Source organism: Chelmon rostratus, chromosome 15 (genome assembly GCF_017976325.1).
Source record: "Chelmon rostratus isolate fCheRos1 chromosome 15, fCheRos1.pri, whole genome shotgun sequence".
Classification (NCBI taxonomy): Eukaryota; Metazoa; Chordata; class Actinopteri; order Chaetodontiformes; family Chaetodontidae; genus Chelmon; species Chelmon rostratus.
The window spans coordinates 13,343,420-13,457,661 of record NC_055672.1 but is presented as its reverse complement, the minus strand read 5'-3'; the positions used below and the strand labels follow the sequence as shown (position 1 = coordinate 13,457,661).

Sequence of the window (114,242 nt, the reverse complement as noted above, 5' to 3'; positions counted from 1 at the left end):
ATCTTAATGTCAACTCCGAGCAAAGTCAAAGGTCTCCAGTTTCTTAAATCTTTCCTGTCTCCCTTTTTTAAAAGCAGTGAAATGGAGCCTGTTCTTAAAGAGGGGGGTAATATACCTTTTGAAAAACTCTCTTTAAACACATGCAATAACGGTTCTTTAAGCTGATCCCAAAAGGTGCTGTAAAACTCTTTTGGCAGGCCATCAAGGCCTGGAGTTCTATTGCTCTGCATACTTTGCATGGCTTTGGTTATTTCATTGATTGTCAAGTCTCTCTCCAGCAAGTCTCTGTCTGTATTATTAAGTTTTGTGGTTAGGTGGGACAAAAAGTAACTCATTGACTGTTCAGATATGGATTTTTCTTGATAGAGGTCACTGTAGAAAGACTTGACAACCTCGAGTATATCTTGAGAACCCCTCACTTCTTTTCTATCTTTATCTAAGACAGCTTCTATACAGTGCCTGGCCTTGCCCAGTTTTTTAAAAAAATAGCGGGTACACTTTTCATTTTCCTCTAGGTGCTGCACTCTGCTCCTTGTTAGCACCCCTCTACTCTTCTCATTATACAATTTGGACATATCTTTTTTTAATTTTACAATGTCTTCGTTTACATCAAAGCCTGACAGTGACATGAGATAATAACGCTGCAACTTAGCTTGCAATCTCTTTTGAAGGGCTCGTTTCTTTGCAGCTGCCTTTTTACCTTCAGCTATGAAGAAGGCTCTTGTTTTGTGTTTGACATCTTCCCACCATTCTCCCAGTGACTCAAACAAAGGCTGCAAGGTGAACCACTGATTAAGTTTTCCTCTGTATTTTGACACCACCTGTGGGTTGTCTAATAGACTTGTGTTGAGTTTCCAGGGGCCTTGGCCAGACCTAATTGAGCCATGAATTTCTACTGTACAGTCAAGTTTGTGGTGATCTGAAAAGGGGACTGGCTCTACTGTACTGGTGAGTGGTGTGATTCCCAGTGTGGTAAACAAGAAATCAATGCGAGAGAAACTTTTCCCATTATTCCAGGTATAACCTGGGGTGGAAGGGTTTATCTGTCTGTACACATCAATTAGCTTACAGTCCTTAATAATGTTTTGAAGTATATGCGAACTGACATCAAGTTGTACAAAGGATGTTGATCTTCTGTCCGCTATATCTACAATACAGTTTAAGTCACCTCCAATGATGACTTCCCTCCCACAGTAGACTAACGTTTGAATTGTCTGTAACACCATCTGACGATCTTGAGTCTCCGTGGGGCAGTAGGCATTTATAACTCTGAATCTTGTTCCTCTTCCCTCTATGTCCACCAACCTGGGTGAACCACCTTTTTGATCATGGTATCTCCCCTGCCAGGTAAGTATGAGTTGGAGCCGTCGGAGACGGGCCACTCACTCCCAGACACGGCACCCGGACTGACGGTGCGGAAAAGGCATTATCCCGCAGACAGGTGCCCTCAGCGTGAGCTCACCTTCGTTGGCTGCTGCTGAAAAGTTGAAAGAGCTGCTGTAATTCGACTAGGGTGTGTGGCACAGGCATTTCGGAGGTCTACAGCACATTTCTTCCACAAAAAAGAGAAGCATTTCAGGGAGGAGAACACACAATTCACTTAGCCCAAAGAGGCCACACCCACTTCTCGCTGCCAACCAGGTCGCGGGCCATTGGCATTAGCCAACACGCGGCATCACAGCAAAGGCTAGACACTGCTGCAAACAAACACTGCCACGGCCACTGCCATTTTCGGGACAACCGCTACATGCAACTTAGGGACCCCAAAGCAGCGTTCCCAAAATCACGTTGACTGGGAAGCTGGAAATTGGCATCCCGCATAGCTCGTTGACTTCCGCCACGGCCCTCTTTCGGTCTCCTGTTTTTGTTGTTTTACCACGTAGCGATCAGGGGAGAGCGCGTACGCAGTCCCCCACTACCAGAAATTATGCAGTCGAGATTCCCACATTTGGGGAATTCGCAGGGGTCAGCACAACCGGAGTGCAATGGATGAGCCTCGCCCTGGGTGAACCACCTTCTTGATCATGGTATCTCCCCTGCCAGGTAAGTATGAGTTGGAGCCGTCGGAGACGGGCCACTCACTCCCAGACACGGCACCCGGACTGACGGTGCGGAAAAGGCATTATCCCGCAGACAGGTGCCCTCAGCGTGAGCTCACCTTCGTTGGCTGCTGCTGAAAAGTTGAAAGAGCTGCTGTAATTCGACTAGGGTGTGTGGCACAGGCATTTCGGAGGTCTACAGCACATTTCTTCCACAAAAAAAAGAAGCATTTCAGGGAGGAGAACACACAATTCACTTAGCCCAAAGAGGCCACACCCACTTCTCGCTGCCAACCAGGTCGCGGGCCATTGGCATTAGCCAACACGCGGCATCACAGCAAAGGCTAGACACTGCTGCAAACAAACACTGCCACGGCCACTGCCATTTTCGGGACAACCGCTACATGCAACTTAGGGACCCCAAAGCAGCGTTCCCAAAATCACGTTGACTGGGAAGCTGGAAATTGGCATCCCGCATAGCTCGTTGACTTCCGCCACGGCCCTCTTTCGGTCTCCTGTTTTTGTTGTTTTACCACGTAGCGATCAGGGGAGAGCGCGTACGCAGTCCCCCACTACCAGAAATTATGCAGTCGAGATTCCCACATTTGGGGAATTCGCAGGGGTCAGCACAACCGGAGTGCAATGGATGAGCCTCGCCCTGGGTGAACCACCTTCTTGATCATGGTATCTCCCCTGCCAGGTAAGTATGAGTTGGAGCCGTCGGAGACGGGCCACTCACTCCCAGACACGGCACCCGGACTGACGGTGCGGAAAAGGCATTATCCCGCAGACAGGTGCCCTCAGCGTGAGCTCACCTTCGTTGGCTGCTGCTGAAAAGTTGAAAGAGCTGCTGTAATTCGACTAGGGTGTGTGGCACAGGCATTTCGGAGGTCTACAGCACATTTCTTCCACAAAAAAAAGAAGCATTTCAGGGAGGAGAACACACAATTCACTTAGCCCAAAGAGGCCACACCCACTTCTCGCTGCCAACCAGGTCGCGGGCCATTGGCATTAGCCAACACGCGGCATCACAGCAAAGGCTAGACACTGCTGCAAACAAACACTGCCACGGCCACTGCCATTTTCGGGACAACCGCTACATGCAACTTAGGGACCCCAAAGCAGCGTTCCCAAAATCACGTTGACTGGGAAGCTGGAAATTGGCATCCCGCATAGCTCGTTGACTTCCGCCACGGCCCTCTTTCGGTCTCCTGTTTTTGTTGTTTTACCACGTAGCGATCAGGGGAGAGCGCGTACGCAGTCCCCCACTACCAGAAATTATGCAGTCGAGATTCCCACATTTGGGGAATTCGCAGGGGTCAGCACAACCGGAGTGCAATGGATGAGCCTCGCCCTGGGTGAACCAATTTCAATTTTTAGACGTTTATTAAGTTCACTGCAGGGGTTAAACTCCTGTGCAGTACAGAGTTACATGGTACCATACATACTTACCATTGAAACACACTTACAAATATTTAAACCCCAATGCATTTACTATGAAACTGTGCTGCTGGGTTGAAGGTGTGTGTGAAACATTCGCGTTTTACAATTTGTAGCTTCTTTGCAGCAACATTCGTTTTTGAAGCACTGTAGTCCACCACAAGCTCATTGGTTCTGCTGATACTGAGCTTCAGGTGATAGTTGTTGCACCATGTGATGAAGCTCTCTATCAGTCCTCTGTACTCCTCTGGAAAAACAGTATCTAAGTGAAGACAGCATGTTTCTCGCTGGAAGTGATTCACTGGAATCATACATGTCAATATGGTGATGAAGCCCAGATATTCAAAAAGGTTATTTCCTTCAAGCAGAACTACTTTATTTCACACATTTTCACACTGTACATCTACATTCTGACAGTAACAGTCTGGAGAAAAGACAAATTTCTAGGAGGGCTGCCCAGTCGGACTATGGACAGAACACAATAGAGGAATATATTTGCTCTTGAAAATGAACAAACTGTTTCCTAATGCTAATTCTCTACAACAGATTACTCAGACATGACCTGTTTTTCCTTATTGATCAGAGACAATAATCAGTTTGCATTGAGATCATGAGTGGGAAGCTATATCCAAAAAAAACCTCCAAGATCAACAGTAGTGATATTCACTGCTCAGGTTTTATCCAAGCAAAGTGTCCCAGAGCACTGGGACCCTTATCTGCCCAGTCATCAGGTTTAAATACATCTTATCTTGTAAAGTAATGGTTCAGTATTTAGAATTCATTCTCAAAAGCCCTGAAAGGCCAAAATGGTTTGTTGAAAGAGAAACTAACCACCAGTCATCACAGTATTGATACCAAACTCTTGGAGCTCTGGTTTGAGTGTTGACAGCACAAAAATCAGTTCATCATATTTCTCATTTGATTCATCACATCAAAGGGGCCTACGTAAATTATAATACAGTGATGAAATAAAAAAAAAACAACTACACAACTGCATTAAACATTTTCAGAGGTGAATTTCATTTTATCACTTGATAGGAAAATCTGTGATACTGCCCATTTATAAGGTTCAACACTTTCATTTTATTGCTTTATTGGCATTTCAGTGGTTATCAAGTCACTGTAACTCAAGCTAATATTATATAACAAAATGATATCAAGGACACTTAACCTTATAATCAACATTTCATCAGTTTCAAGTGTCAGCTTGTAAGATCACCAGCCACTGTGAAGGATTTCATATATGTTACATATGCGTGTTGAAATGTGACTGATTCTGACACAAGTGATAATCCAATGACATCCTAGCAACACCAGCTGCTCATACAGTCTAAGGCTCTGGGGTGAGTAACTGTTCGTCCACAGCAAACCACTCGTACAGTCTTGAGCGATTCCCATTTCTCAGTTCTGATTATTTGAACATGGAGTTGAAGGCTCGTCCAATAATGAGCCGGCGGATTTCACTTGTGCCTGCGCCGATTTCATACAGCTTCGCATCACGTAAGAATCGCCCCATGGGGTAGTCGTTGATGTAGCCATTTCCACCTGTTGACAGGTGACACATGAATTAAGTTAGTGTCCAGTAACAGAGCAGATTGAGTGCACATACTACAGAAATAAAAAGCATACATATTACATTCATATAGGAACGACTAAATCAGTGGCGTGAGCTCTTAAAAGGAAACCTGTATTTTTCAATCTAGACTCTATTTTTCCATGTGTTTGAGTTTAAGTGACTAATAGGGACAACAATTCTTGAAACTGGTCCAGTACTGAATGAGAGCGCTGCAGCCGGCAGCCAGGAAACAGGCTGCAATGTAATCCCTCCATGTGACTGCGCACCATCAATGTGTGTCCACTAAAAGTGTTTGTTTTTTGCCACTGACAGACTCAGATTGTTGTTCTAAGTGTATGACAACAATACGGAGAGGATCCCTACAGAGACAGATCTTTCGTTAAAGAGTAAGAAACAGCTGTTATATCACTCTTCTCAATGCCACCACACTGCATTGACAAAAACTGTCATTTTACCTCACACATCATGTAAAACACATTTCATTCAAACTCTACAGAATCAAAATAAAACTAACCAAAACTGTCTTGGTTTGTCTTTCCAGTGTTCCAACAATCGCCACCTCTGGTTTGGTCAAAATAAACCCTTAATTCATTTAGATGTGAAAATATCGTGAGAGGAGGTCGGCCATCAGAGAGGCAGCAGGGGAAAAGGGCGCATAGAGCCAGAATAATGTCACATCTAACTCGGTGAATTAAAAGACCAAACCAGAATTGGTAGTTGCTGTAATACTGATGAGTTTTATTTTGCTTCTGTGGAGTTTGAATGAAGTGTGATTGACGATGATCTGTGAGGGCTAATGAGTGTTGCGTCATGTTTCCATCACTTTCGATCGGAGCTGGAGCTGGAGCTGATAAATACCCGTGACTACACTTAATGAGGGAATGAATGCTGGTTCTACCCTTTCCTCCTGAAGACACAAGCCAAATATTAGTGGGTGTTAGTGGGTTTTTTGTCCAGTGTGAAAGAAGCTTGAGACACAAACATGTGGAAAATAGAGTTCAGGTTGAAAAAGACAAAAGACAAAGTTTCCGGTTAATACCTTTGTTGCTCCTGATAAAACCTGTGTGTGGCATTGATTGATTGATTGATTGAATACTTTATTAATCTCACATTCATTTGGTTACAACCCGTCCCAGAGGACACAAAGGCACAAAAGACAGACAGATAATTGACATGGAAAGACAGGGAAAGGAGGACCACGAATTTTGAGTAAAATGAAAAAAGAGAATGCACAAATTGTATTGTTACAGGAAACACACCTTAACCCTATTGAACATAAAAAGTTGAAAAGAATGGGTTTCTCTAAAGTATTCATTCATTCATTCATCTTATAAATCAGGCCACAGGAGAGGGGTAGCCATTTTAACATCTCATAGAGTTCCATCTGAAAATCTTTCAGAAATAAAGGACAAGGAGGGGAGATATTTATTAGATAGAAGGTGTCTAAATAACATTACTGAATGTTTATGCTGTGCGTATAAAAAGAAAGACAACTCAGATTATTAGAATTAAATGGAGAATTAAAGGTGCTTGAGACAAAACATAAAAAGGAGGCAGACCCAACACTTATCTCAAAACTAAAGGAAGTGAGAAATGAGATAAATATTCTGTGCACGCAAGAAATAGAAAAAAAGCTGATTTATACAAAACAAAAATATTGCGAATCTGGTTCAAAATTTGCGAAGCTTCTGGCAAGGAAACTTCAAAAGCAACAGGCGGATAGCACGATTTACAAAATTAGGTACCCAGACTCTAAAACTCTTATTTTAGCAAAATGAAATAAAAATTACTTTTCAAAATTATTATAAACAATTATATACACAGCCACATTTGGAAGATGAACAACAAATTAGACAGTTCTTAGAATTCCTCAATCTCCTAAAGTTAATAACTGAAATAACAGAGGAGGAACTGAATATGGCGATCTCTAGGATAAAACCAAACAAATCACCTGGCCCAGATGGTTTTTCATCTGAATGGTACAAAACATTTTGGTCTGAGCTAGTACCAAGCCTTCTCCAGACATTTAATGCAGCTTTAAAAGAGGGAAAAATCCCACCATCAAGGAAAGAGGCTATTATCTCTGTTATTCCAAAGGAAGGAAAATACAGACTGGGTTGCAGGTCATACAGACAATTCTCTGTTCTTAACACTGATTACAAACTATTCACCTCAATTCTCGTCAAGAGGGTCAGGAGGTGGTTCCCCAGCTAATCCACACTGACCAGACTGGGTTTATTTCACAGAGACAGACCCGTGATAATATTAGACATTCATTACATGTATTGAGTAGTGCTGGGTTGAAAAAAACGATCCGCCGATTTTAAATCGATTCTCATTTTATTTTTAAAAAATCGATTCTCGCGTCCAAAGATCGATTTTTTATACATTTATATACGTATTTTCCGCACTATAAGGCGCACCGGATTATAACGCGCACCTTCAATGAATGGCCTATTTTAAAACTTTTTTCATATATAGGGCGCACCGCATTATAAGGCGCATAGAAAGAAACTTGTCTGGGGTTGCGTTACGCATCCACTAGATCAGGGGTCGGTAACCCGCGGCTCCGGAGCCGCATGCGGTTCTTTCATCCCTCTGATGTGGCTCCAGAAAATAATTAATGAGCATTTATTCAAAATGTTTTAGTTTATTTTAGTTTGTTGGTTTGAAATCTGAATCGATACCCAGCCCTAGTATTGAGTCATATCCAAGAAAATAGACAACAAGCCTTATTGGTCAGTCTGGATGCTGAGAAGGCCTTCGACTCTGTGAGTTTGAGGTTTTTTTCTAAAGTTTTGGGTTCCACAAAGAGTTTATCAAAGGAATTAGCACACTATACAATAACCCAACTGCACGGATAAAAATAAATGGATATTTATCAGACAATATTAAATTAGAATGAGGCACAAGACAAGGTTGTGGAATGTCGCCATTGCTTTTTGCAATTTATTTTCAACCCCTTGCCCAATGGATAAGACAGACCAATGGCATTAAAGGCATCACCATAAAGAACAGAGCAACACAAGACCACGTTATACGCAGACAATGTTTTGGTATGTTCAAGTGAACCCTCAAGCTCACTCTTTGAACTCTTTAAGCTTTTGGATACTTTTGGCAAACATGCAGGATGTAAGTTAAATATTCAGAAAACCCAGATTTTGACATTAAACTATATTCCGCCAAAACAACTCCAACATAAATTTAATGTGAAATGGGACCAGACAACACTGAAATATTTAGGTGCATTGATTCCTAAAGACGTTTCCATATTTGCAAAGATTAATGACGATCCCCTATTGACCAAAATAAGATCAGATATACAGAGATCGAACTCTAACCCTTTCATGAGTCTTGCCCAAAGAATTTAATCAGTAAAAATGACATTCTCATTCACGAGTCATTTTTTTGTTTCAGGCTCTCCCTGTAAAAATCCTCACAAAGCAATTCTCTGAGTGGGATAAAATGATTTCCAGGTTCATTTGGCAAGGGAAAAACACAGTTAGGTTGAAAACGATTCAATTGCCAAAGGAGGAAGGAGGTATGGCTGTACCACATTTGAAAGATTATTTCTACTCAGCTCAAATTTAAATATTGATGATCAATCAAGACTACCATGCCAGGACCCTTCAATTCAGGCAATATCAGGCAATAAGGATTTAGAAGGATTTATAAACAGCATGCAAAACCCATGGATAAGATTTCAACTTAAAGTCTGGAACTCAGCCAGGGAGGAATATAAATTATTCGATAAATTAAGAATACTTAGATGGTGTGCCTATGACCCAGATTGTAAGCCTAATCAACTGGACTCTAGATTTAAAAACTGGATAGCCAAAGGAATAACAACATTTTAGTCAATAACAGATAAAGGATAATTAAAAGATTTCCACACTTTAAAGAAAAATGTGCTCTGGAAAAGCAAGACTTTTATAGGTATCTACAATTACGTCATTATTTTGACCAAGTTATCAAAAAATACCCACTAGATATGGATGACCCAGTGTCAAATTATAGGAGCCTATCTGTCAAAGTTAAACAAAGGTATTATATCCAGACTGTATAAGGGCTTCATGACAAAAAAATCTCATTCCACAGAATATGTCAAAAACAAATGGGAAAATGAGGGTAACTTTTTGAAGATTTTGAAGGAGGAATGGTCCAACTATTGCATCTTTCAATGGAAATACACCAACTCACATACATGGAGAGAATTTGGATGGAGGTGTCCAATTAGATTTTTTGCACACTTTACAGGAGAGGATTCGAGGTGCTGGAGACTGTGTGGGAGTCAGGATGCAAATCACTTGCATATATTCTGGGAATGTCCAGTAATAAGACCTTTCTGGTCAGAGATATACAAGACATTAGAAAGCATATTTAATGTGAAAATACCTTTCAAGTTCTGCATTTTTATTTTAGGGAAAGTTGATTTTCACTTAAACGAATATTTATTTGGCGTTGTGATGTCTGTTCTGGTCTGTAAAGAACTCATCACTAGGCACTAGCTGCTTCTTGACTCCCCCACACTAGACGAGTTGAAGGATATAGTTAATGAAGTATATATTATGGAAAATTACCTTTTCAATTCGATTGATAGATTTGGTTTTTGTTGTGGTGTTTTTTTTTCCTTTCATTTTTCTCATGATCTGATGTACAGATTTACTGTCTTAGGATAGGATTGCTTGGTCTCCTGCACATTTTATTTATTTGGATTATCTCCCAACATACCAATACACATTTCCGTTACATCCCTCTTTTCAGAATGTAAATAGTTATTAAAATTCTATAGGATGCATACTGTTTAAAAAAACAAGGACAAGGATAATGAGAAGGGAAGGGTATGAAATCCCACTGTGTACATGTTGTATATTTGATCCTCTCTGTAATTGCATAGGAAAGCAATTCTATAATGCTCTCATTAATCCTGTAAATAGAGAATTGGAAAAAAAAAGAGAAGCGTTTAAGAAGTTCAATAAGGAATATTACTCCATACTTCTTTCTCCTCTGCACCTTAATTCAGTGCTGCCACTAGCCTATTATGGATACTATATACAGTATATTCCCACTTCTCTCTATCATCCTGAACATCCTGGAAGTTTAACATCTAAGAGGGAATGCTCACCGTGTTCTCACTATGCAGTCGAGTAAACCTCCTCTTTCTTATCCACACTGCAGCTGTTCATTAGTCAGCATGCTATATATTAACCAAATTAGCTGCACCTGTAGCACCTGCTCCCAGCACCCAGCAACGATGTTATCCAAGCATAGCGCAGGTACATATCAAAATTGGATTCTCATCTATACAGTTTTCATCCATAAACTGTATCCTAACTGTAGTAAATAAGTTGCAGCTGGGAGGTACTGTACAGGTTTTCCTATACTGATAAAATCCCATTTGCTTTTAGTTTGAGGTTCAGTTTTCATTTGAACCACTCAGGTCTTGGCACTTACCCAAACACTGAATGCCATCCAACGCAACCTGAGTGGCATTCTCAGCACAATACAGGATCACTCCAGCACAGTCCTGTACCAACAACACGAGTCAAAACAGTCACTATGTGTAGTGGTGGGGAAAAACACAGCTTAATAATTTTGGGGAAAAACTTCAAATAAGATGCTGACTTAGGGAATGACATTCCTGATTATCTTTGATTACAATTAGCACTTTGTTTTTAACTTTTGACTGAATTTTATGGATTGAAATATTCCAAATGATATGTTGTACGTTAGCATTGAACCTGTTAAATACACCATTCCAAGCTTATAACATACCTTTCAAGATATAAGGTTTGGAATTAACTGTATTTAACATTGTTCAAAGGGATTCATTCAAATCATTTCAAAATCTGCTCACAACTGCATTGATACATGCTCCAAATACATTTTTAACATTTTGTGCAAGTTTTGCAGCAAAATTTAAATAATATTGTTTCAAAACTGTGTGCTGCAGGAGTAGATAAGTGATTAAAAATCCTCTCACCATGGCGCTGAAGTGGCCTTTGTCACAAGCCCGGGCAACATTATACACATACTGGCGACAGGAGCTCAGCCTGGTGTACATGTCGGCCATCTTGCCTTGCATCAGCTGCAGACAGATGAAAAAAACCCTCACGTTAATTTTTCTCAATTACAGATAAAGTTTTAAATTATACAGCCTCCCAATACAGGTATTACATTTTGCAAAGCATATATATATGAACTCTGCTGTCTTGTATAAAAGTGAAGACCAACCTGAAATTGTCCGATCTTTTGTCCGAAAGCTTCTCTGACGTGTAGGTAGGGGATAGCAAAGTCCAGAACTGACTGCATGATGCTGAAAAGTAATGACAATGCTAAAGACACATGAACAATTCAAATAAGTCTCATTTAATAGGGCAACAACACAAGTGCAACAACTCACATAGTGTAAATTACAGAGAACACATATGTCATGTAGTTTTCCTGGATGTAATAAACGTGTTCTGTTTATAGAGCGAGGAACAAAGTTTTTCTTCATGAACAGAAGAAGCCAAATGAGTGATGAGAAAGCAATCGAATGGCGACACATCCATGATCAGTTTTCCCACTATCATCATCATTCCACAATGTTTATCAACATTAACTTAAGCAGCAACAGCTGTATTTAATGAGCACATTTCTATTCTTATGCAGCAGTAAAGAGTGTCTCTTAAACATCTGTTATACAAGGAAGGCAATGTCGTCGATATGCAGACTAAGTTTTGAAACTGAGTTTTTTCAAAAATAGTTTTTCTCATGTCTCATTGCCTCTGTAATTCGGAGGTTGCTATGCATTTTGCCTGTCTGAAAGCAAATTCAAGGGCGTGGATTGACCAAGGAAGGGGAAAGCCCTGTTGTGAATTCATCAGTCAATTAATTTTAATAACCCAAGCCAATGGGATTAGGTGCAAACAAACACAGCCACTGCAACTTTCTAGACAACCACTACATGCAACTTAGAGCATTCCCAAAATCACGTTGACTCGGAAGGTGGAAATCGGGATCCTGCATAGCCCATTAACTTCCGTCACGGCCCTCTGTAGGTCTTTGTTTTTGATGTTTTTCGACATAATGATCAGGGGAGAGCACGTACGCAGTCCCCCACTACCAGAAATTATGCAGTCGCGATTCCCACATTTGGGGAATTTGCAGGGGTCAGCACAACCAGAATGCAATGGATGAGCCTCGCCCTGGGTGAACCAACTTCTTGATCATGGTATCTCCCCTGTGACAATTTAATTCTGTGTCTAGTATGAACTTACCCAATAGGTCCTGATGCCAGCACCAGCCTCTCCAGATCTAAGCCACTCATCATCACATAAACACCTTTGTTTAACGGACCCAGGATATTCTTCTCTACAACAAACAAATGAAAACATTTTAAACAAAATACATTTAAAGCCCACTTGATTAAAGAGATCACACAACAGACATGCAAGGAAATACGCCAAAATGATCTCTAGATTTCCCTGTATTACACACATTAACATGTGGCAGAGTGTACACTTAAACACACACCTGGGATTTTGCAGTCTTCAAAGATCAGCTCACAGGTGTTGGATCCTCTCATGCCAAGCTTGTCGAGCTTCTGTGCTGTAGAGAAACCTGGCATTCCCTACAGGACACACGTAAATATGTGCACAAACAAAGCCACTTCTGTGAATTGCTGTGATTCTTGTTCCTTAAACATAATTCTGAATCGTATTCTTTCAACAAAATGCAAGGCTGGTCCCCAGAACAGACCAAAACACGTAAACCCCCATGTCCCCAACAAGTAAATCGAGAGGCAGACGAGAATACGTCGTTACTGGATTTACCTTTTCAACAATGAAAGCTGTGATGCCTCTTTGATAGGCCTCAGGATCTGTCTTTGCATAAACAATGAGGACATCTGCATCTGGTCCATTTGTGATCCAGAACTTGTTGCCATTCAAAATATAGTAGTCACCTGTAGAAAAATACAAAGGTAAAATATAAATTAAGTGGAACTAAAACAGAGTTAAACTGCATAATTGAGGTTTTAAAAACATTTGCCCAGATTCATTGCAAAATATTGGATCAGCACACATTTACAAATGCTATTCACAGGTTCAAAGAGAGAGAAGGTGTGCAGACCTGTGATAGGAGTCATTTAATAGTTACCTTCTCATAAAAGGCATCATATCTTCAGACAGCTCAGCAATAAATTCTCTCATCCTTGAAGCATCTGGTTAAACCAGTACAAACACACACCACTTCTCTATCATTAACCTCACAGCAATGACATCCTTGAACTGATGGCAATCTGACTTGTCTCACTCACTCAGTAAAGCAAGTAAATGTTTTGGGGGTTTTTTTTGGCCAACTGGGGGCCACATAAACAATTTGTGAACAAATCTTTGATACACCATCACCTTTCAAGTTGATAAAATGAAATATTCCAATATTCACTCTCCTTTTACCTCCATTTTTGGTCTCCTGAGGAAAATATCTGGCTTTTTAGATGCTACATGCTCCACCATGTTCACCAGCATGTAATGTATTAATAATTAGAGCATTTGCTGAAAACAGCTGCCCGCTGCAGCTGAAAACAACAATATGAAAGCAGTGAAAGTGAGCCACTGCATTGAATTTACAGACTTGATGGCAGAACAATGAGCTGAAACTCACTATAAAGGTTCATAAAGCCGAGTAGAGCTGCAGCTTCAGTTGATAATTCTCCAAAGGTTCATTACTAAGAGTGACCCCTTTTACATCTTCTTGGTCATTTGATACATTATTAGTGTAACATATCAGTTATAGCCGTGCTGATGTGTCCACAATTTTCCTGTATATTTGCACTAATTGTTTTTATGGGCTTTGGGCCATTTAGGTGCTTTATGCCATTTTTGTTCTTTAACTGGTTTCCTTGCCTCATGCTCATCCCATTCTTTCCACGAAGTGCAGCAGTATGAGGGTAATCACTGATGCTGATTTTTTGGAGAAAATACAAACCACTAATTTTTTCCAAGTAGAATCAGCCAAACCTGGTACTTACTTATGCTCCAATGCACAGTTACAAAACTTGGAAAATGTCTAAATCCAATGCCGACTGAGCAAGTTCATCAAGACGAGATGTGAGAACCTAGTTTCACTGTATACAGAGACTAAACTTCAAAATAGTCCATCAACTGAAGAAATATGGCTCCAAAAATAGACTAGAACCAAGTTTGCAAAACTTTTTGTAAGTTCCCAAATTAAAAGTTTCCATATTTAGTTAAGTCTATGCCTACTGTGCAAGATTTATACTCTGTTCAGGCTGCAAAGTGAACAGCCGAAATGGTTCTCTTCTCAGACCACATAGCTTGTCAGTGCAGTGATGATGAGGCTTAAATACATACTAGATCTGCAACAATTAATCCATTAGTTGATCAAAAGAAAATTAAGCACAGACTATTTTGATGATCGATGAATCGTTTCCATTTTCAAGTAAAAATGTTAAACATTTGCTGGTTCCAGCCTCTTAAATGCAAGCATTTTCTGCATTGGGTTTTGGACTTTTGGTTGACCAAAAGAAGCAATTTAAAGGTGTAACTGTGGACTCTGGAAACTGTGATGAGCATTTTTCCACAACTTTTGACATTTTATAGGCTAAATGATGAATCCATGAATCGGGAAAATAACTGGCAGATGGATCAATGATGATAATTATCCTTTGTTGCAGCCCTAATGCATATATACACAATACAGGATACACTCTCTGTCAGAGGATCAGTCTGTGGCCTCACAGGACTAAATTATACATAGGTTGCAACTTTGAGCTTTGATACTGTCTTTTTACATATATCCACTGCTTACACTGACAGTCTGGCCATCCCACACACACATGCCACCGCAAATGTAATATTCAGTGTGAAAAGGGCCAAATGCCAACAGTGTTCATGCCAAACCCTGAGTCAGTACAATCCCAAATAAATAAGTAACTGATGGTTTTGATCAGCATGAGAGCACACAGAGCATGCCTTGTAATATTTGATGGGAACACATTTTAGATGGCAGGCCTATACTGCATACATGCATGAGTATAAATGTTGGAACTACATGATAAGACGCCTTTACTGATCCCAAGAGGGGAAATTCAGGTGCCAAGTGTTGCAGTTGCACAAGTACAGAAATATTTACAGATAAACAGAAAAAAAGCAAGAAATAATTCGAAGTACATAAACTAAAAATAAGAATAAAAGTAATTATAATGGAAACTGTACAAGAGTAATATAGAAATAGTATAGTATATAATACCTTCAGCATGTAGCACTAAGGTAGAGAAGTAAATCACACTTTGGTTTCCTACCTTGCTTCTTTGCTCTGAGTTTCATGGATACGACATCAGAGCCAGAATTGGGCTCACTCATAGCCAGGGCTCCTACATGTTCTCCTGTCATTAACTGGCCACAAGAAAAAACATGATGAGAATAAAGAACTGAATCCAAGTTTGTTTGTTTGCTTCTTGTATTTTTCAAACAGATTATAATGTAATGCAAGAGCTGTTTTGGTCCTGACCTTTGGCATGTACTTCTCCTTCTGTTTCTCATTGGCATGGCGTACCATCTGGTTGACACAGAGGTTAGAGTGGGCGCCGTAACTGAGAGCGATGGCTGCTGACACTCTTGACATTTCCTCCATCACAATAACATGATCAAGGTAGCCCAATCCTGTGCCGCCATATTCCACTGAAAGATGTAGAGATGTAAAATAATTTACAACAAAAAAGAAAGCAGTCTTCAGTCTACACTTTAATGAAATAAATAAACATGTTCAAGTTCCCTACTGGATTGTTAAAAAAATGTTTTGCAAATTGATCAGTTTCCTATAGGTAACTGTAATGCAACTATTTCTAAGTAGTGAATGACAGAGGTTTTCATTTTCCCTCCACCTGTTTTACCTGGAGCAGTGATCCCAAGAAGTCCCATCTCCCCCATTTCTTTCCAAAAATCCTGGCAGACAGAAAATGCAAAACATTACCAAAACAGAAATCCTGCTGTCAGTTACATGTTACATGTCAAAATACACAGCTCTTACACGAGAAGGGGTGTGCGGCATGTTCATAACAATGCCACCACTTTGTAAACCATTCAACTCAATCAGAGAATTACGGGCATGTGAACGATGGAGTGTCTCAACTCACCCGCATGCCTGAAAATTCATTCTTCTTGTCGATCTCGTCAGCATATGGTGCAAGCTTTTCTGCAAAGAATTTCCGGACTGTCTGCCTGAGCTGTGCAAAAGATACAACACAAACAGACCTTAATGCAACTATCTCTCATTATTTCATTAAAAGCACTGAAAAATGAACACTTTGGTATTAGTTTCCCCGTTTCCTTTGGGGACATGTGTAAGGATTGTACAGTGTGATGTCACAAGTGTTACGAAAAAAGAAATCTGTGCAATTAATTAAATTATCACAGTAGCACCCATGCGACACACACAGCTTTTCAATGCATTGGTCTGCGCAAAACATTCTGAAACTGGATTAAAATGCTCCTCTGAAAGGAGAATGTTAATGTGGCCATAGCCAGTGCTGCTTGTTCATGTGAGGTGAGGACCTGTGTGTCAGGTGAATCAATGGCACATCACTACTCTACTTGATAGTTGTGGCCTGTCATGCACTTGTAATCCTTTGTTGCTTAGTGCCCATACATCCAACACTAATTCCCACAATTCCTTGGGGGCAGCCACCATATTGGTACAGGGAAGCTACATCAATTGACAATTACAAAAGGGAAAACTCCCTACATTTTCAACCAGTCACAAATACCAGACATAGAATAAGTTAAGTTATAAGTTAATAAGTTATGTTAAGTATCAAATTCAGCACGTTGTAACAGTAAAATATGAACAATAACTTCATGTTTGTGAAATATCATTCCCTGTTGCTTGGTTTTGGCATTTTCTTCATTAGGACATCCAATCAGCACATAACTCATAGCATTTTCTACAATTTGAACAGGTCAGAACCTGCTGCAATACAGTGGTGGCAGGTACATTATCTACTGTATATATCAATGAACCAGTTGAGTTAGATGACATGAGAGTGAAAAATCAAAAATAACAAATGAGCCCACAATGAACTAACGAAGAACTTCATTAGTTGTGCACCGCTTCCAATGCGAGAACAAACACTTTACATATTTATAATGTATGATCACCATGAATTTCATATATGTGTGTATGACAACAAATTTTACTGAGATTTGTATGGATCATTTGAAGTGCCTTATATGGATGTTTTGTATAGCAAGAGGTGTTATGTCCCTGCAATTTACCATTATGGGCAAATAAAGAATATGTTTTTCTGAGAACATTTCTTGTTAAGGTTTGGATGGTGCCCTTTGATAGTCCAACGCCTGTTTAAGTTTTTAAAAAATGCACTAGTGGTTGTTTTTTTTAGATGAAACCGGCGTTTTATACTGGGGCTACAGTTTTATGGCCCGCGCTACAAAACTTTCAACCTCTGTGGCACCAATGCCATTTTTTTACTGCCAAAATGCACAGTCGTGAGTTTTGGGTAATAGATACTTCGGGATCATAAAGAAATCTGTTGACATTACAGGTAACACTACATTGGCAGAAGACACTTTTACCCTATCAAATCTTTTATGTGAACCCCACCCCCTGCCCTCCTCCCACCCCGTGCAAAACGTCCATCACTTCTTTTTCAAAATACCACTGATCTGGTGTCACCTTGCATTAAATTGAAACATCTTTATGGGAGAACATGTTTGGATGAGCTTTTCACCCCAAAAGACATTTCAAGAACGAAAACAATACTTGTAAGGTTGTCGCTATAAGGGCTAACAGTGGTAAATCAAGCCGGTTAAGTTAAGCTTATAACGCAACCACTGAGAAATTGTAACCGCCACTCTCACTTTAGTCATTAAGTACAAACGAAATCATTTTCGCCTAATAGGGCGAAAAATCGGTTTGCTAGGTGGTTAGCTAGGTCAGCTAATATCAAGGACTTATCTGTGACTGCTAACGTTATGTCATCACGTCATGTGCACAGCGTCCATAAATAACCGTCTGCTTTTGTCAGTTGAAACTAAATAAACCCTACTGTAGTTAAGCTTTGTTTATGGGACTCTAGGTCTGTTTATTTACCACCAGCTGCGTATGTGCACAGTTAGCTTAAGTGAGCTTTATGCTGCTTGTTGGCTAACCTGTATCTGCTCGTCGGTGAGTCCGTTCACCACATCGTCCACAGGAATGGCAGCCCCGGCGCATCCTCTCTTCGCCACCGTGGGGATGGATAACCTGGTGCTGAGGCGCAGAGCGTTTCTTACGGCAAACATGGTGCAACTTAGCTGACAGACCGACACGTAAAAGGAGAGAAACACTGTGCACCTAAGGCTGCCACGCTCGACACACAGGTTGTCCCAGGGCTAGCAGCTCGTTAGCACAGTGAAAGTAAGAGGTCTCACTCTGCCATTATTTCTATAAGAGGTCTCACTCTGCCACTATTTCCTGGCACCACAAACTCTGCCCACACTGTCGTCCCCTCTCCTTTTTTTCTTCACATTATCGAATCAACGCCACCTACTGGACTGGGGTATATGACATTAGATCTGCTCGTTAGATTCAAGATTCAAGAGTCTTTATTGTCATTGAGCATGTCAATGAAATTTTCATTGCAACCCCCATGTAAGGAACAGATAGTAAGAAAGATAAGAAGACTAGAAATAATAAAATTAAGATAACTACTGAGGTATATGATCAGATTAAGTAAATACCAAATATATGTTAGATTAAGCATAATTGGGGTAAACTGATGTTTAAATGTAGATTACTTTTAGTTGTAGTATGTGAGACCACATAGGGTCAGAGCAGGGAAAGGGACACCAAAGGTGGTAAAGTTTATAGAGGGGCTATTAGGACGTAAACCTCTCAAAGAGATAGATATAGCTTGTCGCAAAGGAAAACATTCCTCAGTGGCACATATGCCCAGAACATGATCTGGTTTTTGAATTAGGAAAAGTATGGGTGGAGTAAGACGAAATGCCATGCTATATATTGTGTTGTCTTTATGTTAAGGGCAGAGTCTTCTGATCTGACCCTGAAGCTCTCTCGGATGGCCGGCATCTGATCTGATACTGCTTGTTAATAAAGGTCTCTTTAACTCAAGCTTGTATCAGCGGAGTTCTTCCTACATCATCTTCATACCACTGCTTGGCAGGACCTGGCTGATAAACTTCAATTTGGCGTCACGAACTCGGAAGGTTAGTGCTCCGGCCGTCGGCGATTGGTGGCTTCCTCCTGGAATCTGCCCTGGTGCTTTGCCGGGCCCGGCGTTGAACTGAGGTGAGTTTATTCACCAGGTGCCAGGACACATTCTTGTAGGGAATTGCTAGTGTTTGCTGATGGTTGTGGGCATTCTAAAAGATTAATTTGTGTGGGGATACAGGTCATGGTTGATGGTGGTGTAGCAGCTCTGTCTAAATTTGGTTCTTGTTAGGAAGGAAAAAAAAAAAAACAGATGGGGGATAGATACCTTCAGTGTTTTTAGATAGTAGAAAGAAGTAAATGTGTTGAAAAATAAGAGAAAAGACGAAAGAGAAAAGAGAATAGAGAATAGAGAATAAGAAGAGAAAAAAGAGAATAAAAGAGTTCAGTAAAAGGAATAAGAGAAGAAAACAGAAGAAGTAAAGAAGTTGTGTAAATACATAAACAATTAGTAACGTGAGTGAGTTAAACAACCATGCAAGAGTAATCAGATGAGGGCCCTTTAATCTTTTTAACGGTAAGACATGTGTAAATTAGCGACTACGTGAAAGTTGGGTTTATGTTTAGTGTAGGTGACAGAAATCTGACCCAGAAGAAAAGTCTAAATTCGGTAGGGAAAGTGTAGGACAATGAAATGCTACAGGAAATAGTGTAGGTGACAGAAATCGGGCCCATAAATAATGTCTAAATTCGGTAGGGAGAGTTTAGGTAAAAAGAGAAGAAGAAATGAGTGTAAAAAAGGAAAAGAGTAAAAGACAATAAGAGATAAAAGAATAAGAGACAAGAGATTTAAAGAAGAGAAGAAAAAGAGAATAGATGAGAAGTTGAGCATGCATGCATTTTGAAGTTAGTTGTTTTGAGAAGCTTGGCCAAGCGATAAATAGGGATGAAGAAAGACGAAGGTTAAGATTGAGTCGACTTAGTATTTAGATTAAGTGTTGTTTTGTGTTGTCTAAAGATTTGTTGTTTGTTTTGCAGTGTGGAAATTGTCATATATGTTCTGTTTCTTTGTGCCTGTGTGTGCTGCAGCTGTTTGCATTTTCAGGTATGTGTGCACAATTGGCTCTCAGCTGAGGAGAGAGGGTCATTTGAGGATAAAAAGTTGTTTGGGGTGAATGTTTGTTTGTGGGAGTGTATCAGTGTGAATGTGGAGATCTCCATAGTTTGTGTGATTGTATGGTTGACAAAGTGTTGGATGGATGGAATTTGGTTTTGAGTTTGTTGGGTTGCATTTTGGTTGAGTGAAAAGTGCTAGGAATGATGTTGGGTTTGAATTGAGTTGATAAATGAGCCAGAGTGATTATATCTTAAGGCATACATATGTGTATGTTGTATGGATCCTATAATAAGTAAATATAAAAGATTATAACTGGCCTAAGGAGGTATCAGAAAGTCATAAGGAGAGAACATTTTGCCTCTTCAGGAGTAATATATATGAGCCTTCGAAAAGAGGACTTTAAAGGACTTTCTGAACTTGCTAATAATATATGAGCCTTGAAAGAAAGGACGTTATTATTGTTATATATATGTATATATATGTTAAAATATATCTCACGTAATTAACTATGAGTCTTCAAGAGAAGTGTCCATGTATATTGAGAGTTCCAGCACCGGAAACATGGCCCTCAATTTTAGAGGCGGTACCAGAACCTTTGGATTCCGTCTGTCAATCTTATGCACTATCATGGCTGTTCTATAAGCAAAATTCAGCAGATGATAGAATTTTGGCCTTGTCATCACATTTGTTTAAACCTAGATTTAATTGTTCTTGGTTAATGGAATTGCCGTATATGAACCTACTTGATCAGCATGAGAATGTGACGACAGCAGTTCCAGATGCAATGGAAGTTAAACCTGTAAGAGCTAAGGATTGTTTTTGTTCAAATAATACGCATAATGGCCCGGGAATGTTTATGGGCATATCAGATTGTGATAGATACATGATGCATTTTGGTAAACGTGGGCATAGAGCCATGGATGACTTGTACACAGTAACCTTTCATGCTCCACATCATAACCAGAGTAGAACTTTGACAGTGCGGAATCAGACTTTCCCGGGTAATGTGACAATAGGAAATTTCCAAGATATCTGGTGGATTTGTAATGACAAGGCATATATATTCTTACCATATGGGTGGATAGGATGCTGTTATATGGCACAATTGAAACTCCCATATGAGGTTTTAGCTATTCAAAAGGGACATGCGCCTAAGAAGAATAAGTCTAATAAGGTCCCAGCAAGTAGAAAGAAAAGAGAATTGGCACAGTTTAATAATTTGGAGTCCTATCATTGGAGGATAAGTCTAGGAGAAAAATGGGGAATTGGAATATTCCCATGGTATGGAGTGACATTTTTGGCCGATCATATTGACAATATTACTTACACATTACAAGGTTTTGCAAATGAAACCATTAGAGGGTTTGAGTACTTGTCAAATACTCAAAGGAGTCACCGGTTGACATTGTTGAAGCATGACATGGCTCTTGATTATATTTTAGCTAAACAAGGTGGTTTATGTGTGGCTTTAAATCTAACGGGAGATGCTTGTTATACTTTGATTCCTGACAGTTCTGATAACATGACTAGTGTAATAGATGCATTAAAACTCATAAGAGATGCATTTGGTGCGTCAGAAGGAGCTGGGCAGTCAGCTAATTCTTGGCTTCAAGATAAATTAGGACCCATGGGAGCTGTTTTAGTTCAAATTTTGGTAGCAGTTATTCTTTCATTGTGTGTCATGTTTTGTTTTTGCACACTGTTGCTTACTTTTGCGAAAGCCATGATATTGAGATGGGTTGGAGTTGTAATGCCAGGAGAACAAGTGCAGATGCCTTTACTAAATAGAAATGACCTAGATGAGGATGATGAGGAAGTTAAAATAGATGAGGAGATGGTTGAGAAATATCCATTTTGAATGTTTAACTTCCTTATGGTTTGATAATTTGTTTTAAGGAATGGAAGGGATGAGTGATTTCTAACAGCAGTGTTGCCTGGTTCAGAGGTGTTCAAAGTCTGATTGGGAGTTGGTATGGATAAAAGGGGGGAATTGGATAATGTAAGCATAAGCATAATTAAAAAAAAAAAAAGAAAGAAAGAAAGAAAGAAAAATTATGTTAATAAAAGGAATTCTGATCGAGTAGTATTTAATTTGTGTGGGGGTGAAAGTAGTACAAATAGTGGAGTCCAGAGTTAGACTTTGGACACATCTGATCTATAAATACAGAATAATAGAAGAGGTTTGGATACAGTGAATTATATTGTATCTAATGATTTTGCAAGATTCTGGTTGGTGTTCTCTATCTTCCCAGGACAACGTTGGGGAGATCAAGTGAATTGATTGGATGTTCGGGGACCCCTGTCTTTTAAATGGACTCAGAGACTGAAACAGGGATGGCGAAAATGGACAGTGGGCCCCTGAACAAAAGGGCCTTGCAGTGGTTGGATATCCTGTTTCGGGATATCATGGACAGTAAATTACATGAGGAGGCAATGCTGCTGAAGATTTAGGGGTTTGGATGACATGTTAGATGATGTGTAATGATTGATGCACACAGTGGATTTATTTTGATATTTTTTGTATTTTTAGTTTGTTTTTAATCTTTGAACATTTATGTTATTGATACTTTGTTATCTTTGGTAATATGGAAAAGATAATACTTTAGTTAAGGTTTTATTATCATTAGTCCTTATAACTGCATGAGTAATATGTCAGTTTATGTTACTCTGATACTGGACAGTTGTGAAGTGGAGTGACCGATTGGCAAAGGGTCATCAAATTAGTAAGTGTCTGGTAAATTGTTACTTTTAAAAGAGTTTCCTTGTCCCGATTGGCTTGAGGGTGAGGTTTCTCTTTTAGGGATTTAGTAAGGCTTCCTGGTCTTTTTCCCACCTCTTAGGAGGGGTGGTTTTTCTGACTGGGAAGTAACAGCTGATCAGTGGGTTTCCTTGCTACTACACCTGCGGCGTCACAAGTTGGTGATTTTGGTTATTGCATCCATAGGATGAAGTGCATTTTCCAGTGTTTGCTGGAAAAGAGTGTGGCTGCAGGGAGATCTGCAGGAGAGGCTGAGAGTAGCCGAATTGGAATTTAATTAGCATAGGATTAGTTTATCTAGTATAAAATAGTTTAAAATAATGTGCGTATAGGATTTAAAATAGGAACTTAGTGCTTAGTCTCACAAATAAGGATTCTGTTAGATATAAGAAATTAGATATATGATGGGTTGAAGAGGACTTTTGTCAAGCAAGCAAGTGTGTCTAAGATCGATAACAGAAGCTATGAACTTGTCAATGTTTTTGTCGGGACGCTGAGACGTCCCGAAGGGGGGAACTGAGGTATATGATCAGATTAAGTAAATACCAAATATATGTTAGATTAAGCATAATTGGGGTAAACTGATGTTTAAATGTAGATTACTTTTAGTTGTAGTATGTGAGACCACATAGGGTCAGAGCAGGGAAAGGGACACCAAAGGTGGTAAAGTTTATAGAGGGGCTATTAGGACGTAAACCTCTCAAAGAGATAGATATAGCTTGTCGCAAAGGAAAACATTCCTCAGTGGCACATATGCCCAGAACATGATCTGGTTTTTGAATTAGGAAAAGTATGGGTGGAGTAAGACGAAATGCCATGCTATATATTGTGTTGTCTTTATGTTAAGGGCAGAGTCTTCTGATCTGACCCTGAAGCTCTCTCAGATGGCTGGCATCTGATCTGATACTGCTTGTTAATAAAGGTCTCTTTAACTCAAGCTTGTATCAGCGGAGTTCTTCCTACATCATCTTCATACCACTGCTTGGCAGGACCTGGCTGATAAACTTCACTACAATAAAATAAAATAAACCAACATGCAATACAAATATTCGTAAAGCAATTAAAAATATAACAGAATGAAAATATACTAAGGCAATAAAATATACTAAACAATAAACAATAAAATATGGAAGTGAAATGTGCAAACATAATAAAATATACAAGCAGAATAAAATATACACAGTGAAATGTACCAACAGAATAAAATATACCAGTGGACAATTAAATATACCAATGAAAAAGAAATGTGCAATATACTAAAATGTATATAATTTAGTTAAGTGTATGTGTGTACTAAAAGTTGAGTACACAGAAGGTGCAGGTGGAGGTGGAGGTGTAAAGTGCGGTGTGCAGTGGTTCACAGTTCTCACAGTCTCTCACTGCAGTGAGGGGCTGCTGGGGGTGATATCTCTAACAGCTCTGGGGAAGAAGCTGTCCCTCAGTCTGTTAGTGGTGGTGCGGATGTTCCTGTACCGCTTTCCTGATGGTAGCAGTACAAACAGTCTGTGGCCCGGGTGGCTGGGGTCCGTGGCGATGGATCTCGCCCTCTTCCTGACCCGGCCTTCATATATAGTGTCTAGGTCAGGAAGGGGGCAGCCCACGATGCCCTGTGCAGTTTTAACCACCCGTGCCAGTTGTTTCCTCTCCTGTGCCGTGCAGCTGCCATGCCACACTGTCACACTGAGGCAGAGGATTGAGGACAGGTTGTTGGCTGAACACCAGTGGGTGAGCTGGTGTATCTCCTCTCTGTAGTGGGTCTCGTTGTTATCTGAGATGAGACCCACCACAACACGACTGTGTTGGTGGGGTGTATGGCAGCACAGTCGTGAGTAAACATGGTGAAGAGGGCTGGGCTGAGCACACAACCCTGTGGTGTGCCCGTGCTGAGGACCAGAGGGGATGATGTGATGTTCCCTATTCTCACCACCTGAGGCCTGTTGGTGAGAAAGTCTCTGATCCAGTGGCACAGAGACGCAGGCAGACCCACTGCGTGTAGCTTCAGCGCCAGCTTGTCTGGGATGACGGTGTTAAAAGCTGAGCTAAAGTCTACAAATAGCATCCTGACGTAGGTGTTGGGCTGCTGCAGGTGGGTCAGGGCTGTGTGCAGGGTGATGGAGACAGCATCCTATGTGGACCGATTCCCTCTGTAGGCAAACTGAAGGCTGTCTAGGTCCGAGGGGATGAAGCACTCAAGCACTTCATGATTACCAGGGCCAGAGCAACAGGCCGGTAGTCATTCAGGCAGGTGATGGATGTCTTCTTCGGTACCGGAATGATGGTGGAGGACTTGAGGCACTCAGGAACCATAGACAGCTGCAGGGACAGGTTGAAAATGTCCAGGAACACTCCTGCTAGCTGGTCAGCGCATGTCCTCAAAGTCTTGCCTGTCTCCTGCAGCTCTGCGGGTGTTGATCCTCCTCAGGGTGGAGGTCACCTGGTGCTGCTGCAGGACGAGGGGCTGGTGCTGCTCCTCCAGCCGGGGTAAACAAAAACAACTACACCATTCTCTCTTATAAAATTAATTAAATGAAGATTGCTGTATTTTGTGTGACCCACTGGGCCCCCTGTACTTCACACTGCAATGTGTACAGTGTTTCAACATTGTAATGTTACCTGGCCCCAGTATTAATATTTGGGCATTTGAAAAAAATATTTGATTTAGGGATATGTAACATATAAGTACAAAAAGGAGGCCTTAAGAGTAGACTTTGCCATTCAGCCTTGCCTCAGTGCTGTGAAAAATGTGCTTTTGTGTCACGAACAGAAGGTTGCTACATTTGCACATATCCACTTTTAAAGGCTGGCATTGCCTTGTGTTTCTGTTCTGACTTTCATGTGGCGGTGAATGGAGATCTGTACTTGATTCATTTGTTTACTGATCCATCAGTGGTGGAAAGTAACTCAGTATATTTATTCAAGTACTGTAAAGTACAATATTGTTCCATAATATTTCAGGAAGAAATACTGTGCCCTTTATTCCACTACAGCTATATGATTGCTGGACTTACTTTTTGAATTAAGATTTTACCATTTTTTCTTTTTTACAAGCATGTATATAAAGTGCATTGTTAAAAAAAATCAAGTGGTTCCTGACCTTTTTGGCCTGTGACCCCTTACAAAAAAGGTGTTTGTTGTGTGGGCCCTTGAACAACTTTCTGGTGTCTATGAGAGTCATTTCCCCTCAAAAACTCTCAGATGTTGTGATTTAAGTAACAGCTTTGGGCCCAGAGACAGCAAAAAATAAATATAGTTCTGTAGAGCCCTTCAGATTTATCTTGTGACCTGCTGTAGGGTCCATCGCTTAAGTGGGCAACCACTTTTCTAACCTACCTAACAGTATATCAAGTAATTAAATGTAACTCCACACTGACCTGTTACAACAGTGAAATGCTGCTTACACGCTGAAGCATCGTAATTAGTAGACTAATAATGTCATACAATAATACATCAGCAACAGAGGGCTTTTTTTTTCTTTTGATACTTAAACAAACTTTGCAGATCGTATGCATTTACTTTTAAATGCAAGAGGTCAACCTCAGCCCACCACAATGCAGAGGAGGCTCGAAAGATGCTGCAAGACTGCAACAAAGACCGAAGAGCAGAAAGTACTCAAAAACAGTATGTTTGCATGTACATGAGGTGATGCATTGTGTGTGTGTGTAAAAGAGGATGAGGGCCGAGGATGGTCAGAACACGAATGAAGGAGTTAAGACAAAAAATAGGACTTAATTTGACTGATTTCATAGTAGATTTATTCAAGATTAGACACTAAAATCATTCATCTATAAGCTTAGTGTATTGTTTTCACATGTAAATGATTATTGCTGCCTTTATTCCTTTCTCTTGCTCTAAATGTGGCCCAGAGCTCTGGTGAAGGCCACATAGTCAAGGCTGACACTCTCCAGACAGAAGCAGGACACCAGAAAAGAAAAGGGCATGATAAATGCAAATCACTTCCCTGATGATGACACTCCCCAGCAGCTATATTGACAGACAGGAGACTTTAGACAGGAGAGTTATAATAACCGTGTTCACACTGTTTTCCCTCCAGCTTGTAGACGGGCTGCAGGAATGATGTCTAGTCCAGGTCACAGTCTCCCTTGTCGTTGAGTGAAAACCTCAGCTCCTGCTGGTTGACCTCTAGGAAGTCTGTGAGGATTACTCTGTTGAAAACCTCACAGCCACCTGGTACAGGGTGGGACCTGAACCCAAGTCCACCAGCAGGTCACCTCCTGGAAAGAGGAGGAGGGGGTGAGACTCTGACAAACTATTGAATTAAGATTAGCTACAACTCCCATTCACATGATATATATCATATATGAGGTACAGTATGTGTTCCTGACCACTAGGTGTGCTATGTTTAAGAGCAGCTCCCCGTTTTGTTTGTATGTCATAATCCAGCGCATATTAGTGTAAAGGAGCAGCGCTGTACAAGAGGCATTGAGCTGTTAGCATCCAACCATATTACCTGCCGAGGGAGTTCTCGCATGTCATCGCGATAACTGTGTACACCCCCCCAACCATTCGGTATGTGAAGACATGGTCAGATGAGTCCGGTATGGCACTGAGGGACTGTTTTGACACCACCGACTGGGAAGTGTTGTGCAGTCCTCACAGGGAAGACACTGACAGTATGACAACATGCATCTCGGACTACATTAACTTTTGTGTGGACAACACTGTGCCAACCAGAAAGGTACGGTGTTTCCCAAATAACAAACCCTGGGTAAGTCTGGGGACAAAACTGAGTTAAAGAGGGTCCAGAGGGAGCTGAAAAGAGAGATCAGGAAAGGCAAGGAGAGCTATAGGAGGAAGCTGGAGGGGCACCTGCAGGGGAACAACGCCAGAGAGGTTTGGAAGGGCCTAAAAACCATCTCAGGCCACAGCAGTGACAACGGCAGGGGCCCAGAATCTGGAGACCGGGAATGGGCAAATGAGCTGAACCTGTTCTTTAACAGGTTTGATTCTACCCCCGTTCCCTCCCCCATCCACCAGAGCCCAGACCAGACGGTGTTACCTCTCAGCATCCCCTCCCTTCTCCACAGTGCATCCCTAACACAAACAGCTCCGTCTTCACACCACTTCACCCCCCTCCAATCCACATCACAGACTATAGACCCAGTTCCACTCCTCACCCAACAGGAGCCACCCCCCTGTCCCCCACCTGGCCTCTACATAACAGCTGATCAGGTGAGGAAGGAGCTCAAGAGGACAAAGATGAGGAAGGCTACTGGCCCTGATGGCATCAGCTCCAGACTGCTCGGGGATTGTGCAGATCAGCTCTGTGAAGTTGTTCAGCACATCGTCAACTTGAGCCTCGGCCTGGAGAGAGCTCCTGCCCTGTGGAAAACTTCCTGTGTGGTTCCAGTGCCAAATACTGTGCATCCCAGGGAGCCCAACCACTTCAGACCTGTAGCCTTAACTTCCCACCTGATGAAGACACTGGAGAGGATTATACTTAACCATCTTCGTCACCTGGTGGTCAGTGAGCTGGACCCCCTACAGTTTGCATACCGACCAGGCATTGGTGTGGAAGACGCTATCATCTACCTGCTCCATCGCTCTCTTTCCCACCTGGAGAGCACTGGTAGCACAGTGAGGGTCATGTTTTTTTACTTCTCCAGTGCTTCCAACATGATCCAGCCATCACTGCTGAGGGGAAGCCGGAAAGTGTCACCTAGCTGCATGGACCATCGACTACCTCACCAAAAGACTTCGTGACTGTGTGTTGGATGTGGCACTTTGCAGCACCGGGGCTCTGCAGGGTACTGTGCTCTCTCCTTTCCTCTTCACCCTCTACACATCGGACTTCAGACACAACGCATCCAGCTGCCACCTCAAGAAGTTCTCCGACAATACAGCCATTGTTGGATGTGTATCGCAGGGGAATGATTTGGAATACAGGGAAGTCATCAACTTTGTCAACTGGTGTGGACTAAACCACCTGCACATCAATGCCGGCAAGATCAAGGAGATGGTGATTGACTTCTGCAGGAAAGTACCACAGGCTACACCGGTGTGCATCCAGGGTTTTGACATTGAGATCGTGAAGGAGTACAAATACCTGGGTGTACACCTAAACAATAAACTGGACTGGTCCACTAACATTGATGCCCTGTACAGGAAGGGCCAAAGTCGTCTTCATCTCCTGAGAAGACTGAGGTCCTTTGGAGTATGTAGGGCATTACTGAGGACTTTCTATGACTCTGTGGTTGCATCTGCAGTCTTTTACGCAGTGGTCTGCTGGGGCTGCGGAAGCTGTGAGAGGGACAGAAAGAGACTTAAATAACTTAATAAACAGATCAGGAGAGCTGGCTCTGTCCTGGACTGCCCTCTGGACACCACTGAGGATGTAGGTGAGAGGAGGATGTTAGCCAAGCTGACATCGATCATGGACAACCCCTCCCACCCCCTGCATGACACAGTGGGGGCCCTTAGCATCTCCTTTAGTAACAGACTGTTGCATCCAGTGTGTAAGAAGGAACGCTACCAAAGGTCCTTCATTCCATCAGCTGTCAGATTATTCAACTCCAGCATCACTTAACATAACACTGTGTTGATGTTGTTGACAAATTACGCTCATATCCATACTTTTGTGCAGTATTACATGTTTCCTTTTACATTTTGTGCAGTATTACTTAGCATTTACTGTTTTGTATATTTTATTCTTCTGTGTGTGGCAGGACAGTACTGCGCTCCCCACCATGAGGGGCAGTGTGGCAGACAATTTGCGAGCGATCGCCTATAAATAGACCAGGTTGGACCATTCCTCATCCTTTCTGTTTCCTCTTCCTCCTTCACCGAGCCGACAGAGTGTGTGGTGGTGCCTCGCTGGTTCGCAGGTTAGATCTCAAAGTAAAGGTATGCATGCTCTGCTCCACTTGAGTTACTCAGTGTTGTGGATTCATAAACCATCCCCAGTCTCTGGAAAAAATCATTGATTACTGAGTGGTCAACAATGAATTCAGGCCTGTGGCTCGAGAGGATGATGGTGACTCTGCTGAGGAAGGAAGTAGATACACACTTGGACTCCTTTCAGTTTGCCTATAAGCACGGTCGAGCAAACACCTCAAGGACCCCAGAGCTTATGCACGTGTGTTGTTCGTTGATTTCAGCTCAGTGTTCAACACCATGCAGCCGCACCTGCTTATGGGAAAACCGAAGGAGATGAATTTGAATTCTTACATTCTGAGGTGGTATCACTCCTTCCTGACACAGCGCACACAGCAAGTCAGGGTCAACAGCGCCCTCTTGGAAACCAAGATTGATAAGCACAGGTGCCCCACAGGGCTGTGTCAGCTCCCCGGTCCTCTTCACATTGTACACAAATGACTGTATAACAACACACTCAGAGAACTTTATTATAAAGTTCTCTGATGACACAGCCATCGTCAGCTTGTTGCATGTGAACGGTAGCCCACTAGACTATTTCTCAGAAACAGAGGAATTTGTCCAGTGGTGTGACCAAAATCATCTTGTGCTGAATGTGGGAAAGACAGAGGAGATGATATTTGACCCAAAGTCAGTCGGGGACCACAGGCCAGTTGTCATTAAGAACCAACACATCAGTCAGGTGTGTTCATACAGGTATCTGGGGGTGGAGAGTACATGTTGGAAGCCTCAGCTCCAAACTCCAACAGCGTCTCTACTTCCTACGCAGACTAAGGGTCTATGGAGTGGAGCAGAGGATCATGTTGCTCTTCTACTGGGCTGCACTGGAAAGTATCATCAGATACGGCATTGCGGCCTGGTACGGCAACCTAACTGTGCAGTCGAGGTCGCAGATTGCCAGTCTGGTGCAGACTGCCATGACGATTATAGGGCTCAGGAATCATCCTCCCCTCCAGTTGCTTTATGAGTAGTCCGTCACCAGACTGGCACAGAAAATTGACTTCACATTTAACACCATGAGTTCCAGCCTCTACCTTCCGGCATGAGACTCAGGGTCCCCAGAACCAGGCTGAACCGCTACAAAAACTCATTGCTGCCAACATCCATCAGACTGCTAAACAACCAACAGTACCTCTTAGTGCAATAAGATAAATGGTGCAATAATTTCCTATCCATGCAATATAATCTGTTTATATCTCTCTCTTGTATATAGGTGTGTATATGTATGTATGTATGTATATACACATGTGTGTATATATATGTATATATACATGTGTGTGTATTTATATATTTTTAATATACGTTTGTTTATCCCCTTGGTTTGGCTCTTGTGGGGACTCCAACTGCTTTAACTCAGCGCTCCAGTTCGGCCTTCATCTGACTCTTTTATCTGGCCCTGTTAACTGCGGCCGAGGCTGTGGTAATACAGCCTGGACAATATTGATATTTTGGGTTATGTTGTGTGTGAGGACCGCCATTTTATGGTTTTAATGTTGTTTTTTTCTGTTGACAGGTGCTGAGGCCCAGTGCGGTAGCGGTTCCCCTGGTGGTGGTTCCTTTTCACTTTTTTCTTTATTGTGTCACGGGTGCAGTGTAGTTTTGGATCCCTCCCCTTTTCGTTACCGCTGTCGTGGTAAGCCCCAGCCCTGTCCCTTATTTCCTTTTGGTGGCTCCTCACATCACTCCTTACCATTATTATCATTTTTCTGATTTATTTAGTCTGTGGCTCATTTTAAATAATTGTTTAATAAAACTATGACTTTTATAATTGGAAATCACGCTCTTGTCCTGTGGAATTCTTGAACTGCGTGCATTTGTTTCAAATTGAAAGCTGGTAGTTTATGAGTCTTATATATCCTGGGGTGAAAGTCCCCAGGTGGCGTTGTCTGCAACTTTCTTATACCGCTCGCCTTGCCACATGTGCAATAGTAGTAACACTATTTATTGTTATTTTTAATCGGAAGGCAGCTTACATTGTTTTTTCCACAGCTACTGGGGCAATACACAGTTTTTACATATTTCTTATATATATACTGTATTTTTTCGACATATTTTATTTTTCTTTTATATGGTCAAATTCCATTCTGCTTTTATAATATGTACATATATAGTCTACTTTTTATTTTGTTTTTTGTTTTTTTTCGAATGTTCTCTACCTCTGCTGCTATTTTTTTCTTCCCACTGCTTTCAATGCTGCTGAAATGCCCAAATTTCCCCGACTGTGGATAAACTTAGTTTTATCTTATGTCAACTAGTATGCGCATGACATTTAAGTGACATGATCCATATTTCCTGTTAAGGGTTTAGGTATTTTCACTGTCTGACAGTTGGTGGCAGTAGTATGACAAGAAACAAGGTGCTTGCAAACAGGGATGTTCCAATACAGGTGTCAAAAAATCCCCAAAATACCAAACAGTTTATGGATTACGGATTATGATATTCAATTATTTTTCCGTCTGATCAAAGCATTCTCATAAAGGCGTTCCCTAAAGTTCACATCACTGATCTAGTTTTAAACAAACACTGCCTGGCAGCAATAACACTATCGCTCTGCCTTCAAATATTTGCATTTACAAGTTTCCATACCTAAGACGTGACCTGTAGTCTTTATTTTCAAACCACACCCAGTGGTCCTCTTGGCTCAAAGACAAAGTCAGCAAGAATGAATTATCAATAGGTAACTGCACCCTTGTTGTGGTTCAAAAGAAAAGCATTTGTTAGCTTCTCTGCTCTTTGGATACTGTTGCTGAGGGGACGGGGAGGTTTGTGTTTCTACATGGTTTTAACATACACTTGGCTTACCGCAAATGCTCCAGAGCCCTGACCTGCCATGTATGTTCTCTTGTGTAGACTGTACCTGGTGGCTGGTTGTGAATGTTTATTGTCTATAATAAATATTCTTTCTAGATTTTGCTCTAAAAAAACACAGATTTAACAAATCCATACCCCTAGAGACTCTTTAAGTAGGAGGTATAAAGATAAAGGTTTATTTAACATACACCCCCTCAACAGGATACCTTTTAAGGACCGTCCCATTGGTTTTGCATATCAAGTCAAGTTCTTTTTTTTCCTTATGCACAGCCATGAAGCAGTGCTTGCCATTAGCTTTTTCTTCAGGGCCTCTGCAGTCTACCCAGTGGTTAGATTGAGCAGATTTCAACTGTCAGCCCACACTTCAGTTGTACTTTCAGCTGATATTCGATCCAATTCCGATAGCGCTAACCTGAGATGAACCTTCTATCTCTATTTTAAAGCTGTAATAATAGCTTTGCTAAAGCAGCATCCTTGTTATAGGCATTACTGTGCACTTGACACTGAAACAGGAACCTGAACTAATTTTGATGCCAAGCTTCCAGTTTCTTTTACCAATGACTTCTTATGTTCTTATCAAATCGTTGCTCAGAGGTGTCTTTTTTCAGCCTCATTACTTTTTTGCAAACCATTAACACAACATAATATTTATTTGTAAAGAGGATGTTCTCTAATGTAAAGGAAGCATGAAAGACCATGACAAAACATAGAGTAGTCCTCTCAGCCTTATATCCAACATGCAGTCAACCTTTATTTTTACATCTTTTAAGTGTTTTTGGAAAGAAGTTTGCACCATTGTCTCACCTCCAGCGAAAGCTCTGTGCAGGCATTCCAGCCCACAAAGTCAACCTGTGGAGAGTGCAGTTATGTTGGAGGTAGGCTGCCATGACCCACCACCGCATCCTCTCTTCCCTTCCTGCCCATCGTCATCACCAACGTCTACCCTCACATACCATAACTGAGTCGCCTGCTTGATCACCCCTTCAGTCCTATAAAGTGACACAGGATGCTGCAGTGTGGTAGAGCACGCTGTGGCTGTCCTCTGATCAGAATAAATGGAGACAAACCAGCCACACGTAAACATCCTGCTGATGAATATTTCAGTTGGCTTTTATGACACATAGTGAAAGAAACATGGGGATAAATATCAACTTTAAAATGTATTTCTTTCATAACTGCTGAGTCACCATAATGACTGTAACTGTGTATTTGTTTTTTTTTTCTCTTACATGTAATTATTTGTGGTTTCACACCATCTTTCCTCTCAGCGCTGACTGTTTTCTTGTCAAGAGATCAGGAGCTGTCTGCAGTCAAACCGCGCAGGAGCGTCACCTCCTGGACAATAGTGACACGATAATACTGACTGTTTGAATTTTGAATAACTTCCTCTTATGCCGCCAGATTTCAACGCGCTTTAAATGTCAAACTGTTTTATTTTACAATTCAGCACACACACACAGCACAACTGACTTTATAAATAGAAATAAAAGGTTTTCACTCCGTTGACCCACGTGTTTTAAGTCTTATCTATCAAATGCATATTAGAGGACACTTTGTTTGTATTTGATATGACAGTTGTGTGATTTAAGTTTGGAGGTTTGAAAGTTGAAGGTTTTTCGGTAGAAATATTTCCATGCAGCGACAAAAAACGTTATGGGTTCATTTAGATTTTTAGCTGCGCGCGAGAGAGGAGAAAATGTGTAACTATCTCAAAACTTAAGCTGTCAGCTGCTTTAAACTTTCAGTCAGGAAGCGAGAGAGGCAATGCGGAAGATAATAAACGTTTCGTACGCTCGTGCGCCGGCGCGCGCTTCTGTGAACCGCGTAGGCGCGCGAGCCACGCTGCAACCGGAGAGGGGTTCCCCTTTCCAACAGTGAGCACTGAGCGGAGAGGCGGACAGCGGCTTTTTAATGCGTGAAAACCCGGACAACAAACAACGAGGAAGTATCGCGGCGGGTCGGCCAAACGAATAAACTCCAACCGCGTGTCTGCAAGTGAAATGACCAGATTTGAAGGTTAAAGCGAATCGGCTCTGCGCCTCTCATCGTGCGCCCTCGCGACGGTTTTCGCACTCTCCAATGCCCAAAGAGTGCAGGAGGAAGACCTCCAAGGACCTCGGGCTCTCTGGAACTGCAGTAAACGAGGGCTCGCGTTCAGAGCGAGGGGCAGCCGGGAAGACACGTCAGATTTGCGATGATTTCATTCAGAAAGCCGCTCAAATCGCCCCGTTGTCCGCAATCAAAACGCCGCCTGTGATGGATGCGCGCCGGGTACCGCAGGTCACCATCACCCCGGAGGGAGGCGGCTCCTCGCGTGAGATGCAGCAGGAGGACTGGGATGATGTGGTTGACGGTCCCCTGCGCAGGAAGCTGTCCAACTCCTCCATCTCCTCCACAGGGTCCTCTGCTGTGGAGTCCGAGGATGACTTACTCAGCGACAACGAGAGCAAAAGCAAAGGCATCGTCACTTTGGAGCACCTGGTGGACGCTGGAGAGGTGAGGAAGGGCTTTCATATGTCAGGCTGTCAGTGGGTCTTTAGGCTGAGTTTTCATTGGTCACTGGCAGGATTTGCAGGGGTTTACCAGCCAATTGTTTCAGCGTGGTTTCTGTTATTTCCAGTCACAGAGTGAATTAAATAATTTCAAACACTCTCCATATAAACTCCCTGCTGTTATATAATTCATGACTAAATCAGCTACAGCTATGGTCTGCCCATGTGAAGCATCCTGGGACGAAAACATTTCAGATTTCATCACTGACCTCCTGTGTATCTTTTCATATCTGCGTCCCCTACAATTACCCAGTCACATTAAAGAGCTGATGTTTGCACAGCGAAGCACAGCAGCACATAAACAGCAGTCAGCAAACTACTTCCTCACAGAAGACCTCAGGGATCTCTTTGACTGCAGAGAGGAGGCAATTACAGTGTTAGCATTTGTTCAAAGTTTGTTTAATGCATTTTTAAGTCCTACAAACACGTCTTATAAGTGAATTCTGCAGTGGAAAAATTCCTTGTGGGACATTAGTCACTTTTACGTTTTTGTGTCTGCTGTGCTTATCAGTGTTGTTTTGAGATGTCCATCATAGTCACACTACGTTTCTCTTGTTGTTAAAGATCATGTAAAAAATAAAGCAAGATGGAAGATTAAGCAACCTTTAGATCCCCACCAGAGAGTGCAGGATAATCTTCAGGAAATCTGATTGCCCCCACTGAAATCACATTATCTCTCCTCATGTTTAATGGGGTTATCAAAGCCTCAATGATCCCAGGTTCTCTCTGAACCTAAACCAACACAAAGAAGCTGGAAAACCTTCGCTGTGTGGCGAGCTGCTGGACTGCACATCATTTTCTTTACTGCTAATTATCTTAAATGTCTTTTTTCTACTAAGTGGATCACTCGTGTGTGTTATGCATTGTTAAATGTCAGATCTGCAAGTCATTCTACTTTTCACACTTTTTTTTTTCTCACTTTTTTGCTTTTGGAGTTGACCTGTAACGCTGTGCGTCCCTCCTTTAGCACACACTGTGCTGTTGAAGGACCAGCCCTTAGTTCAATGCTGAGGGTGGAAATTTGTTTGCCTTTGATGCTCTTGGCTGATTAAGCTTCACGTGGCCGACAAGTCTCTCGAAGTCTGATTAAACATGCTTGCACATGCATCCAAGTGGTGCCGTTTTACACCTTTCAGAGGCACAAATTCTCATATCTGACAGCTGTAGAGCTTTTACTCGACCATCTTCTCTGCCTGTGATTCGTAGGGAAGTTGTGATCATAGTGACTCACCTCTTGGTTTCTCCAGTTAACAACAGAATCTGCTTTTTGTCTTCACTGTCACTGCATTATACTCAGGTTCAGACTGTCACTGTGTGTGTGTGTGTGTGTGTGTTTTATGGTGCTACCAATCCTCTCTGCCTTCCCCATACAAGGCCTGTAGCTGTCACTTTGTTTTAAACAGAATGAAGACACGTAGCCTGTTTAGCCCGTGTGTTTGTGTGCTTGTGCGTGAGAGGGGAAGAGAGAGTGGAAGATATTTTGCAGCGTTTGCTGAACGTAACACTGTCCAGTGAAGTCAGGCTCAGCACGAAGGCTTCCCCGGATAAAAGTCCATTCGAGCTTTTTGTTTTAAGGCATCGGAAGTTAAAATGGAAATATGTTTGGTTGTGTCGCCTCTGAAAATAGACACTTTAATGCTCCTGCCCCTATAGCCCACACATCAGCCCACACATCAGCCCACACACACACACACATTGCAGCACAGGCTAACATGTCATTGTGTAACAATGTTTTTTTTGTGGTCAGCAGCCAATTTGAGCCTTGGCCTTTGACATTTAGCAAAGAACCACTTCAGGAAGTCAAAACGCTTGTGTATCAGCACTTAGCTTTTGGGAGCTCACACTTGAATACATGTATAATACAGATTAAATCCATAGTGGTGCACAGAAAGTGCTTTTTAATGGACAGGCAGCAGAGGAGAGAGAAGGAGACAAATGATTAATTTCATAAATCTTGCAGTGCTTTACATCCTATTAGCACTTCAAGACGACAGTACAGCGTCACATGGACGGTATGAGTTGTGATGGTTGGCCAACAAAACCTGTCTGAGTGAGTCACGTCGTCTCATTGATCATCTCCTCAGTCCCTGGAAATGCAGCGATGGAAGCTGGTGAAGTTTGCTTTCACTGTGAAACCCAGCAGAAAGAAACCCAGCAGAAAGCAAACTAAATCGAGAAATAGGCTTTTCATTTGAGAGAGTAAACAAAACTTTATTGCAGTTCTTTTAAGCAGTGGTGGAAGATAACTGTGCATTTACTCATCTTCTGTACTGTGTTCTGTATTGAAATTCTGCGGAACTCAAGTATTTCTGTTTTCTGCCATTTTTTGCACTTGCTTCACTGCATTTCAGAGGAAATGAACTTTTTACTCCCTCTATACTCACCTGACAGCTGCAGTTACCTGCCACTTTTAGAATGAAGACTTTACATGAAAACATGCGATAATCTTATACAATTCAATACATTGTTAAAGATTAAACCAGCAGTGTTTTGGGCTTGTGATGCCTCATAAAAAAGTCTAGTTGGGTTTCAGCCCTCTATGTTAGCACTTCAAAGATTACCCAATATTTTACAAAAATAATCAAGAGAAGGGAAAAAATTAACACACTGATGCTTCTCTTCTTTCTGTTCACATTTATCTTGTGAACCTGAAGAAGCCAGACCAGACCCCTAGACCTGGACCCACTGGACTGAATATACACAATTCAACAAGAAATATGCTGAAAATAAAAAAAATGACACCACTGTTTTAGAATTGTGTATAATTATAACAGTTAAAGAATATCTACAAGTTCTTCAGCTCATTTTGAACAAGTGGGCCGTCATCATGCCTACAAATTCTGATTTCAACAGCATGATAGTCTTCCAGATTAATTCCTGAGCCACTGTGCTTTCTGGGACCAAAGTATACAGTTGGCAGACCTGTTATTTCAAGAGTAAAAGCAGTGTTATTGTAGATGTTATCAGTACAACTTCTTGTGGCTTCTGTCATCAAAGCAGGCACCATGGTGTTAATAACACGAGGATTCAAAGTTCGTCTGTGTGTGAAATATAAATATTGGCCGTAGAGCTGCAGGGTCGTTGTGTTTACATCAAAACTCAGAGCTCACATCGAAGCTTCCATTCGCTCTCAGTCTGTGGATAAGACATCACACCACATGACTCCAGACTCCACTTTAGTTCATTCAAAATGCAGCATGCTGAGAAGCTAAGTAACTCACTGTATTATCTGCCTGCGCTAACAGTAAAGTTAAAGAGGCACAGCAATAAAACAGTGCGCTTGTAGAAGTCTAACACCCCGACGATGCCATGTTATCAGTAAACATGTAGCACTGCAGCAAGTGAAGCGTATCGCCTGACATTTAAGAGAGACTTGGCTGGCTGCCGTGGAGTTCTGCTATTAGTGAGGATGGCGAGCTGTGAGACGCTCAAGCGTGAACCGAGTGTTTCACTGACACGAGAATCCCGGTTTCATTTCCTGTTTCAATCAGAACGCGCAGAATAAAATGACCTCTCCAAAGCCCAGAGATAGGATCTAAGAGCACTCATGACTTTTCCTTTCCAACAATCTGAGAGTTTGTTTTCCTCATGTTGTATCTGAGACGACTGCAGAGAAACATAATCCTCTCAGTGTTATTTGAGAAATGGGCAGTTTTCTGGGAGGGAATAAAACAGGCAGTTCCTCATGAGTGTGAAGCTGTACTGTGTCTCTGTGAAATATGCAAGCTGTCCCTGTGTTTCTCTGTGTGTGTGTGTGTGTGTGTGTGCATATACTGTAGTGAGAGACTGAGAAAGAGAAAGAAGGAGAACGAGAGGATGGTGGGAGGAGAGTCCTTAGACAAACAACCGTGAAAAAAAATGAACATTTCTGCCAAGAAAAGATAATTCACTCGTCAGCCATCTTTTTTTCTGTGTTCAGGATTCAGTGCATTCTGTGATGCAGAGCTGCAGCGATGAATAAGTCTATCGAAGGAAAATTAATAGACAGCTATGTTCATAATCCATTAATCTTTTTAGTCATTTTCCAGCAAATGTAAGGAAGTGCTGCATTGTCATTTTTCAGCGTAAATGAAGAGTCATAAACTGTGTATTCATACATGCAATGTTAGATAGCAGATTTAGACTTCACTCTGTGAATCAAAGTTGCAAGCCCATCACAACACCAAGCTGGAGATGCTGAATAGAGATGTTGAGCGCAGATATGAGTTTCCACAGAAATGGCATTTAACTGACCTAGATTGAAGGTTTCACAGAGTGGAAAACCAGAAGCCTGGCATCAGATTTACTGGGTAGAACTGCAATGTGATCAGATTTCCATTCAGACAGTACAGGGTGGACCAAGGTTCAGTGACCTTACAGCACATCTGCCTGTTATCAGATCACATTTTTTGTGAACAAGGACACACAGATAGAGTCAGTGCTTTGCAGCGATTCTGCTCTGTTCTATTCACTTCTGTCTGTGTTCTTATCTTCCAGAGCAAGCCGTGGTGTAAGTTAAAGACCATCGTACACTGGCCCTTTAGTGCTACCCAGAGGAGAAAACTGAACTGGGTTCAGCTAGCTGGACATAAAGGTGTGACCTGTTCAGATCATATCGCACACTGTTTGTGATACTATGTAGATCCCCGACTGAGAAATCTAATGTCCTGTTCTGCTGCCTCCGCTGTCAGTATTTGGCGTGCAGTCTTTATCTTTTTGATATTGTTTTGTGACTTCTGTTGCAAGTTGTCAGACGTAGTGGGGCAGATGCTCCCTGTCGTGGATGATTAGGTTTTCCTTTCACGCCTGAAATCCAGAGTGTTGGTCTTCATCTCGTCTCAGGAAACTTCAAAGCGGCAGATGAAGGCAACATCCTGAAGAAGTTCTCGGAAAATGAGATGCAGTGTTTCGAGAAGCTGAGGGGTGACGCGCTGCTCCCATTCGTGCCCGGTTACCACGGCGTTGTGGAAAAAGATGGAGAGTCTTTTCTTCATATGACTGACCTGCTGGCAAACTTTGATCTTCCCAATGTCGTGGACTGCAAGATGGGAGTAAGGTGAGGAAATAAGCTTTTCATTTATTGCCCAGAATGGCTATTTATTCATTTATTTCTCATTGCTATGTATATTCGTTTTCATGCATGTACTTGTGTAAAAAAAGGACATTTTCTTTGTGGTTTTGTTTCTGCTACACAAATGATAATGTCAGATATTTCCTTGTGTATTTGTGTGTTAATGCTCATGTTCTGTGGAAATGGATTAACGAGACATGTGCAGACTGGCGGCAGTACGTGCAGCCTAAAGCGTTTTTGCTCTACAAGGGAACACCTGTTGTAACTGCAGGCTATATGCTTGGCTTCCTGCCACAGCGGGTGGGGTGCCTCACTCTATCATGTGCACACACACACACACACACATATACCAACACAGGCAGGCACAAATACCAAACATACATATATGCATGATTGCACACATGAACGTGGATGTGTGTACATGCACAGGTTGGTGCATGCACAGGCCTGCAGGTACGGACATTCTCCCGTCTGACAGCTTTACTTCCGGTTCAACAAGCAAATACACACACGCACGCAGAATCAGGCACAAGCTGACAAACGTGTGCACTAAACTTACATACACATACATGATGATACACACAAATATTTTTTATCGTCAGCTAAGTGTCTATGTGTGTCTATATTTCTGCACGCACACACACAGGCATGCATTCGCTCACTCAGGGTGTCCCTGGAGACTCCCCTTTGTCAAAAACACTCTCAACCACAACGTTGCAAAACCGCTAACTTGCACAAACACACACTCAGATTCTCACACAGTTGAAAACTGCGTGCTGGAGTCTCCTCGCAGCTTCCCTCTTCAGCACAGAGGAAGTGTGGCTCATAAACTGAAACTGAAATTCACATCTGTTTGCATGTTGCTGTCTTGTATGAATCTGACAAGTGGAAATGTGCTGCTGCACTGTCCAACCAGCAGAATCTGATACTAACACAGTACGATGCTCTCAGCTGTGCACTTCAGTACTAGCATCTTTATGCACCGCTCATCTTTTTCTGCATGACTGTTAGAAAGGAGACGATCTCTGACTTTTAGTGCGTCTTGTATCTCAATAAGTGAGGGTGTGAAAGCAAGACAAACCCTGAGAGCAAACAACTGTTACTGTTTATTTACATGCGGCGAACACAGCAGTCTGTAAACATGCAGATCCTAAAGGATTTACCCCTCCTGCTGTTTCAGGACGTACTTGGAGGAGGAGCTCGTTCGGGCGCGGGAACGGCCCAAGCCGAGGGAGGACCTGTACAGGAAAATGGTGGAGGTGGACAGCGAAGGGCCGACTCCCGAAGAGCATTCCCAGCGAGGCGTCACCAAGCCTCGCTACATGCAGTGGAGGGAGACCATGAGCTCCACCAACACCCTGGGCTTCAGGATAGAGGGGATCAAGGTAGCGGGAGTGATATTCCACATGGACATTAAACACATGCCATTAAAGCTGCTCAAAGTAAAATTTCTATATTAACCACGGGTCAAATGACTGTGTGTAATATGAAAAACGTTGTTCATAGAGATACATGACGTGCCCAGCACCAAACAGCAGATTAAGACAAATTAAGTAAATAGCTGGTGAACGCTGGCGGAGTGTCCAGCAGCTAAAGGGCCAGATGTTTTTCTCAGGACTTGGCAGGGACTAAAACAGACCTGAAAGAGAGTGAATGTTGGACATTAATCAGGCGTCCGGAAACACAACTCCCATTAACATTTGCTTTGTGTACATGTTTAGCATATCATCAGGTGATGCTGAGGATGAAGTGGCCAAGTGCACATAAATTCAGTCCAATCAGGCCCATAGTCTGTCTGCCTCTTGGCTTGTGCTGCAGAATCACAAAACACACTTTATGTTAACATAATACTGTAAAATGTCTGCTCACATCCCGCATGAATGACTTGGTTCAAACTTATCGTGTTGTGTAGCATTCTTATCCAGGCCCTTTCTCCTCTTTTAGAAATGCGACGGCACATGTCGGACTGACTTCAAGAAGACCAGATCGAAGCAGGATGTCATCCAGGTGTTTAAAGACTTTGTCGGAGGGAACAACAGCATCTTAGTACGTGGCAAAGAGTTCTTGCACAATTCTGCACAAGCATAGGCAGTACAATATTTTCCTGCTTGTACATACATAAATACTAACTGTCCATATACGCAGAGCTGTCTTGCAGGCATTACCTGTAAGATCACGCCAACTACAAACACCCTGCTCAAGGAAGCTCTCACATCCGTGTTCAGTGTTTGGACAGATGTAAATTGTTCCGTATACTAAGTCCTTACATTTGAAAAATGTTGGGGCCTGTCTAATTTTGAATGTAAACACCCTCAGAGTGTTTGAACTGCAGGAACAAACCACTTAGTCATTCCACCTGCATTACAGACAGCAAATATTCGCTCTGTAATGCTGTTTGAGTTTTCTCATATGGTGGGAGGTTCTCAAGTACACACCGTGTCTATTATGATGGTGGCTTCTGACATACAGATTCAGATTTTAATGTATTTTAAATGAAATCATGGGTTTCAGGTATGGTTAGTGTTTGACATAATGGCCGTCGCTCTGTTTTCTTGATATGCAGAAGTCTTACCTGAGCAGACTGACAGAGATCCGGCAGGCCCTGAAGATGTCTGAGTTCTTCAAACAGCACGAGGTGATGACCGATTTTAAGATGAGGGACAAAGGAAAGAAAAAAAGCAAACACAAAGTGTGTGAGTGCTGCAGCAGCAGGGACCGAAAGTCATAAAGTCTACCTGAGGGACTGACTTTGTGTTCTGATGATGGAGCTTCTGCTGCATTACTCATTATTGAGGTTTTTCCTTTCATTTGTCACCCGTCTGTGTTCACGGTTTGATGGTTGAATAGAAGCAGACAGAATAAAAGCAAAAATGAATAACCCTTCTTGATTTTCCTAGGTCATTGGCAGCTCTCTCCTTTTTATCCATGACCACACGGGCAATGCCCAGGTCTGGATTATTGACTTTGGCAAGACCACGGCATTACCAGAAGGCCAGACGTTGAACCATGACATTCCCTGGCAGGAAGGCAACCGGGAGGATGGCTACCTGTGGGGGTTGGAAAACCTGATGCACACACTGGAGTCTGTGAGCAGAGGAGGGCCAAGCGAAGAAACCTTTTGCTCGGTTTCCAAAGAAAACAGCTAAACTACAGAAAGAGATGGTCAGTGACCTTTGACCTGTAGAGGGGTGAAAGGAACTCAAACTGTTTTAATGGACACCACAGAGACTCTTAGGGAGGTTTCATTTGTTGATTTGCTCTGGGTGATCTATAAGCAATGTTAAAAAGAGTACAGAAATGCTACAATTTAGTGTATATGACGCGACTGACAGAAAAGACACGAGGGACACTGAAGAAAGACGAGCAAAGAAGTTGTCACTATTTGTCAAACCTAGTCACTGAACGAGTAAGCAAATTAACTGACACTAATTCAACTTCCCACAAAAAGAACAGAAGTGAAAGCGTAGGGATTCTGCATTTCTGTTTCATAAAGGGATTAAGGTGTTACATGTGAACGAAATGCTCACAAAATATGAAATAAAACAAGGAGAAAGTGAGCGGATTACAAGTCACAAACTCAGTCCTCCTTATTACCACCGACCACTCGGCCCTTGTGTAACTCAAAGGGGAAATACTGCGCAGTATGAAACTGACTACAACACAACGCATTGTCACTATAGTACTGCAGACTGTATAATGATATGAGTGTAGTATCTTTCATCGTTCTGACAATCTGTCTTATTGTATATTAGCTGATGTTTCCTCCACTTTCTTTTATTCCGGCCAACAAATTTTAATTTAAACTTAAAAACTCAAATTAAACTTTAATTATTTTCACTTCTTGCGCTGTTGCAAATCTTGTTGGATATTGATGCTGCAATGTTTGTTATAGTACATTCTTTACTCAGAGATGTTCTGCAAATGAAATGAAAGAAAATCTAGATGAGGAATTAAAAAGGGAAAATACTGTGACAACCCTGATTCCAAAAAAGTTTGGATGCTGTGTACAACACACATATAACAGAAGGTGATAATCTACTAATCCATTTTGACATATTTTCAACTGAAAACAGTACAAAGACAATATATTTAATGTTTGACCTCATCGGCTTCATTGATTTTTGTAAAAATCTACTTATTCTGAATTTGATGCAGCAACACGTTTCAAACAAGACAGGAGCAGCTAAAGACTGGGAAAGATGTGGAACGCTCCGAAAACACCTGTTTGGATCATTCCACAGGTAAACAGGTTGATTGGTAACAGGTGATAGTATCATGATTGGGTATGAAAGGAGCATCCTGGAAAGGCTCAGTCATTCAGGATGGAGCGAGGTTCAACGCTTTGTGAACACATGATTGTATGAAGGATGTTACTCTATGGGCTCAGGAACACTTTCATATAGAACACAGCTCGTTTGCAAATGATCACATTCTGTTTATTATTTTGAACAGCGTCCCAGTGTTTTTTGGAATCAGGGTTGTACATTTATTTTCAATAATAAAACACTACTGTGGTGTCTTAGTATGTTTGCCAGAGTTCACTCATCTTCATTTTGTATCATTGGCACAAAACTGATCAAACTCACACGAATAAGATCAATATATATTGATTTATTTGGGGCACAGTTAGGTTAGATGAAATTATGAAAGACTGTGGATTGCATAGAATGCATTTTTGGTTGAGGCATAACACCCTCAGCTACTTGAAGAATGAAGAAAAACAACTTTTCAGTGTGAAATAAAACACACCAGGCCATAAAAAACATAGACACTGTGAGGAGGACGAAGATGATCTTCCTCTGTGAAAGAAATCAGTAACCATTCCTAGGTATTACAGGTATCTGTATTTCTAAATGGCACAAATCTCTTGCTAAACAGCCTTTAGAAAACTGTGAGCCTTTTCTAAAATATGTTATTTTCAAGTGGACAGTTGACCAACTAAGGTAAACACTCATGAATATCAGCAGGCCTGAGCATAAAAACACAGAGTAAGCCTATAGAAACTTCACATAGATGTAACCATTCATTCAACGTATTGAAAAATAAACTATTAACAAGTTTAGGCTCAAAATAAAGACACATATCGGATCCAACTACCAAATCAATTGATTAAATAAAACTAACCTATAAAACATAAACATTGAATACAGATTTTCACAATTTAATCTTTGAGTAATTGTATGAACTGAGATACCTGCAGCAGCATGTTTGGTATATCAAAGCTGAATACCTCCCCCTGCTGAGTAAACATAGGTACTACCAGCACGACATCAGTAGATGCAGTGTAGAGGTATCTAATGGCAGTGATCAACTACAAATCCAGATCCATCATAAACATAAATGCATTCAAATAAATGGTAAACAGCTACATATACAATGGGTTAGTCCAGTGTACTGAAGTGACTACAAAAATAGCTAATATTTTCACAGCTGCATGGTCATCATCAAATTCTACACGCTTATATATTTATGAGTCCAAGTAAATATTAGAACATGGGGAAAGAGAGTCAGGAATGGTCAAAAATATGCAAAGCAATCAAGATCTTCGTAGTTTGGCAAAAAACAAAAAAGTGTCAGCACAAGCTCCGCTGACTTCCAGAACATCCAGCAGTTTTAAGTCAGAAGGATGCACAAACACACAAACCATTTCTTTACAAGGGAATAGTTTGACCTTTTACACAAAAATACGTATGAAGAGTTTGATGAGAGCATCCATATTGGCTCTCGTGTCTGTACAGTAAATATGCTGCCAGCAGCCGGTTAGCTTAGCTTAGCACAAAGACTGGAAACAAAGGGAAACAGTTCTGGCTCTGTATTAAGGTAAAAATATCTGCTAGAACCTCTAAAGCTCACCAAACACTTTTTATCTTTACTTTAATCCATACGAAAACCAAACTAGGTGTAGGTGGGCTTGTGTGGGACTATTTCTTGGCCAGGAGCACTTGTCTTCAACATGTGGTTTCCAGGAAAGCCAGCCAGCAGTGGAGTCAGTGGACGGCTGGAGAAAGATTCACATCTGACACCTAAGATCATTCTTGATCAAAAACAGGGTTTATGATCTCCTCATTTATAGCAAGTGACTGAAATCCCATCCTTAACAACCAAACCATCTCCATGACAGCAAACTCTGTCTGCTGAAGAAGCTTTGGAAACCACAAAGTAAGTAGACCTTGTGTTGAGAGTTTTTGCCAAACAGCTGTTTCCAAAGTCAAAAATGAACTTTCAAGCTCCAAAGCTAAACTGAGAGGGCAACAAACACACTTTCAGAAAATACATGTTATTGCATGGTATCAGGTGTATGTGTTTTCACATTATTTAGGGTGAAAGCAAATCAGAATCACGTGAGTATTCAAAGTTGTACCCTAACATGCTTTAAGTATGAACAAATTATACATGAAAGAGTTTCAGTAACTTTACAACCTTTTCTGAATTTTAAACTCTTAAGATAAAAAAAAAATGCTTGGAGTTTCTGTTCCCAATGGCTCAATGTTTTTGGCTTGTTCTGGTCGTACTGTACAATGAATACTACAAATTCCAACCAATTGTTTACGATGATGCAACATATTCTACCACCAGAGCTTTCATGAAAAAAAACAAAAACAAGTAGGTAAAAAAAGGAGTCCGACTACAGCAGTAATGTACGGCAGCCGTCACCAGGGATGTAGACGTTGAGAAGCGCAGGGCTGCGTGCTGCAGTGATTCAGCTTCAGTGTTCAGCTACCAGTGTACCAGAAACCCAGGAAAGAGCTCTGAGTCCAGCGTTGGCTCTCTGTATCACAGTGCAGAGGTGGGTTTGAGTGCATGTGAGTGTTCGAGTGTGTTTTCCAGCATTCCAGGAACTCTAATAATTGATGATGTGGCTCTCAGACCTTGGCGGAGCCCTCGTGATCATGCTTCTAGTCCCAGAAATCCAGAACTCCAGTCTCAGGCTGTGAGAAAAGGGCCTCCGTGTGAGATATAATTAAATAGCAATCAAAATCCCTGTTACAGTCAGCCATTTCTTAGATAGGGGTAACGCTGAGGTCTTCGGACAGAGAAAAGCCAGAGTCTCGGTCACGTGTGGGTTTCTCAGCTTTGGTGTGTCTCCTGACATCCTCGTGTCCGTAGCTGGCGTGGCGCTTCAGCAGCAGCTTCGGCATAAAAGATGAGGAGGTGTGGAGGCCTAAGGCCAGTCCCAGGCCAGTCCCTGAGGAGACAGTGGGGGCAGAGCTGGTGTTTGTGATGGCTTCTGGGGCTTTGGGCATAACTAAAGGCAGGCTTTCTGCCTCGTAGCTTTGCTCATCGTAGGCATAGTTGACGTTGCCACAGGGGAAACTCTGGAGCTTCGCCAGGTCCACACCAGCCTTTGCGCTGCCAAATGTTGGAGTCTTATTGGAGGACATGCTCATGGCAGCTTGAGCCTGGCAGGAAGGCGATGGAGTTGTGGAGGTGCAGAGGCTGGAGGGGCTGAGGTGGGTGCTGCTGGCACTGTTGCATCCAGCCTCGTTGCTCTCTATGGTTGGGTTGCAGGTCTGAGGAGCCTGTGTGTTAGAGGTGGAAGAAGAGGAGTTTGAGAGTGGCATGGACTGAGTGTGAGCAAGTGTTTTCTTCCGACTGAAGTTTTCCAGAACCCAGGAGCCGTAGGTGGGGTTCCATAGGTTCTTCGTCTTGTTCTTCAGCCTCTGGCTCCCTGAGGAGCTGTTTCTGGAGCAAGGTTGGTGATGAGGAGGCTCAGGGTGAGGCCAGTGGCCTCCTGCGCACATGCCTGCTGCTGACAAACCAGGGGCAGGAACAGGCTCAGCCCAGCACGGCTCCAGAGCCTCACGGCATGACACCACTTCGTGATGGACAGGTTGGGTTTTCTGGAGGAGTAGACGGGGTTTGGTAGGCTGTGGAGGAAGAGAGGTTGGACCCAGGCCCAGAGAGGACAGACCCAGCTGGGAGGGGGAATCCTGGGAAACAGGATGGGACACCAGGAGTGGAGTGAGACTGGTGGAGGCGTGGTCAGAGGGACGGATGACTCTGCCACCATCGTCCTCTGCTGTGGGGCCATATTCCACTGGTAGGGGTGTGTTAATCACATCTGGGTCCTGATATTGTGAAGTGGAAAGGAAATTAAAAAAAAAAAACAGGACAGGAAATTTTAATGAAATGTATGTAACATCAATGACAAGTCAATATCTCTTCGGGCACGTGTGATATAGCATGTACCTGAGAGCAGTAGTTAATTCTCTCCAGGATGGTGGAGAAGTTGGGCCGGTGCTCGGGACAGTGCTGCCAACACTGGGTCATGATCCGATAGCTACAGAGTAACAGATTTCAGATATATTATATAAGCTGTATGTTACATGAACTGTCTTGTAAATATGGTTTTATTGGACAAATGGTATTATCATAGTAATAAATGTCTTTTTCCTCACTGCTAATACATCACTATTAGGAGAGGAAAGTAGTAGAAATAACTTTCAGAAAGTTCACTCAATTCCACATGAAGTGGTGACAAAGCAGGTTTTTGATGAGCAGTAAGTCAAACAGTCATACGTTGCACAGGCTCTTTATCTTAAGTGGAGCTGCAATTCCCAAAGCAAAACAGCATTTTTCAGGGTGAATTTTGACTCCAGGATCTGTTTTGCGTCATCACAGCATTCTTTCTTGGCAGGGAATTTGTGAAGCATTTGCAGTCAGAAAACCTGCCTGACACAGTATAGACACGCAAAGCAACTCAAGTCTGACTAAAATCCCCTGTCTGTGCCCTGATTGAACTTGACATCCAGGCACGGCTCTTTCTACAGACTTCCTGTCAGCACTCACACAGGTCCTGGACAGCTCTTGGGAGGGTCCATCCTGCCTCCGCTGGTGACAAACTCCAGCACCTCTTGGTTGGTTTTGCAGGGATACGGCATGTAGCCCAGTGAGATGATCTCCCACAGCAGCACTCCAAATGACCTGCAGGGGGAGAAACAGATCAACAACTGAGCTGATGTTTATCACATACTGAACCTTGCCTGTTCTCAAGTTCCTCAGACTGAGGATGACAGAATCAAAACTGTATATTTCACCAAAGAACAACCAGCTCAAGATGTAATCATGCACTGTCTAAAAGCACTCCTTTGCATTTAACTACAAACCTCCTCAGCTCACAAAATAAATGTTTGTTGCCTACAGTATTATTGCAGCTGAGTCCCAAAAGCAGAAAGCACTGCAAGGATGTAGGAAATTAGATTCTTGGAGTAGATTTTATCATTCAGTTGTTCACTTGGCGGAGTTCACTTGGAGTTCTGGTAACTAGATAGAAAGACAAGCCAGTGCTCTTTGATCTTGAATTGGTTCTGGGTCACTATAATGACTCCTCTTCCAAAGGAACAATGTGCTTCTTGAACATTCAACTCCCCTTCTATGTGGTCAGATGTGTAGCTGATGGTGCACACATTCCCACCAAGTTTGACTCAGTTTTAAGGAATGCTCTATAAATCACCTCCACACAAAAATTCTGATTGCAACTACAAAAATTCTGACGTTTTTGTTCAGACTTGATCTGTAAAAGAATTTGTCTTCATAAGTGATATTGTTTGGTCCATCTTAAATATTTGACTTGTTTGTCATTGGACAAGCAGTTTGGACCATGTTCGTCACTGCACTCTTTGTCCTGTTGGCTCAGTGTCGTGAATACAGATGCTGTTCTGTCTTGTAAAGAGGTTAACTTGACATACTGCGTTTTAGATGTGGCGTCCTCTGTGGGTCTGTATGGTTTTGCTTAGAAATAAAATACTTGATTTGCAGCAGCAGTTAGCCGCAGGGATACTTGTCACCACTAAAGAGGACAATTCGTCTCTTTGACATTGTTAGAAATGAAAAATGATTTTTAATGCAAATCTGTTTTCAACAATTTGTCAACATCTGGTATGAATTTCTTATTGTCCAGAGATAATAATGAATAATAATGAACATGAACACATGATCTTCCGCATTTGTCAAAGAATTTGCCAGTTCGAAGTAATATACTCTTTAATAAGAGGACTCAAACCAAGTCAAAAGGAAACAGTACACACTTCTTTAATTGAAAACAGTTCCTCTTTGTGGATTCCTACTCTTGGAGCCTTACTTTACAGTGTGTTCAGGATTCATACCATGTGTCAGTCTTGCAAGTGAAGATTCCCTCCATGAAGGCCTCTGGCGGCATCCATTTGACTGGCAACATAGCACGACCGCCCTTCCGGTAATAGCTGGCTCTGGGAAAAGAAAAAAATCTCATTTAGGAATTTCCGTTCATCATCAGTTTAGAAGAAGAGAAAGTAAATACCACAAGGTCATGAACCCTAAGTAAATGTAGGATCTGGCCCTGCAGATGGCAATAAAATGGCTTTTCAACTGTTTCCCCATTTACCACATCAACCCAATGCTGCCTTGACTCCCACCAATGAGAGACATCATCATAAATCACCCTGTGTGCTTTGTGAAATGACAGACCGTAACCATGCAGATTCAGCATACAGACCTGTATATGTCTCGTGCCATGCCAAAATCTCCAATTTTGGCTACTCTGTCTGGCCCAGGGCAGGTGAGCAGGCAATTTCGAGCAGCAATGTCTCTGGAAAAACACAGGCTCTGTTACAAAATGTAGCTTCAAGGTGGCACTAAACTCTCCAAACACCAGAAATAATAAGTAAGAGACAGAGAACGAAGCCCTGACACCACGTTTAACTTCTCTGTTGTTGCTCCGATGTTCAGTTTGTATTTAAAAGTGAGCTCTTAGCAGTAATAACTGGGTGTGGATCTGAACCTGTGTATGAAGTGGTTCTCCTCCAGGTAGCGACAGCCAAAGGCGATGTCTCTGGCCATCTGCAGCAGGTCCCGCATGGTGAGAGAGGAGGTCTGGCCCTGGATACAGCACAGCTCAATTTAGTGTTACGTGCACACAAACAAACACACACACAGAAATGTGTAGTACAGACGTACAGCTCGTGGTCTGTTCTGTCTCAGGAAGCTTTTCATGTCTCCACCGGTCATCAGCTCCAGCAGGATGAAACGTGGCAGGATGTTCAGACTGACGCCGATGCAACGCACAATGTTCTCATGGCTGAATTTGCTGTGTGGATAAACAGTGAATAACAGTTGGGTTAGCAGGCACGACAATGTAGGTGATGGAGAGAAAGAAGATGGGTGCTGGTACGCACCATATTTAAAAGCTTTGTCCTGCAATTAGCATATAGCAACTTTGACTTTGTGATCCTTAAATACAACACACACACTGTATGCTGAGGGATGAGACGCACTAACTGCTGCACAACTGGAAAACTCAGCTTTCATTGTACTGTATATTTATTATTTTTAAAACAGTAATTTTTATATATTTTGGGTATTTTTTTCTGTTTTATTGTATATGTATGAAAACATAAAATATACAAGACTACGACTGCACTTCAGTTTGACTTTTAAATACTGCCACCTCCTTGAAATGTAATGAAAGAAAGAGTACTATGTCAAACGTTTGTCAGAAGTGTTTAACATCAACATTCCCTTAAATGTTAAACTTTGTGTGCTTGGAATCTACCCAGTGGCTTTCACACAAACAGAGAAACAAACTAAATTGCTGGACTTTGGACTTCTACAAGCCAGGAGAGCTATCGCATTACAGTGGGAAAGTATAGACGCTCCCTCTATGAAACAGTGGATAAAGGAACTTTCAGAATGTATTGGTCTGATAATTTGTGTACCTCTGGGAACCATATATGAACATTATAGAAGCCGGGAAGTTGGCCTCATCTGAAAAAATGTGGATCATGTTTTATATTCACATTTATTTATGTATTTTATTTTATTTTAGGACACTCCATTTCATTGATATATCATTTGTGCAAGTGTGTGTATGTTTGAATGTTCAATTGTTGATCTGTGACCTATGTTAATGTCCAATTGTTCATTTAATTTGTTTTTTAATGCAATAACAAATAAATGCCAATAAAAATATTGGGGGAGAAAAAGAGTACTCTTAAATGTCTACAAAACCAATTCAAGCTTTAACCTGTCTGCAGATTTGAAAGTGCACCTGTTTTTAGTAAAAAAAAAAATAAATTGTTTTGTGCTCAGTTTGAAATATTATCTCAAATAGCGTCAGCAGATTCTAAGCAGTGTGATAACTACAATGTAAAAAGGGACTTATCTACTTTTTTTTTCAACTCCTACGCTCCCGTCGTTTTGTTCTGTCTGTGCTCACTCTCAAAATAACCTGTCCTGAGCTAACTAACGAGTCACATCCAATAAAAACAACAAAAATGTTGTTTTGCTTGATTGATGTTTTAGTCACTCATTAACTTCCATGTGACCTGAGTGACTGTATCTCACAGTGCTATCTCAGGCTGTATTAGTTTGTGGGGATGAAACTCTAATCTTAATTAGGAAATCTTCTTTTATCAGGATTAAGTGTTGCTTTTCTCCCCTACAGATTGGAAAAGAGACATTAGTCCTTAACAAATAACATCACTCATCACAAGAACTAATTATAATAATCTGTATCATAATTATTTCCTCAGATGGTGAAATAGTACGGTGTGTGTGATGTGTGAAGAGCTGCACCTCATAATCAGCGCCTCCATCAGGAAATCCATTTCATCCTGTTCAGAGCAGATTTCTGGGAGAGTCTGTGGAGCAGAAAGAGTCAGAGCAGTGGTGTGCAGTGAGCGTGTGCCATTGTCAAGAGGAAAGATATCAGACCTTATCAGCAGACTATTGAAAATTAGGCAAACACACGTAGCGCTCACTCAGCTTCTTTTTTACCTTATGCAGTTTTTAAGGCATGTGATGTAAGGTCATTTATTTTGTGCAATCATGATGATTTTGCAGTACATGTGATTTTTTTTTTCACAAACCACCTTTTTACATTTTCATAGCACATAACCTTCCCCTAAATAAACGCATTTCAAAACCCTGTCTTTTTAAACCCCACATGCATGTGTGACCTTTCTATCCATAAAGAAGAAGAACCCCTGTGGAGATGTCATTGAATGGATTATACATAATCAGCAAAACTCTCAGTGAGGTGCCATCATCTAACATTTAGGTGCAACTTTTCCTCGTGTGCCTCACAGAGTGCGAGCTGACCTTTATGGCCACCTGCATGGGATTATTATCACTGCTCATCCCCAGAACCTGTCCTTCATACACTTCACCAAATGCACCATGGCCGAGAGCCCTGAAAAAAAAAAAAAAAGAGTTAAAAATACAACAAATGAAGTGAAAATATCAATAAGTAAGTATCAACATCAGCACTGAGAGCCATCAGAACCTCAAACTGACATTGTGACATCGTGTCCAGGTGTGCTATACCTGAGAAGTGTTATGTTCTTGCGTGGTACTTCCTTTAGTTCATTGAGTGAAGCAGCCTTCCCTGCAAAGCAGTAGTTGGGGTTGTAGTCCGTCATGATGGTGGAGGAGCGGATCTTGCTCAGCTTGTACTCTGGACTCTGCAGACGCCCCCTCACTGCGTGCAGGTCATTCTTCCTGCGGTACCACACTGAAGATAGAGACAAGACAGAGACAAGCTTGTTTTACTTCAGAGTCGAAGAAGGTTTTTTAAAAATCAGAACCCTAACTGGACCCCACACTCGCAGGTGGGTTGTAGTAGTAACTTCCTGACTATCTGCTAACTGTAGGAGCGGTAACACAAGGAGGGTTCAAGCTGCATCTCAATAGCCGATGCAACAGCATTCTTAGGGACACTGCTTGTCAGAAAGTTGGTCATTTTGTTTTTAAAAGAGTACTCCACCGATTTAACACTGCACTCCTATAACATTGTTGGACTCGCAATGGACAGTGTTTTGTCTTCCTTGTCAAAAACTGGAGCGGGCTACAGAGGTCTGGTCAGCTCAAGTCTGTGTCCACACCTCAAGATTTTTTCATTTTGAAACTTCTAGCCGTCAGCCCTAACCAACACTGACTCAAGAGGCATCGCTTGAGGAAATTCATCAGACTTTGTGGCTTTATATAACTTTTTTTATATGTGCTGTACTGCTCCCCAAGACCTGTAAATACAGGTTGAAAAATCGGTGGAGTTACCCTTCAAGAAAACAAATGCGTCCACACACAAAACAGTGTTTTACAAGATGCTGGTGGGATGTCCTCTCCTTGATTACTGCTCCTAGACTGTCTGTGCCAGTGAGTTTGGACTCACCCGCCGCGGAGGCAGCCCACGTCCCCGATGCAGGTTGGTAGTCTGCCAGGGAGGGGGTGTTGCGTGCAGGTAAGAGGTGCCGTCGAGCCATCGCCCGGTGCAGGTGCTAGGGACTCAGGGGAGTTGGGATGAGGGATGAGAAGGAGGAGGAGGAGGAGGAGGAGGAGGGGGAGGAAACGGGGCGCCCAGGGAACAGACTACCTCCCTGCATGGGGGAGAGCTCAGGTGAAGAGACACCATTAACCTGAAGGGTGTGTGTAGGTGTGTTTTTTGCAACGGAAAGTAACATGTGCAATTGCACAAATGTCATGTTTTTGTTTTGTTTGATTTATTCACTTGCAAATTCACACAATTACACACAATGCAGTGAGTGAATACGTCACACTACCTAACTAATCCATTTCCATAAAAAAGAGGTTTGCTTGATTATGTTGTGCATAGACGTCAGCTTAGTTTGAAGTTTGTTCATGCACTTACACTCCACAGCTGTTTCTTAATGATTGGTTATAATTAGCAAAACAACCTTCTTGTCTACAATCTGTCTAATTACAGAGTGCATCAATCTTTAGCTTTACCATTACTGTGTCAAGTACTGAGATTTTCAGTCATTTCTATGTTCATACCTAGATCTACCATATGGACAACTGAGCATGAAAGGGCACTCGGCGAAGGGAGAAAGTTTTCTGTGTTTACTGTGGCAAATTTTAGTCTTTTACTTTATATAAATTTACTGAACATTCCACACATTGCTTTGCCATTGTTAAGTAATGGGTGTAGATTGATGAGAAAAATACGCTAAATGAATCCATGTAATGCATTTCATATTTCCCATTTTTGGAAAATATGACTACAGCATCAACATTGCTGGTCATTTCCCCAAATCTCTTGTCACCCCTTAGGTCCTGTTTTGATTGCCGGCATCAGTAGGAAGAACCAATTCAAGTTTTCTCAACTTTTATTATTCTGGTTCTCTACTATTGTAAAAAACAAACTTTTCTTCCAATGTGCATTTCCCACATTTACATCAGCAACCATATCCAATACCAATACATATCAAATGAGGGTCCGCAATTAGAACTTATTATGTAGTGATGTAGAGCTAATCTACCTGATTAAAAAAAAGTTGTTCTCTTTCTGGAGGCTTTCTGGTCATTTGAAAAAAGTGAGTGTGATTGTGCTAAGCAAATCTGTAATTAAATTGTGAGATATCTTGTATGCATTGTAGAGGAAAAAGAGGGGTTTATTCTCTGAGGAGCATGAATGAGGGGGTTTTCTTTCCTGTGTGTAAGGGAAAATTATGGGCCAGCAGTGCTGTTAGATTAAAGGTCACCAGAACAGGCCTCACCAGAGGTAAAGTTGTTTTGCTTTAAGGTCGGCTAGAAAAATGACATTACCTTGCTCAAATCTCACTGCCGATGTGGGGAAAAAATCTCCATATTGCTCCATTAATCTGTCCATTTACCTTTTATTTATCATGTTCCTTACAGGAGGTTTATTGTACATATGAGTTCAGTCAAAAACCCAAACTGCTTTTGTAATGCCTGGTTTTCTTGTCAGGCAGCGTGCAAGCACAGAGAGCTGAAAATGTAACTGCTATTTTTCAGGAAGTCAGAGGCCCAGAGGCCCTCACACAAAGTTCAGATTCACCAAATACTGCTGTGGGAAAGAAAGAACGAGTCTCTCGCTGTTGAGCTTCACTTTATATTCAGCACTTTAAGTGAGGTTATGGACAGGACAAGGCAGAGAGAATCTATATTCAAACACCTTAAATAGCACTTGGTGGAGGATTAGTGGGTCGGCCAAAATGTCAGGATGCTTTTCCCAATGATCTGCAGCAGACTGTTGTCAAGAAGCTGACAGAGGTGGAAAAGTGTTATTAGCTGTATTATCCCTCACTGTCCTTTATAATTAAAGAATGACTGCATATGTTGTTGTTACAACTACATCGAAACTATTTATATAAAGTGTCTGGTTAAAAAAATTAGGGTTAGTATACAAATCAACACTAACCAGTTTATGATGCATAGCAGCTTTGGAAACCAAGTTAAATATCAATACAACATTAGCATTGTTAGGTCATATTATAATCATGATTCATATCAATATAAGACTGTGGTTGTCTCTTTATCCCTCACTTGTCTCTTTCCTAGAGTTTTATTGCCACAGAGCAGTAAAATTAAAACTACAGAAACGGGTTAATTGTTAATTCCCTAATTCCTTTCCTTTTTAATCATTTTACTGTATTTGTGCAAGAATAATCAGTAAAGCATTTTACAGCGTGTCTGACTGCCAGATTGTCTCAGATTACAGAAATAAAAAAAACATCTCCTCATTCAGAGAGAGATGCCCACTCTCTCCCAAATACTCTATATCAGAGAGCTTTGTGTGAATAGCATTTTGCTGTATCACAGTAACTAAAAGTCTTATTATAGAGCAGGCTTGTCAAAGTGATTCCATAAAGGGCCGTGTGGCTGCAGGTTTTCGTTCCAACCAAGGAGGAGCACACCAGGCTGGAATCAATGAATCAGCTGATCTCAGTCTTCAGCTGATAACTAATGATCCCTTGATGTTGATTGGTTGGCCTGGTGTGCTCCTCTTTGGTTTGAACAAAAACCTGCAGCCACACGGCCCTTTATGGAATCACTTTGACATATGTGTTATAGAGAGTCAATGCCCGTGAATTAAGAAAAATGTGATTGTCACTGTGCACTTCCCAAAGTGCCTGAAAGGTTGATATTTTATCACAGTAAACTATTTTTCCTTATTATTCGAATTGCCATGTCTATATATGCTTCAGTATTTTTTTCAGCCACTGAATCATAACACTTGGCTTTAACACTTTACTGCTGATCTAATCTAGAAATCCTATTCATCAGTACACACCTCCAACTGAGAGAAACTTCCTAGTTAAATGTCAAACCTTTCAGCTTGTTCTTTTTGTAGCCACTGATGTATTTATATATTAGAATAATGCAGTGAGATGCTTATAGTACATCTCTATGGTCTCCTGCCTCAATGAGAGCAATCTGTAGGCAATAAATACAACATATAAACAATGTGGTATTTTACTGCATTATCTCACTTCCCATCTGCAGTATCATCTTGTTTCACACTCTTTGGCATGAGAAAAGAAATAAGTGCTTGCAATAAAAGTGTCCATATGCGCTGGCTTCATAATGTGTCAGCGACGTATAATTCAGAACTTCCCCACGGCTCCTTCAATCATCCGGCGGACAGACAGAGGAGGGCGTTTAAACCAACATTTGTCAAAGGTGTTCCAGTTTCTGTCAGTAACATCTGGAAGCATGTGTATGTCCAGCTGAGCTCAGAGCCGGTGGAAAGTGGAGGGCACAGACTGCACACAGAACTGGAAGAGTCTCTTACTGAGGATGATGCCGGCGCAGATCAGCGCGATGCCGCTCGCGATGGTGGATACCACGACTGCCAGGATCAAAGATGTCGACATCTGTCCCTGCATATCCAGGCCTTGAGGAGCTGCTGGGAGAAGAGGGTCAATTAATAGACTTCAAAGAGTGCTTTAGTTTTTTAATGCTTCAGACTAGTAAGAATTTATCGGGATTTAGGCATTAAAATGAACTGTTGACACAAAATGGCTATCATTCAAAAGAAAAAGCAGTGTTTGTTATGTAATTACGTACCTACAGCGCCAATACATGTGACGTTGTCACTAGCCAAGACTTCATTGTCATCACAGAGACAGAGGATGAGGTGAGTATCTTCATCTCGTTTGCAGCTCTGCGTTTGACAGTGGCTGCAGTTCAGCTGCACCTTGATCTCACACTCGCCGTGACTCTCCATGGCTAGACATAGCAACATGCACACACACACATACCAGACGCAAACCATTTGTCAAGGAGGGAGATCATTAACTTTGCAGGATGCTCCAACAAGGTCTGGTGATTTTCTATGTTTCTTTTTGGTAGCAAATCTTACCAAAAACCTGAAGCCAACAATGAAATGATCCCACTTGCAAGTATTGCCTGTGTAGCCAAAGACTGATGTTTTATATCTTATTCCTCTGTGACACAGAGCTTCATTTGTGTCCCACAACAATAAAACCACATCAGTTAGCCACACTGTTGCACAGGGTGGGATGTTCCTTCATTATAATGAAAATGCACACTACAGTAGTTTACACATACACTATCCCACTGGTCTAAATACTCACTAGAGCACAAAATCTATCCATATTTTAAAATGAATTTACATCTGTAAAACCTTTTTAAGATCTACATCTGCAGCAGGAACAAATGGCCTTGGGTAGGGAAGTCAGAACTTATTGAGAGATGGACTAACACACTATTGGTTGGAGATTCGCTAACAGAAAAATGCAAACTATTGCCAGCCTTGTTCTTTAATCTCAACATATTACATGTTGTGCTCAAGTATTATGTGATCAATTATGTATTTGTGTAAAACACAGTATGTGCTTCTAATAAAATGGTTCTGTAAAACATTTAAATGCTAATATTAGCTCAACGTTGTGGTCAATATTAACCATTAGGCTGTGATTTGATCATTTTTCCCAATATTAAATTACTCTTATCTGTGACCTAAACAGTGCTCCATTGTTTCTGGATACAAGTTATGAATATAAGGAGAAGTATGCTTGTGCCATGTGAGTCATATATTGAACTTCAACCTCCATTTAAAAATGATGACTTAACTAAATTACAGAATTGAATTATAAGTATTTAAATTAACCTCTTTGCTTATCTTGCTTTAAATGTGTTTCATGCTTGAACACTGCAGAGGCAGTCATTCTGTTTGAACGCAGCGACTAGCAGCATACACAACAACAACAGCGTCTTTCACATGACAATGGAGGTCTGTCTGTTGGTGCCGAAGGCAACAGGCTACATGTGGCTGTGAATTAGTCAACTGCCTTCCTGTTCCTCTCGCTCAATAATGAGAATCAGATGGCCTGTAGTCTCACAAAAAAACAAAACAAAAAAACCCCACGACATATAGCAATGTGCATGTGTGAGCGTGTAGGCCTGAGTGTTCAGACAGATAGTTTGACACAAACAGGTACACACGGAGTCGTGTTTCCATCACTTACCTTCATTTCCTGGAGACTTATTTGAATCATAACCACTACTTGCCTAAACCTAACCCTTACCCTAACCTTAACCTCAACCCAACCTTAATACTGACCCAGAAATCAGCTGTTTTCCAACTGGTGACACAGCTTCTGCAACCAATTGGACAAGCCATCCTCAGTTAACTGGCCTTTAGTCTGAAATGTGTCCCTGAAAGTAGCCTATGCCAGAAAAAACATGCACCCACACACAGACACACACACAGGTACACACTGAGGCACTGATTGGTTCGCCTGCTAGGTGAACTATGTGCACACACACCCAGGAGCTCAGAATTGAATCTTCACACAGTCAGTGGCTCTTTGCTGGGGGATCAGCTGTGTTTGACACTATCTGTTTCTGGAGAGACTCGAAGCGGTGGTGCGACTACATGTTACATAAATCCAAAGATGCCCTTGACTTTTCATATTACTACTAATGGCGTCAGAGTTAACATTTGTTAAATGAGTGTGAAATTTGAACGTCACTGGTTTTTATGACTTTATTATCAAAGTAATTTTTTGAGCTTGCATTTCTTTGTCATTATTGTTCAAATTTGTTCTTCCTCTTCATTTTATTAGCCTTTTATGTTCTATTGATCTATTTGTTGACTGACTTGTTGCAAGGAAACCTCCAGCAGAACTTCCACCACCACTAAACGGCTTTATCCATGTGGGAGACACATGCACTCTGTAGATACTGTGGTTTGATCAGAAACATATGTTAATGCCAACTGACGAGCTTTAGCCACATTCCACTGTCCTGATGAGCAGATGGAGTTTGCTTTCTCTCCTTTTTACTCTATTCTAGTTTGACAAAAAACTCTTAACTAAATGAGATTTCATCTGCATACTCCATTCTACTTAATTCTAGTCTATCCTACTTATATCAGTTTGACAAAAACTCAAACATTGTCACACCGTGGTGAGGTCTGTCTCGTTTTGGGGTTTTGGTCTTGTCATTTCCTGTTTTATTTTGAAGGTCCAACTCTCCTCTTGTTTCAGAGCACTTGCCCTTCCTCATGTGTCCCGTGTGTACGCCCGGATCACCTGCTGTCTCCACCTGTTCCTGATTACCCTCCATGTGTTAAATAGTCTGCGTCTCCCTTGTCTCGTGCCTGTGTGTCTTTGTCCGAAGGTCGATTCACCCATGCCTGCTCTTGCCCATTGCCATCGCATTTGCCATTGCCACAACGTTGTTTCTCGTAAGCCTTGTTCTTCTTCGCGAGTGTCTTTTGTTTGTAACTTTGATAATTTAGTTTTCTGTTTTCTTCTTGCCGAATTGTTTTCCTCAATTACGAGTGATTTCCTGTTTGCTTGTTTTATTTGTTAGTATCTTGTTCCTCCAGTTTTATAGGAGTGTATTTTGTTTTGATAGGTTTTCTAATTAGATTTGTTTTCTTGCCCAAGTAACTTTTCGTAGGCATTGTTTTCCTCCTCCTTTGGGAGCGTCTTTGTTTTACATTTCATAGCCATAAAGTTTTTCCTCCTTCAGGAGCGATTTTGTTTTCTAAGTTCATAGATGAAGAGAATTGTTTATTAGCCTAATTTAGAGCGTTTTCTGTTTTCTTGTTTATTTATACACTTAGATATATATCGATAGCGATACCCTTTATAGTATAAGTCTCATAGCCTATTTGTTTGACACTAAGCGAAGAGGTTACTTGGTTGCCTGAACAAAAATCTGTGCATAACATCTTTGCTTCTGAGTCCTGTTCTGAGTCCCGGCCTGACAAACATCTACTTACAACTGCACAATTGGGGGAAAGGGACGCTCCCTATGCTTTCTACTCTCCTCTGTTCTCTATATTCCTCCTTTATCCTCTGTGCTCCAATGTGATGAGTCAGTCTCACCTGCCAGAGGCTGAAGAAAAATCTCTCCCACTGGATGAATGAATGAGACCCCATTCTGACCATCGGATATGATCTCATCTGTCAGCGCAGCGTCACCTCCTGTCACAAAATGTGTGTTTTGAACACTCAGTCAAATCAGTCAGAATTACAGATAATGTCAAAACCATTTTAATCCAATTGTGACAGTTTAAGCTTGTCAGGTTGATGTCCCTTGGTAGTTTTTCTCTTGTTTTTCCATTTTTACATTGGTGACAGATAGTTGGCAAGCTCCTTTCATGAACCTCCTCCATCCTGCTGGTTCTGGTAGGCTGTTATATCACTTTCAGATTTAAAAAAATCATAGTAAGAAAAAGAAAATGTATAATTACTATGTATGATTATAATTATCACAGCAACATGAAATGATCTAATCACACTGTGTGGTAGTCCTTCACCAAACAAAACGTGACAATTAGATGCTTTCAGTTTTTTCAGTTGAAATTGTGTAGTTTCTGTTAAGAGTCAACCGTTGAGCACAACCAGACAAGCATAAATTAAGTTTAAGACTGAAGAACGACAGTTACGCCACACAATTTATGAATATTCTTCTTTGAGAAGTTTTCTAAAGTGCCTGACAAGAAAAAATGAGACAGAGGAAAATAAAAGACATAACATTGAGGGTTCTTAGTGCAGAGGTTAGAAATGGTAAAACACTACTCTAACCTCTGTAACCTCCTCCACCGCCTCCAGCTGTGCAGGCCCCACCCCCACCTCCAAAACCCCCGAAGGTGGACCAGCTGAGCTTGGACAGGGCCTGGCGACAAGAGGACCCACCCTCAGCACCCTCCACCAGAGACCTTCCTGCTCTCAGGTGAGGACTGGGACTGTCTTTCCAGCCTCCACCGCCACCTTCAGGGAAACAAACATGCACAAAATGAAACATCATGGTATCATGCGTGATACATATTTCTAGGGATGAAAAAGATTCACTGATTAGATGTAAACACCAGGGAATTCTTAATCAGATAATGTTTTGCTGCTGTTGCACCTGGATTGAAGTTCAACCCACCTTTTGTAAAGTAAGCAGGGATGGGGGCTTTGCACCACAATTTGAAGTCAAGCAGATAACCAGCAAAGGCAGCTTAGGAGTTAACATCAAAGGGAGGTTGGAGACATGTCTGACTGCCCCTTTGGGGTGCTAACTTGATTTGCAGCAGACAGAGTGTGTAACAGTAAACCGGCAAGGTTGTTAATAATGTTGGGGGCCTCTCAAGACATGTGTTAAAAAAAATGGTGAAAACTGATGTAGTTGATGGAAGTACAGTAGGCCTATATCACCCTGAGGAAGGCCCTGTGTGCTCTAGTCAGATGTTCATCTGCTTGAGCATGTTAAATCAGCAGCAGAAGCATTCAGTGAGGGAGAGCTGTCTGATTGGGTACTCAGCCAGCAAACCAGGCTCTGCTCAGTGTGATATCCAGTCTCAAGAAGGCAAGATTTTCCAAGGAGCTCAGTTTTGTTGAGACTGCATTTGACAAGGTGGGAAGATCTCCAGCTGGAGATTTGAGGGAAGCAAGCAGAGATACAAACCAAAGTGATAAGAGGCGATAGAGCTCTTGTTATGGCCACTAGTTTGTTGTGTTGTTGTGTTTCATTGTTTCTGTTCACAGGCAGCTGGTGGGCGGACATGAGAGGGTCAACAGCAAGGCTTCAGCCTGCTTTTGCCTTTTGTTTATCACTTTAAACCCATCCACTTAGACATTGAAGTCACTGACAGTCACATACCATTGCAGTTGCATTGTGGCTTTTTTATATTTATACATAAAGTTGGAATTGAACTTTTGCCTCTGCAGTGATGAAAACAGAGACCCCTTAGCAATGAATAATAATAATACAGAGCTGATCACAGCCTCTAATCTACACTGATGAACAGATAGAAGCAGGTTTTAAATAAATCACACATGTCCAGCAGGAGTTACTCTGCCTTTGAAAATCTTGCTAAATCTTTCCAAGTACACACTGTGATCCATGATAATGACGTATATGGTATATCTACTCTAGCACTAATCTCAGTATGACCAGTTTCAACATTGCCAGACTCATCCACACTAATGTTATGCATGAAAACACAGACATCGTCTACCCAGGACTAGCAGCTACATATTTCTCCTGACACTCATATCTTTATCTAAACAATCCCACAGAGGTTTCAATAAGATGAGCTGATAAATGGTCTGTGTTGAGACACTGTTGGTCAGAGGGGATTTAGTGAGAACGCTCCAGCAGGCATTTCCAGGAGCAAAGAGAGGTCTTTCTGCCATATATGTCTCACTTCAAAAGGTCAAGACCAGTCAGGAAACTAAAAATATGATCCAGTATGAACACATTATCCACAGGCTAAACACACCCCGCTGTGTGAAAGCATGCAAGCATGCCATCGTGTGCTACTTCGAGTATGTGTATAGAGAACAAAGTAATTCTCTCTGGCCTTCAATGAAAAAAGTGCTTTTGATTTCACACAAAAGTTTAGTCAGTTTCAAGAAGATAAGCTAGATAGATAGATAGATAGATAGATACTTTATTCATCTCCAAAGAGATGAATAAAGAAGATAAAGAAGCCTGTTATTATCTGAGCTTTTGAGCACTTCAACAACCAGGCGGGATAAACAGGAGCGCACTCTTAACTAAAACATTTGACCTCTCTCTGATCATAAAGTAAACACCTGAGTTTGCAGCCAAACGTTAGCGTAATCAAGAGTACTAACTACTATTATTGATTTCATACATAGTTTATACGGCAAGCACTGTGTTATGTCATGTTTTATTCAGTTCTTTCTTTTAAAATTCAAGATTCTTTCAAACTTGAACTAATTAAGAGGTTTTCTGTATTACTGGAACTGTTTCCAATCTGTCATTATACTCTCTTCTCCAGCTTTTACATAAAACTGTTGCTCTCAACCTGGGATCCTCTGGGATCCTACATCAAATTACAGGGATTTTGGGGAGGTTTGAAAATATTCTCAAGAGACAAATTTGTCATCATAACTTCCTGAAATGTTAAGTTTTTGCTGAACTCAAGGCGTATTGCATTACGAAGTCTGGTATAATGTCCTGAAAATGCAAACGAAACACCAGCATTTAGTGTCTAAACTGACAATTTCACATTTCACACAATTTCTCTGAGTCTGACAGAGATTCCCTGCCATTCCCATTTTCCCTGCTTACGGTCTTTCTGCCTTCATTTTCTGTCATCTCTCCTCTGTTGACAATTTTACGTATACAGTAAAATGCCCCCAAAATTACTTCCATCGCATAAACCAACAGTGTTCCTTTGACTGTTGTCAAAAATTGACATTGAGATGTTTGACTCAGGAAATAGAAATAGTCCCTATGAGGACTGTTGACAAGTAGAAGTCTATTTACTCTCATTATGTTAGTGTGGAGGGAGTCACCTCAAAGTCAGATGTCTCAAAACCTGCGCGTATAAAACTGAAAGTGGCTAGATACCACTACAGGTAAATCTGGATTGGTAGAAATATGACCAACAATACAGTACAGTACCTGCAGCACCAGTTTGTCCATTGGTACTGGGAGCTATGGTGCTGTTTTCGTACTGCTCCAGTGGTATCTGGTCTAGACTGGACTCCGGGTCCTCCAGGTAGGCATTTCCTCCTCCGCCAGCTGCAATCAGCAAGGGAACCAGCTCACCTCCCTCCATCTGACAAGACAGCATTTGAGCAAATTTCAAAATTTGTGGTGCACACACATCCATTTGCATTTCACTGATAATGAAAAATTAGTTTTGAGAAAGCGTCAGTCTAAGCAATAAAGAAAACTGAACATGACTCAGGAAGCCCTTGATAGGAGATTATAATGAAAGTGACATGAGTATGTTTTTCTCATGCCAATTTTATGATACAACTGCTTTCTTACCTCTAGCGTGTATTCAATCTATACCTAAACCTGTGGATTAGAGCGTGAGACCCAGCTGAATCATTTCAATATGCCTACAGACATCTTTGATGTCAGTACGTACACTGAACAAGTCATCAAACAAACCCACAGAAAAGATACACAATAATGACACAATACAGTTTCTTCTGTCACCTTAAAGATGTAGGTGGCGCCCCCTCCTCCGCCTCCTCCCCCAGCCCACTCTGCACCGGCTTCTCCCCTGAGGTTGTCTTCAATCACTGACGACTCTCCCAGGCAGATCTTCTGGGTGTGGAGATTTCTCTACACCACGGGGAGAGAGCGAGATTTCAGGGAAAGAAGCCAGCTTCACAAAAGTATGCAGAAGGAAAGAATTGTGGGTTGTTTTTTTTTGTCTCGGTCACTCTCTAGTCTCCCATCTCTCAAAAATATCCCCAGTGGGACATCACATGTCAATAAATCCTTCCACCCTACGCACCCCCGGACATGCATCCTCTCCCTGGTGGCCCACCAAGATGTAAAGTACGTCTCCTTTCTCCAGAGGAAATATGGCAGATATGAAGACCCCGTGGTTGCGTTTGTTGTGGTTTTTGGCTCCTTTCCCTCCTGCAGCCCCATAGGCAGAGATCCTGAGGGAGATCATTGCACCACGAGAGGATTACATACTGAAAGAATTGCTTTCTGGCTCAGGCTCCACAGTGTCTATCATATTAGATAGATAGACTGCTTTACACTTGAGCAAACAGGTATAGGTGTCTGTGACAGACAGGAGACACAGTCACCTGCAGTTTAATAAAGGTTTGTGGTAACACGTTGCAGTCTACAGCGTAATTCCTCCCAATTTACAGTGTAGTTTTTTGTGTACAGTATACCCTTGTTTTTCGCGGGGGTTACGTTCCAAAAAGAACCCATGATAGGCAAAATCCGTGAAGTAGAAACTTAATTTTTTTACAATTATTATACAATTAAATACTCTATTATACATTGAAAAGAAAGAACAAACCATTTTACAGGCTCAAGCATTTGTTTCACAAATAAAAGTACTTTAGAAACGTTTTTTTTAACAAATAACTTCTGTACTGTACTGTCAAATAATAATTTTAATCATCGATGTGAACAGAAGGCTTCAAATTGCGGAGATTAGCACTGCCCACCGCGACCCGAGTAATTGGATTAAACGGGAGAAAATTAAAAATGATTATGAAAAAATACAAAGTACAGTCAGACAAATAGTGACTCAGGTGTATTTCACTGCTCTTCAGACTGAGCCGCTGCATCCTGACTCCGCTCTGCAGTGTTTTCTTCTTTTGAAGCCCGCGGTGCAGGTGTGTTTGCTCGGGAGAAGAACATAGTGATAGGCAAAACTCGAAATTGCAAGAGAATTTGCACGTACGTAATGTAAATTTGGCAAGCTGTTTTTTACGTACGTGTACATATTAAACTGCAACGTTATTGACGCACAGGTAGAGAAGAAGCGGAGTGACTTTTTAGCCAATCAGAATGCAGAACACAATGCACGATGCAAATCCGTGAAGTAGCGAAACCGTGAAAAGTAAACCGCGTTATAGCGAGGGATCACTGTACCAGTACAGTATGAACTGATATATATGTTGGGACAAGGAAACGAGAAGTGAAGTTAGGGAGTAAGGGGATAATAATGTGGGAAATTATGTTCATCAAAACTGGGCACCAGACATGGAATTATTGTTTGTCAACAATACCTCAGGGGTGCAGTTTAGGCCTACCTTCTGTGTAACCCATGCTACAAAATAAAGGGTTTAGCAGACCTTATATTGTTGTCATCTTTTTTTCCAAACACTTTTCAACCACAACCCAGGACAAAATCAATGTAATCTTCTAACTGAATTGTTCAATCTTAAAGGCCCTATTGATATACACTTTCGTCTACGTTCCCAGTCTTTATAAAACCAACAAACATTTCATCAAAACCAAGAGTTACAATGTCCCATTACTTATTCTTTTGTAGTCTTCAGTCATATAAGAGTCTCTTGATCAAGTGCCAATCGCCCAAATATCCAATGTAACTCAAGGTTTTGTTTTTAGCGTAAAGTCAGCTCAAACACACATTTCTACGTGAAGCCACTCTTGTCTGCAATGTGTCTGTCCTCTCTTTCAACATGCACTCCCTCACATGTGTCAGCAATTATCACCCTCTCCTCTGCTGCGCTACACCCACTCCCTCACAGGTGTCATCAATCCTCTGTTGTGCAGTAAGGGAGCAGTAAGCTGGGGTTTTTTACTGGCTGCTGCAGTATGTTTTTTAAACTATTAGGTTCCTGTTCTGTTCTAAGAGGATATTGTGTGATTTACTGAGTAACTGACTGACTGAATTTGATGCATATTACCTTAAAATTAACAGCAAATTTATAAAATGCTATGTAGCTCTCTTTACCCCCATCTTCCCCCAAACTTCCTGCTTTGTCGCTCAGTGGGCCATACTGTAACGTGTAATAACAGAAAAAGTACCGCCAGTATAAATTCATTTAAGTTTACCCATTGTTGTCCCCTTATTCCTTGACTTCACATCCTGTTCTCTTGTACCTGCAAGTATGTATTGGTCCATACTCTACTGCAGGCATGTCAAACTGATTCCATAAAGGGCCGTGTGGCTGCAGGTTTTTGTTCCAACCAAGGAGGAGCACACCGGGCCAACCAATCAACATCAAGGGATCACTTAGTAATCATCTTAAGACTGAGATCAGCTGATTAATTGATTCCAGCCAGGTGTGCTGCTCCTTGGTTGGAACGAAAACCTGCAGCCACACGGCCCTTTATGGAATCAGTTTGACATGCCTGCTCTACTGGAACATTGTGCAAATAATTACACTGCAAAATGGGAAGAATTATGCTGTAAATTGAGGGCTGTAATCTAAAATGTTAGCAGACACCATGTGTTGGTATTGTCATGAAGTACAGCTATGTATCTGTGAAGATTCTCCTTCATCCAAGTCATGGTACTTCTAAGTGCTTCCAAAAGCCAGCTGGACTTGCTTGTGGTTCTAGAAGACGACAGCTGTGTATAATTTAGTCAAAGTAATTCAACAACCTGTAAATCTCATGATTAATCCTGCCACATTTCCATTGAACGTTGAATTTCATGTTGTGAGTGTGATAATGAGGTCCCATGAGGGACTGTGCAAAGACAATCATATTGCTTTAAGTCTTGATCTGGCAAGACAACAATCAGTTACGCTGAGCATAGCCAGAATAGTTTAGTCCCAGAGCACACAGTCACACCTCCTCTAAATTGTCATGCCCAGCTCTCTGAGTCACACAACAACGTTTACACATGTGGGTGAATAATCTCTTTTCAGTGACTACACTCCTACAAATAAACTACAGATAACACTCAGAAAATTGTAAAAAATTGAAACAATAGTGGAACTCCTTTCCAGATAAAGCCTGTGGCAACATGCATAATGGAAATCACAGCTTTTAATGGACAGTATGGCTACATTTGACAATTTTGTTATTGTCAACAAATCCAATGAAAAAACAACAACCAACTATGTGTTTGTCCATATTGCAATAATTTCTGACTTTCCATCTCTGGCTCTCAGCTCTGTAGCCCATTAGTTCCTTCTGAATATTAGATAGAATATATGAGTATTTAATTCAGCATTCATTATTAAAAAGGATAAATAATCTCCTTTAACACCTGTGCTGCTGTTTTTAGCAAATGTAACTCAAACTGGAATAGATGCTCCTGCATTTGGTGGGGACTGACTGACTGACTCAAAAAAACTACAGCATGTGCATCACACAGTGCGACTGTATGGCTCATCTGAGTATTTTTAATAGCTTTTGAACAATTAAGGTGTATGCCACAGCAGAATAAGCTATATTAGGCTTTGACTACATTTATTGTAGGTTTTGTTGTGTCCATGGCATTTGTTGACAATAAGAAAAACAGAATATCCAGCCTGTCAACTTCCAATTTAAATCTTAAGTAAATGAGCATTAAGGCCATCTCCTCTATCACTTACAGGTATCTGTTAGTTGCAGGTACCCTCCACATTTGGACTCCTTTCAAGGGACCTTCCTTCCCCACAGACACACTGACGTTTTTGTTCCTGTAGGTGCTGTCACACTGGGCCTGGGTTGGGCCATGGGGACCACTGGCACCACATGAGTTAAACCACCACGTCATCAAAGAAACCTCTAGAAAAATGGACACATGGAAAAGAAAAACACTGACATGAGCTGGTGGGAGATTTTAGAATTGTTGAGTGAGTTGCTAAATGTACAACCTCCATTCTAAAAAAGTTGGGACACTGTGGAAAACATAAATAAAACAGAATGCAATCAATTATTACTTTCTGTTTATTTATGTTTTACACAGTGTCCCAACTTTTTTGAATGGGTTTTGTACAGTATACAAATACACAACAAAAAATGCAAATGAATATTGAGACTAAGATAAAGAGCTGAACATGGAAGAACAGAAACAAACATATGGCACAACATCTAAGAGAGTCACTGGAAACATTGATCACCTGGTATGTGAGCGTTGAATGAAAAATGGATTAAAAGCTTCTGATCAGCTGATGGTAGATAAAGCATCAAGCATTAAGAGAAATTGAGAATGTACAATCCACCATCTGGTATGTAAATTCTGCATGCAGAATGGATTAAAAATGACACAGTGGAAAAGGGACGCTTTGGAAATTATCATGGTATCCAAGGTGACAGCTGAACTAGAACACTACCTGAGGCTGAGGGCTCTGGAAGGGGGCTTAAGAAATCATCCAAGTCCACCATGGGCAGGAGAGAGTTGAGATCTGAGGAGAGGCAGCAAGCCAAGGTGGAGAAATGTGGGAAGTAAGAAGGAAAAAGAGTCACAGTCACCAATCTACATATCATTGAAGCATAAATTATATTATGACAGAAAGTGACATGGATAAAAGAAAATGAGAACAATTCATGTAAGGGTATTGTGGATTGTGGACATTTCCTCAGACTAATTCCTGAAAACATAGTGAGTATATTTCTCTTGAAGTCCTCTTCATCCACTATGTAGCATACAGACACAGTGAATTCTCACAGGACAGTGCTGTTCACACTTTGCCTGAGGTCTACTGCATCGGCCTTTGCCAGACCCTTTCTTGAAGCCAACGTGGAGAGCCTCAATGCTCCAGTTTTAACACCATAAAAGCATTCAAGCCTCTCCAGCACAACCAGATCCCAGCACAGAGAGAGTTAATAAATGTGATAGGGAGAAACATTAGGCTAATTAATGGCTTACTAAAGTACCTTTGGGATACTGAATTGACCCTGATATCGGTTGGATGTGTTCCAGTCTTGCCTGACTGGAGCTGAGCATATATCCGCTGATGTACAGCTATATACCATGCTATGACTTTGTCCCCTCAGAGATTTTAAACCATCCTTCCCTTAAATCACATAACAAAAACAGACATCCCTTTATTTCACCAAAATCAATTTTACATCTATGAATCAACTCTGTTAGCATTTCAATAGAGCAGAGACGGTTCTTTAAAAACTCAAAGTCTAATGACGCTGACACAAGAATGTTGGCTCACATATTGCGGTACTGTAATTGCAGGAAAGCATCAAACGTTGGTTACCCCCCGTCACACCTAATCACTGAAATGGGGTATCAAATGGATGACTGAGGACCACCCCGAGCGAAAGAAAACAGTCATCAGTTAGTCTTAACAACAGTCTCAACAGTTAAGAGGACTCTCTGTACTCCTCTGCTCTCCACTGCATTCAGCATGTGTTTGATTTCATAAAGTGCATGGATCATTTGAAAAGTAATAAGGAGAGATGATTATAAAACAGATTCACAGTGCTGCACCACAGTCTCTGTAGCCATGAGTGCTAAAGATGCTGCAGGAATTTTGTTGTTAACAAACATTAGTTATTTTATTTTTAAGTTTCCATTAAATTTTATGACCAAAATACATTGTGTGTATCGCTGATGCCTAAGAGATGAGTAAAGTATTAAATACATTTCTTTACTCATAAAACATAAGCACAACATTTGTCTTTGCATTCTTCTTCTTTACTGCATTTGTTGCCGCATTGCTGCATTTCTTTGCATGTTATTTCCACCAACTGAGGAATGTAAGGAATGTCAGTAGCAGTCATGAAAAATCCATACCCAGCTCATACATGTGCTTGTTAAAGTACTGCACCAAAGTTGTACTAGTGGATAAAAATTCCACAGGGTACCTTTAAAGGATAATAGTACACTAACTTTGCCTAAATTTCCTAAGATTTCCTAAGATTGTCACAAGTGACAAAGCAGTTAGACAGCACCGAGAAAATTTGGATTTTATTTTTCAATTCAATTCAACTTTCGATTTGTGCAGCATGTGAAATTCAAATGCTACACAAGCTCCTTTCCTCAAAGAGAAACTAGTGTGCGCAGTGACTTTATTTACTTCCCCTAGCAAAGGTGACTCCTTTCAACATTTTACGTAATTATTGCCACAAATAAATGGTGGCGTTCTTGTTATGGTCTCCAGCTTTTATAATGGAATATTAGCAACAGCTTACCTGTGTTGAAGCAGGCTGCTCCAATTGCAATGTCATCGAGAGCAACATCAGCATTGGAGCCTTGTCTCCACATAGCTGTCACCTTAATGTGGAACCTGGAAGCACATACCATATGTGTATTTAAGTTACGTTATTGTCTTTATGTAAAAGGCAACAGAAATTCTATTCCAATATATGTACAAAAACACCTGGAAATTAAGAATAAGTCAAATCTTCAAAATTATTATATATTCTTTAAGCCCCTTTCAGACATACAGTCTATCCCTGAAACCTTCTGGAACATTTCCTGCACTGGGGCCTTGTGTGAATGGGAGCAGCGATCGATAATCAGAGAAACTGTACCGCCAGTTTCCAACATGAAGATCTTGTAACATTTCAGTGAAAATGTATGACTGTGTCGTGAATGAAAGCAGTGACATAGCAGGGGCAAGCAAAACAATCACAAGACTCTGCTGATGACATACATGAATCCATGACGAGATAGATCATGAAAAAGAACGCACATGTCCCACAAACTTGAATATTAACAACATTGTAAGAGCAGCAGACAGAAACAGCTCCTCATTTGCCATGTTCCTGAAGATAATAAGAGACATCTTCTGCTATGTACATGTGAACAGTAAAAATCACTAGCAACACTTCAAAGATTGTCCCTTTAGTCTATGGGGAACTCTTTGTGAAAGAGACTTAAATTAGCAATTTACTCTCTCTCATTATAAGTCTGAAGTACAATATGTAGTCATGCGTGACCTCCTCACCATGACTGTAAAATTGTAATGTTACTGATAATAGAGACATGAAAAACGGAAATATTACAGTGTCTGATGTGAAAAAACATTTAGTTACGAATGAAAATGAGTAAAATGAGGCGAGTAAAGCTGACAGAGGTAGACCATGCTTGATTGTTTTGCTGTAGCACTTCAGTGTTACAAAACCCTTTGTTTTCACTTTACGTACCCATGATGAAGGCCAGTCAACTGCAGGGCAACATCTTCCCAGTCATCTGTCCACTGACCATTTCTCTCCCAGACCAGTGGTGCAGTGGTGGTCCCATTCTCCTCTATAGCCACCAGCAAAGAACCGTTAAAGTCTCCATACATGTACAGAGAGAAACGCATCTGCACAGAAAAACAGATGCACACTTCAGGAGGGAGACAGCATGTTGAAAAAATCTTTTGTTGCTACTGAATACTACTGTAAACTACTGTATCTGTCTAAATAACTGACCTGGCAGGCAGTAGTAGAGACTGGAGGAGGGAAAAGGGAGCTCTGAATGGAGGCCTCTTGAAGGGAATTACTCTCTCTGACCTGAAGAAACAGGAAGTGCCCTGGGGGCGCATAATAAATTTGACACAACAGAACGCTGACCAGGTCATGGAACACACTGTTATGAGTAAGTAATAGTTTGGAAAGTTTAGGCTGAATTCTTTAAAGCCATACAAGACTGGGTAAAATATGATGCCATTTGCTCTGTTAGCGCATTATGCTTTATATGATAGCAAACTAAAAAGGCCTTCCTATCATCAGCTGGGTCTAGAAAGAACTGTACATGAAAAGCCTGTTTGACAGAAAACAGATGAGTTTGACAGTTTGTAGTGAAAAGGATCATTTTTGTTTTTCATATACATCTCTCCACATCACAACAATCCACCAGAATGTGACGTGATTCACCAGAGGGATATGAGGCGTGAATATGTGCATTTCACATGTACTGCACACACACACTGCCAACCTGGTGTACTCTGCAGACTGACACCCTGTATGTCTTCTCCCTCCAGCAGCTCGTCTCCAGCGACTCTTCTCCAGGCCGAGTGATGGTTGGACACGGACCAACCACACGCATCCCGTTCAAATGAGCAGTGTGAGCCAAATGGAAGAGCATCTGGGGAGTTAGAAGATTTCTGTCATATTTCACTTAAACAGAGATTGCAGCTGTTAAAAAGTCTATCTTTGCCCTTGATTCTCTTTTTTTCGAGAAATTAGAAAAGCACAAACAATACATTTCAACTGGTGCAATATTTGTTGACGTGTTTCCTTTACTCTCTACACTGTATAGTATTTGGATTTGATGATATGCTTGCTACACTGCAAGCAGGTTAGACTCTCATGACCTCTCGTAGACTTTGTAGGAAATATGCTTGTTTGGCGTCTTTCAGTCACATGAGACGCTAGATAACAATTTAATCTCTTTGCATCCAGCATAAGAAAAGATGGTGTGTTTAGTCTGAAAGCAGGGGGGAAGAAATGCCAACTTCAAAGTGGAAAAGTACCTTCCAACAACTCTAAAACCCATGTTATTTCCATGTTGTGTCATATTAGCTGGGAGGCTAGTTTCCAATTCATCAAGAGTCACTGGGTTAACATATTTTAAGATACAACATCACTGTAAAATCACCCACACACTGCAACTGTTGACACATGTTAAAGAAATCGTTTTGGGAAATATACTTTTTTAGTTTCAACAGTCTGTATAAATACATGTACATGTGTGTGTGTGTGTGTGTGTGTGTGTGTGTGTGTATTTATGTGCCTTTATGTATATACAGTACATACATGCTTTTATCAGCTTCTTTTACTATTTTACTACCATATTGTCATTAATTATTTTTGTGCTGCTCAGTTTCAATACTTTTTTACATTTATATACAATTAATATTTCTGTGTGCATTGAAAAATATAAGAAAAGCAAGATAAAAATGTATTCCAATCCAATTCCAATTTTCATCTGCTCTTGAGATGTTGGAGCGTATTTCATGAGCACTGAAAAAATTACACCAACACTGTGACCACCCCCTTTCCTCTGGGGATCCACGACTCAAGGACTCTAAATAGCCCTGACTTCATTGATTTGATTACTGACTGAAGCAGGGCCTTTTGATTCTCGGTGTGGTGAAGTGTTTTTCTTTGCACTCAAACTGATGTTTTCAAAGAGAAGGAGGAAACTTGTTATATGTTCAAGTAAAATAGGAGAAAATGAAAGGAACCAACTGTCTGAAAACAGCAGCTTCTGCTGCATATTTTTCAAATCTCACATTTCAAAACACTAATCCACAAGCGGTGTATCATGTTATAATAGTGTGGAATAATTTATGATTAGATGTTTTACAGGCTTGACTTCAAGATGAAACCTTTATAAAGCAAAGCATATCAAATTCCCTTTGATACAATAAAGGAATTTCCTGCTAATGTGGAAAAATATAGCTGTGGAGAACATTTTGATGAAAATTATCAGAGGACCAAAGCCCCACTCAGGCTTCACACACTAAATGTCCATATAATAGTTAATTCCTGCACTTTAAATATATTGTGTCGCCTCCAGTCAAACAATTAACAATTTATCATGGATATATACTTTAATAAAGCTAATGCTAATGAATTACAGCCTGCCAGCAGCTCCAGATTCTGCTTTCAGACTCCTGTACTGTCTGCTAGCCTCACTTAACTCTCCACCCACAGTCACACAAACTGAAGCACTTGCAGATAGATGTCTTTTGCTATTCATAATGTTTACACACTCCCACTCTTGGTCCGATGATGGCAGTACTGCAGGTCAAATCAAATAAAAATCATTCATCATAATACAATGGAAAAACACTCATTGCAAAAGTGCATTTTTCAAGTGTTACAAATGAAGGCCACAATTTCCCTCAAAGCACCCTGTTCTGCACCTTGTGATTTCATTGAGAAAAAAAAAACCTCACCACAAATGAAGCCTTCATCCTCTCCTAAAGGACAGTCGGTGTGGAAGTTGCACACTTGGCTCTGATCGATGCAGCCTCCTGAGGTTTCACAGTGGAAAGATTCCCCACATGCTCCATCCAGCTCGAAGACCTGGTGTTCTGCATCCCAGCAACCACAGAACAATTACACAATAATGTAATCATATGTCCTCGATATCATGGAGAACTAAGCTAAATCCACTGCAAGAAGATTTCTAAGATCTCTGAAAGTCATTTAACCCTCAAGTTTCAAATGTATGTTTCTTTGAAGGAATAGTTCATAGGAAATACGTTTATTTGCTTTTTTGTCAGGTGTTAGATGAGAAGATCAATACCAATCTTGCATTTGTCCATTAAATATGAACAGTCAGCAGTCAGGTTAGTTTTGTATACGGAGTGGGATCAAGGTGAAAGTTCCAAAGGTACCTACATCTGACAGCTAGCACCTCTTAAACTCACTAATTAACATATGGTATCTCATTTGTTTCATCTGTACAAGAACCAAAGTGTAAAAATGACAATTCACTGTTTTATGGGGACAGCAGGAGCAGGACACAGGAACTTCCTGGAGTCTTGGCAGCAGCCAAGAAATAGAGTGCCACATTTAACCCTATGCCAGAAACTGAATAAGCGTATTTTCATTTTTTATTTTTTTTTACCAAATGCATTCTAAACCTGCTAAACAAGGAAGACAGTGTTACCTGTTTACAGTGTGGTAAATCAAAAATAACTTTTTATCTGTGATATCTATCTTAATTATCTTAGTACCAGATCTGATTTCCTTTACATAAGTAGCACCTTTATTAGGTATACGTGTACAATCCAGTTCAATCCAACACAACTATCAACTGCCATACAGTCTACTTTTGTTTAGCCTATAGTGTTCGATTTTGATGTTCAGTCATAGAAGTGTTGTTTAGTTTCAGCATTGAGATCATCATGTTGTTTTGTGCTGGACATTATATTGAGTAGTGCTTTTAATGTCTTGTCCCTCTTAACTATTTATTTATTTATTTATTCTTAACTAGATTGGGAGGGGCCAAAATATTAGAAACACCTCTTAGTAAAATGTAGTGGAGAACAACATTTTAACTATGACCTCAATGATAAACATGTAATTGATTTGAAGTGAATTGAAGTGAACATTACGAGCATTACAAATGTAGAATTCATGTTGCATTGAATTACAATAGATTGTACAGGTGTATCTAATTACTATTTTCAGTTGCTTTGGAAACTGTAAAAAAGATTTTCTATGAACCAACTGTCTGCAGGTTTCCAGTTTACAAACTGTAAAACTGCTTCCTTCTGTTTGCTCTGTTTGGTCCAAGGTGCGTATCAGAGGAAATAGCTGCTATAGGGTTTGGTTTGAACACAAATGAGTAAATCGCAGCTCTATTGAACATGATCAACTCACCTGATGCACAGTCGATGAGCTCCAAAGAGTCCAGAGCCACAGTGGCTCCATTTTCTCCCAAACACGAAGTGTAGAGCAGGGTCAACTGAAAGGGCTCGTCCACCTGACCAATCACAGCCTCCAGAACTTCCCACTCAGCCCTACATCAGCCAGTCACAGAGGAATGTCTTTGAAAGTCCAAACTTGATTTATGATTGGTTTGTATGGATACACTTCAAGAGACTGCATTAAACAACAACAACAACAATACTTGCAATTAGAAAGGCTTGAAAATTTGAGGAAGACCATACTCTTTTCTTTCTGCATGGTCAAACGTATTGCCATCAACCCTTTGCTGTCACGAAGCAACCACAGTTACCTGCAGGCAATCACTGGGCTTCTAAAGTATAAAGACTTTTGGGAATATTAAGACTTTTACAAAGACATAGGTTTTAACCTTCAGAACCCCACAACTCACCACTGGGTTTGAAAGGCATGTTTTCTTGATAAAGTCGCCAAAATTACACCATTTATCACAGCCAGAAACTGTAAAAAATAAAAATTACTGACAGACATCCAAATTTCCAAGCTTAAAATAGTGATATAACATTAAAATCACATTAATCTACATTTAAAATTTTGGTAAACCCCATTCTGTGAAATACATAAAATGATGTGCTCCTCAACGCAACTGGGAAGCCTTGAATGACTTGTGACACGTGTGACAGTCACATGGCAAAAAGTGAGTGGAAACTGACTGAGCTGCAGGCTGTGTTTACACAGAGCAGAGAGGAGAGGTTGATAATGGCAAGTTTGTAGAGGTTGGAAAAAATGTATGTGGGGTCCCTGTTTTTTTCCAATATTGGTTACACTCGAACAAATTAGCAAAGAAATTCAACTTTTTTCTCTTTTTTATGATTTACAGTACTACAACTGTGTTATACAATACAAAAAGCTAGGTCTTCTTATAGCTATGACCGTGTTGTTTTGAGGTGCAGGATTGATATATTGCATTGATAAACGAGCCACCAGTAACATTCTGGATCCTGTCATGTTGTTTCCTGTTTTATTTTTGTAACTCTACCTCTGGTGTCATTTCAGTTTCCTGTGTTTTCCCACCCGAAGCCACTTACTCACCTGCCCCTGATGACCCTCCTTCCCTTCCCTGTGTGTATATACCCCCACCAGCTCCACATGTCTCTGCCAGATTGTCTTTGTTCCCTGTGACCTCACCTCATGCTTTTGCTGCATTTGGCTCCCAGGGTTGGTTGGACTTTCCCTGCTATTGATTTTGAAGAGTTCTGCCTTTTTCTTGTCTGTTTTGTTTGCCTTAGTGGACTCCTTGTGTTTGCCTTTTTTGGATCATAGTAAAGACAGTGATTGTTGTGCCTCCTGTGTTTTTCTCTGCATCTGAGTCTGAGCTCACCAGGGCCATTACACCAGTGAGTTAAAATGTGACAGGAGCAAAAAACGGCCAGAAAGTGCTTGGGGTTCACAGGGTTCCTGCAGTTTATATAGTTTATATTATAGTAAACACTGTAGCAGCTCTGGGATCATGGTTACCCTGTGGTATTTTATTGCAAACAAACACTTTGTTTAAACAATTGTCATTTCTCATTAAAATGGACTATGAAGGCCTTCATAACATGTTGAATACATTTCCTTTCTCATCAAACCTTTGCAAAGGCCTTTTGGCTTGTTTTAAAACCTGCATTGCATCAGGTTGTGGCATTCATGTTTTGCTCTTTAATTGGCACATTGCTCCTTTTATAGCACAGCTACTGTTGTCTATACAGAAGAAATGTCTATCACAACATTAACAAACACAACAGCAAATCAAACCACTTCTCTACCACACTACGATCCACAGGGTACCTTCAATACACAGTATAATCCCCTCATTATACTTATACTTAAACAACTTGTGCAAAGCCAGGACACAGAGTAGAGAAGGAGCCATATTTGACGTAATTTATTTTTATCTCAGATGTGGCGCAATGTGATGGCACCTTCCCTACGTTTTACTTGACACATTACAAATGCAACTCTCTAAGTTCATTTCTAAAAATAGCCTCATGCCGTCACAGCATAAATAATACTACACATTTAGTGAAGTGGGTGAGTAATGTTTCACTCTTGAGAAGATGCAGTGAAATGAAGATAATGCATACAATCTACAGGGCTATTTCCAGGAACACTACGCCTCTGTTTGGCAGGGAAAATGTTGAATTAGGACAGTAGTGGACTTCTAAGAACAGTCACGTGAAACATCATAACACACACACCACTCCATTAAAGCATGTGACACATGGGATAGGAACAGTAGTTACATCTACAGGTTAGTATAGGATGACCATTCATCCAGGAGAATTAATAAATCTGCTGTCTGTGTGTGCCTCATAATGGAATTGCTCAGTCCATTACTGCACTCATAAAGCCAGTGTACAAACGTATTGCATATGCTCATCCATCCCTCTTCTGTCCTAACCAGTTATATACAAATTCATTTCAAGAGTCTGCATCTAGAGACATGAATGCTTTTAGCTGCTCTAAAGATGGCTGGACTTCAGCATTTGATCAATAGGAAATACCTGTACCCATTTCCCAAACAATATACAGAGGACCATTGTCCCCACATGCTCACAATTCTTCAGTTTGTCCCATAAGAAAGTTAAGAAACATTTTCTTTATTGAACCTTTGTGGCACAGAAGGAAAATGTATTAGTTTCTGTGCCCTTGCTCCATCTCAGTCACCTTTTACTGCAGTGAATCTATGCTCCCTTCATTTATTCTACAGGCTGAGACTTAGCTTGACAAGTACTTCAATCAGTAAAAATGCAGGGTTTTGCTTTTGACACTAATTAAATTGACACATTATTCTGCATAAATTTTACACAAATAAATAAATTACTGTTCAGTTCATCAGCATGGCAGAGGCATGGAGAGCCTGAGAGTGTGTTTGCTGACCTGCGGTCGTCACGTCTCCTGTGGTTAAGAACCACAGAGTGAACAGTCGAACCTGAGAGAACTGGCTTGATCAGGAGTGTGAGGTTCCCCACTGGTGGGCCGGCCTCATACAGAGCCACCTGCAACATGCAGTACATGTTGCTTCCTGGCAAGACGGGGCTGGTTAAGTGGTACTCACATCTCCCAGAAGCCTCAGCGGCAGGGGAGGATCTTAGGAGAAGGAAGTGCCCTAGGGTAATAAGACAGAGTAATTTAATGTTTGACATTTTTATTGCAGTCTCATAACACTGTCACGCCAGTAAACTATTTGATAAATGCTTCAACATTAGGACAAAACTCAGACTGGGCATCAGGGTATAAGCACAAAATTAGAAATAAATGTTAACGGAGGCTGATTCAAAAGAGCTTTGAGTAAGTCCAAAGATCCATTATTGTTTTTACTGAAGTCTAAATAGGTTTCATAGAAGAAGAAGGCATGAGCAGTATCCTGAAGCACTTATTTAATTTCTCCCTTGCACTCTTACCATCAGAGCTTCCCACTGAGTGGTCACTCACAGGTATCATCCCAGTCTGTGAGTTTTGCGGTTGCTGTGGTGACACCACAGACCAGTCACTTTGGTCGCTGTGATTTGATGATCTCCAGAGGCACAGCGTCTCAAAATCACAGGAGGTAACTGAAAGACAGGAAGATGAGTGTGCAGCCTATCATTTAGTTTTTGTTTGGGTAAAAATTCGAGGGTGTGAGGAATTTAATATGCACTAGACAAAAATCACAGTTATGGAATACCAAGGTGGTATTCCTATCTTCTAACCCAAGTTTTACACAATCAAGTGTTTCAGGTGGGAAAACAATCCTTTTATACTACTTGAAAATACTGTATTTTCATATTTGAGAAATTCCACATAGTATTTTGACCAACTATGCCTGTTGTGTGGTGTTTTGATTCACAAAAACAGTTACTTCAAAGACTGAATGTTGAATTTTTAAACTAAACCAGTCATTGTGATTTTGCATTTTTACATAAATGCCAGAGTGAGAATAGGCAAGGAAGATGTTTAGGGTTTGTTTTCTTGGGAGAGAAGTATTTCATGACCTCAACATAACAAGCTGTTTTTCTTAGATTATGAAATACACAAGGCAGTTCACCAAGGCTAAATTTCTAATAACCAACTAGAATCACCTTATGGTCGTATTCCTCTGCCACACATTCAAGTTGTCATCACGCCATCATTTTATCCAATGAGACATTTGCGTGAAATTCTGTCATAATTTGTCTATTTATTTTTAAGGTACGACCAAAAATGTGTTTTGAGAAGTCACAGTGACCTTTGATCTTTAACCAGCAAAATCTAATCAGCTCAGTCTTGAGTCCAAGTGGACCTTTGTGGTAAATTAGAAAAAAATCTCTCTCGAAGTTCCTGTGACGCCACGTTTACAACAATGGGACAAAAAGAAGGATGTTTTCTGCCTCCATTTTATGTGACATGTGTAACAGATGTTTTTCATTCACGCTTTTACTGTTGTTCATTAAAAAACCCAGCAAAGTTTTTTTAAAAAGTACTCTCAGAAATAAATGTTTAATAATGGTTTGAAAATTCCTGGGGTCATACCAGGATCATGACCTCTGTCACAGACTAATCACTGCCTTGGCTCACAGCCCAAACGTCCTCCAAATTTAATCCAAAAATGATAATTTAATTCCTCCAAAAAAACCCAAAACAGCTTAACAGAGAGACCTTTGTAAATTTTGAGTGATTTTGAGTCTGTCTGTGTTTGGAGGGTCTGAGAAACAGGATGAAATAAGGGGAGGCATTTGAGACATCATGTGATGGTTGTAGAGGAAACTGCCACTACAGTTAATGTGGCAAACAGCTATAAAAACCCCTCTAGGGATAAAGGACAAAAACATGAAGCATGTTATTAAATTGTTATTTCAGTGATTCCCACTTTCATTTTTTCTGCCATAAATCAACTAAAAATATGCCTTCTTTGATCACAAATGGCCTAAAAATCAGTCTGCTTTGGCTTTTCAGTGCCAAACCTGGTGTGCTGCTTTGTTCCCTTCATTTCAGCATCTAATAGAGCAGTGTTGTAACACCCCAAGTCAAGCTCTCTCCTGAACGAGATGAGACATTTTCCATTTCTCAAGTTTCTTGTGGTGAATAATTGGCAACATAATTACCTTTAAACGATTTCAAGCTTTCAGGTGCTGTATGTACACTAATCAAAGTTTCCTCTCTTAACTTTCCAGTCAAGCCAATTTTCATGCAGATCAATGACTTGCAGGTATCATTGCAAGCAATGATAATAATGACACAGAATACTTGTTTTCTGTATTTGTCAAATGTGTGTGTCAGCACATCATTAAGTACACAAGTCTTACTTTGGCTGTCATCTTCTGAGCCCAAATGATGAGTTAACAGCTGATCTGAGAAGTTTTTCTCCAGAAATCTGGCCAGGAGGGCGTGGCAGGCACTGCTAACTGAGGAGAAACAGACAGAGAGAGTGTTTACAGTACCTTGTTTTGCTAATGAGGGCAAGTCATACATGCACACAGTACTTCAAACTGTTATACAATGCATTTCACCATCCCCAATCACCCTGTTTGTTGGAAGAATTTTGAAAATGTGACAATGCTGTGGTTCGCTGAGGGAATAAATAGATGTCGAGGTGGTGCTCCAGCCACAGCAATTCAGTTCCCATGTGTGTGGAACAGATCAATGTCTTAACCCTGCCCAAGCTGACAGGGGGAGTTAGCAACAACACAGCCCGCAACTTTTTTTGCCACTCGAAACTGAAAACATGAAAAGACAAGCCCAAAGACACACAGGTCAGGAGAAGTGCCCATAATGTACTTTTGCATGTGAACAGTCTTATTCATAATGTGAGTGATCATTTTTAAATGTGAAATAATTAACTTGTGCATTTCAAGTGATTTAATAGGGTTGATTTTTCTCATATGTATTAAGACCCACAACAGATGGTAATCCTTTTAAAATTAAAAAAAAATACATGAAAAGGGAGGGAATTGTGGCAATTGAAGAACTTTTTGTATAAACACGTTTATTTACAGTATACATTGAAAACAAGGAAGTTGATGTGCGGAGCTTAATTGTCAACAAACAGAATCTTTTGAAAACCACTAATTATTTCTGCCTGATGGCCCTTAGCAGCACATCTGCATAACCAACCTCTCAGTGCGTCAGCTGCAGATGAGGCAATATGGAGGCAATTTACCCCTTCTGTACTGTACATCATTTGATGCCATTCAACAATAATGGTGTGCAATAAGTATCCCATTATCTTGGAATAATAAAGTTGCTTTCTTGTGTGTGTCAAGAATCGTTAAAGATTCATGGTTTCCAGATAAAGGGATAAAATAAGTATTGCAGATTATTAATTGCCCGTAGATGTGAATGTGGTTCAATTTCCACTGGGAAGCAGAGGCAGACATGTTCCTGTTATTTTTCAAAATACTTTCACAATTTTATTTACTCACTAAAGTCTCTCCAAACAGTGTCATCCTTATGTCCAAATGCCATAATCCAGATGAGAGAAGATGTGAGATTATTAAAATCCTGACACTTCCAGTCCTGGTATACCACGCACCACAGCATACCCCATGTGCACTCAATAGACTCAATAAACTTTACGAGCTGTACAAGTACTTTGTGGGGGGTTTTTGCCCCAGGTTTCAGCACTAAGCGTCCAGACTATCTTTGAGGCATTAGTATGCTCTAACCAAAGTCAGGTTGTTGAACAATTTGCAGCAGTTTCTGTAACAGACAGTCCAACATAAAAAACCCAGGTGTGTGGAGGTTAGTCGGTAAGCAGGGTTTGAACTTCTTGCTCAAACTTGCTTTTTACATTCTTTACTTTTCACTGTCACTTTTTGTGAGTGCAACTGTCATATATATGCACCATTATCCTCATATTTATTATTCATCACCTCACCTCTCTATATGATGGCCAGCTCTTCACCAAGCCTTCTAATGTGCCCATTTGGAAAAGGTATGCAGATCTGTGCCTTATGGCTTGGTTGGAAAAAGCCAGTAAAAGCTAGTTTGTTTGAAGGATACCCCTGCCTAACTCTTTAATCGGTCCAGGCTGTATCTAGAGACATTGTTCAGAGCTTTAAAAACAACTTCCATCACCTCTGGATATTTTTCAGGAAAGGATTAGATATTTTTCAGGAAATTTTGATTTTGATTTACAGTTGAATTTGTGTACTTTGAATCTTTTTCTAAAAAAAAAAAAAAAACGCTAAAATGTAAGAGACAGGGTGGACAGTTTTCTCATCACCATTAAGTATTTATTAAGTAATATGTCTCTATCAGTTAAACTAAATGTTATTCAAGCCTGGATCAGTACTATTATGTTAAGAACAATTACCAATTGAATCATAGTGTATTATTTGCCAGACTGATAGGTTAACATTGCTTTATCTATTTATTTACTTTATTTGCTATGCCAGTGACAGACTGGTAACCTGTTGAATGTGATTCGTGCCTCAGGCCAGTGCATGCTGGGAATGGCTTTGGTCCCCATAATAAATAGATGGATGTATGAAACACTTTGATCCATAAATAGGGCCACTGCAGACTGACCAAAAACTATCCACAAATGACCAACAGACATAGTCTTGTTCTAGAAGATGGCTAAGAGGGAGGACATTCTACACATGACATAAAATTCAACATACTAACTAGCATGACCAGTAGACAGTGAGGGTGATGATCATATCTCCGTGGGTCAGCGCAACTTAACCCATATAGTGGCCTCCAGACAGTGACATTACTGTTCTCTGGAGCCTGTAAGGCAAGGTCCTGCAGGTCAAGCAGGACAAATTGGATTATTTAAAGGACAGTTTATTAAAAGCAGTTAGTTAGATAGTTAGATAGCGATGGGGGTGAGGGGGGTCATGTACTTGAATGACAGCCTGGCTATTCATCAGTAATTATGGAATAAAAGCAGCTATGGATAGATTCCTGAATACGGAAACCGGAAAAATTAAATAGTCCATAATGAGGGGGATTCAGACAAAGAAAAAATATTAACAGACTATTCTTAACATGAAATAGCAAACTCCCCCAAAATTCCCCAAGAATTCAAACTTCCTCTCACTTGTTCCCTTTCTGACGTGTCTAGTTTGAATTTAGAAAATGAAGTTAAAAAAATATAATAAACATGGTGGCAAAAGAGAGAATGAAAAAACAGTGAATGATCCTCATCATTAGCCAGCAGAGCAGCTAGTTACTTTGATGACAATCCAGGACGCTGGCTGACGTTTGCAGCTTTGAACAGTGTGACTTTGAATGCAGTCAGTTCTGTGGAAAGCAAAGGCAGTCTTAGTTTCTGAGGGCAAAGGTTGTGTTACAGCAGGCAGAGTTGTAGAGGGTCCAAACTGTTTCGTGAGGTGAAAGCTGCTGCTGGGAGTAGTTTAGTTTATTTCAAGCTTTTGGCTTTGTATTGGAGCTCAAGAAAGTCACCTCATCTGAAACTGTTCTGTACCAGCAAAATAGCTGGGGCCACTTTTCCACTAATAGACTTGGCCACCAGTAATATGCTTCCTCTCCTCTCACAGCTATCTCCCCCATCTAATTTTGCCCCTCAAGGGTTTTAGTTCACACCACACTGAAATGCATGACAACAAAGACATCTGAGTCTGTTTACCAAGCTTTTTGGAAGATTGTTGTGTGAATACTGGCTGTTCATCAGGTTAAATAACCATAAAAAGCTTCAGAGGCTCCAGAAGGTCTCAAATCAATATTTTGATGATAAGGCCCTGCATTTTACAGTTGTGTAAGATCAGCCAAATGAATTGAATGCATGCTATTTTTGCATCAGTTTCAGCATTTTAAATCACATTTGCTCTGCATGTGCTGATGAAAGTGGTGTGCTATAAACAGTAAAACAAGATTAAGAGTCTAGTTATGCAGCTCTGTGGCATCAGACTGTTGAAATGGATTCAGCAGAGAAAGAGATGTTCAATCGACCTATTCCACACATTCTTCTTCAAAAACTGTCGCTTACATTACCCACAAGCTATTTGATTACTGACAGTTCAGTTGGAGATTCAGATGTGTTATGCTAGTAGCAGGTAATGTAGCCTTGAGGGACCGCTTTGAGGGACCACTACAGAGATTACAATTCATCCTGAGGGGACCATGAATGTTTGTAAAAAAAAGTTCATTCCAATCAAGATATTTGACTCAAAAAAGCAAAAAGGTCTCAAAAATCTTTTTGTGGTAATCATCTAGGGATTGTAAATATTTGTACAAAATTTCATGGTAATCCATTAAATAGCTGTACATATATTTCAGTCTGGATTACACTGCTGAACAGACCAACAGAGCACAGAACACTGCCATCCATAAAGCCGTCACTTGCATTGCTAAAAACAAGACTACTGCATAATTAACAGTCAATGAACTTCATGTCTGCTTCCATTACAACTGCACTACAACTCACGACGAGCAACATCTGAACATGATGAGAAGTGTTGCATGGATTTTGCAGTCTAAAAGGCCAAGACTTCATCTCTGTGCATTTCATTCTTGCTGAGCCGTCATCTGCTGAGAGTGCAGCTTCATCCCTCTCAGCCTGCAAAACAAAGTCCTGATCCCCTCAAATCACAACTTCACTGCATCAAGTGTGAAGACAGATGGAGGCTTAGAAGAGGATTCATTGACAAGAAGAAGCTCAAAAGTGCTCCTGAGAGGAACTTCAAACACAAGGGTTTATGTATTCAACTCAAATAATAAAGGTACTAACTGGCTTATATTGTAAATAGTTTACCCTTGGCCTTGTTAACATAGCTATTTAGTGTGTTTGAGCCTTTCTAATCACTGTGCAGTTATATGCACATTCAAGTCAGAACTCTGAACTTCATTTTATGATGATGGTGTCTGAGAAAGGAAAAAAAAAAGACCAAAACACACTTAAATCAAACAAAACTCTCACAGTCTCCTCTGAGGGGGATCAACTTTTGTAGTGGCTCCATACATAATTACAGCATCGCCTCACATATTACAAGGTGTGACGAAGGTCTCTGGCCAGTCTCCATTGAATTTAAATAAATGTATTAATTACAGTACTGCTACTCAGAAACTTCACACATGTGAGGCTGCATAGGGTCTGTTTAATAAGACCCTCTTCATGAGCCTATAAATACCCCCCAAATTGCCATGAGGATAAGGTCACAGCTCTTCTTTGCTGTCTGTTTTCTTCTCTGTGTTCCTGAAATCCAGTCAGAACCAGATTCCAAAGCTTTCAGAGACATAACGTCAATAAGATGTCTGGAAATCTACTGCGGAAGCTTCTAACCGAACAACACCTGGTTACAAAAGATGAGGGCATATTGTTTTCTTGGGAGACAGATGGTGCAACAGTGATACTGAGGGATGTAAAAAACAACTGTACAATTATAGCAATTGCCAGTGCCCCAGTCCATTGTTGCCATTTACCAGGGCTACTGAGGTAAGAGGAGTATGTACATGAATAGATGTTGCTCTTTTATGTGCAGTATCGTTCACAGTGTTTTCAGTGGAGCACATTGCCAAGACAGACAGAGATGGAAAAAGCACCAGGCTGTTGGACAGATCAACAGTACAAGAGGTCTAGTGACCCTGTCATGTTTTCACACAGCCAGAAGATATTCATTAGCTAAAAAGGCCCCAGAGAACACACGATTAGTGCACAGCACACAACAATTTCTGTACGGCTTTTGTTATGTAAAGGTGCTTCTTCAGGGTAGAACATTTAAAATATTTTTTACATAATGTTCATACAATATAACAAATTATTTGTGACTCAAGCTGCTGATGAGATTATTGTTGTTATTGGTCTGGTGCTCTGTCACTCTGTCTGAGTGAACATGGATCAGACTAAGCTTTTCATATTAAATCAGTAAAAGGTAGAGACAAGATCAGCAGGTCTTGGCAACTACAGGAAAAAGTGAAATTTAAAGGAATAAAAATGACAAAGAAAGATTGCCCTAAACTGCAACTTGTTTCTAAATGTGTGTTTTCGTACAGAATAAACAAACAAGACATAACTTGTTAATTAGTGAGCATTGGATGGTTACAGGGAACGACTGTGGTCACAGCTAAAAGAAACCCACACAGACTTGCGGTGGGAAACGGGAAGCAAACAGTGGTTTTGTTGACCCATCCATGCAACACAACATTCTCTAATACAGACTTTGTGGCTCTATAACAGCTTCACCCGACTTCCTCCTTTGCTCCCACAGATTAGAGTAAGTAATAATAAGTTATGTGAATTAAAACCATTGAAAAAGAATAAAATATGATTAAATAACAAAAATGATTAAAACCAACAGTTGACTGATAAAAAAAAAAAAAGACACATGAGTCAGGACCAATCCAATAAGTAAAAATAGAACAAAATAATAATTAAGAAGGGGAAATTATACTACTGAGAGGTGCAGCTAAAAAGGAATACTTTTGGTTTAGTTTTAAAAGACGATAGGATGTTCCACTGCCTCGAGCCATGAAAGCTAAAGGCAGATTCCCCAATTTTCATGGAGACCCGGAGGACAACTAGATGGCCTGTTTCAGATGACTGAGAGGTCTGGCTGGTGCATAGCTCACAAGCATGTCAGAGACATACTGAGGTGCCAGACCATGAAGGACCTTGAAAAGGAGCATTAAACTTTTTCAATAAACTGGACTGGAAGCCAGTGCGACAACTTCAGCACGTCAAACTTAATTTTTCTAGTGAATTGTCTCTTGACAGCCTCCTCTGTTTCTTTGGTCAAAAATCTCTGAAGCACGATCACAGCAGGAATCACGTCTGATGCCAAAGCATCAGAGGAGCTCACTTTTCAGAGTAACTCCTCAAACGGAGCCAGAAGAGAAAGAGTCTTTCAGCAGCGCATAGTTTGCAGTCTGCTCTACTTTTGTCATCATCACTTATCCTAAAATATCTCCAAACTGCTGACATCATTCCTCCTCAGTCTACCTGCTGTTCTGGCTGAATCACTACTCAACTGACGAGAGGTTAATGCCATGTTGCCATACAGTGGTATTGAGGGTGGTTTCATTGGAGTAGTTTTATGATTACAATTACAAGTACAAGAGCACAGTATCTTCTCTAATATATGTTGTTTATGGGTACTTTCTGAAACAACTGATTCTGTTTCCCTGTTTTCAGTCTTTTTGCTAAGCTAAGCCAACCAGCTGCAGGCTGTGGCTTCATATTAATCATAAAAACATGAGCATTGTGCTGATTTTCTCAAGTAAATCTCTGTAAGTCAGTGAATAAGCATATTTCCCAAGATGTCAAACTGTTCATTTAATAATTAACCCTGTGTTGTGCGTGATGCTTGCAGTGAATTGCTGCACTTTTTTGGTCTTTTTTAGAATGAAAGTAAATGATTTCCAAGATACCTTTAGGGCAGAGGAAAGAAAATTAAATTTAAAGAAAAATGAAACCCCAGTACTCTTATCTCCCAGTGACAGAGCCTGGATAATTCTAAATAAGACACAGTTAAGACACAAATTGGAGAACTTCACTTCATCTTTCACTGGAAAAAGAATTTACAGTCTACGTCTGTGTCTGTTTCCTTTTAACAGTAATGTTAGCTTGTTCCTAGGTTAAGAAACAAGGCTCATGTGGGTTAACTGATTTTCCGAAGAGCTGGATTCAAGCCATGTTTGCCAAGTTATAACAAACCCAGTTTGAATGTCCATTTAATGGTGACACGTCTTATTTAGACATGTATGTAGTGTGAGACCTCCATGAGACTGTGTAGACCTCAACAGGCTTGCTAAATGTTAACACAGCACAAGTTGTAGATACTGAGTTTAAAAACCCTAGTATTATGTTTCAGTTCTTTGAAGAAAAGATAAAATAAATGCTTGCTGACACAATATAGTGAGGTTGGTGGAAAAGAGGCAAAACGTTTTCAGGACTTCAGCTCTCTTTAAGTCTTTTATTTTCCCCACATTGTCTGTGTCACTGTCTTCACCATCTGACCACGAAGGGCTAAGACACAATCCTCCCTAAGATCAACAAAGTTCAAAACAATCTAACTGGATTTTCTTGCGTGCTTACTGCAACTTGTTTGTTCTAAATGAGTTAGCCTTTATTGGATTCAATGCCAGATGTTACAAAAACACAGAAGAAGCCAAAACTAAAAAAAAAACGATGATTGAAAGGCTAGACATACTTTTCAGCTATTTTTCATTTGCATACCTATATTTTGCTTAAGTCACAAACTGTATTAGTCAAGTCAATTTTATTTATTTAACCTAAAGTTCACCCCTGTCTTCTAGTAATTCTGTTTATATATTATTTGCTTTCCCATTTACAATATGGTGACAAACTTGATCGCTGCCTAGATTCTGTTCAGAGGAAATGTTTTTTTTTTACGGTGAATAAAGAGTTACATTTATCTAGGGAGGTTGTTGTGTTGGATGATAGATTTAATATTGATAAGATTCTGTTGCCTTTAAGTCTACTTAAGTGTACTAAAGTAGTCCCTGAGCACCACTTGAGTAATAGTTCAGTATACTTGAAGTGGAAATAGTACCCTAAATTGGCATAACCTTTTACAAACTTTAAGTGTACTAAAGTACACCAGTGAAAATCAGGATTCATGAGCATTCAAAAAACACATGCAGTACAATTGTATTATGTCACCAATGTGTTGGAAATTAAAAATTACTACAATTGCTTAAATCTACTTAACATGAAGTGAAATTAAAGAATGCTTTAATTAAGTATGCTAAAATTGTATTACAAAGGACTTGAAAATAAATAAAGTTGTTTGTTAATACACTTTATTACTATTAAACATATTTATGTTTAATTTTTTATTTATATACATATCTTTTGAAAATTAAATTGTAATATTAATGATAGCCAGCTTTAGATTGCATCAGTCCAACTGCTGGGGTCAAATTTCCTTAAGGACCTAGAATAAGGCAAATAGGGCTCCGGCTGAGAAAAGGTGGAGAAACTGTGCCTTCAACCATGACTTTCAGATAAGGAACCCCTTCCCTTCATTGAAAAACGTACAGAGCTTTTTGTAACTCTTCTGTGGGTTTTAAATTTTGACAATGTCAGACATGAAATGTGCAGTTCAAAGGATTTCAAACTTCCTCCCAGAAGGGAACAGCTTGTTTATACATTATCAGTCAGGATTTATGTGGAAGTTTGTAAGTTCAGGGTTTATTTTTTCAAATGTAATGTGGAGTCATTTACAGCTGAACTAAACCTCAAACCTTAGCTTTTAACACATTGTTGTTGCATTTCCTATTCCATCTCTCATCTGCCCGTCACACACTACAAAACACATTTGTGTTCCTCTCTGCACTCAAAGGTCCAAAAAAGCAAACAGTGCTATTTCCTCCCAAAACCCCTTCTATTAAGCTCCCGCACACACACCAATTTGGAAACCCTTTGTACATACCAGCACGACTCTGAACAATAAATATACTTTCTAATCTAATTTCATATCAGTCATATGCAGGCCATTACAAAATAGAGCTATTAGACATGTAGAGGCAAACTCAAAACTCCCTCAAGGCTGTCAAGTTGTCCTTAATGTGTACGGAGGTGTTTTAGAAGAAACTTGGCAACAGCTACCGACAGTCTTCATGACTACTGGAAATCAAAGCAAATACTCAGCTTTTACTTGTGGTTATGTTCACAATTATCTAATCATCAGGCTTTTATTCAACCTTCTGACCACCTGTGTGTTTCCACTAAAACTTAATGTCTTGCCTCACGACTTATTATGGAGCTTAGCACGGCCCATTACTTCTAATATTAAAAATTACAGGCTATGATTAGATTATATTCTGTTTACAATCAAAAAAAGAATCACCAACAAAACCTCTAAACTGTGAGCCTTTTGAAGGACCACTATGGCCTGCAAGGTGAACTCAAACCATGATGGTCCTCAATTAATGAGTGAAATGGAAAACACTGACTAGTAACTTAGTCAGAGCAGCACAACTCCGATTCAAATGTATCAATGCAAAAACTTTCACACGTAAACATAATGATCATGAGCTAATGAAAGAGCTAGCTAACAACAGGGAGCAATGTGGTAAAAAGACCCAAACCTGAGATACGTCAGCTGGAATATTTTTAGTCACAAAATAGCATTATCAACCCACAGGTAGTGTGGTGTTACATAGCCCATCAATTCTAGTTCTTTTCAAAATTTCAAAAACAGTCTTCTGAGCCAAATCACAGGTCTCCAAACCATCCAAAACATATAACGTTTCACAGCCGCTAGAGGTCCCTGTCAGGTAGACATAACCAAACGGCCGGCCGTTTTAGGCCTTTGAACAAAGCATTAAATGCTGTTGTTTCCTTGATAGCTAGAATTATCAGAGAAAATATAATTGCACGAAACAAATTCAACTCAATCCACCTTAACAAAGAAACTGCTTGTGGGAATCAAGAGGCTCAAGAATTATAGGACAAAACCCCTGACAAAAACGTTCATCAGAAGAGATTCTCCATTTCTGACTGACAGAACTCGTACGTTTTCATCCCACACACAGTCACCCTGGTTAAGGAAATCGCTGGACTTCATATGAAACATAAAGTCTATAAAAATTATTTTCTTTCTTCTTAAATTAAGACATATGACGACTCTAAAAGTTAAAGCACTTCAGACCCACGGTTTTGAACTAACAAAGATTAAGTGGAAAACATCTGTTCACTTGATCTAATCCAGTTCCAAAAAAGCAAACAAAAAAAAAGGTTACAAGTATCCTGGTAATAAATGGAAAAGCTCCCTGAAGAAACACAGTAATCGATTTACACTACTCATGGCTTGAAAATGAAATACATCTTCTTACTCAACGTTTCAGAACTTCCCCTTATGGTTATACAATGACGACTTTTATCTGAAATTTCACATTTCTGCAAATTAATAAATTTGTGTCATCTTTCCTTACATGAAAGGAATAAGCAGGACAATACTACAAATGGATACTACACCAGTCCATTAATTCACACTGACCCACTCTGTCCATTATGTGAGCCAATGGGTAGACTGGCAGCTAAAGATACTTGTTCATACCCAGTTAGTCCTTCAGCTCTGTGTCAACCAAAACTGAGGACAAGAGGTTCATTTCCTTTTGCTGAGAACTAGACGACCACTGTGTGTGATCATGTAAAATTTGTGCGTCGTTGCTGAAACCCTTGAGTAAGTTATGAAAGACCCATTCATGTGCAGTGAATCAGGCTTTCGGCATTTCCAAAAGAATTAAGTCCCATAACTCAATTTATGATTTAATTGGTTGCATCTTGGCTTCAGTTAGCTGGCATATCGTACTGGTATGCAATTCCTTCTCAGATGGGTCTTGTTAAATAAAAACACCCTGGCTTTCCCCTTTTCTCCGACAACCAGATGTGAATATTAAGATTAAAGGCAGCATACCTATACAGTAAGCATGGAAAACCTTTTAATTCAAGGTGACTTGATATGGAAATAGGACATGTGATTTTGATAAGAGTTGTATCGACTAAAAGCCTAATGGTGATGGCGAAAAGCTTTCATTTTTTAATGATGTCTGCTACATTCTTGTCAGGAAATGTTTGTAAATGGAGGGTCAAACCTTTACTCCTACAGCTGTCACTGTACATACATGTACTGTTTAATGTTGCATTTTGCTGTATCTAAATGTACAATCCTTGATCCAAATAAAATTAACAAATTCACACTAAATTCAAGACCGGTATCTGATCACGCTCTCAAATGAACTGAGAGGTAATTTAATACAAGGATTAGTACTGAACAGCAACCAATTGCACGTACGAAGCATTATTTTCTGATGCTGCTTAATGCTGCTAATTTGTCGAGACATCTCAGTAAATCACCCAGAGGGTGACTGTCCTCACTTGAAAAATTACAGCAATCTTGTTGAACCACTTAAAAATACTTAAGTTTTACTGACAGGAACCTTTTGCAGCCAAGCAAATAATCACTGCTGTCTGGCTAGAGCACTGGTGGAAGAAGCATCATTATCATAGCTCTAAAAAGTGAAGGGGAAACTAAAACCAAACCTTCGAGGAAAATTTTGACATTTTGAAAAAGAGCCTTATTCGCTTTCTTGCCAAGGCAAGATTAATAGCACTCACATGTCTGTAACTAATGCTAAATATGAGGCTACAGCCAGCTGTGGCTAACTTAGCTTAGCACAAAGGTGGCTGGAAACAGGAAAACAGCTCGCCTGGCTCTGTTCAAAAGTGAAAAAAATTAACATAAATGTGTCATTTTTACAGTGCGTTTTTTTGTACAGATTATACAAATGAGAACATACTGTACTCTTGAGGTTTCCCTTTGTTTTCAGTCTATAAACTATTACTACTACTACCTTAAGTGTTAGTTTTCCACAAAAAATGGTCATACTTGTTGATGGTATTCCACTGGCAGTTGTCTTTTACAGTTTTATCATTTAGAGTCACTTTTTGGAGTTCCACCTATAAGTTAGCCAGCTGCTGGTGGTAGCATCATACTTGTCAGCCCATAACATTACGGTTTTTCACTCTCACTGCTCTCATCAGCCTTGTTTTGGCCTCAGCACACAGATGCTTCCAGTGAAAATGGACTAAAGTTAGCAGCTAGTTGGTGAACACAGTGGCGCTTTTAGCATCTGAAGAACCATATATTTCATTAAAGACATTGTTTGTAATGGCTGTAGAGCACCAGATCAAAACATGCTCAAGTTTGTCGTGCTGGAAAGCAAAGAGAACAAACTTACTTTGTCACCTAGGTTGGAGGCTTTATTCTCATAAGCTTGTAGCTCTTCAGATACTATGTAAATGTAGCCTTTCATTAATTCTACCAACTAACACTCAGTACTGTGGTCGCCCTGGCGTCTGTAACATCCTGAGGAGACAGGGGACTGATGGGAAGAATTGAAGCTGCCCTTCTCATCTCTAACCACAAAGTCCAACTCCCACTCAGCCTGAACGGCTGGTGAGCTGACCTTCCTTCACAGAGCTCAAACAGCAGTGTCAATGAAAAGACCACATACATTTCACTCATGAGGTACATCATTTACTTTAGCGTTGAGGCGCGAATTAGGCCAGAACATCACTGTGACCAACCAGAGCCTCCTGTATGATGCACTACTCTGCTTTACTGGACTTGAACATCTGCTGCTCAGTGACTTAACAGTGCCCAGTGACTGATGTTTTTCACAGTGTGCAAAAGCAGCACGTTTCCAACAATATGGAGAAAATTGAAAACACAGGGTCAAATTAATTCAAATGTTTCATGGTAGCAAATGCTGTTTGTCAGTTTGTGCAAAGATTTGCTTATTTTCAGCACCAGAATAGCCAAAAAAGCACTCTGTTTACGATTTCCTTAACAGACAGACAATAACCAGTGTGGGTCTGTTGTCTTAGCTGCTGCCTGTTCATTCTCTACCACAGACTTGAAAATGTATTCTGACATATCATTATTATTGTTGAATCTCCACCTTCTTCACTTCAGCCAGGAGTCAAGACACTGTCTGTGATAGTGAAAACCCAGCTGCTGAATCGACCAGAATGCGGCAAAACATGAATGTCTCATGATAAATTAGCATGTGACTTTGAGTCTGCAACATTGGACACTCTGCTATTCTGTTTTGTACTTTTGCTTCACCAATAATGGCCTGTTTTCATTTAACAATGTTAAACCACAGTCAAGTTCATCTTGACCACATGGAAGTTTGGGGTCTGTGAAGTGCGAAACACTTTCATGTCTAATACCAAACTTCAGTCAACACTGTGTCACATAAGGGAAGGACCAAAAAACTGCTGCAGACTCTTTGACAGATGTTGGTAAAACTGAACATGACAGAGCCTACTCTACATCATCAATCATACACATTTACAAATGATCAGTCTTATTTACCATTTCCAATAACATACAGTAAAATGTAATGTAGTTGTGAGTACATATGAAGAGTTAAATGTATTTGTCAACAGCTATGACTCTTCCTGTGGGCAAGTACAAGTAAAGGCTGCTGTATGAAGAGATAACTGATTAAATTATACTAAAACACAGTTATAATAATATAAAATATGTCTTAACAGGATAAAGTGTAATGACTGACAAACACTATAGATGAATAAGCTTTTACAGCTACATTGTATTTACATATAAATAATTTATGAAATGTTTGTATACTGCTTATAAATGCTGAATAGAGAGATTTTAAGTGAAGTTTCAGTTGAATAACTTGAAATCAATTATTTTTTCATTAGTCAAGAATGTCATCATAATTTCTTCTAACCTGGCAAGACGTCTTAAAAATGCTTGTCTCGCCTAACCAACAGTCAAAAACAATTTAATTTGCAATGATACATGACAAAGGAAAGCAGCAAATCTGCACATATAATAAGATGGAACCTGCATTGTTTTTTTGTCAATTAACAAACCAATCATTTCAGCTCTACTTGAAATTGCTTTTACAAATACATCTTTAAATATCATTCTTTAGGACTGCCAAATACATCTTTAAATATCATTCTTTAGGACTGCCAGTGTTAGCTGAGCTTTGAAGAGGACTGTCAGTGTCAAGCTTACAGCTGCTGGTTTAACATCAAAATGAAGGGTATTTTACAATGACCATGAAATACTATCATGATCCTTCTGTTACATGATTCTGGAAAATACTGAATGTGCATAATGTGTCATAAGAACATTTACTCACATAATGACTACATAAAAATGGATTGACACAAACTGTGCTTTAACATGTTCAAGATCAGTTTCCACAAAATAGGGTTTTGCTTGCTGTTTGCAATTCCCAATGGTATTCCACTGGGAATTGCTACGGTTGCATCAGTTATAGTCATTACTGCTCATTTCCACCTATCCAGATCTACCCAGGCGTGGAGCTTATTATCTGTATGGTACAGAGTGGTACATGTTGCTTTAGGTCCCAAAGAATTAATTTGAGAAACTCACCAGCAGTTTCTTTCCACTGTCAACACCCACAGCTTTATGAGCTGGGGCAGGTATACACCAATCTCCAATAATGCTGGTCTGTTTTTCTTTCCATTTCCACATAGCAGAAACAATGAAATTACAACTCTTTTTCAAAGCTTTGATTTCTCTTCAGTATTCCCTGTGTTGGGGAAAAGGGCACCTTCAACGTTTCACTCCAAGTCATCTCAAATTTTGTTTGAATTTCTTGCCAACGATATGCTTGATAATATCTTTCATGTCTAAAACACTGTGTCTCCCTTTCCTATTTTTATCCATCTCTCTTTCTTTCTCTGCTGTCTTTGATGACAAGAATAAAACGAGAACATCTGACTGGCTTTGCCCTTGAATGTGAGTGATGCACAGCTGGCTGTGACGCCCCTGAGGCACAGCTTTGATGTGCTGCCTCTCTCTCTCTGCCGACATTGTAACAGCGTAACTTCACCTGAGCAACAGGTGTTAGACACTGATCCAGGAATTTTACTACAAGGATACCAGAGGAAACATTGTCTCCATCGCTTTGTGTTACAGACTGGTTCAGAAGGTGGGAAAAAATAAATACAAATAGATCAAAGAAAAAAGAAGAGAAAAATTAAGTCTGGCCTCAAAGTCAGCCATAAAAATTCAGCAAGGAGGCAGTCTAAGGTAATGAGACATTTTGCAAGGAAAAGAAAAATAAACAGATGCAGAAATGATTATATTTGCACCTCTGAGGAAAGCTGAATTTAGTGATCATGGTCAACAGACCAGCAGGGCATCTGACTCTGTAGATATTCGTGAATAAGCACCTAATTTCCAATTTACAGGCTTGGATTAAACAGAGAGAGAGAGAAAAAGAGAGAGAGAGAGAGAGAGAGAGAGAGAGAAAGAGAGAGAGAGAGATAGAGAGATCGAGAAAGAGAGAGAGAGATCTATAGTGTGCGCTGCCTGCACTAATGAGATTCAAATGCTGCTGATTAAGCGCAAATCTGGCATGTTGATTTTCAAGATTCATAGAGACACACAGGGACTAAGAGGAGCAAAATAAACACATGATTAGTTTGAGAGGAATCATTAAAGCTGCATGCACATGCAGACACACACACACACACACACACTGTTGACGCTATTTGAGAGTCGCTGCTGTTCAATCAACGCTCAAAACAAAATCATCTTCAGTTATTACCTGATCCAGTGAGATATTTACTTCTGAAGTGCACATTTTCATTGCAGTCACACCCCCACAGTCATTAAGTGAGAGTCTTGCTGGTTTCAGTATGAATTAGTAAAATTCACTCAAGTAACCCCACATCAGTTTATATAAGTCTCTGTTTCAGTCAGCCAATAATTATAACAACAACTACAAAAGCTAAAGTCAAATCAAAACCAGGACGTTAACTAAAATCTAAGGATGTAATTCATCTGGTCTTTGTTACTGAAGACAGGAAACAGGGAAGCAAACTGAGAAGGTACATACCACAGACACAGATTTACAGGGTGGAATTGGACTTTTTGCACTCTTTTAAGATAACAAAAGCTTTCCAATCCCAATTTTTTCGGACTTCCCAGAGGCTTCCCGGTAATTGGTAGAAATGATGGCGTGAGTCAGTGTAAGAAGAAGCACATTGGCATCTTTAGATTTTGGTCGCGCCCTTCTGTGCCATTTTGAAAGATTCTACGTGGCATTTGGCAGAGCTGTTAACAGTTAGCAGAGTCTGAAACAGCAATGTTAATACCTCCAGCGTTTCTACTGTACAACATCAAGATGCATGAGGTATATAAAAGGCCAGAATATACTGATCGCTTCCTAAAGTGATTGCATTTCCTTTATGTAGTTTTTCACTATGCAAAGAGTACTGACAGCGAGCAAGCACGGACTGGTAGGAAAATGGAGCTATGTTAGTCAAGCCACATGTCTATAATTTCATCATAAAATAATAAAAACACGAAGTACTTTATTCTTGTCCTGCCAGCAAATTGTAGTGAGGTGGGAGGGTAGGAAAATATTGTGGTTTGGGGTTAATATTAATGCAGTAAATATGGGGTGTCTAGTGTTTGTAGTAACAGTTGGCTTTTTCAACATTAATCTAGACCACAATCTTTACCCAACATTAATTTAGTGCTGTGATTGCCTAAACATAACCATAAAAATCATGCTTTAGTTGCTGGATAGGTAGGGTTCATACAAAAAAACAATAATTTACTTAATTTGGGTAGCATAACATTTCACTTGCTATAAAACATATTTGCTGCTGCATATTTGTAGTATATAACGTAATTTCAAGAAGACAGGGTTGACGTAATGTATCTCTGTGCCGGTATGACAGAACTGTCGCTCACTTGCTGCTCAACTAGGCTGCATGCTGGATATGATTCAGGAAAAGAGAGGGAGGGGGGTCTGACATAATACTGTGAGTTTTGGCAAAGCTCAGCCTGGGTTTTCTCCTGTCACTAGGATTGACTGCAGCAAGAGCCACTTACTGTACACTGGTCCACTCTTTGTTGCTGCTAGAGCCAAAGAAGTGTCCTCCTCCTGTGTCTCTCTTTTGTAAAAGAAAAGGTAGTGTTGCTGAGGATATGTGAAATATGGTATTCAGTGCCAGCTCACAGGGAAAACATTTGGCATGAAGCTCCTGATTGGCTGAACGCACAAAGTACATGCAAATATTTTGCACACAAGACAATGAGTGTAAAGCATGTGGTGCCACACTGGAGGGAATAAATCTATGTGAAGCAATACTAACTGCATATGCATTAATCAGACAATTTAAAAAAAACAAGCACTGGCATGAAAAATTGGTTGGCAATCAGATGACCCAAGGTGACCTGAATCTGGTCCTAATGCGCAAAAGGTAAACTAATGTTGTTCAAGGGAACATTTAACCAAATGAAGTCACAGTGATGCCAGTAAGACAGCTATGCTGGATCCAAGTGAGCACATCATAATTTCTATGCCCACATGACATGCCTCTGCTGGTCAGCCTGGACAGATCTGACACGCAAGCAGCACATATAATAGTTTTCTTTCACTAACCATGTAATTTGGATTTGATATAAAAAAGAAAAATATGAAAAACTGATTGGGGATTTCAAAGTGAACATAAGATGACACCGGCTCCCATTTTAATCTGCTGATAACTATTAAGATGTTTGTTTCTATTTCTTTCAGCTACACTTCAAGATTAAACATAAAACAGTTAAGAAAACTACACCTGACCATCAACGTGCTACACCATTACCTTAAATTTTGAAGAGAAAGGTCATCGTCTCTTCTATTACTTTGCTTATAAAGCACTAAAACTAACACTCTGCAATATTCCAGAATTGCAAACCCACTAACTCTTTAGTTGGAGAGCCCATGTCTTGCCAAGTCTTGCCGTGCTGCAGCATAAATGAATGTAATTCAAATTCCTTCAAGAGTGCCTCAAGAGAATATGACACACCAGCTGATGCCATTTTTCAAAGTGGACTTGAAAACACCTTTAGAGTGAGTGAGAAAGAGAGAGAGGGGGGGGGGGTTCTACATATTCACTGGCTCTCAAAGAGATGAAGTCAAACTGCAACAGGCCCACTCTAAATACTCAACTACATACTCAAACTTTGAACTGGAGTGATGCCAAAACACAGCAGAACAGGAGTAGCTAATTAATTTATTATTTTATTATTACTCATTACACAAGCAATTAATTTTGGGGAAAAAACACCAAAAAGTCTTAACGCTTGACTGGAGTGGAAAATTTGGTGAATTTACGATCGCAAAAAAGTGCAACAGAAACAGATTTGGCGAATTTATCTTGTGTTGGCTACATGAAGCACGTGACTTTAAGGAGATGAAAAATGGCAGCAGACTAAAACATCAGAACTGTGTGAAGCGATTAGGACACTATAATTTTCCTCAGATTAATAAATAAAACAATGGCAAATGCCAAATTTCTAGCAGATTTACTATATTTCTCCCCACCTTTTACAGTTTGACTGCTGTTTTTTTTAATTACGTCCCCTGGATGCGCCCTCTTCTTCTGCAATTGTTTAAAGGCGCCTGTCTGGAGAATTAGCGCCACCTACTGCTTATCTCGCTGGTCCACATCCTACCGTTAGCATAACGAATCAGGATAGAAACACGCATAAATTCGAGTTTTTTTCGGCGGTTTTCTGAACACGCGCCTTAAAATTTGCACCACATTTGTATTTAAACCTGTCTGTTGTTGGCAAATTGATTCATTCAATGAGTTATAGAAAAATAAAGTCATAAACGACCGAAGGGGAAAAACTTTTAGCGTCCTAATAACATTTGGCCTCGCGTTAGCAAAACACTAATTGAGGTAAAAGTGAATTTCGGCACTTACCCATCAAAATGACGACGGAGAGATAAATATTGTGTTTTTTTATATAATCCATGACTTCCTTTTCGGCAGACCCACAGAGAGTTCGTGTAGTTTTTGGCACCTTTACGTCCTCATGAATACGTTGAACATACGGTCCCCAGCAGGCTCGTGAGGCTCGCAGTTACAGGACACGCGCTCTCCTCAGACAGTGTGCTTGTTTCTGCAAGTTGCGCACTGTTACTCATTCCAGTGATGCTGATGCTGCTGCAGCTCCCAGTGACGACAACCTCCTTCCCTCTCTCTCTCCCTCCCTCCTCTCGCTCCCTCTGCTCCCTCTCTGGCTGTTAGTCGCCGCTCGCACAGGCTCCCGGTCCTAGAGACATACATTTTCTCAGGTTCCTCTCTGCCTGCTGTCTGGATGTGTTTTTTTTAATCTGCAGCTTCTGGCCTCAAACGAGTTTTATCTCCATGCTCTGGCTGCAGGTGGTGACACCAGCCTGTCCATAAAGAATAAGATTAAGTTTGAATTGCAATAACAAAGACCAAAGAGAATTATTGCACAGCGCTGGAAGAAGTATTCAGATCTTTTACTTAAGCAAAGGCAGCATATTTGTACATAATTTTATCTCATAAAAAATCTATCCTGTATATATAAGTATGTGAAAAATACAAAAATAAATAAATAAGTGTAGAAATACTAATTTAAAAGAAATACTAAAAGTTTAAAAGTCCTTCATTCAATTTACACAAGTGCAAATTTACCAGCAGAATGTTGTCATTTTACCTAAATATCAATAGAAAAAGACAATTTTGTTTAAAATGGCCTTTTGAGAGTGTTAACTTATGACTGAATATGTATAGCTTCCAGTTTATTGGGTTATCATTTGGTTTGTGAGGTTCACTGAGCTAAAACTAATGCAGTCCAATACAACAGTCCCATAATCAATCTTAGCACGCAGGTTTTGAAGTTTAGTTTTGTTTAAACTGTTTCAGAGAAGTGCTGCTTCAACTTCATGATCATTTTGGAGGCTTTAGTGTGTGGTGCTGTTGAACTGTACTGCAGAGGTTTCCCTGTTATTTTGTCCGCCCCATTTTTCATTATTTATGAGAGCAGGCCAGATAACAGATTGGTGGACTGCTAGTTTTAGTTAGGTGTGAGATTTTAATGGTGAAGTCATTTTAGTTGACGTCATAAATGGGCTGGTGGTTTAATCTCTCACGATATTTTACAATCATATTTTACAAAATAATGTTTTGTATACAGTTTAAATTAAACTATACATGAAGTTTTTTTTAATCTACACATTAACTATAGCTATAAATAACTATAAAAAAGTGCAAAAATTTTATTTTGAAAAATGAAAATTTTATTCATAATTAGTATACAGTAATCAAGCTATAAAAAATAATGTTTTTTTATGATTCAGGTTCATATTAAATTGCTTTTCTATACTCCAAACATAAATCCTTCATCATTTTTTGTTTTCACATTTACTGCTGTATGTTCTGCCATGTGTTTCTGATTATCTGTTTAGAGGCAAGCAAACACACTTTGCTTCTGTGCTGAAGAGTTTTCAAAGTTCACGATTGTGATCATGCAATTAAAAATGTTTCACATTTACAACTGTATGTTCTGCCATGTGTTTCTTATTACCTGCTTAGAGGCAAATTACACACATCGCCTCAGTGTTGAAGAGGTTTTTCAACATAGACTGATGCAATCATTCACTTATGACAGCTGGTGTTTTGAATAAAAGTAAAAGATGCTGCAAAAGATATAATGTATATAAATCATGAACAGGTGTGGATTTCTGCAACCTATTTTTAGGTGCAGTGCAGATGTTCATGTGTATTTCATGTAATTAAATCTTACACTACAGAACACATTTTACTAATCTATACCATGCCATTTTTATTATGAACCATGCAACAATCATTTTATTAATCCTAAACACACAGCAGGATTTCCACAAAGATCTCATTGATTGAATAAGTAAAGACATGAATCCACATCAAACAGAATTTCAGACCCTACTTTTTTCATTTTTTTGAGTAAGAACAAATAATACATGAAGTACTGAAACTCGATGTGATGCACCTTCAGAAAAATGTGTTACTCACAGCCAAAGTTGTCTTATAATGAACAGAAAAATATAGCTTTGCCTCTTTATCTAGTACAGAGGCCAAATTGTCAAATCTGTTTTTGTGCTCTCCTGTCTTCTTCTCTCAGCTAACTGTCTGGCTCGTCTGCACAACTGTCTGGGGAAGAAAACTGAGCAAAAACAACTTGAAAAGTGTGCAAAGCAGCTCTCTGAACATTGTACTTGAAACTTAAATACATTGTCTTTATTTCCGTGGCCATTCATGCCCATCTAGCTTTCTCAAGTGTTTTTCTTTAGCGTGTTTTCTCTTTATCCAATGATCGCTTTGTACATATGTACCTTTGTTTTCTTGATACTTAAATCATACAAGGCTTTCTTAATCAGTCCACTGAGGAGTACCTTTATGCTCACCTGTCAACCTGCCAATCAATGGCAGTTTGAGGAAAATGTTTTTCAGTCTTCACAGCACTTCTCTGCAGATTTGCAGAGCGACAGAAAGTGAGGAAAGCTGTGGAGTCGGAGTAAAATAGCTTCAGGCCAGAGGAACACAGAAAGATCTGAGGAGACTGTAAGTTCTTCTTTTGAGGGTGTAAAATATCACTGTTGTGGCTGCGGTCATAAAAGCACCAGGAGAAATTCCTGATTTTGAGGGGCTGTCTTCTCCAATAGCCAACCTCATGAATCAGGGGTCATTCAATCTTTACTGAAATTTGCAAGAAGACCATGGCGGTATGCTATAGGCTCATCCTCCTTATTCACTGAAATGTGCTGCAGAATTACTGCTGAATTTGTCATAAATGCTGCACCACATGGAATGATAAGCACAGAGCTCCCCTAATGACACTGCATGTCCATTAAAAGGCTTTCAAAGCTTCTTTCTTGTGAAGATAAAACTGCATGAACCTGCAGTCCGAGCTGAAGTCAGGCAGCTTCCTGGTGACTCCCTCATAAAGTTTCGACCAGGAACAACCTGAGGTTCAAACTAGCAGATCTTTGTTGTATGTTTTTCCCACTCCCACCATGTCTGTCTTTCTTCTCTGTAAACTGAGAACGCTGCCACTTTGTGACGTCCAAGCTGTTTCTAGTCATCTTCACCAGGCATCGCTCTTTGAGGGAGCAAAGAATCCAATCGGCAACAGAGATCATGCTGGGAGGACTAGAAACACACACGAACATTAAATCTTATTTGACTGTGGTGTGAGCGTATGAGCTGAATAACCCTGAGAAATGACATTAAACAATGCGGCAAGAATATAACTGGATATTGCTTGTCAGCTGATCAGCAAACTGCTGGTGAATAAGCCAATTGGAAAGTCAAGATGAAAGAGCTGATGGCAAGCATGACTTAAAGACCAATGAAAATCAAGGTCTCAACCTTGTTAACATGTACATTATTTTTATATGCTACAAGGCATATCAGGAGCAAAATAAGCCTTCAGCGCTGTGGCTGAGCATTTTCCCTGAGCATTGGAAATGCACCAGATGTTATGATAATGTAGCCAGACGCAAGGCTCATGCATCTATTACCTTTCTGATAAATTGACTTGTAGGAAGACCTTGCACAATTTGCTCTTCTTCTTCTTCTTGAAGAGATTTTCTTCCTGGACAAAAATCCTGAAAAGTTATGAGCCAGAACAAATGTCTGGCGTTAAGTATTGATCTCCTCCAGCTTCCTGCTGTTGCCTTGAACAAACTCTTCCAATTTTTCCACTAGTTTCCTTTATCTAATCCTCATAACGCATGATATTGCACAGGAGACACTCCTCTCACCCTGAAAGGCTGAGGTGAGTGAGTTCAGGTGAAACAGGCCATTTAACTATCAACATTTCATATGGGCACATAAAACAAATGACCTCCTTATACAACTCAGGTAAAACAGATTTTTTTATGTTTTTGTGCAGCCTCTTTTCTTGGAGTATCTTCCTAGATCATGTGTCTTTTCTGTTTATTACCAATTCCACATATTGTTTTGAAGCATTTCATCATTTTCAGTTTTGCAATAAACAGTTTTTCATGACTTCATTGAAAACAAATTGTTTGTTACCATCTGGTAATTTAAAGGACCCTTAATGCCACACTCGGACAGGGAAAACAGGAGACCAGACAAAGTCAATAGTTTTAATGAATCTTCAGAGAATGTGCAAACAGACAAATCTAGACGAAACACAGAATTTGGAGATCTGAGAGGAGGAACAGCCAGAGAAGTGTTGAATCCAATCTTCCTGCATACGCCGACAGGGCAAAGCATGAACAGAGACAGGTGGGGGTTCGACATCTGAGCACAAAAACAAATGTCAGGGAGTTGACAGGCATATCGTAGATCCATCAAAGTACGAAGGACATTATCAGAGCTTGATCGTTACCACACAAATGAACTGATGATTCGACAAATACTGGGTGCTTAAATACTGTGGCAGCAGGTGAGTCCTGATTGCTTGAGAGGCTGAACCCAACCTGTCGGCCACACCCTGCAAACGTGATAGACAGGAGACAGAAGGGAGGGGAAACACAAAGACACAGTGGGGAAAAGGGAGGGGAAACTCCCCACATTGTTTTTATTATGGCACCATTATTTGTAATCAGCTTGACAGGTCTACAAGGGAACAAGCCTGTAGCCAACCCTGTTTACAGACTGTAAAATGTTGTCTGACTGCATAGATTGTTATTGCTTTTTGATGTATTTTTCTTTTTACTGTGTTTGTTTTTACATTTGCACACTCTTTGAAAAGTAGTATGGATTTTATCCCCTTGAAAAAGTTAAAGTTTAAAGTTAACTGAACAGAATTTAGTTTCTTTTTAAATGAAAAACATGCATATTTTGCATAATTATGTGCACTAACTACACAATATAATATTATATATATATATTTCTGCATTGTTTCATTTAATTTGTGGCTGACGGTAGTAAAGTATACATGTCAAACGGGCCATGAGGCAAACTGTTGCAGTTCCAGGAAACAAACCATGTTTGGTTTTGATGGAGGACTGAAAGCTGAAATCAGGCCTCTCTGAATCCTCTTGGCAAGGATCAGACTACTAAACGTGAGGACATAACGAGTGGACAGCTTCTTTCCTCTCACTGGTCCTGTTTTCACCACAGGCTTCTGAGGTTGGTCGCAGGTTCGCCAAGAAACATCAGAAGTTGTTGCACAGGCTCTTAGCCTAACTTCTCGGCATCGTCCTTTCAGCACAAATCTGCCACAAAAAGAGGTTTGACACTTCCTAAAGCTGCGGAGCTGAGCTGATGAGTTTTCAGTTACATTTAGCAGACTCTCAAAGAGGCCCAAATGGAAAATGTCCCAGAGGATCCTTCTTCCATGACTTTTTTGTCAGGGAAAAGAAAGTAAAAATGATTTCCACAGGGTGATTTAGCCACAGTGGTTTCTAAGGAGCTCAATCAGTACAAACCACTTGTCAGTCTCATATTCTCCAGAGAGGTCTCTAGCAAACCAGCAGTCAAAGATCTGGCAAGTGAACCACCTCAGGCTGTCCCTCTGCTACATCTGCCATAATACAGGACAATTTTGAATTGTTTGAATTATAAGACAGTTGGGTCACCTTTCAGCATCCAGTGTCTCAACATCCCTTTATCTTTCCATTTCAATCCAAAATAAACACAACTGGACATGAGCTCACGCTGCAACAGCTACACAATATGGTTTTCTTGCAGGGGCGTATTCAAACAAGGCAGTGAAAGCAGTCCAAAGCTAATAAACAAATTCCCACCTCTGCTGTCGGCCAGCTTTTTTCATCACATCTGCAGAATCACCTACATTCTAAGTCAAATGCAAGAAAATGGATCAGATTTAAGTAATAAATTGGTCTCCAGCAGCTCTCCAGGAAGACATAACATGCTGCGCCTCCATAATGACATTTCACACATGCTGAAAATGAATTGAGAGCACAATTATGTTTGTATCAGTGGTTTTATTTTCACCAAAAAAAAATTACAGCTATTTGTGGTGAGGGGAAAGGCATACTGGTGTCAGTTATGCACCAACCCTGCTGTGTGAACCACGCACAAGCTGCAATTATACAAAATGCTCATGCGAATAAAACACATTTTTAAGTGGCGAATAAGAAAACACGTAACAGATTTACGATGTGATCCTGTGTTTTTCTTTTCAGCGAAGTAAAAAACACTGAACCAAAAACAGGCTAAGAGAAGAAGAGAACAGATTTTCCTTCATTTGATGTGTTAAGTGTTTGAGCACAATTCCAGCTTAGGACGACAAATGATAATAAAAATAAAGAACTGGACAACACACTCAGAGAGGTCATGACTGTAGGTGTGGCTGTTTCCTGATCTAGATCATTCATCAGAGATGAATTCATCTCATTCATCCGAGAAGTCGCAGTGAGAGGGACCTGGGTCTCGACGAGGCTCATGCTGTGGAGAGCAGGCCCTATGAGGCATGAGGTTTGGCAGGGCAACCGACTCCTTCTGCTGCTGTTTGAACTTGTGGGTTTAGTAGTAGGGGCTTAGCAGAGGCAGCAGAGAGAGAGGTGAAGATTTTGCATTCTGTCGGTTCAGTTGCAGATTTAGGGTTTGTCTGGTTTGTCTGGTAACCGGAGAAACATAGAAAACTCATCACTGTGCTTCAGCATAACTATAGCATATAGTAGAATTTGTTTCCATTATCTAAAACATATACTGATGTCCCAAATCTGAGGTTTCAGTTTCAGCACTACAAAACCACAGAGCAAGCATTACTTCAAGCTCAATAGATCAGAATGCAGGGCAGGTACAACTTGCAGGTTATTGTAATCTATATGATCTTCATGACATTCTGGGAAACACACGAGTGCAGAAACATAGGCCAGGAGGAGGTGAAGTAGATTACAACACATCATAAAATAACAGCTGGAATGCAGTGAACGTCACAGACAGATGATATCAAAATGTGTAGGATTGTGCAGGCTTAGATTTATTCTGGAAAGTGTCAACTTCAACGGGTGTTAAGTAATGCTGACAGTATCATGAAACCCAAATGACATCAGTTCAAGACCATCACAGCCTCGACATTTACTGATGTTGCTTACAGGTCACAGGGTCAGACAATAGAGGCTCCCAATTTTCAGCCTAGGTAATCAGTCATTCTTATTCTTACTCTTACTCTACTCTATGTAATGTGAAAGGGGCCGATCATAGTGACAAACCGATGAGGAATTCATCAAGAAACTCAAACTGCAGCTGCAACGTTTGGTCTTGGTGCTATTATCAGCATCATTTTCACCTTTTCAGCCACAGCAGACAACTGTTTTCAGCAAAAAAAAAAAAAAAAAAGCTCTAAAAATCCCACTGTGCACTACCTGCCTAACACAAAACAGCAAAATGATGAAGTGGTTGGTGAGCAGGGAGGAGCATTTAGGAACAAAAAAACCCAACAAATGTCGTCTTCAGGAACCTTTGGAAATAAAAACAGAGCTAAAAAAGAAATTACCTACATCCAGATGAATGCTAATGTTGGTGTAGATAGCTATGTATTTGCTAATAAGTTGGTTCTATCAACATAAAAGGTCATGATACGTCTGTTTGGGGTTTGCTATACTCTGCTGCTCTGCAGAGTCTTATGGGGTGTCTCTTTGTAGGGTCTTCCCCCAGTGGTCTTTTTGTACACTATGACGCCAATCTGGGGTCTTCAGATCAGTTATTTCATGCCTTCATTGTAGGTATTCCTCAAACGTGAACATGTCTCTCACCACATTCCCCTGACCTTTGTTTGACTACGTATACCATCTGTCAGGATGATCTCAAATCTAATCACGCAATTCAATTAGAAGAACCTCATTAGTTTGAATCGCCTGTAGAAGTAAGGCTTTGTCTCAGGTCTCACTACATGACTTTTCTTTATCCATGAGCAGAGTCTGGTTTGTTGGCAAAATGATGGGTGATGGAGGTCGAGATGGAGACAGAAGTAATTTTCGAAATCAAGCCCACAAATCGTTCTGCTTATTAGAGGAGAATGATCAATCGGACAGCCGCCAGGACTTTCATAGCTTGAGTTCGAGTATTTAGTTACTTAGCAGAACTAGACCACATTGTCATCTAAAGTGAAAGAAAATCTGTGTTCCACCGGCCAACATGTGGTTTCAACCTTTTCTGTGAGTCACATCAGGGTAGCCTGAAGAACAATGATACGACATGTTTTTCTTGTTATTCCATTTAGCATTGCTTGGACAAGGTTTCTGGAAACACAGCTTGTCGTTTTGAACAGAACCTGAAGATTTGTGCATTTGAAAAACAGAACAGAAAAATCACTTGCCAAAAAAGAAACACACTGATTGAAACAGGCGTTTTCTGTTGATGCTGACATCACGTTGTCAGCAATTAGTTTTTCAGCATTCTTACCGGTATAACTCACCATGAAAATCTGTCTTGACAGTTTATTATTTGGCATGTGTAATTTCATTTTTCATGTCCACCATGGAGGTCAGAGTTCTGGGTGACTTGCACCTTTTGAGGAGCTGCCGAGGGTTTGGTGTCTTGCTCAAGGATATTGCAGGAATGCTGGTTCCCTGGAGATGCAAAGACCCAAATGTGCTGATTGTAGGGTGGCCGCCAAGTAACTATGTGTGCTACAGTAATTCTGGTCAATGGTTCATGTGGCTTGATGTAGACTTTTTTCATTTAACCTGACTTGACCCGTTCAGAAACATTTTCTTCTTGTGCTGCTGATCGTGCAGACTGCTTGAACATCTTATATTTATGAGGTCATTTACATAGTCAACAACATTTATGCAGCTGATGACATGAGCTGAACACATTTGCTCTAAAAAGGATATGGATATAAGGAGTCCTCATCGATATGATGCATTATAACCACTTGATAATGATACATTTACTCCCTGTGTGCCAATATAGAAAACAACTATGATGTTTGTTGTTGACGTGACTCAGATACTGCATTTCTACCTCTGTTTTGCTGTGTTTCCAAAAAGTAACAAGGACGCCATTTAAACCTGCAGTAAATTCTTTATTTATTGATGCATGTGTTTTCAATTCATTGAATTTCTTGCTACATTTAAACTCTTTAAAAGTTTACAATATGCTAAGCCTCTCTGAATCCCTCAGTTAAACTTTATTAGCTAACAGGCACATGTATTGATAGATGTTGTCATGCAGCAGCGAGCATGTTGTTTACCCCCACAGTTGGCAGGAAACAACTTGCTCTTGATGTGTAATCTTATAAATGGAAATACGGTGCTGTCTGGGTTTGTCGGGACGCGTTTCCTCCATCTTCAGAGTTTTGTCTGTGTGTATAAGTCTTATCAGGGCCCATCAGGAAGTGTCTCCCCATTGACTGTGTCCCAGTTACTGTAAACAAGTCTCCTCATACCTTGCAGAGTTGTGGAAACAATTCCTCTGCAGTGTTTTGACATAACAGTTTATAGACCCAAATGCACCTCATATATCATCCAGTAAATCTACAGGAAATTGACAAGTTAGACCTCAATCATCTTTTTCTTCTTTCTTTTCCTCTTGTTCTTTCTCCCTTGCTGTCTCGGTGGTCCAAGCTGTTGGATGCGTTGACAGAACAGTTAATACCACGTAGATCAGATTCCTTGTCTGTGCAGGTTTGCACGGGAACCTCATTTAAGACAATAAATATCACATTTCATGTTTGATTGTGTGCACTTTAGCTCAAGGTCAGCCGATTTAAACTCCTACGGGGATATAAAGCAGGTTTATGTGTGTGAAAGAGAGCAGAGGAGAAAGATTTTGTAAAGCACAGATCTTTCTGCAATTATATGAAAAAAATCTGATATGTTCCACAATTGTGGTTTACTTTGCCGCTGGAAAGCGCAGGAGAACTTGGCATGAATGTTAAATCACTGACTGAATTTAATTTCCTTCCATCTGGCAAAACATCAAATCCTGAGGCAATTTTTTAAATAGTTTGAAGCAGTGTCAAAGACGTAGATGCAGAGCAAACAATGTGGTGATGCTCTCACAAACAGAAAATCCCTGAACAGCGAAGGGCTACAATATAAAAACTGGTGTAAAGCAGAGAAGATTAGAGGAAATGCCGAAGAAAGAAAAAGATAAAGGAATATTAGTGAAAGAAACATATCGAATACTGAGAAGAGGAGAGGAAATCCAAGGAAAACAGAATGGAGACTCAAAGAAAGAAGTGACATATGGAAGCAAATCAGCAGATGATATGAGAGCAGAGAGAAAAAAAGAAACATTTTGTCAGGAGTCTGGAGACAATTAGAAAGCTGAACCAAGTAAGAGAAGAAGAATGAAGGGAGGGCATCAGTGCGACAGAGAGTACACTGGCACTCTCTTCTGCAGTCTGTCTGGACTGACATTTTGGGAAATACAGTTATTTGCTTTCTTGCTGAGAGTTAGATGAGAAGACTGACACCACTTTCATATCTGTGTATTAAATATGAAGCCAGAGTCAGCATCTGGTTATCTTAGGTTAGCATAAAGACTGAAAGTGGAGGGAAAACTCAGTTTAGCTCAGTGCAAAGTGAATCCCAGTAGAACCACTAGGCCAGCTTCACCTGTTTTTAGGTAAGATAAGACAAGATAAAACTTTATTAATCACCAGCCGGGGAAATTTGGGTATTACAGCAGCATGTAATAGCAACAGAGACAGAGAAATTCAAAAAACAAAATACAAAATAAAAGTTGACTATATACAGCATATGTACATATTATATAAGTGACTATATAAGAGAAAAAAAGCATACTTTTGTACACTGCCACAAGTGTACAAAAGTATGCTGCCTTCAGATTAGTAATAAAAATAAACAGTGTTAATACTATTGCACAAAAGAAAATATACAAAACTGTGAAAAAAATGTAATATATATATATATAGATAGATAGATAGATAGATAGATAGATATAGATAGATAGATATATCTTTATGTCTTTATGCAAAGCTATAGATAACCAGCTTCTCGCTGTAGCTTCAGACAACATTTTGGGAGATACGCTGCTCTGCTTTCTACCATGTCTATATAAGTTGGAATGAAGCTACAGCCAGCCAAAAGATGGTTTGGTTAGGTTAGCTTAGCATAAACACAGCAATCGGGGTTAACAGCAAGGCAGGATCTTTCTAAAGGTAGAAAAATGTGCCTACCAGCACCTCTTAAGTAGCCTGATGCACCACATTGTTTGTTAAACAGAACCATGTGGGAAGCCATCCTCAGAAACTGTTTGGAAAAGAGTCAGGCTCTTTCAAAAAAAAATACTTGACAGGTGATTGGATGAATCATTTGTCAATCACTGTCTATCATGGGCTAACTTCAACCAATCAGGTTAAGAAATTACATGATGTAGTCGGAGAGCAACACTCTTGCCGAAGCCAGATGAGAGAACAGCAAAAACATCTTTTCCATCAAGAAAAACCTCCATTGCTGTTCTGTGCTTATCTTTCATTAAAGTTCAGATATCACTGATGCTGTAGCAGCATCTGTGCTAACCAACCATTCCATTGCCACAAGCGCAGAACTTGAAGTCTGGCAAGATGGTGTGATCTTGCTAATCCTGCTGCCTCACAGGATATCCTCCAGAGTGGTGTGAAAGAAAAGCAAAGAAAGCAAATAAGCTTATTTACACAATGTTAAACTGTTGCAACCCATTGTCATTCCCAGGTCGTCAAACACCGATGTTTTGTCATGCTCCCATGCTACTCATAAAGACACACAAATTACCCTTTAATGTTTGTGTGAGACCCCTGCAGAAAGATTTTTAATACGTGGTTAATGTTGTGAAACTGGTTTGGTTTAGGCACCAAAAGGTCAAGTTAGCAAATGGTCATGGTTTTCATTTAAGTAAGTGTGTTTCTCATTATATGTGCATTATATATTACGCACAATGTAAGTTAAGTATATTACATAGTTCAACTAACATACGTCATACTTCTGGGTCAAGGTCTTGTGTTTTACCCATCCATTCACCTTGACCCCCTCCCCCATGGACTTTTTTATTGTTTGTTCTACATCACTTTGATGAGTTTGAACATCTAATATTGAGATAGATGGGAGCAGTCTTTGAGGGAGCTTTTTTACAAAGCTGGGATAAACCACATTGGCAGAAAACAGCTTTGAGGGTGCATTTCAGTGTTGACCCAGGGTCAAAACCAGGACTGTGATCTGGTCTCTGTTCATGTTACTTCTGGCTGCTAGCTCTGCCACACTGCTGACCACACTAACCACAGCCTTCTCAGACAGGGGAGCAAGAATTTTGACCTCAGCAGGGAATATTTTCTCAAGTCCTTCCAGAGGTTTTCAATGTCAAAAAGACAAAACTGACGAAAATATAATTTCCACAGAAGGAAGCCACAGTGTTCAGATCGGTCAGAAACCCCAGAACAGGCGTCTTTTTTGGATCCGTTAAAAGACATATCTCCACTGTCTGTATATTTTCAGAGACAGATGAGGTCCAGGACACATTCCTGTCTGCTGCCCTGCTAAATTTTAATCCCAGCTCATATCTCCATTTCTATCAAATATTACAGGAGGAGGTCTTGGCACAGATGTTGGCTGTGTAAAATCCATCACGAGGCATGAAGGAGCACATTATTCAGCATTAGCGTGCCCTTGTGTGTGCTATTACCTGCAGCTCTCAGCAGAATAAATTGTCTTTTCCCTGAATGATATTCTCTACGGAAATTCACATAATAACACATATAGGTGCTGAGTGATAGCAGCATATTTTCCCTTTCCATCAAATACTGTATGTCCACATACGATTTTAAATATTTAACATGATGGATTGGTTATTTTATCTTTTCACTTCCCATTAATAACATTCCAGACAAGGCAGTACTGCCTCTGTAGGGATAAAAAGTCATTTTT

At 40.4% G+C, this 114,242-nt stretch overlaps 3 protein-coding genes, 4 non-coding genes and 1 pseudogene across 7 annotated transcripts; 1 reads left to right on the top strand and 7 right to left on the bottom strand.

The window, feature by feature from the left end:
• Positions 1–1,159: 1,159 nt before the first annotated feature.
• Positions 1,160–1,355, bottom strand: LOC121618997 (annotated as a pseudogene).
• A 532-nt stretch (positions 1,356–1,887) lies between these two features.
• LOC121619018 lies at positions 1,888–2,051 on the bottom strand. Its single transcript, XR_006007482.1, has one exon. It is a non-coding gene; the product is annotated as a U1 spliceosomal RNA (small nuclear RNA).
• Positions 2,052–2,583: 532 nt separating this feature from the next.
• On the bottom strand, positions 2,584–2,747 carry LOC121619007. Its single transcript, XR_006007471.1, has one exon. It is a non-coding gene; the product is annotated as a U1 spliceosomal RNA (small nuclear RNA).
• A 532-nt stretch (positions 2,748–3,279) lies between these two features.
• On the bottom strand, positions 3,280–3,447 carry LOC121618996. Its single transcript, XR_006007462.1, has one exon. It is a non-coding gene; the product is annotated as a U1 spliceosomal RNA (small nuclear RNA).
• A 392-nt stretch (positions 3,448–3,839) lies between these two features.
• ivd (isovaleryl-CoA dehydrogenase) lies at positions 3,840–18,478 on the bottom strand. The gene is made up of 12 exons (XM_041953555.1): positions 18,231–18,478; positions 16,199–16,288; positions 15,956–16,007; positions 15,574–15,743; positions 15,365–15,458; positions 12,873–13,003; positions 12,574–12,670; positions 12,318–12,411; positions 11,290–11,371; positions 11,039–11,143; positions 10,510–10,582; positions 3,840–5,024 (listed from the first exon to the last, which is right to left on the bottom strand). Exons 1-12 carry the CDS (start codon positions 18,360–18,362, stop codon positions 4,891–4,893), a joined length of 1,254 nt encoding a protein of 417 aa, XP_041809489.1. The 5' UTR covers positions 18,363–18,478; the 3' UTR covers positions 3,840–4,890.
• LOC121619041 lies at positions 12,132–12,292 on the bottom strand. Its single transcript, XR_006007504.1, has one exon. It is a non-coding gene; the product is annotated as a U1 spliceosomal RNA (small nuclear RNA).
• Positions 18,479–34,666: 16,188 nt separating the features above from the next.
• On the top strand, positions 34,667–44,250 carry itpka (inositol-trisphosphate 3-kinase A). Its single transcript, XM_041953697.1, has 7 exons — positions 34,667–35,303; positions 39,836–39,932; positions 40,181–40,394; positions 41,590–41,794; positions 42,354–42,455; positions 42,973–43,044; positions 43,307–44,250. Exons 1-7 carry the CDS (start codon positions 34,887–34,889, stop codon positions 43,553–43,555), a joined length of 1,356 nt encoding a protein of 451 aa, XP_041809631.1. The 5' UTR covers positions 34,667–34,886; the 3' UTR covers positions 43,556–44,250.
• A 783-nt stretch (positions 44,251–45,033) lies between these two features.
• On the bottom strand, positions 45,034–101,487 carry ltk (leukocyte receptor tyrosine kinase). The gene is made up of 29 exons (XM_041954160.1): positions 101,344–101,487; positions 82,433–82,531; positions 80,573–80,722; positions 80,049–80,277; positions 77,103–77,242; positions 75,668–75,805; positions 73,699–73,848; positions 73,194–73,294; positions 72,924–73,084; positions 71,967–72,061; positions 70,151–70,222; positions 69,428–69,602; positions 65,899–66,049; positions 65,595–65,723; positions 65,049–65,205; positions 62,213–62,398; positions 61,511–61,609; positions 58,215–58,376; positions 57,940–58,050; positions 53,712–53,898; positions 53,487–53,577; positions 52,962–53,026; positions 51,345–51,474; positions 51,169–51,266; positions 50,884–50,976; positions 50,516–50,617; positions 49,200–49,334; positions 48,600–48,690; positions 45,034–48,478 (listed from the first exon to the last, which is right to left on the bottom strand). The coding sequence occupies exons 1-29, from the start codon at positions 101,393–101,395 to the stop codon at positions 47,411–47,413; spliced, it is 4,617 nt and encodes a 1,538-aa protein (XP_041810094.1). The 5' UTR covers positions 101,396–101,487; the 3' UTR covers positions 45,034–47,410.
• Between the last annotated feature and the right edge of the window lie 12,755 nt (positions 101,488–114,242).

Bases quoted from the DNA above. Each gene is read 5' to 3' on its own strand.
- ltk (XM_041954160.1), bottom strand. From the start codon at position 101,395: ATGGATTATATAAAAAAACACAATATTTATCTCTCCGTCGTCATTTTG. The intron at 51,267-51,344 runs GTACGTCTGTAC...TGCTGTATCCAG, and splicing joins GACAGAACAGACCACGAGCT to GGCCAGACCTCCTCTCTCAC. The intron at 48,691-49,199 runs GTGAGTGCTGAC...GTTACTCTGTAG, and splicing joins AAGAGCTGTCCAGGACCTGT to CTATCGGATCATGACCCAGT.
- ivd (XM_041953555.1), bottom strand. From the start codon at position 18,362: ATGTTTGCCGTAAGAAACGCTCTGCGCCTCAGCACCAGGTTATCCATC. The intron at 15,744-15,955 runs GTAAAACAGGTG...TACATCTTTCAG, and splicing joins TCTTGGGATCACTGCTCCAG to TGGAATATGGCGGCACAGGA. The intron at 13,004-15,364 runs GTAGGAAACCAA...ATTTTTCTACAG, and splicing joins ACTCAGAGCAAAGAAGCAAG to GTGACTACTATATTTTGAAT.
- itpka (XM_041953697.1), top strand. From the start codon at position 34,887: ATGCCCAAAGAGTGCAGGAGGAAGACCTCCAAGGACCTCGGGCTCTCT. The intron at 40,395-41,589 runs GTGAGGAAATAA...CTGCTGTTTCAG, and splicing joins GACTGCAAGATGGGAGTAAG to GACGTACTTGGAGGAGGAGC. The intron at 43,045-43,306 runs GTGATGACCGAT...TGATTTTCCTAG, and splicing joins AGTTCTTCAAACAGCACGAG to GTCATTGGCAGCTCTCTCCT.